Source organism: Pongo abelii, chromosome 12 (genome assembly GCF_028885655.2).
Source record: "Pongo abelii isolate AG06213 chromosome 12, NHGRI_mPonAbe1-v2.0_pri, whole genome shotgun sequence".
In the NCBI taxonomy this organism is placed as follows: domain Eukaryota; kingdom Metazoa; phylum Chordata; class Mammalia; order Primates; family Hominidae; genus Pongo; species Pongo abelii.
This window is the reverse complement of record NC_071997.2, coordinates 74,360,257-74,504,435: the sequence shown is the minus strand read 5'-3', so window position 1 is coordinate 74,504,435 and position 144,179 is coordinate 74,360,257. Positions and strand designations below refer to the sequence as shown.

The 144,179-nt window shown below is 35.3% G+C and overlaps 1 long non-coding RNA gene across 2 annotated transcripts; it reads right to left on the bottom strand.

Annotated features, from left to right (window-relative positions):
- Nucleotides 1–68,970: 68,970 nt before the first annotated feature.
- LOC129057696 (uncharacterized) lies at nucleotides 68,971–143,460 on the bottom strand. 2 transcript variants are annotated; one of them, XR_010136289.1, is made up of 4 exons: nucleotides 143,319–143,460; nucleotides 92,115–92,230; nucleotides 70,837–70,884; nucleotides 68,971–69,028 (listed from the first exon to the last, which is right to left on the bottom strand). It is a non-coding gene; the product is annotated as an uncharacterized LOC129057696 (long non-coding RNA). The 2 variants fall into 2 exon arrangements; XR_008522408.2 differs by lacking the exons at nucleotides 68,971–69,028; nucleotides 70,837–70,884 and adding an exon at nucleotides 88,066–88,184.
- Between the last annotated feature and the right edge of the window lie 719 nt (nucleotides 143,461–144,179).

Sequence of the window (144,179 nt, the reverse complement as noted above, 5' to 3'; positions counted from 1 at the left end):
TGCACTGTCCAGGGCTAGTAGCTCTTGAATTTAAAATCTTTACATAAGATGATGTCAGGCATGTAGAAAAAACACAGATAATTCCCCGAAACACAGTTACTAATGGTTTTCATCCTGTTGGAAAGAATTTAGATGCAGCATTTTAGCTACACTAACATGGATAGATTAAAGGTATACTACATCAAAGTTATTATCTTAATAAACAAACAAGGACTAGGAAGTCTTTGACCATAAGCCATAATTCTTTTACATTTCTAGATTTCCACCTAGCTATCTAGTACTGAAAGTTAGATGTTCAAAACTGGAGTTTTGGCTCAGCAATTGCTTAACTTTTCATTGCAATACCTCTTCATGGATGTAAAATGGATGGATTTTGCTTTAAAAAATAATACTTTTTTCTTATAGCTTTTTTAAACTATAATTATTTTGTGTCAGAAATATAATTGTACTCCATATTGAAAGGTAACCCAGTGGGGAAATAATTTTGTACAATTACAGAAAGTTTTAATAAAGGACTGATAAGTAAAGTTTTAAATTTTTAATGCATTCTGCAGGCAGTTGAATGCCTTTCGCCGTCTCTGTCACTTATCATTAAAGCTGTGTGAAAGGGAGGCCTACCTGTTATACTTGACTTGATTGGCAAAAGTGTACCCCGACAAATAAAAGTGAAAAAGACAAAAGTCAAAATGAAAAAAAAAAATTTAAAACACTCACAGTTTCATAGCTAATTTAACATTAATGCCTCCCTTTTACCCATAAAATTTCTTTGTATTTAATATTCTGTCCTTACCTACTTATTAGCCTACCATTGTGACTGTTAAATTCCTGTATAACATACAGCAATAATTCATTTCTATAAAGGCACATCCAATTTCCAGGGCATGCTTTTTGGCTTAATTTGAAAAAATTACCCTCGTTTGACAGAGAAAACACTTTTCAACATGCACAACCTACACATTTATGTGCAAACTAAATCCAAAGAGTGTAATCTATCTAAGCTTTCTGTGATGAAGGCATCATGAGAGCCATCCTGTAAGCTGCACTGAATTTGCTTCAAGGCTACAATCTGACGTCTTCCTACTGGAGTATCATTCTAGTGTTTGATTGTTTGTTTACCCTGGATTCTTCAGATCCTAAACAACCCACCCAAATCTTTTTCAGTTTCTTCAGGTTTGTGTCCAGTGAGCATCAGCAGCCTGCATTCTACTGCACTGTCCGCAGACTAGGAAGATTCAGGTTCTGTATTCAGCTCCCTCTGCCCTCTTCAAACTGGCATGGATAATCTTGTGGCAAACATCAAATTGTCACTTGGTTTCATGTGTCTGTTGCCTAATAAGTTTATTTTGGATCAGACTGATTTCCCAGCATATGCTCAAGATAGAATCTTCAAATGATGCAAAGTGGGATTTTCAAATTATGATCCTGAGCATTTTTTTTCCTTATCCACTTACATGTAATCTAAAAATAAATACCCAGGCTCCAACAGGATGTGACAACTTCAGCAAACAAAATTGAAAATAGCTGCCTTACAATAGTCTCTCCCTCCAAATGAAACAGGGGAAAATATACCTTTAGAGAAAAATACAGCGCCTGTTAAGGAACAGACAATCTACTCACAGCAGGTTTGTGAAGAGAGGCACAAGGACATAAACAGCTCAGGATGGGTATCAAGCAAGGAAAAAACCAGCCAGCAATCACTGTGCTGAATCCCGGAAGGGGCGCGGGGAAGTGGTCACAGGTGATTGTCATGTGTGATAATTATTATTACTGTACACCTGCTCCTCCGCACTAATTAACTTTGGATATGCAAATCAATCCTATTGCATCATGCCCCTGCTCTCCTCCCCTACAGATAAGAAGATGTTCAGCTGCTGGATTTAATTAGGATAATGAACGCCAGGCCCACGGTGGTTTGGCAGGGGAGGTGGGGGGGAAGCTGTGACTGACCTTTTCTCCCAAAACGTTGACATTTTCTAAGGCTTCTGAGCACTCGAAGTCACCTCCATGGCTGGGACATTGATAGGAGCGGATTGATGAGGTGTCATTAGAGGAGAGATGCCGTGGCCCCAGCGTTTGCTGGGAGAATACAGCAGGTGTTCTGACAAGGACACACACCATCACTGTTATTTGCCAAACAATTCTCTTGATTCACTAAAGTCAAGCATGCCAGCATTTCTTTATAAAAGAAAACAAGGCTGTTTTTCATATCCACCCAGAGGAGAGGTCATCACTAAATTGCATTTCTGAATTACTTCTCATTTCACATCAATATATTAAAAAGGTTTCTATTATTCCTCTCCCCTCACATCTTCCTTTCCTCTGCACCCCTCCAATCTCCCCCACCCTGCACTGCCCAGAATCCTCATGGCATGGAAGCTGAAAACGTTATGCGATAGTAAGTTAAAAGGGGTTAACTTTGTTCATATTAATCCCTATAATTCCATTCCTATAACATAAGGTGACACAAGGACTTCTGTTATTAAATGGAATGAGAGGGCAGAACGGCATCTTCTTGTTTGGATATCTGGCCTACTTGTTTATCAAAAAATTGTTTGCAATTACATATATATATATTCCTTATTTGAATTTCAAATTCAAAGATATGCATACAAAATAATATGGAGGAACATAGACTCAATACTGTTCTGTTTTTCTCTCTCTGATCATTTACTCAGCTTTAACTTTTTAGCCATCTGTGTGCCAAGCTTTTCCTATATTTTCCATTCTGACAGTGGAGTTTTATGTAGTAATAAAATAATACCACACTATCTCTCTTTTTCCTACTCTCTTAATGTGTTAAATTATAATAGAAGAATAACTTTAGAAACTAGTCAATGTCACAAAGATATGAAATAAAAGCCACTTGGTGTATCTGAAAAACCAAACTGATCAGAGCCCAACATGAAGGCAATGCTAGAGTTTCATTTCTAAAATGAAGCAGAAAGGTTTCACAAATTACACCTGAAATTTAAATAAAAAAGAGTGCGGTATAATTCTGTGTCTATAATCTTGATATGGTGCGTATCGCATAAGGTTTCTTCTAAGAAAAAAGCTTTGAGGTGGTTTACATTTGTTTAAGATCCAAGAGATGACTTAGTACTCCTTCCTTTTCTTTAAAAAATCTCATTAATACTTGCATAGGGAAGTATTAATTCCTTTGTAAGGAAGTATCACAAATACTGCTATATATTCAAGTAATATGTTAGGGGGTGGAGATAATTAAATTGATCTTTTCCCCAGTACTTTAAAAAATCAGATAGTTAAACCTAGAACTCTTAACATAATATAGAATCTAGTAATCTAATACAAAGAAAAACAAGTGCAAGAAAAACTGCTATCTTTTATTTTTTTCCTCTGAGGTGTTACAAGGTGTTGGAATTTAGTAATCAGGGCTTATCTCTTACAACAAGATAGTTACTAGAATGTTATAGGTTACAGCTGGTTGCAATATTCCTTATTTTTCTTATTATACTCCTTTCATAATGAGGTTTCAGAATACACTGTTAGTTAACATTTGGCAAGGTACAGCTTTAGAGATTCCACACATAAGACTATCAGCAAGGAGCAGGATGTGTCATATAAAATGGGAGTGAACATTTGAAGTTTGCTTGTGTTTCCTTAAAAAAAGAAAGCTAGAGAGAAAGCTCTAGATCAATCATTTTATCATTTGGCTTATTAATTGCTACTTTATTTAGACTGTCTCTGCAATTACTAGTAAAGGTTGTCTCTTCCTGCTCCTTTATCTCTCAATCATTTCTCTTCAGTTCTGCACCTTTGGATATAAAGCTCCCACAGCTCTACCTGGAAATATTTTGGCTAGCTCTGTCTCCCCTCCCCAGTTTCAGTACTTCTCTACAAAAGCCTGTGCAACTGATTTCATTAAGAATATTCTCAAGTATGGTGGCATTTTTTATTGCAGCACTTATTCATTATCAATCTCAGCATTAGAGAAGTAGAACTGTTGAACCAAGAACCTAGACTCTGAATCTTCAGGGAGGCAATATCTGACTGCGAAGAGCAGAGTAGCTGAAGGCTCCTTCCCCGGCTACAGACTCCTCTAGACCTTGACTTCTTAGACAAGAGGCGCCAGCAGTTTCACAGATCTATGTGCTTAGTACAAAAGGCAGAAAAGGCCACCACCACCTCAATACAACTGCAGGAAGTCATGGTAGAGGTTCACATCCAAAGAGACCATGTTAAATCAGGATTTAAGAAGTTAGAACTCAAAAGTCTTACTTTCAAGTCACAACTTTGATTTGGGAGGTCCACTTAAACTTCACATTAAGTTTCTCTCTTTGTTTTATCTTGCTGGCTATGTATCCTTGGGCAAGTTCTTTTCTTGACCTCCCTCAACCCCAGGCTCCTCATTACATCTATAAAATGAGGATAACAGTACCCCATCAAATTCTGGTGAAGATTAAATGAGATAATAATGTGTATGTGGTTCACAGTATTCAACTTTTGCTAAAAAACAAATACACTTTAGTGACTTTCTTTTTTTTTAAATTTTTTATTTTTAGTTATTATGGACACATAATGGTTATATGTATTCACAGGGTACATGGGATATTTTGATACAGGCATACAATGTATCAAGGTAATTGGGGTATCCAGACCTCAAGCATTTGCCATTTCTATGTGTTAGGAACGTTCCAATTTCACCCTTTTAGTAATTTTAAATTATATAATTATTGTTAACTATAGTCACTGTATTGTGCTACTAAATATGAGATCTTATTCATTCTATCTAACTGTATTTTGTACCTATTAACCATCCCCACTGCATATGGGCTTCCCTGCTTTCTTCCCACCCTGTCATAAGCACCAGTTCTGTTCTCTATCTCCATGAGTTCAATTTTTTTTTCTTTTTTTTTAGCTCCCACATATGAATGAGAACACGTGATATTTGCCTTTATGTGCCTGGCTTATTTCACTTAACATAATAATGCCTTCCCATTCCATGCATTCAACTCTTAATAAATGTAAGAAATATTATAAGAGTGTCTAATAACATAGTATATACCATGTGTGTTTGTGTGTGTATAATGAAACCAATCTAGTGGTATTTTTTAAAACTGCATACCTATGTGTATATCTTACCAGGGAATTGTAAGCATTTTTAAGCAATTGCTTGTAAGATCCTTTGGCACCTCTCTTAGGGAAAGTGCTTTGTGTATTACTCTTTGAATAGGAGAAATATATTTATTATACATAAGCATCATCTCTTTTTTTCTACCGAAAAGATCATAATAGCTAGAATGCTGGATACAAATATAAAAATTGAATACTAGGTCCCTGTGATCATTGCAGTTGCATCTTTTCTGAATTTAAGAGCATATATGTTAAATCCTTCAATCTGAGAAATTTAAGAATGTATCTAATGAACTTTATAAATAGAAATCTAGGAGTATTCTAGACACTTTTTGCATACAATTTAAGCTCAGTAATACAACCTATTGATTATTTGTTTTGATTTTTATTTTACTATTTGACTAAAGAAAGCAGAAACCTATGACTTTTTAGACTTACCCTATTTTAGGCTACAAATATATTACCCATTTTTGAGCCTACATAGTCAATATGAAATCTGTCACAGGATAAAATGAAATCCTCTGTATTTTGTGGTGGAGACATCATGGATTAGACTTAGGGTCAGAGGACCTGGGCTGTCATCGTGGCTTAGTTCTGAGCATACTATGTGACCTCTTGTGAATCACTTCACTTTGCTGAATCTCATCTTTCTTTTGTGTGAAATAAGTTAGACTAGATCAGGGCTTCTCAATTCTTTCATGTGCATACTAATCACCAGGAGATTTTGATAAAAGGAAGATTCTGATTAGTGGGTCCAGGGTGGGGCCCGGGATTGTGCATTTCTAACACGCTCCCAGGTGATGCTGATGCTACCAGTCCACAGGCTGCACTTTGAGTAGCAAAGGACTGCATATGTTCTTGGACAACTACAGTATTATTTGGGGTTTCTATAAGGTTATCCATGAGAAAGCATGTCATAATGGCCCCAAACAGGGTTCAAGCACAGATAATCACTAACAGAGTGTCTAGTACTTTGCAGTTAGTGAAGTGCTTTCACATCCATTGAGTCATCCTAGCATTTCTGAGAGGAACCTAAACTCAAAAATGTTGAGTCACTGGCTCAAGATCACACAGTCACATAGTCAATATGTGGCAAAGCCCAGGGTCAGATGTGATCCTCATCTCAGTTAGCTGTGCTCACACACAACCATGATTTCCACTGTCACCTTTGTGCTCAACAGGCCCCCAAATGCATGAAAGCCAGAGAAGACCTTACAGCCTAATTTCATTTTATACACAGCCATATAATTATTTATTTATTTATTTATTTAAAGTGATGTAAATATTGATCAAATCTAATGTTTACCTGTTACAGCTGATTTAAGACTTCTATTTTCTTTCACATCTTTCAATTATTTTTCTGCTGCATCCTATTAATCAAGTACAGAAAAGCCTCTCAGACCAGCATGTGCATTTCCAGTTTCAGTTGCTGCAGTACATGAGTTCTAGATCTTAAAGGCCAAAAAGCATCTATTTGACTAAAGAGCTATAAGGCAGCCATAAAAATTATGGATCACAGAAATAAGCAATTAGTGTTATCTTCAATTGCTTTATTGGCAGTATTCACTCGTTAGAATAGAGGCAGCCGTAAAACAGATTGCAACATACTGTATAACAGCATATGGGATTTTACATTATAATGCTATTCTCTGCCAAGAAGTCATATTTTCATTTGAATGCATGGAACAGATTATCACAGGGTTTCCAGCATTAGAAGTGGATGACCCTCACATTTTTTGTAGTTGTTGTTAAAAGGCAATTCCTGAAGTTACGACTAAATCAAAATAAATGCAATGGTGAATAGGGCTGTGTTACATGCCTGCATTCTGGGCCTTTAGAGACTGGGCATGGCATGGAGCTACAGCAGATAATAAAGTCAATCTCTAACGTGGTGGATAGAGGGAGAGTTGAGGGTTTGCCAGTCTTCCAAACCAGCTGGCGTCAATTCTGGAGGAAGCTGCTCGCCCGCCCATCTCATCATAGCTGAAGTGCCACAAAGGACACTGCTAGAACAGGGGATAGGAATAAAACAATAGGAATAATAATATAAAAAGGAACAGGATCTTTATTTAATATTGGGAGATGTTTCCTTGACATCCACTCTTGCCTTTTTTGCAGAATGTGTATGTGGATGTGTTTGTATATTGCAGATAATGTACATACAGGCCTTCAAATATACATACTCTACAACATGTTTTAACAGGCCAAGATGTCAGGAATCACCCACAGGCCTACAGTTCAAGAGATTCTCCATTCCCCCACACACTTTACACTTTTTTATAAGTTTCAATATGGTACACCTGGAAATAGGGCTCAATGCTTACTCCCCTATTTCAACAGTTCAAGTTGGAAAAAAAGTAGGAAAAAGTACATCTGACAGGTTCTCTTTCCAAGATCAGCCTGTGATGTAGCAAATGAAAGGCTTTGAAAGGCAGGATTGCTGAAAAGGAAACTTGTGTGGTTTCAAATTAGAAGTCATATTGTTGCACTCACAGTTGATCAAATAAATATTAATCACCAAATGTATTTATGTCACTTCTCACGCAATTGCAATATATTTTAAATGTGTTTTTAAATGGTGGATAAAACACACTGGAAGGGCAAAAAAAATCTTTTTTTATAGAACCTCAGATACAAAGGAGCTAGAGGCATATGTAGTAATTTACCAGAACAAAGGAATATGTTTGAATTAGTTTCTCTGCGTGTTCCTGCTATTTATTCAGATCTAGTAAAATCCAGATAATTTGATAAAGTCTTCAGAGTCCATGTGAATGAAATCGTGTCAAAAGTAGACTTCAATCTTATGTAATGTTTCAATGAATTCTTGTATTCACCTAAGTAATTTTTCTAATCTTAATTCTGAAAATTATATAATTGTAAAAAAAACTTTATTTTAAAAAAAGATTATCTTAAATGATTACAGAGGCAATAATATAAAACAAAATATAACAGAGCTGCCCCTTTCTATATCCTTTGGTTACTTGGAGTAAAATTTTCACTCAATTTTCACAATACTTATGTTTAATAATCTTTTTCTTTCCTGCATAAAAAGATTTAGTGGAAAGAGTAATTAGACTAAAAATGCAAGCATTTTGCAATGTAATCCTGCCTGTGCTATTTACTAGCCCCTATGACTTTTGTACATTGTTTAAATTCTGTTTCAGCTATCATGAATTTATTTGTTAAGTTGTATAATGACCATAAAATTCACAGTCTCCTTCCAAAGTGTGCTTGAAAAAAAATTTCTTTATGAGTATTTCTTGAGTGGTTAGAGTAATTTCTCATGAATGACTACCTTGTCTTATTTTTAGAGTGAGGAAAGTTTGTAGTTTCCCTGGAGCCAGACAACGGGACTTCTTCAAAAACTCAAAATGAAAGCAGGAACCAAAGCAGAGGATAGTTTATACTTTGAGAAAATGCATGCTGACAGACTGAGAGTGTTCACCAATGTATTGCGTACAGTGAAACATCTGACTTTTTGTTCAGCAGTATTTTCCCCAAGAGCCAACCAGTTTTCTTAATTTGGCAACTCTTGTGGTCCAGGCCTTACTATTGAGGTGACCCTATTATATAGAAATGTTCAGAAGTAAGCTGTTCCTGGGGTTTATGAGATAGCAAACTGAAGAGACTACATATTTTGTAAATGTCAATGAGTATGTGAGTGTGTGTATAGATCTTCACCAAAGAAGGTCTTACTGAGTCAGACAACAGTGATACTAAAAGCTATAGAGAAAATCTTTTTTATCTATTTATCTTGCCATGCAGTGATGTTACTTAATTCAGCATTGTTCAGAACAAAGCAAAATTGAATAGCATCTTGCTATATAACGACTAGTTTTTCCTTTCCTTGCAATAAAGTAAAGCATTTAAAAAAAAAACCACAAGCATCTCAAATAGCCTCTGCCTTGCTGCAAAAATAGACTGTAATGAGAGTAACTCTTCCACTCAATTATGCAGCACGGTTTTAAGTGAAGAAAAAATTTCAACATACGTATCACTTCAAAATATATACAGCATATATCTATATGTACAAACTGCGTAAATTTTGAAGGGCTACGAAGCACATATTTTGCTACACCAAAGCTCTGACTGTTAAATTGATTGCGACTAAACTATAATTTCTTTTGCTGAAAAACCGGAGCAATATGAATCTTACTGGGATTATTTAAACTTAGTGGTGTGTATATACATCTACATGTGTGTGGGTATAAACAACAGGGTTTCTACAAATTCTCTTCAGTAGGCTCAGCAGCAACTACTCTTCTCTAACTAAAATATTGCATTGAAATTGTCTCCTGTAAAAGTGATAGTGGTAAACAAACATACTTCACATTCCACAGTCTACACATGTGGACTCTGAGCCCATTCCACATAGGGGGTTGCTTAGTGTTGTTCACACATGTTTAAATACATGTAGGGTTCATTAACAGTGTCCTTTAAGAAGATCCTTTTGGCAGAATAATTTGCCACATTAGCTAAAACAATGTACCTTGGAATTTTTCTTTTCTATATACATGCTGTATACATATACATTATATATATATATATATATATATATTCATTTTGGCTGAATTCAGGAATGAGTCTGTGGGCTGAACGAATCGATCTGTCACAGAGCAACAGATTGCAGCTATAGACTGCCAACAAATCACAAGCAACAGTAGGTAATGACTAATTGTAAGAGGAATGAGGGAACAGAGGGTGAGGATTGTTTCAGAAAAGGTAACAGGAAAAATGATCCTTTCCAAATGAAATCAAACATTTTTTGTTTTGATATTGGTTATTGCAGAGTCACATACCAAACACAACACCTTCACTTTTCTCAGTTGTTCCTAGTGATGCTGGTCAATTTGGCAATTTCTAAGAGATTTGCTAATTCTCCATCATAAGTTGCCTTTTTTGTTCTTTTATTGCTCATTAACACTATTGTATGAAGCATCTTTGAGGTTGCTCAATGAATTATTATTTTAACACAGTCTTTGAAGCAGTACAGCTAAGACTTACAGGAAACCTTGACTACGACTCCTACTTTGTGGCAATAAATAGACAACATGATCTTGGGGGAAAAAAAAGAAAGAGATTTATGAAGATTTACAAAGTCTAAGAAACAGAATAGGCACGAACAATCATATCCATCTCACTTATTGGTTAGAATTTTGTGATTTTTAATTATCTATTCAATCTTGCTTCCTCAGACTTTCACAAAATACTTTTTTCTAATTATCAACATACAAAAACATAAATTTGTTTATAGCTAAAACTTAACCTTCTAAAACTTTAATCTATTAAATTACTCAGAGTTTGAAGCACTGAGAGGAGTTAAACCCTGCACTAAGGTTCAAATGCTTTGGGGACTTTCCACAAGTTTTTCTTTACTGCAATGAAAATTAACAAGATTTTCTGTGTAGTTGAGACATAAGGATTTTGTGGCTCTCTATAATTGCAGAGATTACAAAGCACATTTTATATATAATATACATAGTTTTAAATGTCACTTATTTTGTTTAAATTTAAACATTTAATTTCAGCCAATAAGAGACTGTCCTTACATGTATTTCAAATTTAAGGTAATGATTTTCTTAACTTGATGTAGGCTGTTACCCCAATCTTCAGGTGATACAACCCATTTTGTCTCAGTGGTATTTTAATTCCTAAATTCCCTGCTTTCTATGAACACATTTGAACATCAGAATTCATGTCTACTTGATACTTGCATCAAACATTCTGTATCTCCCCATTATTCACAGAATAAATAAGTGAGGGAAGCTAAGGACTGCTCTCCTTTCTCAGACATCAATAGATGTCCCTAAACCAAATTCTCAATAAACTCAACTCTTCCTGTGTTAGAAAAGAGCAGTTTCAGAGTGTCAAGTTAAAAAATTAGCCATTAAAGTAGAAACATGGAAAAGAGAAAGCATAATTTGCTGAAATAAGTATCAGAACAAGATTTGATAGGAGGAGAATGAGTAATAATGGTGAACGATGAACTATAGATCCATGAAGCAATGTACAGGAGGAAGAGGAAGAAACTAAGGACAAATGAGGTGGCACAAGGGCAACAATTTAGTGAGAGGGACCAGGAAATATAATAATAAAAACTAGAAACTTTGACAAAAAGAAGTAAACCTATAGCAGAAGCCAATAAAGCTCAAAGAGAAAATCAGAATTAGACTCAACATCATTTAAAATAAATCTTCCCCCTATTTTTCCAAAGGTTCTGATTCTTCAATTCTAGTAAGTAGCCTAGCCTAAATCCTAGTTGATTACGGGTATAGATTTGGAATTTCCCATCTGTTCCTGAGGATCTCATACATATAATTGGTGTGCACCTAAACCATTCTTTTGGTTTCAAGCTTCAGGATATTTTGCACAAAATATATACATATATTAACATCTTGATAATTGAAAGTCTGCTAAAGCTATTTATATGATCATAAAAGTGTTTGAAACTCCCAAAGGGCAAGCTGCAGACAGCTTCATGGCCCAGGTTTCAACACAGGTGCATCCCATTATCACCTATATCCTTTACATTGAAACACGGAGAAAGGGCCTAGCCACCCGACAGCAGCAATCCACTCTGGCCGGCATTTACATCTCAGGTGATGACAGAGATATTGTGATTAGGGAATGCCAGGACAAAAAGCCAAACACCATTGTTAAAAACAGAAGCCAGTTCACTAGGTACAACAGAAGAACTACTGGTAATTTTCAAGAATTGATGAAACTACCAACTGAAGTATATTCATTTAATCATTCAATCATTTCATCATTCAATTCATTTCATCATTCATCCATTAAATATTTATTGAACACCCCAAGTTCATGTTTGAGGTATTATATAGTCCTACAGCTTTGGTGTCTTAGTATCATAATATCACACATATATTGGTGAAAATAACCCAGTACAAAACAATAACAATTATGAACTATATCATCACCTCTTTACCCCATGTTCTGGCTATGCCTGGCCTTTTATGTGGGCCATGTTTATAACTATTTCACGTATTTAAGTATTTCAGCTGGATCCTTTGCTTATGCACAGCTATTTCACTGATAGTCAAACTATAGCATGTGCGCTTTCATGAAGCATTGCTCTCAAAATGAAAATATTTCCGGATATGTTGCACCTTAATGTGAGTGAATAACCTCTTGATCCCACCATCAAAAAAATAAAAAGGCTAGCATGAAAATATTGCAATATTAGGAATAAATGGATAAGGCCCTGAAAAGAACAGAATGAGAAATAGAAAACAAGGGACGACTGTGTTTAGGGTTATCCTCTCTTCTGCCACAGGATACATAAAACATTTCAGATCTGAGTTAATTGGTTAATTTTTCCTTTTATTTGTCTTGCCCAAGTTGCAAAGTGAGATTTTCCATCATTTCATGCTGTAATTTAGTATTTAATCCTTTCAATTCACGATTTTATAAATTTCAACCAAAATGAAGAATCTCCACTTCCGTGTTCTGTCTCCAAACAACTCTAATGGTGCTACCAAGTTGGAGATCCAGATTCCATAATGTCCTGGGTATGCCGTTTACTCCATTTGCTCTAGGTTCACTACTATGCTTTCGACGTGTTTTAACCAGAACTGCATTTTCACTTATATCGATTTAAGTTCATACATACAAAGTATTTATCACATAGACAAGATATATATTAAAATCATTATTTATCCCTATACCCACAAAAATACTTTCCTCATAAGATTAACTTATCTCAAGAGTCGTCAATATTATTCGCATGCATTAAGATATAATTTATTTTAAATTGGTAACTATTGTACTTTCTATCCATGATAAGTCAACTATAAGCACAATCTGTGGCAGATCTGGGCGAATAAGCCACCAAAATAACAAGTACTTAGCAAAAATATGACTATATTAATTATTTGACGTAAAATAAAAATGAGTAATTCAGCTGCTTGTTTTCTAAAATGAGGTTGTTTATAAATGTTAGGTAGCTGACTAAATAATCGTAAAAAAAAGAATGACCATCCCTTTGAAAGGCCCATATAAAAACAAAACAAAGCCAAGCCTCAAATTTAGTCACTACAGCCAAAATTTGAACTTTCCTTTGAGCCATATGGATTTAGACAGAATCAGAGCAGAATTGAGCATTTCCTGGGAAAAGTTACCCAACCAACCCCTACTGCTCCCCTTGGCCACCTCAAAATCATAGCTGGTGATCTAAAACCGCAGAGAAAAGTAGGTGATGGCTTCCAGGTTGCTACTGAGAGCAATTCTCACAGCATTCCTAGGTTCCCCCCTTGCTTTTCCAGAGAGGACAGTGGCTCTTAAACCCAATTTTGTATGCATGTGGTTCCTTCCAGTTTATGCTGCAGCAGATCTGACTTCTCTACTCTAAGGAGCTGTCCTTAGCCATTGCGACCTCAGTTCCTGCAGGTGACAGTATGGCTTTCTGCTGATTTATTAAAAATCTCCCATTTTATGGCTCCTGTGTACTCTCTGGAGTGTGATCATGTGACCGGTATAATGACAATCTGTCTCCCTGCTAACATTTCTCTACTTTGGTTATTTGTTTGATAAAGTGAGGAGCTTCCCTTTTGTTGCCCTTCATCAGAGCTTAATGTCTTTACTTTGGGATCAATATACTTTATGAATGATTTTATTTCCTTCTATTTTTATGGTCTTTTCTCCTCATTATCATACTGAGTTTATTAGCTGGTGCTGTCAGTATCTTTACCCTGTCATATGTTCCTGAGGTACAGTAAATATCACTTGTGTTGTAATTAATATGCACACCCTCTGCAGTAATTAAAGTACAGACCCCTTCAACCAGCTGAGCTTCCTACACTAATTCCACCTTATCTTCATAATGAACTTATTGTAATCTGAAACTACTACTGAATATTGTTCAGTAAGGCTAGAAGAATGAAATCTAACGAGATGCAATAATATTTGTGAACATGTTAATATAAAAAATGAATTTAATTAGACTAAATCTAATTAAATTTCTCATACAATTAAAAGCACCCCCCCTTCTTCCATTTTTTAAAAACTAACAAGTTTCATACTATTGCCCTTTCAGTTATTTCTACAAAGAAGCAGGCTGGACAAATGCTTTTTCCCCATAAAATACACAGAGCAAGACCTACAGAATCCAGAAATTGTGTCATTACATAGTGGAAAAATAGCTGAGTCCCTTCGAAGAACTACTATGTGAAACAGAAAACTTGCAAGAATTTTTTAACAAACCAGAAATCTGACCTTTCTAAAAAAGTATTGAACCAATTTGCCAATTAAAGCTATATTTTTAAAATATTTAATACCATATGTAGATTTCAGATGCACAGTCCCTGTCCCCAAGAAACTTATGTATTTTTATTGCATATAGTTAAGATGTACAACATGATGTTTTGATATACATATACATAGTGAAATGATTACTATAGTCAAGTAAATTAACATATCCATCATCTCACATTATTACTTTTTTTGTGTGTATGTGTAAGAGCACCTAAAATCTTCCCTCTTAACAAATTTCCAGTACGCCATAGAACATTATTAACTCTAGTCCTCATGCTGCACATTAGATCACTACACTTAATCATCCTACATTACTGCCACTTCTTACCTACATCTTCCCATTTCTTACTCTACCCTTACCTCAGGTAACCACTTTTCTACTCTTTGTCTCTATGTATAGTACTTGACTTTTTTTTTTCCTTTTTCAGATTCCATATAAAAGTGAGGTCATGCAGTATCTTTCTTTCTGTGTCTGGCTTATTTCACTTAGCATAATGAAGCAGTATTTTGATGAAGGAAATACACATTTAAATTCAGCAGGTATTTATTGGGCATCTTCTAGAAAGAATACAGACACTGGATGGTATAGAATTTCTAAGCAAGATGAAAAAGGGAAAGTCTATAACTAAATTTGCACCTTAATAGACAGGAGAGAGACCATTTTTTGCAGGGCACTGGCTGGTGCTCCAGATATTCAGTTTTGCTGGAGAAGAGGGTCTGTGTGAGTTAGGAATACAATAGTTCCCTGTGCCACAAAAGACTAAGTCAAGATACATAATTGGCACAAAGGAGAAACATGATGAGGAACTGCATGCACATTTAATATTACACTTACCTTGTCAGGAAACATTTCAATAAGGAAAGTGAGTGCTTAAAGTGCAGACCCACAATAGGCAGAGAGCTGGCAAATGAGTCTGAAAATTGGGTGAAGGGAGAGACATGACCACAACAGTGCCAGTAAATGAGATTATTTCAAGGTGGAAAGAGGTTACCAGTAGGGTAGAGCCCTGCTTTTTAATTATTCACAGTAACGACTTGGATCTTGAAGTGAAAGGAATCATTTCCAAGATTGTAGTGCAGGCAGCACAGTACTCAGGACTGGTAGAACACACACACACACACACACACACACACACACACACACAGAGAAACACAACCTCCTGAGAATTTAAAAGTGGTTTAGTGGCCAAAACATCTGACAATTAAGACAGAACATTTACTCTACAGTTGTTGTTTTTTGTTTTCTTTAAAACCACCCCTGTTTATAGGAGATGAAATCTGTACGACATGTTACCTAACGGATTACTTGGAAGGAGGTTGCCAAGTGATGTCGTCTTTGCAGTGGCAGAATCCAAATTCCACCATACCTGGCACCTGTCTGGCACTCTCAGAGAAATGATGGATTGGCTTCCCAAAAAAAATCAACATCTCCTTCCCTACTGGACTTGATATGAACATAATTGGGAAAGAAGGCAGAAGCAGATAGGGCAGCATCCTAATTTAATACTATAAAATTATTAGCAGACTTGCTTTCAGATATGAGAGGTCCTTGGAGAGTGTTGCCCACTGAGGCCCCCACCACCACTGCTAACGCCAGACATCGATTCTCTCCTTTTTTCATCCTGAGCCTCTAGTTAGAAATTACACTTTTCTTTTTTCTTAATGCATTAAGTATATAAAAATGTGAGAACCTAGAATCATCTCATGCCATTTCTTAATATAATAAAATGAAGAAAATATGAATTGTATGTCAATTATCCCAGTCAGAAGACACAAGAGTCCTAAGTAGAATTCTGATATAGTCTAGGGAGTTATCCAAAAAAGCAAACTTCCAATATCTCTTTATAACATCAAGCTTCAGCAAAAAAAAAAAAAAAAAAAAAAAAAAATCACACAAGTAATATGCTGAGATGTATTGCTAAAGCTATGTATTACAAATCTAAGGAACTAAAATAAAGTTAGACATTCTCTAGAAGAGTGCTCACTATATTTTAAGGAAGATTTAAATGTACATCAAAAGGGTGGCACAGAGAAAACTGAATGATACTTATACCAAAGATAAATTACAAAGAAAATATGGACTGTTTTGCTGCTAAAAAATAAAACTAAAGTAGATGTCATCTATGATACCTGATAGGGACTATGTTTTTTAATGTTGAACTTGACCATCAAAAGGCAACCTAAGCAGAAGGAAATCTAACAGGAATGAGTGGAGACCCTAAAAGATATACTTCAAAAATTCCTCTTTGATCAAGTCTTAGTTAAGCGTGGCTTCTGAAAATCATTAAACCCAGAATGTCAGCTCATTTACAGTGAAGGCAAGGCATGAGTGTACTTGTGTATGTGTGTCTGTTTGTCTGTGTATATATATTTCTATACATGAAAAGGCAAAAATTCAAGCTCAGAAAGTTAAGTAATGTGAAATTTCGTTTGGTATACTTTTCTAGTATATTAACTAAAAATACAATCAGGTGTATTTATATTTGTATATTGTAAATTTAAGTTTATTAATTGACATTTGTTCATCTTTAAGCTTTTTGTTCAATTCACTTTAGGACCTATGCCTAATGCGAAAGAATAGTCTCAAAGGGCAGCAAACTTTCTAAAAATTAACATCACTCTTGCTCATGAATCATTTTTGAAGGATGGTTTTCGCTTTAGGCAAATATTTTATGACTCATGATTTATTTTACATACTCAGAATAGTTTGGGAGAAATGATACTGTATATACATTATTGTACTACTCTACAAATTATATGATAGTATTTATAATTCAGTGGATGCTTTCTTGGAAAGCAGATATACTTTTACTTGCTCAGTGGTGAGGTTAGTGACAAAGTCTAGGAACATAAGTAGAAGACAGCTCTACGTATGATTTGTACACCTGTGGGGTGTGTGGGGTGTTTCACTTTAAACCACCATTTGGTGACATACTTTTGACTGAATAACAACTTTTTAGTAGGCCAGATTCATAAGGAACATGTCATTAAGAAGGGTTTCATAGTGAGGCTCATGATGCCTTCTTCTGCCCCTCTGATCAGTTTGTGTACTGTACCATTGGCCCCTTAACATTACTCCATTAAAACAAAGAATAAAACATGACAACCGAAGGATAAATGAGATGGAAACAGATATAGAACATTCTAGAAAGCTTCTATGCAAGAAATGCTTGAAAGAAGACATTAATGAGAAAGTGAAAGTTTGAAAAAATGGAAAAGCTAAGCTATTCTAGTTGTGTGTATACAAATATGTACTGTATATATTTTCATTCAAAATACATGTTCTCGTTATATATGTATATATATATATCTCCTTATTCTTTAATAACTTAATACTATTGACACGTGTATAAAACGCAAACAGCAATGTTTTCCCCCTCTTCTTTCCAGAATTATGGAAATGAGTTTGACAATGTATACAAACACTTTACTAAATGTTAGTATTGTCACAATTTTCTTCTGCAGTTATCACTTTCCTTTGGTTATAAAAGCCTTAATTCTGTTACCATATGTAAAAGCAAAACCAGAAACTCCAGTTTGCCATCCTTTTATTTTCCAGCTTACTGAATGGGATTCTAAAATTAAATTTCAATGGCTTGCAAAATTCCTCTCTCAAAATAACACAGAAGTAATTGAAGGCATTTTTAGCTACACCTGCTCAACCACTAATTTAATGAGAGAATGCCTTAGAAATTGCAACTGGTAAATATGACCATATTGTTGGTATGAACTAAGAGATATCTCACAGTACAGTTAGCTCAAGTGGAGCCAATCTTTACTTTTACTCTGATTCATCCAGCTTTCTTCATAGCTGGCTTCTGTTTCAAATAAGGAATATGCAGAACTGCTCGTTGAGTGCTCAGCATATTCAGATGTGGCTTCTTAGTCATGTGTTGGGGAATGGAATGGTGAAGGGCTAGAAAAATTACCCCCCCATGTGCATTCGGCTTTAAGACAGAGCACCCAAAGATGAGCCAGAGCAAATACGTTAATCATAATTCTATATTACACGATTCCTTCCACCCAGTATTGTGTGGAGATATATACATATATCCAGTAATGTTGTTGAAGTCACCATGGGAAAGGAACCAGATATTTGTTTTTAAGCATTATAGGCTTTATGCCTGAATTTTATAAATGAGAAGGTTACCTGTGTGCCTTTAAGAAAATACTGAGAAACTTTTCTGTGCCTCGGACAGAAAATATAAATTGTGAACTTATTTAACGGCTATACCTTCCAAAGTAGAAAAAAAGAGTGATTGAGGTAACTAAAACAAAATAAGAAATACAGCAAAAAAAGAGAAAAATACTTTTCCCCAGGTCTGAATCCAGCAGCTGAGAACACATGAAGGAGATGAATGAACTGAAATGGTATTTGCGGTAGAAGAGATAGATGCTGAGCTGTTACTTCTTGTGATGCTATGAGGTATTTATAACAACAAAAGATCCTCTTGAAAATAAAATCAGCACCCAGTTTCTCAGCAACAAACAACCTTCAGACGCCACAAGCAGTATACTACCTTAAACATTAGTGTAGCCTACAGATGTTACTAATTACTTAAGTAAAATTTTATATTTTATTTATAAGCTGCGTCTACTTTCAGATGCTACTTTCAGACTATTATTTCTCTTAATAAGCTCCTTTACCCTTATCTATAATAATAAAGGTAACCTGGAGAAAAATATTTTTCCAGCCTGTGTCTCCATCCTAAAATTCGAATCAAATCATAGCATATAAAACTCTTTAAGTGTGGTACTTAATTTTTAAAAAGGAAATATTGGCCGGGTGCAGTGGCTCACGCCTGTAATCCTAGCACTTTGGGAGGTGGGCGGATCACGAGGTCAGGAGTGGAGACCATCCTGGCTAACGCGGTGAAACCCCATCTCTACTAAAAATACAAAAAATTAGCCGGGCGTGGTCGCAGGCGCCTGTACTACCAACTGCTTGGGAGGCTGAGGCAGGAGAATGGCGTGAACCCAGGAGGCGGAGCTTGCAGTGAGGTGAGATCGCACCACTGCACTCCAGCCTGGGCAACAGAGCAAGACTCTGTCTCAAAAAAAAAAAAAAAAGGAAATATTAAAAGTAAGTTTTTTTCGATAGTCATTTTTTTTTTATTTTCCAAAGAGTATCATGGAGTTCACTTTTCTCATTAAAAAATAATAATATGCATGTAGTGTTTGACATTTCCCTTTGTGAGCTGCAAAATCTAGAAATCAGGGGACATTGCTGAAACATCTGTTATTTCACATTTTCCATTGAATGATTTCCATGATCACATGGACAAAAGACAATTACTACCATGCTTTTAGTCATTAGAGGTATTACAGTTTCTAGTACTTGGCTTTTTGATGTTTCTACTCTCTCGGTATAGGTATATCCAAAGTGGAACAGAGGTGATAAATTATCTTACTCTGCCTGGTGCACCAACTAGTATCATATTGGCCTGAAATATTTTTCTGTATGTCATAAAGTTCTTGGAATTAAGAGATTCTTTGCATGCAAAGTAAAACACAATCCATTGAGTTGTAACGCTGATGAAAAATTTTGCTAAAATAAAATCTGAGACATTATTTGTCAAATAAGATTTTGTCTTCTATGCCATATCAAAGAAACATGTTGACAAATGAAGAGTTAAGTAAATTACACATGAGATAAGTGTTTGTCTTGATTTGCTTTGGGGTATTGTGTATGTGTGTTTGTTTTTCTTTGTTTCAGTTTGTTTCTCGGTTTGTTGTTTTTCTTGTTATGTCATGCCAAACAGTAAATTTGATAGACTAATTTTTTTTTTATCATGGTAGTGACCTAATTAGACAGGTTGTTTTATTTGCAGGTGTTTAGCACACAATCACATAGACACAGCCTAAATCAAGACTTTACCTATTAAAAAAATTAGAAATTTAAAAGAAACACTACACAAAACTGGGTAGAAATTGGAGAGTTCATAAATAATCTATTCTGACTTCTGATTCCAAATCCACTTCCAAATTTTTGTTAGACTTTTATGACATATTCTGTTAAAAAAGAAAAAGACAAAAAGGTGTAAGAAACACACATTGCGTGACTTAAAAATGAACATTGAAATCACTCTGCTGATTCTGTTTTCCACAGGCAGTCACAACAATACCTCTCTCTCATATACCCTTCTTAAATGTGACTTTGACACTATTCCCATGAAGAAATGGTCTATGTTTCCTACCTTAAAAATGGGCTGGCTTTGTGACTATTTTGACTAACAGTGTATGGCAGAAATGACATTATTGACTTTTTGTGTCTGGGTCATTAATGGCCAAGAAGCTTCTGCTTTGTTGGCTAAAATACTTGTTCCTGAAAGCTTGCAAGAAGTCTGACTGCACTGAGGCCACCATGCTGTAAGGCAGACTAAACCCACCCAAAAGAAGAAGCTGCCTGGAGAGGCCATGAGGCTACACAAAGAGTGAGAGATGATGGCAGCCCCCAGCTGCTTCTACCTCCCATCCTCCAGCTCTAGCACTAGCTGTAGCAAACACCTGGCCACAACTCTATGAAAGACCACCCAGCTCAGACCATTCCCAAATTCCAACCCACAGGAATCCATGAGAAGTAATAAAATAACAGTTATGTTTATAACCCCAAAGATTTGGGAGATCATTTATAGATCATTCATTTATTAAGCAAATGTTTACTGAATGTCCACTCTGTGCTGGGCAATATCCTAAGTACAAAATCCTGCAAGGATTTTTTTTTCTCAAAGGAGTTTAATCCCTCTATCCTCTCTGCTTCCATGGCTGTTTACATTGGTAATATAGCACTTATTTATTTTGTCCATATTGGTAATACAGCATTTATTCTTTGGTCCATATCGGTAATATAGCATATTTTTCCATGTTGTATAAGTTGTATACATGTTTGATTATACAATTCTAAATTCAGGATCTGATTCTTAATTAATTTTATTTGCCTCTACAGTGTTCTTAGTGTACGTAAGTGTTGATATGTAGCACCTATCTGGATAAAAAAAAAATTAACGCAGGAAAAGTAATACCATTATCCCCCATGGTACAAATTAAACTAATATTCTTGATACATAATTTATTTAAAATAGCTGAAGTCTTCAACTGAAGGAAAGGAAATACTTTTTTAAAAACATTTGAATATGTGATTATTCCTTACAGCAGTCAAAAGAGAAAGAAATAAGTACTTCTCAAAGATTCTAGTAATTAGTAAACAAGCCACAAGGTACTTAAAATTACCTTAAACCAGTTTTATTTTGTCAAATAGTCTGTTGCTACAGCTATAGATAATTTTGTTCTAAGTATAGTTTAAAACTAAAATGTGCCCTGGATAAGATAAAAAGTAGTGTCTGGGCCTCCTCGTTACAATCTTCCTTGCTACCACTAGTCTATGCTGTTGCACTAAGTACTGAATGCTTGTTCAGTGTCCATAGGAATGTGGGGAAGATCACTTTTGTCTAAGATTTTGTTTCTCAGATGAGAAAAAGTCAAATGCCTTATTTTTTCCTCAAAATAGAAGCAGACAATTTATAAACAATTCTGTTCACAAAAAAATGTATTCTGAATTCATAAATTTAAGTTATATGTTTTAACTATGTCAATTAGAAAAGGCAAATATTATGGGGGTGGGGCCTTCCTTTCTAATTTTGAAAAGAAGGAATCTAATCATCATAGTTAAGCACTCTTACTTACAATGTTGAGTTTTTGTTAATTTCTCCTGGTCCTCTGCCCCACTTTGATCTGCATTTAATGAGTTACAAATCCTGTGAATTTTACCTCAGCACTATTTTTTCCATCTAGCCCATTTTCTCCCCTTTGTATTAACACAGTTTAAAATCTCAATGTCTATAAACTGCACAGTGCAGGCAAACACGTATTGAGGTCTTATCTGTGTGACGTCTTATGCTAAGGGCTTCACATATGTACACTGTTTAAATCTCACACAAATATGATGAAATAAATTCTAAAATTATTCATGTTTTACAGATGAGAAAAGCCATGGAGGACTTTTTTTATTATTATTTTTTTTTTTTGAGACAGAGTCTTGCTGTGTCACCCAGGCTGGAGTGCAGTGGCGCGATCTTGGCTCACTGCAACCTCCACCTCCCAGGTTCGAGCGATTATCATGCCTCAGCCTCCCAAGTAGCTGGGACTACAGGTGCCCACCACCACTTGCGGCTAATTTTTTTTGTATTTTTAGTGGAGACGGGATTTCACTGTGTTGACCAGGCTGGTCTTGAACTCCTGACCTCGTGATCCTCCCGACTCTGTCTTCCGAAGTGATGGGATTATAGGTGTGAGCCACTGCACCCAGCTGAGGACTTTCACCCAAGGTCATAGTCAGTAGTGGTGGAACCAGCATGTAAATTAAACAATGTGACTTCATAGCCTAGTATTCTATTCTACTTCTGTAACTTATGGCTGGAAGGGACTTTAAAATTTCATCTACTCCATGTTTAATGCTTCATTCTCCCTTAACATTTGCAAAGTTGTCACTAGCCTATGTTGGAACATCTCCAATGACTGTCACAATAGTCTTCTATCTCTCAACTCCAACTCACCCTATGCTCTGCCAGATTCATTGTTTTCAAAAAGCTTTTTGTCATAATCTCCCCTCAGCTCAAATAAACAACTAGCATTTCCAAACAGAGCAACTACAACCACTTCAAACATCCTAAACTCCCTCCAACCCTGGCTATTCACACGCTTCAGTTCACAACTTCCATCCAGAATCCTACTTCTCCGATTGTCCTCATGGGGAAGGTATGCTATTTCCTTCATCCTACAATATGCTTCTCACTGACTCTATCCATATTCTTCTCATCCTTCAAGAGCCAAGTCAAATCTTTCTTCTTCCAATAAGCCTTCCTTGTTACACTCAGGTAAATGTAATTTCTCCATCTCCTGGAGAATGTCTGGATTTCTTTTTCTGTGCTATGCCTGGTGTGACAGGGAGTCAGGGCCAAGGATGATCTAACAAAGTCAGAACATGATAATCCAAGTACAGAAGATCATTTCATCAATACAGGCTCTAAGAAACAGTCTAGCAGTGGGTGACTGCTAGACTGTTTATGAGAATATGAGAATGAAGGCCAAAAGGATTCACAAGAGGGGATCAAGAGATTTTCAAGGAACTTCTGGAAGGCAAATCTAAGGAAGAATCCAAAATCAGAAACCAAAAAGCATAGTCAGGAGTTAAAGAACTTAGAGGAACAGAGCACAAAGTTGTACATTGTATGTGGTTTTATCATGGATTGATTCTTCTAGTTTTCATTAGGATGACCACACATCACATGTGATTTAAAGATGTTGCTTTGCCTCTTACAATTTGCACAGCTTTTGCCACCCATTATTTTCTATGATGTATTATAATTACACATCTGACAAAATTCTGAAATTGGCAGCTGTGACTACTTATGCTCTCGACTTATCTATAAATCTTTTAAGGATAGTCATAATTTTGTCTGTGTCTCTCTAAGAATCTTGCAGTGTTTTAACATAAAACATGATCAAGAAATATTTGATGAGTGTATGCATGCATATATAGATGGATGAAAACATTAAAAAAAAAACTTGAGCTCCATTATTTCTGAATGTATAACCAATCCTCCAAAATGTCTGAATTTAAATGACTGGCTCTTAATAAACCTTTCTGAGGCATCCACACTACCATATTTTATTAATTACTAAATGTTTTCTAAACTGTGTGTAATAGGTTTTTAGTTAATTGAACCAAATATTTGACCAGATTTGAAGAATAGTTTTTCAAAGTAGTTTTTGATGAGGCCATATCTTGAAGTTTGTTACCTGTTAAATTAAAATGAAGACCAGGCCTGAAGAATCCCTGAGCAGCTAAAATGAGTAGACCTCATTAGCAACCTAAGGGTTGCTGGGCTTGCAAACAGAAGTGAAACTTAACTTGGGGTGATTTCTTGTAAATGCCTATATTAGAAAGAAAACAAAACTTTTAAGCTCAACCAATCAAAAGTAGCCAAAAACTTAGAAAATTATTAATATAATTACGACTTTCCAATAGGATATACCAAATAAGGCAACTGTATAACTATAACCAATCAAATATTGTGTTTGCTTTATTTCTGTGTCTGTTCTGTAAAAGCCTCCCCCTTGCATTCCCTCAGTGGAGCTCATGAACTGCTTTTGGTTTGGAGCTTCCTGATTCTCGAGTGAGTGCTCAAATAAGCTCTCTAACATTTTATTATGCCTCAGTTTACCTTCTAACATAACTGAACTCATTTGACTTTGTATAAAGTAAAAATTTCATAAACCTTAAAACTATCACCAGTCCAATATTTTAGGAAGCATTTTATTAGTTACAAATATAAACCACCCACCTATTATTATAAACTGAAACACCAAGAGTAAACTGAAGATCATCAGTGTCATAGCATCACTATGGGGATTAAGTACTGCACTCTTTCACTATAATATGTGATGATTTACACTTGTAAAGAAAAAGATCCAGGAGAAATATTCAGCCTGAGTGTATGTGTGTATGTGTGTTTTTTTTAGTTCTCAAAAGGAGAAAACATATGAACCGATATAGTACTGGATAAAACCAGACTACTAGGTAGTTCAGTATGCAAAAGCAAACAAACAAAGATTAAAATTCCTAACTGAAATATTTGAGAAATAATTATCCTTTGGTAAAACTCGCTGTCAAGTAGAAATTCATTTTTAATCATGAAATATATTTTTCCTATGCTATTTTCGCTTTGCTTTAATTTGCTATTTAGCAATGCCCTGAAATATTAATAATTTGTTTAATAAATTCCTTCTAAATCTTAATAGATTTTTAATGAAGAAACCTGTCTTAGAGATCTGTGCAAGAATTGATACTGCATACTTTCTGAAAGTGTTAAATTATTGACCTGCTGAACAGTTTCATTTGAAACTCTATCCTTTTATTGCCATTTTCTATGTTTAGATATTCTTAGAAGCTTTGTGAAATGTAAAAATTGTTGATCCTATAAGCCATAATAACAGGTATTTTAGGAATAAGAAGAAAAATGTTTCATCCACATAGTCAATTTATAAAAAATAAAATCTTTTATTCCAGATTAAAATGGTAAATCATTTGTAATTAGCCTGATAGGTAAAATAAACCCATACTACTTAAAACCATGAATGAGGATAGAGGAAAAAAGAAAACATTCCCATGGGGGCCCCATCATTGATCTATTTTCTACAAAACACGTAGCTAGCTATTCCTACCAGGCTGCCTAAATGCCAGAGCTGTAACAGCTCCAGATAAATCCCTTTCTCCATGCAGATTTTCAGCACTAGGAAGGTCAGCTCTGAAGTTCAACAAAGTCAAGGTGCATTCTATCAGAATGGCTGAGATGCTGACTCTCCTATTGTACTCTTCCCTGGATTATGACAATAAAACACAACGCTCAGCTTTGAAAATAAGTAAACTTGTGGAGACAGGAAATGTGTGGCACTTTCATACCCCAGTCTCTTCATGACCCCAGGAGAAATTTATACAAGGTTTATCTCTGTAGATTTTGAAGACAAAATGGATCATGACAAGCCTGTAATATTTGCCATCAATCAGATCTGGATTTAATCCCTGGCTCCTCTATTTACTACATATTTGACTTTTTATCATTTGTTTATCTGAATGTGTTTCTTTATAATGTTGCCAACCTTATAGGACTGGGGGAAAGATTAAAGGAGATAAAGTATACGTTTTCAAATGTTTGTTACCCAACCCAACACACTGCTTAATAAAAACTGGTGGCTATGGTAGTGGTAATGGTTGATCCCTGCCCCCAACGTAAGTTCCAAAGCCAATACTACAGAAAAGGATGAAATACTGTGAATTAATCCCTTAGAAAAGCTCTCAATAGATGTCATCCTCTTACACCTCAAGGACTAACCAATGTTGAGATTAAAACTCAGAGATTTGGTTTTAAGTCTGCTATGGCCCAGGAACACAGAGGGTGCAGACTAGGCCCAAATGCCCAGTTAGAACCAGTGAGCAATAGACAGTATTGGGGAATGATTTTAAGATTGGGTCAGACAGACTTGAGTTCTCTACGGTTTTTTGGTCTTTTTTTTTTTTTTTTTTAACATTTCTCAACAGAGCAACCATGGGAAATCTGCTTGAATTTTCCACATCTCAGTTTCCTTATAGGCAAAATATGAAAATCATTACATCTCATTACTCTCAGCAGTTACTTCATGGTAATATTAGCAACATAGTTTTGATTAGGATCCTCAGAGATATTCTAGATTGCAAACATTATGCTTTTTGTGACTCTGTTTCAGAGTTTCCCAAGCTATATGTCCCTAGAGACTTGTTCGAGAGATGCTCTGACAAAAGAAAATAAAAGAGTTAAGTTCCATGGTTAAATACATTTGGGAAACACTACACCCTTTTTGGAGAGTCACAGTTAGTATTGGCATATTGAAAGCCTTGAGAAATCCCACAATATAGACAACACAGACAGTGCTGATGTGTTCTGATGGCCGCAGAAACCGGTTCTGACCAACCCACATTCATTGTCAGGAGTTGTTTGGCCCCACAAAGGGAATCTACTTTGTAACTATTCAGTGGACTTCCACTTTTGTTTTTCTCTCTTAAGGTTGCCCTCATTCATTCAAAGAGGTAAGTACTGGAAAGAGGAAAAATGACATATAAAAGAACTAGATAAACTTGAAGGCATTAGCATAACTCATGTGCATCAATGGAGCCTGGATAGTTTACAGTGATAATCACATACATTTATGGATATAATTGGGGATTCCATGAACATTTAATTACCAACAAATGGACTGAAATCTGAAAACCAGACCAAACCAGACTGAAATCTGATTTCCAAGGAAAAAATCAGGAATGTTACTGTTGTACTTTTTAGGACCTAGCAAAACAGCAGGGCTTGCCAATTGATACATTATGTATAAGACTTAATGCTATTCACTGGGAATATAATGAGTTATAAGAGATAACCTGCTCTCCTAGAAGAGTGCTTAGCACATAATAGGCCTTTAGTAAATATTTGCTAAATATAGGAGCACATTAAAACACAAGTCTTACTAGGCCCCATAAAAGGGCTGGATTTACATTACAAAATGAAAAGAAGACAATGCAGGTATTTTTTATTAATGCCTAGTATTAACTGATATAAATGCACAGCAAACAGTTTCAAATTTTCAGTTAGATTCTAACTTCTCAGTTGTATAAAGAATTATGGATGAGATTAGCAAAAGAGCTATTTTAGGTTTTGCATGGAAAAACCCTGCAATTTTGGTATAGATCTACAGGTGAACAAGCCATGTGTCTTATCTAAATAATTCAGACATCTGGGTTCATACTTTGAGTGATGACATGGCTGGTGGAGTCCAAGAGTGTCCAAGGGACACATTACTGCATGAAAACACTCAAAGTTTGGGTTGGAGTTCATCAGAGGGATAAGCAAGTCCAGCTTTCAGGAAGAAATTTTTTTTTCATAGGAAAGACTAGAACTTGAGGATAGAGTGAAGTAATTAACCAAAACAGGGAGGAGCACAAATATAAGGGAGAAGAGCAGCTCATAAACTCAGAGGCAAAACCCAGCTCAGAAACAGAGACAAAATCAGAAAAGAGCTGGGAAGGACATATTTGATGACACCAAGAAATTTTGTATAAAGAGTTTCTTATGGTTTAGTTGGTATTTGTAATTTGACTAAAGAGCAACGGCTTTTGTTACAAGACTATTTTCTGGCAGCCAAATAGCTTCTGGTATGCTGGGAAATTCAAAGCAAAGAAACAATTAACTCATACAAATTGCTTAGAACAGGAAGGGAATGCATTTACCCTTATGGGCTATTATGGACTAAATATTTGTATCCCGAGATTCATATATTAAAACCCTAACCCCTAATGTGATGGTATTAGAAGGTGGGGACTTTGGGACATGGTGGTGAAGCCCTCATGAATGGAATTAGTGCTCTTATTAAAAAGATCCCAGAAAGATCCCTCACTCCTTCCACCACGTGAGGACACAGCAAGAAGACAGCTGTCTATGAACCAGGAAGTGGGCCTCCTCAGACACTGAATCTGCTGGAACCTGCATCTGAGATTCTCAGCCAGCAGGACTGTGAAAAACAAATGCTTGTTGTTTAAACCATACAGTCTATGATATTGTTATAGCAGCCTGAACAGACTGAAACATGGACATTCTAAGATAATGAGAGGCCAGAACACACTGGATTTAGAGAATGAGGCCTGGGAGTCAATCTTGGCCCTACCAATTTATTTCTAGTTATTTTACATTACGCAAGTCATGGAAACTCATGAGTTTTAAACACTTACCTAGTTGATAATAGGTATTTTATAGAGATTATGTAAAGGTTAAATGACTGTCTATAAAAGTGCTTTTTTAATTACTTCCTACATAATAAGTGCTAAAAAAGTAATTTTCCAAATATTTCCTCACCAAAAGATTATTAGCAATTTTTTTTATTTGATAGGAATGGGCCAATGTATCTAAATCTCCTTTTTCTGTTTTCAGGAGAAATTTATCTGCCAACTAAATTACACAGGAGTAAAGTTGAATAAGGAGGGCAGTTTGGTGGCCTAGCTAGATATCTCCCTGACTTTAAATTTTGCTCTTATATGTGATATTATATTGCACTCAAATGTTTCTAAAACTTTAGATGCACTGCAACTTTACTATGATCTTCATTGTTTTGTTCAATATATGTTTATTACAATCAGGATATTTTCACAAATTATACCTACTCTTTGCATGTTTTAATACTGCAGAGACATATAGAATATTAGGATACCAAATTGGATTTTTTTCATGCCAAACTGTAGCATTTAAAAAAATACTGTTTTTATATCATATTTCAGTTTAAAGTACCTTTTCATGGGGCCTAATAATATTTATATGTAAGTATTTAATAAAGCCTTAATTGAATAAGTCATGTTAAAATGTAATCACAGTAAGTTATTAGCTTGCCTATATAAATGCCAACAAAAATAATGCCAGTTTACTTGTCTAATTCTTAAGTCAAACACAAAATTGCTTAATACATTAAAGAGAAAAAACATCAGCTTTTAAAACAAAAAATTTAACTTATAGAATATTAATGTTTTGAAAGTTCAAGAATATTTACTTCTGAAATTAGGATCCTCTGTCCATTAGTCAATTAAATATATGTGCACAATTAAATACATCTATATTAATTTATAATAAACATGAGGCTCTGAGGTCAGATAGCCAAGATCCCAATGTTTACTATTTGTGGCACTTAACCTTACTTTTTTTTTTTTTACTTAGGTTCCTCATCAGAAAAAATGGAAATTATCTCATAAAATGACTACATGAATTGTATAAAGTGTTTTAGCCTAGGACATAGCACACAGTAAAACCTTAGTTAATATCAGCTCTGTAGGACTAATAATATAACTCTATCCCGATTCACTTTTTTAACCTATACAATTTAAAAATAATTTAAACTACATCGGGGCTTAGGTAAGGCCTGAAATATTATGTTATACTTAATTATAGATGACCTCTTCTATGAGTCTTTTGTAAAGGTGTTTTTCACACCTAGTATCATCCTGGTGCCTTATCTCCTTAGGTAAAACTTCTTCATCAAAATATCCGAAAAGGTATTAAACAACTCAGGTAAGACTTCTCATTTAAGGTCACTCTAATTACAGCAGCAACAACAGATGTATATACATTCACTAATAAAAGAATAATCTGTGGTTGTGTCCCTCTGAAAGTTAAGCCAGAAAATTTTAGATTTTATTGAGACATAAAAAGAAACATTGTTCTCTAAGTCAAATTCTCTATTATTAAAATATGTCATCCTTTATGAATTTCATAAATAGCAAACCCAGGAACAGAGTAACCATTTTAAAAAGTCTGGAGGGGATTCCATAACAACATTTAAATACATTACTACTCAAACAATTTGATTGGATTATAAAATATTTAAAGCTGCAGCTGTAGTTGTGATGTTTACTATTGATTATTTTGATTTCAAGATCCTCACACAAAAAATACAAGTTTACAGAACTATTTATATTAAATAACTGCACTGTAAAATGAAATTTACATAATATATATTTACATTAAAAGGACAAAATTAGAAATAGCAAAATAAAATCATAGTTCTTTAAAAGTTCTATCTCCAAATAGGAATAGTTACCTCAAAACCAAAAAGACTAAATACATGTTCTAGTTGAAAATGTATTAAAAACTAAGCAAAATACATTAATGTGAGTTCTGGTTACCATAAAAATTTACAATAATTAATTACACATGATTCTACATAAATCTAAAAACATTTTGCAAACATGAAAGCATTTATAACCTCACAACTATAAAGCAATAATTCTATTATTTTATTTTTGAGGATCAGGCCCAGAATTATATAATGAGATTTGACTTCAAAGTGGCAAGTTTTATCAGCATGTTCTACCATCACATATTTAAAGAAATCAGGTGAATGGATTAAAAAAATAAAGATACAAGAATTATATACACATGTGCAGCCTAGGATGGTAAAATAATATGGGGAAAAATGCAGCTGAAAGATTTCCACTGTACCCAACTCCACTTCCCTACCAAAGCAGAAGATGGAACAATCATGACTAGAAATCTTCATGAACAAGAGGAAATTCCAGTTTCTAACTGAAACCTTACTATAAACAGTTATCTGTGATAAGCTGTGTTTGTCATAAAAGGCTCAAGCTGCATTGATCGATCTTACATCAGGGATCCCCAACCCGCTGGGCTGCAGACCAGTACCGGTCTGTGGCCTGTTAGGAACCAGGAAACACAGCAAGAAGTGAGTGGTGGGCAAGCCAGCACTACAGCCTGAGCTCTGCCTCCAGTCAGCTCAGCAGAGACATTAGATTGTCATAGGACCACAAACCCTGCTGTGAACTGTGCATGTGTGGGATCTAGGTTGCACGCTCCTTATGAGAATCTAATGCCTGATGAAGTGAAACAATTTCATCCCGAAACCACCACTCCCCGTGCCAATTTTGTGGAATTGTCTTCCTTGAAATTGGTCCCTGGTGCCAAAAGGCTGGGGACTGCTGCACAAGCCTCCCATCAGATGGAGAAATAAATACCTCCACAAATGTTTCAATCTTAAGAATACCCCCCAAGGGCGGGCACGGTGGCTCAAACCTATAATCCCAGCACTTTGGGAGGTCGAGGCAGGCAGATCACCTGAGGTCAGGAGTTCGAGACCAGCCTAACCAACATGGAGAAACCCCATCTCTACTAAAAACACAAAATTAGCTGAGCATGGTGGCACATGCCTGTAATCCCAGCTACTCAGGAGGTTGAGGCAGGAGAATCACTTGAACCTGGGAGGCTGAGGTTGCAGTGAGCTGAGATCGTGCCATTGCACTCCAGCCTGGCAACAAGAGCAAAACTCTGTCTCAGAAAAAAAAAAAAAAAAAAAAGACTACCCCTAAAGAACCATAGTCAACTATGGTTCAACTATAAACAACTGCATTTAACTTCAGGTTAGCCTATAAGTTTTGAATATTCACTATATTGACCCACCCTCCTTAAGCCCAATGATATAATAATAGCACTACAATTTTTTTCATGTATGATATTGGTTGTCAATTTTTCTAATTTTAAAAAACCTCTTTGTAATCACTAGCCCTATTTGACAAATGAGGAGGAAACTAACGCTTAGCTAATTAAGTATCTTGCCCAAAGTGATGCAGCTCATAAATAAGAAAGCTTAGACCATGTGTTTTACTAAGAGTAGAGAAAAGCCATTTACAGAAGTGTGGAGTGTCTGTCTGGCTCTGATATTGGACAGATGTAATTTCAAATTCCAGCTTCAACTCTTTGGAAAGTCACTTAAGTTCTTCTACCTTCTGTTTTCTCATTTGTAGAATAAGGATCATAGTAGTATCTGCTTCATAAGGCTGTTGTGGGAATCAAATAAACTAGTGTATGTAAAGTACTATTTTAGAAGCCTAAATAAGTGAGGAGCACATGAAACAAGTATACACAATGTAAATTTTCAAATGTACAATCTCTAGATTACTAGCTGATGAATCATTAGGTTCTAATTAGGGATACAGATATTATCCCCTAAAATTTGCTAAAATTTGGTCAGGAAGTCATTTATGCCTTAATGTTGATTAATAATCCATGTATCTAGATGGCTTGGAGAAAGAATACCAACAACCTGGGAGATAATTTGTTGAAGTACAAGAAACGACATGTAGGAAAAGAGAAAGGTAAAGAAATTAGCACTAGTCCTACGCACTCTCTCACTTGATCAACCTTTACTCCCTTGCCTCCAGTTCTTCCTTTTCTACTTTTATAATGGGTGCTTGTGGTATAAATAAAAGGAGGTCAGGCCATAAATTCAGATGACCCAAATTGAAGACCAGTCTTTCATAGAGTAACCTGAGATCTCAATCTCTCTGAGCTCTAATATATTCATCTGCAAAATAAAGATGATAATGCCTGCTAATATACCTCATTATGCATGTGAGAGCAGTTTATTGTATATGTGTATTTTATTATCTAAAATTAGGCATACTAGATCTAGATGTAGACTGGCTTCCTGCTTTCAACCAATTTATGACTAAAGTTTTTAGAGTCTTTGAAATATTTAGTTTGGGGTAATGGTATCTAGATATTTTAAAACTTTTTCAGGGTAGCATACTGAACTGCTTATGATATAGAAAATTTTCACTTTTTTTGACAAATGAAATGTTGATGTAGCTTTACTTTAATGGTTAAGAGAGGGGATGGCTTTGAATACTTTGGAGGCACATGTGCAACCTGTATGTTTTACATGCAATCCCTATAATATAAAGATCTTTCATATGATAAAGTTTTTTTTATAAAGAGAGAGGATTTACAAGTCACACATGAAAAATAATCTTGTTATTTTACAATCACAGTTTGCAGCTGCCCTGTATATTCATTATCTAGAAGATAAAAGTAGACAAATATAATTTGGTAAGGTTGATCATTTCAGAGGTGAATGTAGACTTTGAGCTTTATTAACTAAAGTTGAAAATTAGACCACCAGATTTCAACTACCCAGCAGTAATTAATTCCAGCATGTGAAGCTTAATTAAGGAAAAACAAAATACATTGCAAATTGTTGAAAAGAAAAGCCACCAACTGATGACACAGGACTATTTAAATATATTAAAGAAATGGTGCAGTATGTTAAGCATGTAATTCCGCCAAAATTCTCCCAGCTTTATTTTGTCTTCCTTTCCATATCCTTGGCTCTCAAAAATTCATTCTCAGTTCTTTGGCAAAAGAGACTGGAAGAGACCAGAAGGAGGAGAGGGGGAGTGGACAGCTCATGCTAATGCCACTTTTCATTTCATTTTTTTTTTTGAAAAATCCTACTTTGTGCATATAAAATATAGTTCATTTCTTATCCTGAGAGTTACCCTGGCATATGGCTCAATTGGAAACATCAAGGTTTTTAGTTCTTTTTAAAATGGCTTGCCTCTTTTCCAGACTTTTCTTCAGATGTATTGTCAATGCCACTTTTAGAGTCTATCACCCTTATATTGGTAAAATCTTCTTCACTTTCTGGCCAGGAAGGTACTGACCATGATGGTAAATGAATAGTGAGTGGGACAAGTCTGGGACTGATTGTGAAAGCACCCATCTAAGCAGTTCCTTTTTCAGATATTATTGAGCTTGTGTTGTTGGAGTTTTTAGTAATATAAAAGATATGTTCTCTAGACCCAGAAAGAAAATTCATTTCTACTTTTTACTCTTCTATTGAGTTAAGTAATCCAAAGGCATCTATTGAACTTTATAATCATGCTCTGAAATCGGTGTGCTCAATTGAAATTCCATGAGTCCAATCTAATCCTGATCCTTCTTGATAAAATACAATGCTGATTAATGCTGATCTTAAGAACATTTCTATATATCTGAAGATTTTTAAATTCAATGCTGGTCTGGTCTGGTATTGGCATGACTAAAATATCCAATTTTAAAAGTTGAATGTGGGCTGTAAGAATTAATATCTTGTTCTATTGACCATCTTGGTTAAAGTTTTTGCTTTGCAAAGTATAAAAATACTTGTCCAATTTAATTCATCAAGACTGTTCTGCATTATTCTGCAATAAATCCTGTATAGAGTCCACTGAATGCATGGAATCATTGATAATGGCAGACTCTGCCCAAAGAGGGGAAAAAAAGATAGCCTAAAAGTAAGTATCAAATAGGGAAGTTTTGAGTATGAAATGAAAGACAAAGATAAAAGAAAACTGGAGGATGATAAGTAGTTTGTTCCTTATTTTTCCTAAATGGAAATATATTTTATAATGTTTTATAAAAAATACAAACAATATTTCTCTTAAAAAGTATAAAAAGTGTTATTCTTTGTTTACAATGCTAAGAAAGGTTTCATGATACTTTATAAAAGTGACTTTTGATTTCTGGCTGGCAATAATTTCTGAGTCCTGAGGCAATTGTCAGTCACTTTTTCAAATTGGAGAATACAGTAATAGTTTTAGGAGTATACCCTTATTTTCAGCTCAATATGTACATTCTAAATCTAAATATCATGTGTAAACAAGTATACATAGAACTTCATGTGACAAAAATATACAAGTTATAAAAATTCATTCACAATCAGTAACATACAAAGTCTGTATCCAGGAATTTTGAAGGACTGAGCAAGGTTATATTTTTCCTTAGCACATTCTTCATCTATTTTCCATTTTTCTTACCTGGCAGGCAGCTAGGGGCTACAGAGTCAAATAATGAAGTTGTCTTTCATTTGGATATAGTTTATTAATGGGAAAACACTAATCCATTAATCAACCAATGTCAGTAAATTTTTTTTAAAAAGTATCTTCTTTGGTAACAGAGATCACCTACCTCTTTAAAAGGAGCCATTATCTCCATGGGTTTCTCAGCTGAAGTTCAAAATCTAAAAATGATTTTCATTCATTCCTCATTAATATGCAAAATTATTCAAATTAGATAGTAATTAACCATCTACTCAGTAGAAAACCTTTTCATGATAATTTATGATAAACTCAGTTGCCGCTTTGATTGAGATTGATTTTTGGTGTTGAGAATCTATCATGAATACAAAAAAGCACCTGAAAAAATATTTTTAAACACCTAACTTATTGCTTAGCTAATTACATGGTAGCCATGTTCACAGACTATTCCAAAGAGAAGCTTATCAAATAAGATCAGTCCAAAAAAAGCTGTGCAGTGCATACACTCTTCCCATATTTATAGTAAATCTCAGCCCAGAGCACAATGTCTGGATGCCTCTGTTTAGTTGACTCATATCATTTTTGGACTTATTATTCTTTAATTGAACTAACTGTCACACTCCAGATAAGACTGCCTGGCTAATACAGAATTTCAATAAGAGGCAAACTATGGAAATTTTCACATATCCTCATGACCAATTGATTTCATAGGATATTTTACTCAATGGGCTCAGTTATGATTTGTAAACAGACTTCAGTTTTACTTTCTGCAGATGAGAAAGAGACCTCAGTAGTAGGTGATGAAAGGGTGATTATTATGTGCTTGTCAGGCTAGTGGAAGTCATTTTCATTCTCAACAACAAAAGCTGGAGTTGAGTATCGGTGACCATAGGGTATGCAACTGGATCTAAACACTGAAGACTGCTATTCAAAACGTTGCTCCCTGAGAGTAACAAAACCATGGGGACACAGTTAGTGACCTTCTCTTAACACTTTTTAAAAATACACAAAGGAAAACACCTACTACTTTCAGTACGTATTTGGTTGCAGAGATCAACTATGGGTGAGAATTCCTGTGGCAATAAATGAAAAGGAAAATCTGACTCCGGCTGGGTGTAGGTGGCTGCCTCAATCATCCACTTAAAAGCATTTTATTGTGGGATCAGAATAGTACATGTTATATTTTGGCAAGCATTTTACCTTCGTTTATATTTGTATGCAAGAAGATTCTAGATGTTATTTCATTTGCTCCTCTGTCAGGTATGATGGACAGATACTGAACTCATTTTCCAGATGAAGAACATGAGGCCTGAGTGGTGTCACTGTTAACAAATTAATCAGCCAGTTAGATGAGCAGGGACTAGGACTTGGTGTTCTTTCTGCTTTTTTCTTGCTAGCTACTTGGTATTTTTCAAAATGTCTCCCAAAGATGGCCTACATCAGAATCATCAATGGTGCTTATTAGGGATGCCACTTGCGAGGCCCCTTCTCAGTTGTACTGTGTCAACCTTTGGAGAAGGCATCTAAGTAATTCCATTTTAAAAGTAGCAGCCCAGGTAATTCTTCAGCGCACACACACACACACACTCACACATACACACATTTTTAATCCACTGCCTATAATTTTGCCTCACCAAACAGTTGATCTCCCTCCCTTGCAAACTGTATACTATATCTTCAGAGAATAGGACAAATGGGGAGTGATAGTCTTGTGTGAATCCTCCTGGGGATTGTCTGACAAGGTGAATTATAGGGTAATTAGTAAAATATCCTGAAAACATTGTTCTGAATTTTCCCAGCAATGTCTGAAAAGGGTAATTATATAATAATGAGCATAAGCTTAAACAAAGAGAGAAAAATCTGCACTCAAAAAAGTAACACCTTAAAAAATTTTTGAAAGGTGCCTCTACAAAACTGAGTGAAATGATTGCAATTTGAAGCAACTGCTAGTTCCCATAGGGAACAGTAAGTTCCCAGTATAGATGATATGTGTGCACATTTTTTTTTGTTAGGATTCTAAAACAACGGAATTAGCCATAAGCTAGGAGTTGCTATGATTTATAATAGCCCCTCCTTTCCATTTCCTGGTCAGCATTCTGGATGATTATTTCATTTAGCACATATTCTCTAGTTTGTTTCTTTTGCTTCAAGTCTATTTTACATTTTCCTGTACTGAACTGCATTTGCCATCTGCTGATCCAATTACTTATACAATCCAAATCCTTTTGAGTCTGATTGTTTTGTTCCTCATTATTTGCTCAGCCTCTAGTTTTAGTATCCTCTGTAAACTCTAAAATCTTGTTTTCAATACCTCATCTGAATTTCTTATATACAATACAACCCAATTAGCTCAAACTTTAGGTTTTCCTAAGGCTACTTGTGTTTGAGGGGATTTAGATAAGTTGAGTGGATTTGGATCCTAACAAAGTCCTGACAATTCACTCTTCTAAGGACAGCTGATCCATCAAAAATTGAACTATTGCCTTTAAATTGAAAGGAATAAAAAACACAAGAAAGATACGCATTCTAAAATTCTGCTATATATACAGAAGACCAATATATTGTCGTCAACATCGTCATCTTTTTTCAGCTTTAGTGGGGTTTAATTGAGAAAAATTGTGTACGTTTAAAGTGTACAATGTGATGTTTAAATATATGTAAATATATGAAATGATTACCACAATCACGCTAATTAACATAACCATCACCTCACATAGTTACCTTCTTGTGTGTGTGTGTGTGTGTGTGTGTGTGTGTGTGTGTTGAGAATATTCAAATACAATTGTAAGCTAAGAGAGTAGACTTTGAATTTCCTCATCATGTTAAGAGAGTAGATTTTGAATGTTCTTTTCACAATTAGTATACAATTTTTTTTAGATTTTAATTTTTGTGGGTACGTAGGTGTATATATCTATGGGTTACATGAGATATTTTGATACAAGCATACAGTGTGTAATAATAACATCAGGGTAAATGGGGCATTCAGGACCTCAAGAATTTATTCTCTCTTTGTGATACAAACAATCCAATTATACTTTTAGTTATTTTTAATACATAATAAATTATTGTCGATTATAGGTACCCTGTTATGCTATCAGATACTAAATTTTATTCATTCTATCTATTTTTGTACCCACTAATCATTCCCACTCCTCTTCCCAGGTTCTAGTAACCATAATTCTATCTATATCTCCATGAGTTCAATTGTTTTAATTTTTAGTTTTCACAAATAAGTGAGAATATGAGAAGTTTGTCTTTCTGTGCCTGGCTTATTTCACTTAACTTAATGTCCTCCAGTTCCATCCATGTTGTTGCAAATGACAGAATCTCATTCTCTTTTATGGCTGAATAGTACCCCATTGTGTATATGTACCACATTTTTGTTATCCATTCATCTGCTGATGGACACTTAGGTTGCTTCCAAATATTGACTAGAGTGAATGGTGCTGCAATAAACATAGACGTGCAGATATCTCTCCTATATACTGATTTCTATTCTTTGGGATATATACCTAGCTGTGAGATTGCTGGATCATATGGTAGCTCTATTTTTAGCTCCATTTTTTCTGAAGAACTTCCAAACTGTTCCCCATAGTGGTTGTACTAGTTTACACTCCCACCAATACTGTATGAGGGTTCTCTTTTCTCCACATCCTCACCAGTATTTGTTATTTCCTGTTTTTTAGATAAAAGTCATTTTAACTGAACTGAGATGATAACTCTTTGTAGCTTTGATTTGCATTTTCCTGATGACCAATGATGTTGAGTACCTTTTCATATGCCTGTTTGCCATTTGTATGGTTTTTTTTTTGAGAAATGTCTATTCAGATCTTTTGTCTGTTTTTAAATCAGATTATTAGATTTTTTCCATAAAGTTGTTTGAACTTCTTATATATTCTGATTATTAATCCCTTGTCAGATGCATAGTTTGCAAATATTTTCTTCCATTCTGTGGGTTGTCTCTTCACCTTTTTTTGTTTCCTTTGCTGTGCTGAAGCTTTTTAGTTAGTTGTGATCCCGTTTATCCCCTTTTGCTTTGGTTGCCTTTGCTTGTGGATATTACTCAAGAAATTTTTGCCCATTCCAATGTCTAGAGAATTTCTCCAAGGTTTCCCTTTAGTAGTTTCAGTTTTAGTTCTTAGATTTAAGTCTTTAATTCATTTTTATTTGATTTTTGTATGGTGAGAGACAGGGGTCTAGTTTCATTCTTATGCATATGGATATCCAGTTTTTCCAGCAACATTTATTGAAGAGACTTTCCTTTCTACAATGTATGTTCTTGGCACCTTTGTCAAAAATGAGTCTATTCTAGATGTGTGAATTTATTTCTGTGTTCTCTCTTCCATTCTTCTGATCTCTGTGTCTGTTTTTATGTCAGTACCATGCCACTTCGGTTACTACACCTCTGCTGTATACTTTGAAGTCAGGTAATGTGATTCCTCCAGTAGTGTTCTTTTTGCTTAGGATAGCTTTGGCTATTCTAGGTCTTTTGTGATTCCATATAAATTTTAGAATTATTTTTTCTATTTTGTATAGAAAGTCATTGGTATTTTGATAGGGATTGCATTGAACCTGTAGATTGTTTCCACTAGAATGGACATTTTAACAATATTGATTCTTCCAATCCAAGAACTTGGAATGCCTTTCCATTTTTTTGTGTGTCTTCAATTTCTTACATCAGTGTTTTATAGTTTTCATTGCAGAGATCTTTCACTCCTTTGGTTAAGGTAATTCCAGATATTTTATTTGTAGCTATTGTAAATGAGTTTAATTTCTTGACTCCTTTTTCATATTGTTCACTTTTGGCATATAGAAATGCTACTGATTTTTGTATGTTGATTTTGTATTCTGAAACTTTACTGAATTTATTAGTTCTAATAGTTTTCCTTTAGGTTTTTTCAAATATAAGATCATATCATCTGCAAGTGAGGATAATTTGATTTCTTTCTATCCCATTTGGATGTCCTTTACCTCTTTCTCTTGTGTGATTGCTCTAGCTAGCCTTTCCAGTAATACATTGAATAACAGTGGTGCCAGTGACCATCCTTGTCGTGTTCCAAATCTTAGAGGAAAGGCTTTTAGTTTTTCCCCATTCTATGTGATACTAACTGTGGGTCTTTCATATGTGGCCTTTATTGAGGTACGTTGCTTCTACCTCCAGTTTTTTGAGAGTTTTTTTTTAATCATGAAGGGATGTTGAATATTATCAAATGCATTTTCAGCATCGATTGAAATGATCATATAGATTTTTGTTCTTCATTCTGTTGATTTGACGTATCACATTCATTGATTTGCATATGTTGCTCCATCTTTGTGACCCTGGGATCAGTCCCACTTGGTGATGATTAATGATCTTTTTAATGTGTTGTTGAATTTGGTTTAATATTTTGTTGAGGATTTTTGCATCAATATTCATCAGAAATATTGGCCTGTAGTTTTCTTTTTTTGATATATCTTTGTCTGGTTTTGGTATCTGGGTAATACTGGCCTTGTAGATGTGTTTGAAAGTATTCCCTCCTGCTCTATTTTTTCAAAATAGTTCGAGTAGGATTGATATTAGTTCTTCAAATGTTTGGTAAAATTTGGCAGTGCTGCCATTGGGTTGTGGGCTTTTCTTTGCACATTTTATTATGGCTTCAATTTAATTACTTGTTCTTGGTCTGTTCAGGTTTTGGATTTCCTCATGATTCAATCTTGGTACATTTTATGTGTCTAGGCATTTATCCATTTCTTCTTGATTTTCCAATTTATTGGCATATAGTTACTTATAGTAGCTTCTAATGATCCTGCAAATTTCTGTGGTATTGGTTGAAATTTTTTCTTTTTCATTTCCGCTTTTATTTATTTGGGTCTTCTGTCTTTTTTGAATAGTCTGGCTCAAGGTTTGTCTACTTTATCTTTTTAACAAATCAACTTTTCATTTTGTTGATCTTTTGATTTTTTTTCATTTCAGTTTCATTTATTTCTGCTCTGATTTATTATTTTTCATTTCAGTTTTATTTATTTCTCCTCTAATCTTTATTATTTCTTTTCTTCTAATTTTCAATTCGGTTTGCTCTCTTGATTTTCTAGTTTTTTAAGATGTATTGTTAGGTTGTTCATTTGAGGTTTTTGGCTTTCTTGATATAGATGTGTATAGCTATAAACTTTCCTCTTAATGCTGCTTTCACTATATCCCATACATTTTGGTATGTTCTGTTTCCATTATCATTTGCTTGAGAAAAATGTTTTAATTTCCTTCTTAATTTTTTCATTGACCCACTGGTCATTCAGGAGCATACTGTTTAATTTCCATGTGTTTGTATAGTTAATACACTTTCTCTTGATATTGATTTTTAGTTTTATTCCATTGTGGCTAAAGAAGATACCTGATATAATTTCTTTTTTTATTTTTTAAGACATTTGTGTGAGCTAATATGTAGTGTATCTTTGAGAATAATCCATGTGCTGAGGAAAAAATGTATATCCTGCAGCCATTTAATAAATTGTTCTGTATATATCTACTAGGTCCACTTGTTACATAGTGCAGATTAAGTCTAATGCTTTTTCATTGATTTTCTGTCTAGATGATCTGTCCAATGCTGAAAGTGGGGTATTGAAGTCTCCAGCTACTACTGTATTGGGGTCTCTCTTTAGCTCTAATAATATTTGCTTTATATATCTGGGTTCTCCAGTGTCCTCCAGTGTCACATATATATATGTGTGTGTGTGTATATACATATATAGTGTATCTATATTCATTATATATACACATATATAGTGTATCTATATTCATTATATGTACACATATATGTGTATCTATATTCATTATATATACACATATATAGTGTATCTATATTCATTATATATACACATGTATATGTATCTATATTCATTATATATACACATATATGTATCTATATTCATTATATATACACATATATGTATCTATATTCATTATATATACACATATATGTGTATCTATATTCATTATATATACACATATATGTGTATCTATATTCATTATATATACACATATATGTGTATCTATATTCATTATATGTACACATATATAGTGTATCTATATTCATTATATGTACACATATATAGTGTATCTATATTCATTATATGTACACATATATAGTGTATCTATATTCATTATATGTACACATATATAGTGTATCTATATTCATTATATATTCACATATATGTGTATCTATATCATTATATGTACACATATATAGTGTATCTATATTCATTATATGTACACATATATGTATATATATTCATTATATATACACATATATGTATATATATTCATTATATATACACATATATATGTATATATATTCATTATATATATACATATATAGTGTATATATATTCATTATATATATACATATATGTGTATATATATTCATTATATATACACATATATAGTGTATATATATTCATTATATATACACATATATAGTGTATATCTATTCATTATATATACACATATATAGTGTATATATATTCATTATATATACACATATATGTATATATATTCATTATATATATACATATATGTATATATATTCATTATATATATACATATATATATATATTCATTATATATATACATATATGTATATATATTCATTATACATACACATATATATGTATATATATTCATTATATATACATATATATGTATATATACATATATATGTATATATATTCATTATATATACATATATATGTATATATACATATATATGTATATATATTCATTATATATACATATATATGTATATATATTCATTATATATATACATATATAGTGTATATATATTCATTATATATACATATATAGTATATATATTCATTATATATATACATATATAGTATATATATTCATTATATATATACATATATAGTATATATATATTCATTATATATATACATATATGTATATATATATTCATTATATATATACATATATAGTATATATATATTCATTATATATATACATATATAGTATATATATATTCATTATATATACACATATATAGTGTATATATATTCATTATATATACACATATATAGTGTATATATATTCATTATATATATACATATATAGTGTATATATATTCATTATATATATACATATATAGTGTATATATATTCATTATATATATACATATATAGTGTATATATATTCATTATATATATACATATATAGTGTATATATATTCATTATATATATACATATATAGTGTGTATATATATATATAGTGTATATATATATAATTGTTTTATCCTCTTGCTGAACTTACCCCTTTATCATGATATAATGACCTTATTGTTGGCCTCTTTTTATAGTTTTTGTCTTGAAATCTATATTGTCTGATAAAGTATAGCTACTCCTGCTCTGTTTTGGTTTCAACTGCATGGAATATCTTTTCCACCCCTTTTTTTAGTCTTTTTTCATCTTTTTTTTTTCAGTCTTTATAGGTGAAGTGTATTTCTTGTAGGCAACAGATCATTTGGTCTTGTTTTTCTATCCATTCAGCCACTCTGTGTTTTTTGATTAGAGTGTTTAGTTCATTTATATTCGATGTTCTTATTTATAAGTAAAGACTTAATCCTACCATTTTGTTATTTGTTTTCCAGTTGTTTTGTAGACTTCTTTCTTTCCTTTCTTCCTGTCTTCCTTTTACTGAAGGTAGTTTTCTCTGGTAATATGTTTTAATTTCTTCTGTGTGTGTGTGTGTGTGTGTGTGTGTGTGTATCTGTCGTATATTTTTTTAGGTTCCCAGGAGGCTTCTGAATAATATCATATAACCCATTATTTTAAATGGATGACAACTAAAGACTGATTGCATAAACAAACAAGCAAAGAGAAAACTAATAAAACTCTACACTTTAACATCGTATCCCTACTTTTGAACTTTTTGTTGTTTCTATTTATATTTTATTCTATTGCCTATGTCTTGAAAAGTTGTTGTAGCTGTTATTTTTGATCTTTTCATATTTTAGTCTTTTTTTTTTTTTTTTTTGAGATGGAGTCTTGCTCTGTCACCCAGGCTGGAGTCCAGCAGCATGATCTCAACTCACTGCAACCTCTGTCTCTTGGGTTGAAGAGATTCTCCTGCCTCAGCCTCCTGAGTAGCTGGCATTACAGGTGCATGGCACCACGCTGGGTTAATTTTTGTGTTTTTAGTAGAGGCAGGGTGTCAACATGTTGATCAGGTTGTTCTTGAACTCCTGACCTCATGATCCACCTGCCTCAGCCTCCCAAAGTGCTGGGCATATTTTAGTCTTTCTACTCAGGATATAAGTAGTTTATGAACCACAATTACAGTTATAATATTACTATTATAATTGTAACTATTACCACTGAGTTTTACACCTTCAGATGATTTCTTATTGCTCATTAATGTCTTCATTTTTTCCAGATTAAAAAACTCCCTTTAGCATTTTTTGTAGGACAGGTCTGACGTTGATGAAATCCCTCAGCTTTTTTGGTCTGGGAACATCTTTATTTCTTATTTATATTTGAAGGATATTTTCAGTGGATCTATAATTCTAGGATAAAAGTGGGTTTTTTTCCTTTAGCACTTTAAATATGTCATGCCAGTGTTTCCTGGCCTGTAAAGTTTCCACCAAAAGTCTGCTGCCAGATGTATTGAAGTTCCATCCTATGTTATTTGTTTATTTTCTCTTGCTTTTAGGATACTTTCTTTATCATTGATCTTTCGGAGTTTAATTATTAAATGTCTTCTTTGGGTTAAATCTCCTTGTTATATAACCTTCTCGTACTTGACTTTTGATGTCTTTCTCTAGGCTTGGGAAGTTCTCAGTTATTAACCCTTTCAATAAACTTTCTACTCCTATCTCTCTCCCTTCTCTTTAAGGCTAATAACTTAGATTTGCCCTTCTGAGGCTATCTGGTAAACCTTGTAAATAGATCTTGTAGATCTTCATTTTTTAAAATTATTTTTTCTTTTGTCTTCTGACTGTGAATTTTCAGATAGCCTGTCTTCAAGCTCACTAATTCTTCTTCTGCTTCTGCTTGATTAATCCTGCTGTTAAAAGACTCTGATGCATTCTTCAGTATGTCCATTGCATTTTCAACTCCAGAATTTCTGCTTGATTTTTTAACTATTCAATCTCTTTGTTAAATTTATATGATAGGATTCTGAATTCTTTCTTTGTGTTATCTTGAATTTAATTGAGTTTCCTCAAAACAACTATTTTGAATTCTGTTGGAAAGGTCATATATCTCTGTCTCTCCAGGATTGGTCCTTGCTGCCTTATTTAGTTCATTTGGTGAGGTCAGGTTTTCCTGGAAGGTCTTGATTCTTGTGGATATTTGTCAGTTTCTCAGCATTCAACAGTTAAATATTTATTGTAGTCTTCACAGTCTGGGCCTGTTTGTACCCATCCTTCTTTGGAAGGCTTTCTCGGTATTCAGTATTCAAAGAAATTTAAGTGTTATAATCTATGTTTTTAGTCTCTGCAGCCATATCTGCATCAGGTGGCATCCAAAGCCCAGTAATGCTGTGGTTCTTGTAGACTCATAGAAGTACTACCTTGGTGGTCTTGGGTAAGATCCAGAAGAATTCTCTAGATTACCAGACAGAGATTTTTGTTCTCTTCCCTTAATTTCTCCCAAACAAATAGGGTCTCTTTCTCCATGCTAAGCTTCCTCGAGCTGGGGGAGGGATGACACAAGCACCCTAGTGGCCACCAACACTGGGACTGTGCTGGGTCAGACCTAAAGCCACCATGGTCTGTGTCTTGCCCAAGGCCCACAGTAACCACTGCCTGGCTACCACCTATGTTTGCTCAAAGCCCAGGAGCTCTACAATCAGCAGGTAGAAAAGCCAGCCAAGTTTGTCTTCTTGCCTTTAGGGCAGTGCATTCTCCCTGGTCCCAGCTAGGTCCAGAGATGCTGTCCAGGAGCCAGGACTTGGAGTCAAAAATCTCAGGAATATACCTGGTGCTTTATTCTACTGTGGCTGAGTTGGCACCCAAGCCACATGACAAAGTCCTTCTGACTTTTCTTTCCCCTTTCCATAAGCAAAGCAGTATCTCCCCAAGGCCACCACTGCCTTAGGCCTATGGTGAGTACTGCCTAACTACCACCAGTGTTCACTCAAGGCCCACGTGTTCTTCAGTCAGCTTTTGGTGATTGCCTCCAGGCCTAGGACCCTCCCTTCAGGAAAGTGGGGTTCCCTCTGGCCTAGGACAGTTCTGGAAATGCTGTCCAAGAACCAAGGCCTGGAATCAGGGACCGCAAGAGCCTGCTTGGTCCTCTATCCTACTGTGGCTGAGCTGGTACCTAAGGTGGAAAACAAAGTCCCCTTTACTCTTCTCTCTCCTTTTCCCAAACAGAAGGAGTCTCTCCCTGTAGCCACCAAAGCTGGGAATGTGCTGGATCTCACCTGAAGCTAGTACATTTCTGAGTCCTACTCAAAGCCCACAGAAAGTACTGCCTGGGTGTCACTGCTGATTATTCAGGGTCCAGGGGCTCTTTAGTCAGCAGGTGACGAATCCTTCTAGAACTAGGTCCTTCCCTTCAAGGCAACGGGTTCCTTTTTGGCCCAGGGAGTGTCTAGAAATGTTGTCCAGAAGCTAGGGTCTAAAATGGGGGCTGTAGGACTCTGCCTGGTCCCCTATCCTACTGCAGCTGAGCTAGTATCCAGCTTGCAAGGCAAAGTCTTCTTTACTCTTCCCTCTCCTCTCCTCAAGCAGAGGACAGGAGTTTCTCCCAGAGCTGTTAGCTGCACCACCTGGGGTTGGGGAAGAGTGGCAAAAGCACTTCCTTGGCTACCCCATCTGGTGTCTCACTAAGTTGTGGGCCCTGTAGATCTCCTGGCCCCAAGCCCAGCACAGCACCAGGACTTGCCCAAGAATTGCAGACCTTGTGGCCTGCATGGCCTTTCAAGTTTCTTTGGTACTCCCAAGTACTTCAGCCTGCTATGGCAAGGCTTATCAGAACTCAGGTTCTAACTATTGTGATGGGCAATTCCCCTCTGGCTAGGGCTTGTCTAAATGCTCCTCTATGTGTGCCAGCTGAGTTCTGCCCCATGTTGCTTTCCACTGTGACAGTACACCTCTGAGTTCCAATGCAAAATCCCACAATCACTGTGCGCTCCCTCCCCCAAACACATAGATTCTCTTTCTGGGCCACGCAGCCACTGCCAGGGGATTGGGGAGGGGTGGCATCAGCAATTCAAGACCGTCTTTTCTATCTTCTTTAGTGCTTCTTTCTGTGATACGAAGTTAAAACCTGGTACTGTGATTGCTCGCCTGGTTTTTAGTGGTTATAAAAGTGCATTTTTGTGTGGACATTTGATTCAATTTGGTGTTCCTGCAGGGAGAACAATCTGTGAAGGCTTCTATTTAGCCATTTTGCTCCACTTCCAAGCCCAATATATTATTATTAACTACAGTCACCATGCTGTACATTAGTTCTTCGGAATGTATTCATCTTACAACTGAAAGCTTATACCCATGGACCAGCATCTCCTCATTTCTCCCCCAGCCGACACCCAAACACTAGCGACCACCCCGTCTATTCTTGTTTCTATGAGTTCAATTTTTTAAAATACCACATATAAGAGATATCATGCAGTATTTGTCGTTCTGTGTCTGACTTATTTCACTTAATATAATATCCTCCTGGTTTATCTATATTTTTGCAAATGAGAAGATTTTCTTCTCTTTTAAAGCTGAATAATTTTTATTACATATACATGTACTGAGTATTTTTTATTATATATTCATACATATTATATATTATGCATTCATATATTATATATTCATGTCCACTCATCCATCAAGGGATAATTAAGTTGTTTCCATATCTTGACTATGGTGAATAATGCTGCAATGAACATGCGAATGTGGATATCTTTTCAGGATAGTGATTTTTTTTGTATGTATACCCAGTAGTAAGATGGCTGGACCATATGGTAGTTTTATTTTTTATTTTTTGAGGATATATATTGTTTTTCATAATGGCTGTACCAATTTACAATTTACATGCCCACCAAAAGTGTGCAAGAGTTCCCTTTTCTTGACATCCTTGGCTGTTATCTTTTAAATTTTTTATTGCAACTATTCTACGAGATTTCATTATGGTTTTGATTTCAATTTCCCTGATGATTAGTGATGTTGAGCCCCTTTTAATATACCTATTGGCTATTTGTATTCTTCTTTTGAGAAATATCTATTCAGATCCTTTGCCCAATTTTTAATGTTTACTTGATTTTTTGCTACTGAGTTGTATGCGTTCTCTAGATATTCTCAATATTAACCCCATATCAGGTATATTTATATTATCTCATTCCACAGTGTGCCTTTGCCTTTTGTTGATTGTTATTTTGCTGTGCAGAAATGTATTAGTTCGATATAGTCCCACTTTGTTTTTGCTTTTGTCACCTGTGCTTTTGGTATCATATCCAAAAAATTATCACCAAGATCGATGTCATGGACATTTTCTCATTTTCATCCAAGAGATTTATAGCTTCCAATCTTGTGCTTCAGTTCTCTATCCATTTTGAGTTGATTTTTGTGTGTGGTGTAACATAGGGATAAACTTTCTTTTTTTTTTTTTTGTTATATGTATATTCAGTTTTCTCAACATCATTTATGGAAGAGACTATCTTTTATTTATTGTGTATTTTGGGTGTCTTTGTCAAAAATTAGTTGGATGTACGTACATAGGTTTGTTTCTGACCTTTCTATTCTGTTGCATTGATCTATACATCTGTTTTTATGGCAGTACCATGCTGCTTTGATTACTATGGATTTGTAAATAATTTGAAATCAAGAAGTGTGATGCCTACTTCTTCGTTTTTCTTACTCTGTAAGATTGCTATAGCTATTTATGATCTTTTGTATTTTCATACAAATTTTAGGATTTTTCTATTCTATATGTAGTGTTTTTTTCCTTGTTTTGTCCTTGTCTGGCTTTGGTTTGAAGGTAATGCTAGCTTTGTAAGATAAACTAGAAGTGTTCCCTACTCTTCAATTTCTTGGAAGAGTTTGAGGAAGACTGCTATTTCTCTTTAGATGTCTGATGGAATTTACCAGTGAAGCCATCAAGTTCTGAGCTCTCATTTGTCTGGAGATTTTTGATTACCTATTCAAAATCCTTACTCATTATTCATCTGTTCAGATTTCACCTTTTTAAATATAAAATTCAGTCTTATTGATTATCTTTTTAAAGGAATTTATCAACTTATTCTAGGTTATCCAATTTTATTGCCATATAATCATTCAAAGGAGTTTCTTATGACTCTTTGAATTTCTGTGGAATCAGCTGTAACATCTCCTCTTTCATTTCTGACTTTATATCTTATTAACCTTGTCTTTTTTTACTTAGTCCAGCTAAAGGTTATGTTGTTTCTCTTTTTAAAAAATTTACTCTCTTGTTTAATGAATCTTTTCTATCATTTTTCTAGTCTCTATGTGATTTATTTCTGCTCTTATCTTTATTTTTCCTTTATTCTACTAACTTTGGGCTTAGATTGTTTGTTCTTCATCAAGTTCCTTGTGGTGTAAACTAAAGTTTTTATTTGATATTTTTCTTTGTTCTTCATGTAGGCATTTAACGTTATAAACCTCCCTTAGTACTGCTTTTGCTGCATTCCATAATTTTGGTATTTTGAGTTTCAACTTTCATTTGTCTCAAGATAATTTCTTATTTCTTTTTTGACCCTTTAGTTTTCAGGAGCATGTTGTTTAATTTCCATATATTGTGAATATTTCAATTTTCTTCCTGTTATTGATTTCTAGTTTTATATTTTTATTTTTGGAAAAGATCCTTGATATGGTTTCAGTCTTCTTAAACTTTATATGACTTATTTTGTGGACTATGATATGACCTATTCTGCAGAATGATCTGTGTGTGCCTAAGAAGAATATGCATTCTGCTGTGTTTGGATGAAATGATCTGTATATGTCTTTTGGGTCTAAAGGGTAGTTCAAGTCCAACGTTTTGTTATTTATTTTTTTTCTATATGATCCATTTATTGTTGAAAGTTGGGTGTTTGAGTCATCAATTATTGTATTGCTGTCTACTTCTTATTTCTTTCTTTCTTTTTTTTTTTTTTTTTTTGAGGCAGTGTCTCACTCTATTGCCAGGCTGGAGTGCAGTGGCGCGATCTCGGCTCACCACAACCTCTGCCTCCCAGGTTCAAGCGATTCTTCTGCCTCAGCCTCCCAAGTAGCTGGGATTACAGGCACCTGCCACCACACCCAGCTAATTTTTGTATTTTTAGTAGAGACAGGGTTTCACCCTGGCCAGGATGGTCTTGATTTCTTGACCTCGTGATCCACCCACCTCAGCCTCCCAAAGTGCTGGGATTACAGGTGTGAGCCACCACTTGCTGTCTATTTCTTTCTTAAGATTTTAAGTGAGTCTTAGCTTGTAGTCGAGTTTTTGAGTTGTTTTTTTTCTTATCCACTCAGCCATTCTGTCTTTTGATTGGCAAATATAATCCATTCAGATTGAAGGTATTGATAGATCGAGATTTGCAATTTTCAATTTGTTCACTGTTTTCTGGCTGCTGTTTTGAAGATTCTTTGTTTCTTTCTTTTCCTCTTGCTGTCTTCCTTTGTGATTTGATAATTTTCTTTAGTGCAATCCTTGGATTGTCTTTATCTTTTGTGTATCTACTATAGGTTTGAGTGGTGTTTGCTTGTTTTTTGACCATGAAGTTTAAATAAAACATGTTATAGAGTCTAACAGTCTATTTTAGGTTGATAACTGCTTGTCTTTGATCATGTACTAAAACTCCATACTTTTGCTGCCCCAAACTTTGCATTCCATGTTTTTGATGTCATAATTTACATATTTTTATATTGTGTATCTGTTAACTAATTATTGAACCTATAGTTATTTTTAATACCTTTGTCTTTTAATCATTATACGAGTTGGAATTTACAGTATACTATTACAGTATTAAAATATTCTGAATTTGACTATATACTAACCATTGTGAGTTTTATACTTTTTATGTTACTAATAAGTGCCCTTGAATCAGCTTGAAGAACTTTCTGTAGCATTTCTTGTAAGGCATGTCTAATGGTGATGAACTCCCTCCAGGTGATGTCTGTTATTTCTGAAAGACATCTTTGCCAGGGAAAGTATTTTTTTCCAACATGTTGAATGTATTATTCCACTCTCTCCTCACCTGTGACAAAAGATAGAGTTACGGTAGTTTCCCCAGTATGTAACTAGCCTCTTTTGTTTCTTTGAAAATTCTCTCTGTGTTTGATTTTAGACTGTCTGATTTTATTCTGTCTTGGTAAAGTCTTCTTCAGGTTGAAGCCATTTGGGAATCTTTGAGCTTCATGTACCTAGGTGTTCATATGTTCCCCCAGATTTGGGACATTTTCAGCCACCACTTCTTTAAATAAGATTTCTGATTCTTTCTTTCTCTTTTCTACTGAAAATTTCAATATTCAAAACCTAGTTCCTTTGATGGTGTCCCATACCTCCCATAGCCTTTCTTTATTCCTTCTCATTCTTTTTTTTCTTTTTTCTCCCCTGTGTTTATAATTTCAAATAGTCTGTATTTCAGTTCACTGATTCTACCACTTGATTAAGTCTACTGTTGATACTCTCTATTGTGCTTTTCATTCATTTATTGTATTCTTTATCACCAGAATTTCTGTTTGGCTTGTTTTGATGATTTCTATTTTTTAATTGAATTTCTTGTTTTGTTTATGTATTGCTTTTCTGATTTCATTGAATTGTCTATCTGTGCTTTTTGTACCTTGCTTAGGTTTCTTAAAATAATTATTTTGAATTCTTTATCAGAAAATTGGTAGATCTCCATTTCTTTGGACTTGGTTGTAAGAATAATTGGGGGTTTCTTTGGGGGTCTCACATTGCCTTGATTTTTGTGTTTCTTGAGGTCTTGCATTGCTGTCTTTGCATTTGAGGAAACAACCACCTTCTTCAGTCTTTTCTGACTAATTTTGGCAGAAAAAATGCCTTCATCAGTCAGCCCAGCTAAAGATTCTTAAACTGTCTCTGATGTTTTCTGTTTGTGCCATTCTACACCTATTGATTCCTCTTGGTGGGGTGTGGGGGAATTCTTAAGACTGTATGCCTTCTTCCAACCCCAAAAATCCAGGCTGGATGCTGAGAGCTTCTCATTTGTTTTCTCTAGGGCAGTGCTCTGAAATCCTGAAGTTTCTAGGCCTTTTTACAATTCAGTAGGGTCAAATCATCTGTGTGAGATGCTTGCTTTTCCTATCCTTAGGTATGTGCTCTGGATGCTGGCCTGGGAGAAGAGGAGTGAGACACATAGAGTTTTGGGGGTGTCCCTTGTGGGTCCAGAGGTAAAATTCATGGGCCAGCTTCCTGGCAGAGTTCACAAAGTGGTTAGTAGGGTCTGTGACCTCTTCTCTGCTCTCATTCTCTCTGAATCTTTGAACTGTACTGATTACCTTAGTAATCTGGGTGAGGTAATAAAAAAGTATACCTTTTGGGAAATATCCTGCATGGCTGGAGGAACAAGGTGTTCCCTCACTATGCTATTACTTTCTCCCATTAGAGGAACTGCAGACTAAAGGGGACTCTCTTGACACTGAGCTTTGCTGCCTTGGAGGAAGGGTAACAGATAAAGTGAAATGGTTTTATTAACTCTTCAACGCATAAACTTTTTGATATTTTGCTCCAAGGTGTGCTGGGACTTTTCTGGACTCCAAGACTCCTACAAAGATACTTTTTTAGATGGGTCATTCTCAAAATTGCTGCATCTGTGGGGGAGAAGGAAGTGATAGTAGAAAGCTCCTATTCCACCAACTTGCTTATGTAGCTCCCATCATCTTTATTAATGTTGCCAATCAGTACCTCATCAAATATTTATTAAGTTCTCATTCTAAGACCTTCTCGATGTGAAATAGTAAATCTGCCCAAAAAGCTAGATTGAGGCCAAGCCACGGGACCAAACTAAATCTTTAACTGTCCAGCTTACTTGCAATTTATATTTATTTCTGCAATTACATTTTTTCAACCAGATCAGTCATTTATTTAATTTTGTCAACATAATTTCTCTTGAACCTTATAGGCTGATTTTTCCAGCATTTTACCTAGCAAATAATGGTAAGTTTAAGAATACTAAATGACTCATAATGTATTCACATTTCATTTGCCTTACAAAAACCCAACTAAGCCACACAATGCTTAAGCAATAGAGAATTCCACATTAGTGATGCAAAATTAAATAATTTACTTTTACTCCTTGCTTTTGTTTTTTTGTTTTGTTTTTTTGTTTTGTTTTGTTTTGTTTTGTTTTGAGATAGAGTCTCACTCTGTCCTCTGTTGTCCAGGCTGAAGTGCAGTGGCGGGATCTCAGCTCACTGCAACCTCTGCCTGTTGTATTTATTAATTTCTATAATAAATAAATATTTCCTGTTGTATTTATTAATTTCTATAGTAGAATATGATGTATTTTTTATTGTACCTCTTCCTTATCCTTATACCTACAGAGAAGTCATTAAATATTGATTGGATAAATAAATGACTGAATTAATGAATATTAAACTCTCAATAAAAATTTCTAAAAGTTTAGTTGTTAGTAATCCAGCTCTGCATTCAATTATGTATAGTTTGGTCTTGCTAAAACTCTAATGCTTCTGGATTACTGATACTGGTTATTCTGCTCTCCAGATACCACATCCTATTTTACCAAGCTCCTTGCTTACCTGATCACAGTTTAAAACAATATATCTGCTCTTTCCCCAGCAGGATTCCGAGATTCTAGTTCTTTCTTCCAGGCAGGTTGTTCTTTTGTGATAATACTGAAACATCTGAGGTTGGCAGACCAGGCTTGTACTTCAACACAGCATAGGTAAAGGTAGCTTCTGGGTTAGCATTCTGAGAAGTACTGTAGACCAATTCAGAAGCAATAGAAATGAACACATGCTATGAAATCTTTTAATTACAAAGACATAAAGTATCAAATACTTCTTCATTGCTTTGGGGACCTAGGCTACTCCATTTTTTGAGTTCAGGGGCTTTACTCTGGGGTTCATAAGAAAAATACTAAGCATCCCTCATGCTCTTGAAATACATTATTTTCAATAATCCCGCTTTTCTTTCTTTCTTTTCCTTTTTCTTTCCTTCAGAAAAACAAACAGAATGAAACAAGAAAATGGCACTGCTTCTCTGACACTAAGGACACAAATCATAGCTTTTCTTAGTGCATCAATGATTTACTGTAAAGAATTAGGATTCTTGTTGTAATTGTATTCTACTTTACATATTTTGAATAGTGTAAGTGCATTATTTACATGGTAATTATATAAATAAATCTGTTTGTCCTTGAACTAAGCATTGCTATTCAGAAAGCCAGGAAGTATACAGACCCAGTGGTTTTGAATTCAAAGATCTGCACAGCAATGTGTAGGGGTTGAACTTTTCTCCTTAGAAGCAATAGCAGAGGCATGTAAGAAAGCCATACTTTCTTTACCCTTCCAACTCTGAGGGTCAAATCACTTTTGGTAACTTCTGCAGCTCTTAACAATCTCTTCTGGCATTTAGAAGATGCTATCAGCTATTATTGTTTATCTTTTTTTTTTTTTTTTTTTGAGGCGGAATCTTGCTCTATCTCCTAGGCTGGAGTGCAATAGCACAATCTCGGCTCACCGCAACCTCCACCTCCTGGGTTCAAGCGATTCTCCTGCCTCAGCCTCCCAAGTAGCTGGGACTACAGGTGCCCGCAACCACGTCCAGCTAATTTTTGTATTTTCGGTAAAGACAGGGTTTCACCATATTGACTAGGCTGATTTCGAACTCCTGTCCTCATGATCCACCCACCTTTGCCTCCCAAAGTGCTGGGATTAAAGGTGTGAGCCACCGCGCCTGGCCTTATTGTTTATCTTTCATTCTTTAAAATATACTTACCAAGTCAACTACATTTTAAATCATTTAAAATTTATTCTTTTTCTTTCTCTAGACCCTAGCACACTTTGCCTTCTCTATAACATAATAATGTTCAATAAATGTTTATTGATAATATATATTAATTTTATTTTAACAAATATTTACTGAGATGCTGAACTAAATACTTTGGAGAGGACCATGGGCAAGACACAGTCCTGGAAATCTTCAAGGAACTTATAACCCAGTGGAAGAAAATTGGGTACTGGAAGCAGTTATACAAAGTGGAATACAGTAAGTACATAATAAAAGTACAAGGTGATAGTAGATTTAAAAGGAGGGAATCCATTGTAATTTTTGTAATTGAAATTGTACTTTCTAGAAAACAGGATACCACTTAATGCATTATCAGATTGATGCTGATTGAAATAACGCTTATTCTTGCTTTCTCTGAATATTACTTTTTACTACTAACTTTCATGGCTTTCATTACACTTCTTTTAGGTTACCCCCATCTAGTAGCTGGAAAAGGCCTCTATGAAAGTCTGTTTCTCTCATAAGCAGAAATTGTCACATATCTACATTCAAGCAAAATATATCTAGTCAATGGAGACAAGATGAGAGATGTGTGCACATAAACCTGAAGATCATGTATCTCTGAGTTCATTTTTTTAAGAGACTTGTCTTCCTTCTTGCTTTCAAAGTTATTTATGACTTCGAAAAAAGAACTTGCTTTCCTCTTCGTTTGGAAAATGCTCCCTAGTTAGGCTAACTTTACTCACAAATAACAATTCCTCATTCAGAGATGCAATAATGAGACATAATATTACAGAAACTCCAGAGTATGAGCAACACAGACAGTTCAAACTGAGAAACAGACAATAGTGAAGCCTGAAACTATACTTGAAGAGGGATCTGGAAGAAAAGACAAGAGTAGAAAAGGGAAGAGCAGAGAAGGAAGCAATCTAGGTCCAAACAGAATGTACATATGCTTGGAGCCAATTCTCTTAGTTTCATTGAACCATAATGAATATTTTCAGAAACAACTTTACACCACTTTATTTAAGTCTCCCTTTTGTGCCTTTTATTCTCAAGTGTTCATTTTCCATTAGTGATTTCCAGATTTCAGCATTTTCATTGTATTTTCCAAAGTTGGTGTAATTTTTATATGCAAACATGTATTGATCCCGCCCAAAATCAATTCTTGTTTTGTAAAGGGCTTCACTTTCATTTTTTTCTTCAATGATATTATTATTCCTATATCATCTCCAGCTACCAGCCACTTTTTTCTATAACAAAACAGACACATTACTTTCCATACCTGACGTATATTTTGTATGAAAGGTATATACAGATTGTTCATGTATTCAAATAAAAAAATGAGGACACATGGCTCCACAGAGCACATTTTCTTTGGTTTATATGTCTTTTTCCACAAAAAGTATATAGTGCTATAAAAATTATATGACATTTACCCATCCACATAAAAAGTTACTTTGATTGAGAAAGAATAGAATTATGTGAAAGTAAATGCACATTTCAGCAAAAAGTGTATCAGTTAACAATAATATTGCATTTTATTTTGTTCATTGTTAACTATTGAAGTTAATGGTATATTTTTCTGTTTACACTTGCTTGAAATTAGGTAGAACACTTAGTTCTTATGTGTTCTTTAACATCTCTTGGAAAAGATCAGAATAATTAATTTGAAGTATCAAGAAATAGCCTTTTATTGGGTATTGATAAATTTTTTACATGCAGTTTCATTAATTATTAAAGACGCCCATTGCATCCCTCACAATTGACAATGAGATGTTGAGATTGTACGTTTTTTTAATATTTAAAATACTAATTGTTCTCAAAATAGAAATCTCACAGTACATTCAGATATCTTATACTTTCATAAACGTCATTGTATTAGTCAAGGTTCTCCAGAGAAACGGAACTAATAGTTTAGATACAGTACAGAGATTATATATATATAGATTTATTATGATGAATTGGCTCATATAATTGTGGAGGCTAAGTCCCATGATCTTCTACCTGCAGGATGACACCCCAGGAGAGCCTGTGGTGTAATTCCAGTCTGAGTCTCAAAGCCTGAGACCCAGGGGAATAGATAATATAAATCCCAGTCAAGGGCAAGAGAGGACTCATGTCTGAGCTCAAGCAAGCAGGCAAGAAGAGAATGAGTTCAAGTCCTCCTCTCCTCCATTTTTTTGTTCAACTCAGGACCTCAACAGGTTAGATGGGGCCCACCCACGCTGAGGAGGACAATCTGCTTTACTGAGTCCACTGATTAAAGTGTTAATCTTATCTGGAAACACCCTCACAGACAAAACCAGAAATAATATTTAATCTGGGCACTGCATGGCCCAGTCAAGTTAACACAGAATTAACCATCATACAGTCTATTTAGAAGAGCACTGTCCACACTATAACACGTTCTCATACAAATGGGAAAAAAAAGGTCAAACATTTTCCAGTCTTTCTTCTTTCCTTTCCTTCCTATATTATTTTACATATGTTTATTTATATGTTAGTTCTTTTGAAAGAACATTATTATCACTGCTACTTACTTCAACTAAAGAAACAAAACTCAACTTCTGTTCTCACAGTTTCACATGAGACAATGAAACAAACAATGCTAACTAAACTATTACTTCACATAGAGATATTATGAAATAAATTTAGATATTAAATTTATATACTAGAACTCATCTGCATCCTGCTCTCCAAAAAAAAAAAGACCCAAATAAAAATTACCACTATGAAAGTCATCAATAACATTTTACACAATGTATTATTACAGATCTTAGAGAGTAACACAAGAATGCCATCTGGATCTAAATGCCTCCTGAGAACAAGTACTGATTCTGATTCTCTGCAATAATAACTCCTAGAGTAGAAATTCAACTTTAATACCAAACTTCTTGCTTCAGTTTCCTAGAAAAACTTTAAACTCACTCTTTTGTAAGAAATCTGGACACTGAAATGCCACAAAGCTGTGATAATCCTTTCGGTCACAAGAAATATGTCCTCTAAACTAAGAAACCTGTTAATTGTATTAAGTGAAGCACACAGTGACCTCGACTAAAGTCAGCTCCCAAATTTCAGTGTTAAGAAACATATTAAGAGTGACATATAAGTTCTACATAAATATTGACCCTATGTTTTTTACATATCATATGATATTGTGAGCAGGATGGCTGAACTGGACACATACTGTGTTTTAATTTGATCTACCATGAGCACCCGAAATAGAAATAATAAAAAACACCCTTGCTTTAGAAACACGTGTGGATCACATTAAGAAAAGAAAGAGGATACTAAATCTGATGTTTGTATATATTATAAAGGTATTTCTCAAATCACCTTTCTGACACTTTTTCTATATCGATCAAATACTGTTAGACTGACATTGTCTGACCTGTCTAAATCCATCAATAGCTAGGCTCTTGATGCCTGATTCCCAGGGTACTTTAGCTCTTAGTCCTAAATATGAATATTATTCATAAGCTTTTTTACTAAACAGATCAATCATTATGTGCATATTAAATTTGCATTATTGCTGCTGTTAACAGTGCCCTTTGGCTGGCCACAGATTACACTCTTATGCATAGGCTGCCATAGACAATAAACATTTCATTAGTGACACTTGAAATGTACACACAGGATACCATATCCCCAAGAGTGTATATGTGAATTATAAGAAACCTGTTTAATGTTAGGGCAAGTACATATTCCCTATAGTTTGCATTGTATTTCCATTCTGGCTGCCACAAACTCTACCATTAAATATATTTTGCCCACTTAAAAACTGCTTTGTGGGGATGGCATGTCTTAATTGTTCCCAAGACAATGCATAATGCACTGCTGTGATGGGCCTTCAGTTAAACTAATAGGCAGGCAAGTTGCTGCCTGGCTTCAGCAGATTTTAAAGCACTAATGAAACACACTGTACGAAAAAACAACAATGACAAAAACTTTTTAGCAGGGGAAGAAAAATAAGATTCCGGAAGAGGTTTCCTAGTTTTTAATAAATAAAAATAAACAGAAAATGTGTTTTACTGACTGATTCTAATGCTTCTATTGTCTTCTGTACATAATATATTTTAAGAACAGTGAAATATTCGTGCCAAATTTTCCAAAGCAACTAATTTGTATATAAAAATTATTCAGAGGAAGACAAAATCAGCTAGTTGCCATTACAAATCAGGCAGTTGTGCATGTAAAACAGGTAATGGCATATTTTGTACCAGCAATTACCTTTCTTGCACCTGTGAGTCCCTGTTTTGCATATGTAAGTAGGTCCCTGTTTATTGCATTTAAAGCTGCTACCTCAGCTTCTTTAGGTAAACTTTACGTTTTACTAAATGTCATTCAAAAACAAAAAAAAAGGGGCATTTCTATGGCGGGTTTATGTGTATGTGGGCACGTGTGTGCCTGTGTGTATGCTTTTTAAATAACTGTAAAATTGATGCTAACTTTATTTGGTTTTAACTACTGTGTACCTTGCAGGGCCATGTTCAATGATAAAAAATTTATCATTTTGGTTTTATGACATAAATGTCTAAATATCCTGCTGCTGAGATGTATCAATCAAATCAAAAGTTCAAATTTAATACTATCCAGGTGCCAGGATGAGAGGGAAAGTGATACTTCAGTTCACAGTCAACCAGTGCAGAATGTCTTCACAGTCAATAACAGGCTCCTGCATATACCTCTTGTAGATCCATTACTTCAGGGTTCATAAAGTGGAATGCAGCACTTCTGACAATGCCTTTGGATCTTTTCTCTCCATATGTATTTTTTAATTGTTACTTGCATAGAAAAGGGAAAATATCAAATTCACTTTTCACAGGATCATTTTATATAGGCATTATAAGCAATTAACATCTACATTGTTTCAAGGACACTTCACAGCTTTTCACTAAACTGAAGCAAACCCCTGAATCCATTTTTATAATCCCACTGCATATAGTAGCTAGTCATTCTGAAGCTATCAAACTGAATGCTTGAATACTTCTTACTGGCCTATTATTTATCATTAAATATCCAAGAAGGTATACAAGATATGATCAATCCAGCAGACCACACCACTAGGCACATGTCTAAGAAGCAAAACTTCAAGCAAAAATATCCAATTAAACTTCATTATTTGCCAATTTTATGGCAAACAGCACACTATATTTGTTGATTTTTATTCCAGGCAACTGTATGAGAAAAGTTTATGGTCATGAGTAGATTTTAGATTTACAAGTGAGGCTGTTTCAAAATCAGGGAATGGAATGTCTTGCTTCTCTCTTCAGGCTCTAGAAAGGGGAACTAGAAGTTGTCACAAATGGAACTTCTGGCACTTCCCTAAGGACAAAGTTTGCCACTAATACATTGTCATTTACTAGGTATAGTGAGTAAGATGGACATAAGACTGGACTTAAAGTCAGCTACTTAAAGGTTAAGGGTATGATAAACTTGATGATTTATCACATATATGATGGTGATGATGATCACCAGACAACAAAAGGGAAGGAAGCATAAGGAGCAGACTTTTTTCCTTTTTCCAACTAGACTTAGTCTTTTGGCTGAGGAAAGGGTAAGGCATAGTTTGCCCTAGAGGTTAAAGAAATAATAATGTTCTACATGTACAGGGTCATTTCTCTGAAAAAGAGGTCAGCAAAGTCTTTCTGTAAAGGGTCAGAGAGCAAACATTTTATGCTTGGCAGGCCATATGGTGTCTGTTGCAACAATTCAATTCTGCCATTGTAGCAAAACAGCAGCCATAGACAATTCGTAAATGAAATGGGTGTATCTGTGTTCAAGAAAATCTTATTTACAATGACAGGCAGTGGGCCAGATTTGGCTTGTAGAGTGTAGTTTGCTGACAGCTGATCTAAATGAAAAACAAACAAACAGACCAAAAAAAACACAAAACCTTTATGAGCTTGAACAAAATCAATGTTATAAGGGTAAGAGGGAATCTCTGCCACTGTTAATGCTCACATCTTCCTGCTTCATGACATCCATCTTTTGGAGGTGTGTACAACTACAGCCATGTGTGGGGTTATGAACTCAAGGTTTCTCTTTCTTAATTTCTCAGCATTATATCCCTTATTCCGATTGTTACCAACAGATAAATAATAATTAATTTTGTGTGGGGGGGGTTGTGCATTGGGAGCCTGAGGGGCCATTTAAGAGAGCACTTTAGCTATGGATGGACAAACAACGGAAAACAAAGAAACCCATGAAATTCTTAGAAGTATTAGGATAAAAAACAATTTTTTAAAAGGAAAAACATGGCCGAGTGCGGTGGCTCACGCCTGTAATCCCAACACTTTGGGAGGCCGAGGTGGGCGGATCACGAGGGCAGGAGATGGAGACCATCCTGGCTAACACGGTGAAACCCCGTCTCTACTAAAAATACAAAAAATTGGCCAGGCGTGGTGGCGGGCGTCTGTAATCCCAGCTACTCTGGAGGCTGAGACAGGAGAATGGCGTGAACCCAGGAGGCGGAGCTTGCAGTGAGCCGAGATCGTGCCACTGCACTCCAGCCTAGGCAACAGAGCGAGACGCCGTCTCAAAAAAAAAAAAAGAAAAGAAAAACATTAATTCGTTAATTCATGCATCAGGTAAACAAGTGAAATGGCAAAAAAAAGTCATCCCCATTGTTCCCTTTTTTTTCAAGAAGATGAAGAAAGAGGAAAAAGAAGAAAAACATGGAGCAGTAATAATCCCTACAGTGTACCAGGTGCAGTGCAAAGTGTTTTTCATGCATTTATTCTAGCAATTTATTTCTAGAAAGAATCTTGTGAATTAGACTCTGTTGTTACAGCCAATTTACATATGAGGAAACAGAGACTCAGCATGGGTTCAGAAACTTGCTCAAGGTCAAACAAGCAAATGACAGAATGGGAATACTCTGGAAATAACTGATCAGTATCTACATGGAAAACAAGCATAATGTGAATTCACCAATTCACACATAAAATCTTCAAATAAAGAAATATCAAGTAGGTCAATAAAAGACCCATAATTTTTAACTTGAAAAAATCTTGTATTAAGTTGGCTATAATTTATCTTTGATATGCTCTAGATCCTGAGTTGTATTTATAATAAGAACATAAGTTTGCATGTGCCTCCTTAAATTTCCATCATCAAGATTTTCCAATGATAGCACCTTTGGTTACCCCTTTTCAAATCTCTTATGTAAATGACTCCTGCCTAGATCGATTCTATCAACTGTCACCATATCTACCAGTATAAGGTCTGGCACATAACAGTTACTTTTCTGACAAAATACAAAGCAGAGCATAATTACGCTTTCCTGCCAATCAGTTCTGTTCACCATACCTGTAAAGTTTGCTGAGAAATATATTTCAAATTCTCATCATGCTATTCACTCTACTTGAAATATCTTTCCTACAACCTAGTCCTCTTCATGGATTCAATATTTTAAAAATGAATATTTAAAAATGAATATTTAAAAATGGCTTTTTAAGTTTCTGCTCAAAATTGACCCCATCATTTCTACTTATACTTCATTGTTAAAAGCTATGGACATGGATGTATACTCCTCAGCAAGAAAGGACTGCAAGCTCTTGGCAATGGGCAGGAATGTCTAATTCTCTCATATGGGAAGAGATAATAAATATTTGAGAATAATAAAAAGACCTATCAGAGCAACAAGGTTTTGGTTAGGAAATGTAGAGAACATAGAAAACTGGCTCTTCTTTTTTAATCACTGTCACAATCCACACTTCTTGTCTTCAGTATGCATTTTCTTTCTTTTTCCTACACATAGAATATACTCAATGCCTCTCCAAGGGAGGCATTTCATGAAATCCTTCATCTACCTCAAAGCCCAGGAGTGCCAGGGCTATGTAATAATCTCTGCATCTGGTCCAGATGTGGTTTTTCTTCATTGGGAGACCTATGTAATGGAAGAAAATAAAAATCTTTATCATTCAAACCTAATACCCATATCACACACAAGAACAGAAATAGGAACAGGATAATAAGACAAGGATGCCAGAAGAGACTAGAAGTCCAAGATCAGGGTGTCATCAATCTCATCACTCCTATTCAACACAGTAATAATTAGGAAGTTATAGAGAGAGCAATCAGGCAAGAAAAAAAAAGAGGACATCCAAAAAGGAAAAGAAGAAGTCAGACCATCTCTCTTCCCTTATGATGTGATTCTATACCTAGAAAAATCCACAGAGTCAGCCAAAAGCCTCCTAGAACTGATAAGCAACTTCAGTAAAGTTTTAGGATATACAATCAATGTACAAAAATCTAACATTTCTATAAACCAGTAATGTTTAAGCTGAGAGCCAAATCAAAAACACAATCCCATTTACAACAGCCACAAAGAAAATAAAATATCTAGGAATACAGCCAACCAAGGAAGTAAAAGATGTCTATGAGGAGAACTACAAAACACTGCTGAAAAACATCATGGATTAGCTAAATAAAGGAAAAAAACATCTCATGCTCATAAATTGGAAGAATCAATATCATTAAAATGACCACACTGCCCAAAGCAATTTATAGATTCAATGTTATTCATATTAAACTACCAATGTCATTTTTCACAGAATTGGAGAAAAATATTCTAAAATTCAGATGAAACCAAAAAAGAGCCCAAATAGCCAATGCAAGCCTAAGCAAAAAGAACAAAGCCAGAGGCGTCACACTGCCCCACTTCAAACTATACTATAAGGCTACAGTAACTAAAACAGCATAGTACTGATATAAAAACAGACACATAGACCAATGGAACAAAATATAGAACCTAGAAATAAAGCTGCACATCTACCACTATCTTATCTTCAACAAGGCTGACAAAAGTAAGCAATGGAAAAAGGACCTTCTATTCAATAAGTGGTGCTGGCATAACTGACTAGCCATATGCAGAACAATGAAACTGGATCCATTCCTTTCACCATACACAAAAATCAACTCAAGATGGATTAAAGATTTTTATGTAAGACCTCAAACTATAAATGTCCTGGAAGAAAACCTAGGATATTTCCTTCTTGACACTGGCCTTGGCAACAAATTTTTGGCTAAGTCCCCAAAAGCAATTGCAACAAAAACAAAAATTGAAAAGTAGGACCTAATTAAATTAAAGAGGTTCTGCCCAGCAAAAGCACTGTCAACAGAGTAAACAGACAACCTACAGAGTGGGAGAAAATATTCGCAAACTATGCATCTAAAAAAAAGGCCTAATACCCAGAATCTATAAGGAAGTTAAACAAATCAACAAGGAAAAATCAAGTTACTCCGTTTAAAAAATGGGCAAAAAACATAAAGCGACACTTTTCAAAGGAAGATATACAAGTGGCCAACAAACATGAAAAAATGCTTAACATCACTAGTCATTAGTGAAGTGCAAATCAAAATCACAATGAGATACCATCTCACACCAGTCAGAATGGTTATTACTAAAAAGTCAAAAAATAACATACACTGGCAGGGCTATGGAGAAAAGTGAATCCTTATGCACTGTTGGTGGGAATGTAAGTCAGTTCAGCCACTGCGGAAAGCAGTATGAAGATTTCTCAAAGAACTAAAACGGCTACCATTCAACCCAGCAATCTTATTACCAGGTGTATACCCAAAGGAAAAGAAATTTTTCTACCAAAAAGACACATGCACTCATATGTTCATTGCAGCACTATTCATAGTAGCAAAGATATGGAATCAGCCTGGGTGCCCATCATCCATGGATTGGATGAAGAAAATATGGTACATTTACACTGTTGAATATACGTAGCTGTAAAAAAGAATGCAATCGTGTCCTATGCAGCAACACAGATGTAACTGGAGGCCATCATCCTAAGTGAATTATCTCAGGAAAAGAAAACCAAATACTGCATGTTCTTACTTATAAATGGGAGCTAAACATTGAATACATTAAATACACATAGACATAAAGATTGGAACAACAGACAATGGAGACTACTAGATGAGTGAGGTACAAAGGGGAGTGTGAGTTGAAAAAGTACCTATTGAGTACTATGCTCACTACCTGGGTGATGGGATCCTTACCCCAAACCTCAGCATCATGTAATATACCCAAGTATTAAGAACAAACCTGCATATGCATTCTCTGAATCTAAAATAAAATTTAAAGTTACTTTTTAATAAAAAAAATGGAAGCATGGTGTATGAATTTGTGAGGGCTGACATAACAAAATGCCACAGACTGAGTGGCTTAAATAACAGAAATGTATTTTCTTTAAGTTGTTCTTTAAGAAGTTCTCCTGGATAATATCCTGCAGAGTGTTTTCCAACTTGGTTCCATTCTCCCCGTCACTTTCAGGTACACCAATCAGATGTAGATTTGGTCTTTTCACATAGTCCCATATTTCTTGGAGGCTTTGTTTGTTTCTTTTTATTCTTTTTTCCCTAAACTTCCCTTCTCGCTTCATTTCATTCATTTCATCTTCCATCGCTGATACCCTTTCTTCCATTTGATCGCATCGGCTCCTGAGGCTTCTGCATTCTTCACATAGTTCTCGAGCCTTGATTTTCAGCTCCATCAGCTCCTTTAAGCACTTCTCTGTATTGGTTATTCTAGTTATACATTCTTCTAAATTTTTTTCAAAGTTTTCAACTTCTTTGCCTTTGGTTTGAATATCCTCCCGTAGCTCGGAGTAATTTGATCGTCTGAAGCCTTCTCTCAGCTCGTCAAAGTCATTCTCCGTCCAGCTTTGTTCCATTGTTGGTGAGGAACTGCGTTCCTTTGGAGGAGGAGAGGCGCTCTGCTTTTTAGTTTCCAGTTTTTCTGCTCTGTTTTTTCCCCATCTTTGTGGTTTTATCTACTTTTGGTCTTTGATGATGGTGATGTACAGATGGGTTTTTGTTGTGGATGTCCTTTCTGTTTGTTAGTTTTCCTTCTAACAGACAGGACCCTCAGCTGCAGGTCTGTTGGAGTACCCGGCCGTGTGAGGTGTCAGTCTGCCCCTACTGGGGGGGTGCCTCCCAGTTAGGCTTCTCGGGGGTCAGGGGTCAGGGACCCACTTGAGGAGGCAGTCAGCCCGTTCTCAGATCTCCGGCTGTGTGCTGGGAGAACCACTGCTCTCTTCAAAGCTCAGATGGAAATGCAGAAATCACCCGTCTTCTGCTTCGCTCACACTGGGAGCTGTAGACCGGAGCTGTTCCTATTCGGCCATCTTGGCTCCTCCCCCCCTTTTATTAATTACTCATCTCCTGGGTTACAGAGCCACCCAGAGGGTACTGTAAACAGTTTTCAATTTCTTCCTACATATAAATCATTTAGTAACTCTTAGTTCGACACAGCTCCTACCAGAGCAGGCCACAAATATATCTCAGGATGCAAACATATCTATCACATGCGTTGTGTACCTGTTGCCTGACTCACACTTTTTTTCTGTATAGCCCTGTATGTTGGTAGTCTAACAAAACTTTTCACTGGCATTGAGAGTCACGTCAGGCCCTTCTATTTTATTCAAATAAGATGGGCTCAAATTATATCATTCTCGTAACATTCCTATACACTTTTCCTTTTCTCTCTCTTTCTCTTCAGCGATTTCTCCACATTTGGTGTATTTTCCTATTCTGTTAAACCAGATTTGTAAATAAGCATTGCTGAGCCTCTAAGTACTCTCTCCTGAAAAATGTATTCTCAGAGAAATTCTGACCCATCACAAACTCACAATTCTAGTGTCCAAAGCCATGCTCAAATGAGGTCATAGGATTTAAGTTCCCAGAACTAGACTTAAAACAATATAATTTATGCAAGGATGTTTTATATTCAAAGCCCTATACTCAAACTCTTTTTAAACAGACCAAGCTGATTTTTTCTTACTTAATCTTGTTACTACTGGGTCAAATCTCCACCACTGAAATATTGTGTAAGTAGAGATCCGGCATTAGGAAAGTCTGCTTTTCACTATATAGTACTTCTAATTAACATTTTCTTTCTGTCCTCATTAACTGCTGCCATATTTATTTAGTTGACCACATCAGTGTCTACTACGCACCATACCATTTATAAGCCATTTGAGGGAAGGAAAGAAAGGCAAATGCATTTAAATTTCCATTTCTGTTTATCTTCAAAGCTAAACAGTGGCCTTCAAGAAAATTTTTAGCTGTATCCAGTTCTGCAGGCATGTATATTTAGTTCCTGATAATATGACAGTTAATGCAAAGAAGCTTTTCTTGTTTCTGGTCCTTAGATGGCCTCTAGTTATGCCTCTCCAATGAATAAAATATCTTAACTTGTAGGTTTTAAGTGCTGTTAAAAAAAAATTTAAGTGACACATTGATCAGAATAAGAAACATTCTTAGAGAGAAGAAAGATTTGGATACCATCTGTGTACTGGTAATAATAAAGCCCACATAAGCTTTCTTGGTAAGGTGAGGATCAAAGAGAAGTAGGTGAAAGCATAGTTGAGCACCCCAAAAATAGCCATTAATGGGAAAAGAGGGCAGAAAGAACCTGAAAAAGAGACACAAAATGAGGATTTTGAAAGGTCTGAGAAGCAAGAAATTATGGTGTCATTGAAGTCAAGTGGAAAAGGGCAGCAAGGACAAAAGGAAAGCTGATGAAGTAAAATGCAGTAGAAAGTAACACTAAGGTAAAGCTAGAAAAGGGGCTGTGAATTTATATAGAAGGAATTCATTGGTGACCTTATTGAGAATAGTTGTGGTAGAGTAAAATTGTGAAAGTAAAATTGCAAAACATTAAGTTGGGAGTGGTGGTGGGGGGGTGGCAGGAATAGAAGTAGTTGTTTTAAACTAGACAATCAACAAATTGAGATTTCATAGGAAGAAAAAAGGATTTGAAAATAGCTGGAAAAATTGTAGCTTCAAGAACAATTTTCTGCAAAAATAGAAGGGCTCTGATAATGATTAAAAGTTATATTCAGGCATATCCTGTTTTATTGCACTTCATTTTATTATGCTTTGCAGATATTATGTTTTTTATTAATTGAAGCTCTGTGGCAACCCTGCATCGAGTAAGTCTATCAGGGCCATTTTTCCAACAGCATGTGCTCACTTGTCTCTGTATCACATTTTGGTAACTGTCACAATACTTCAAACTTTTTTATTATCATTATGTCTGTTATGGTGATCTGTGATCAGTGATCTTTGATGTCATTATTGTAATTGTTTTGGGACACCATGGACCACGCCTATATAAAGTGGCAAACTTAATTGATAAATGTTGTGTGTGTTTTTACTGCTCCACCAACTGGCCATTCTCTTATTTCTCTCCCCCTCCTTGGACTTCTCTGTTCCTTGAGACACAATAATATTGAAATTATGCCAATTAATAACCCTACAATGGCCTCTAAGCATTCAAGTGAAAGGAAGAGTTATATGTCTGTCACTTTAAATCAAAAGCTAGAAATGATTAAGCTTAATGAGGAAGGCATGTCAAAAGCCCAGATAGATTGAAAGCTAGGCCTCTTGCACCAGTTAGCCAAGATGTGAATGCAAAGGAAAAGTTCTTGAAATAAATTTAAAAAGTGCTACTCCAGTGAACACACAAATGATAAGAATGTGAAACAGCCTTATTGCTGATAAGAAGAAAGTTTGAGTGGTCTGGATAGAAAATCAAACCAACCACAACATTCCCTTACCAAAGCCTAATCAAGAGCAATACTTGAACTCTCTTCAATTCTATGAATGTTGAGAGAGGTGAAGAAGCTGTAGAAGAAACATCTTAACCTAGAAAAGGTTAGTTCATGAGATTTAAGGAAAGAAGCCACCTCTATAACATAAAAGTGCAAGATGAAGTAGCAAGTGCTGATGTGGAAGCTATAGCAAATTATCCAGATAAAGCTAACATTATTGATACAGGATGCTACAATAAACAATACATTTTCCACATAGATAAAACAGCCTTCTATTGAAAAACGATGCCATGTAGGACTTCCATAGCTAAAGAGAAGAGGTCAACTCCTGGCTTCAAAACTTCAAAGTACAAGATGACTCTTGTTATGGACTAACGCAGTTGGTGATTTTAAGTCAGAGCCAATGCTAACTTACCATTCAGCAAATCGTTGGGCCCTTAAGAATCATGCTGAATATACTTCATCTGTGCTCTATAAATGGAACAACAGTCTGGATGTCAGCTCAAGTCTTTACAGCGTGGTTCACTGAACATTTTAAGCCCGCTATTGAGACCCACTGCTTAGAGAAAAAGATTCCTTTCAAAATATTACTGCTCGTTGACAATCCACCTTGTCACCCAAGAACTCAATGGAGATGTATAAGGAGATTAATGTTGCCTTCATGCCTGTTAACACAACATTCATTCTGCTGCTCATGGATCTAGGAGTAATTTCAAATTTCAAGTCATTATTTAAGAAATACATTTTATAAGGCCACAGCTGTCATAGATGGTGATTCTTCTGATGAATCCGGGGAAAATAAATTTAAAATCTCTGTAAAGGATTCACCATTCTAGATGCCATTAAGAACACTGGTGATCTGGCTGGGCATGGTGGCTCATGCCTGTAATCCCAGCACTTTGGGAGGCTGAGGCGGGTGGATCATGAGGTCAGGAGATCAAGACCATCCTGGCCAACATGGTGAAACTCCATCTCTACTAAAATGCAAAAATTTAGTCAGGCATGGTGGCGTGTGCCTGTAGTACCAGCTACTCGGGAGGCTGAGGCAGGGAAATCACTTGAACCCGGAAGACGAAGGTTGCAGTGAGCCGAGATTGCACCACTGCACTCCAGCCTGGTGACAGAGCAAGATTCCATCTCAAAAAAAGTAATAAATAAACAAACAAACAAACATTGGTGATTCATGGGAGGAGGTCAAAATAAATATCAATATTAGCATGAGTTTTACAAAAAGTTGATCCAATCCTCATTAATGACTTTGAGGTAGTTAAGACTTCAGTGGAGGAAGTAACGGCAGATGTGGTGGAAACAGCAAGAGAACTGGAATTAAAAGTGGAGCCTGAAGATGTGACTGAATTGCTGCAATCTCATGATAAAACTTGAACAGGTGAAGAGTTGCTTCATGCAGATGAGCAAAGGAAGTGGTTTCCTGAGATAGTATCTACTCCTAGTGAAGATACTGTGAATATTGTTGAAATGACAACAAAAGATTTAGAATATCACATAAACTTAGTTTATAAAGCAGCAGCAGGGTTTGAGAGGATTGACTCCAATTTTGAAAGAAGTTCTACTGGAGGTAAAATGCTATCAAACTTCTTCACAAGACAGAGAAATCTTTCATGAAAAGAAGAGTCAATTGATGCTGCAAACTTTGTCTTATTTGAAGAAATTGCCACAGCTACCCTAATCTTCAGCACTATCGCTGTCATCATCAGCAGTCATGTGCACTGAGGCAAGACCCTCTACCAGCAAAACAATTATGACTTGCTGAAGGCTCAGATGATTGTTAGCATTTTTAAGCAATAAAGCATTTTTTTCTGAGTTGTGGTCTCTGTTGCCCAGGATGGAGTGCAGTGGGGCAATCATAGCTCATGGCAGCCTCAGACTCCTGGGCTCAAGTGATCCTCCCACTTCAGCCTCCTGAGTAGTTAAAACTACAGAAGCATACCACCATGCCCAGGTAATTTTTTTTCTTTCCTTTTTTTTTTTTTTAGAGATGAGGTCTCACTATTGCTCAAGCTGGTGTTGCACTACTAGCCTCAAGAGATCCTCCCACCACAGCCTCCTGAGTAGCTGAGATTACTGATGTGAACCACTACACTCAGCAAGTATTTTAAAATTAAGACATATATATCTATATGTTTATACCTTAATTTATATTTATATATAGAGATAGAGAAAGAGAGAGAGACATAATTCTATTGCACACTTAATAGACACAGTATAATGTAAACATAACTTTAATATGCACTGGGAAACCAAAAACTAGTGTGACTCACTTTATTTTGGTGGTCTGGAAAAAAACCCACGACACCTCCAAGGTATGCCTGTATAAAGGCAGAGAGAAATTGATAATACCCATAAGGGAAGGGAAATGCAATGTCTTCTCCTTTGAAAAGCAAAATCTTCCACATTTTTAGAGATCTTAATAGAGATTAAAGAGAAGAAACAAAGGAGATAACAAAAACAAAAGAGGGAATTAACATTTTGGTTCGCTTCATTGTTATTTATTCCAAACTCTGGTTTTTCCAAGTTGCTTCAGGTTCATTCAGATTCAACAAACATTTAACAAATACTCTGTGCCAGGAATTTTACTATGTATATATCCTGAACATACATATCCTTACCTGGAAGAAACATTGTTCATAAAGCAAGGATACACACATAAAAGTGAATTAAAGTAACATTTATGTAAGTATTCTCAGATTCATGATCTCATTTGCCTCTCAAAATAACCTAAGAAGATGGAGAGAGCAGGTGTTATCTTTACTACAGATGAGGAAACCGAAAATGAAAAAAAAAATGAGTGATGTCAAATATTGCATTGTTAATTGAAACCCAACTCAAGACTTCTGGGTGAAAGCCAGGGCCATCTCCACTGAAGCCTAAAGTCTGCCATGGATTTGATTGTGGATGTGCCACCCTCACTTTTTCTGACAACTTGGGCCTTGACTTAGAAGACAATGATAACTTCACCAACTTCATTTTCTGAGCTTCTCGTCAGATGTCGTGGGATGATGCATATCTGTTACATTCCCCAAGGACAGAGTGATGTGTGGCCATGATAACTTTATGCAAATTATAGCCAAGCCACTCAGAGTTGAGAAACCTTAAAGACAAAAGTTGAGGAGGAGAAGAGGGAGCAGAATATTCCTTTTTTCAAAACTTCAGAAGATGATGATACAGAAACTAATAGTACTACATATTTACTTTCCCATCTCTGTTGCCAGCTTTGACCTGCTTATAAAGGAGAAACAGAGATCACTTTTGCTCTTATCTGATTTGTTCGAATTGATGCTGATTACTTTTGTCTTGATTGTAATGCACTTTTTCTGCATCTAGGCTCATTTTGAGCATTTGTCATAACATATCTTTATGATGGATTTGTCACTACTTTCCTCATTGTTCCATATCTGTAATACAGATTCTAACTATTGATAGGGCATTTTTCTTTTGACTCATTAGCCTAGAAATGAACTAGGTAGTTCCAGTAATTAAAAAAGGGAAATCACTTTGCGTGCATCCCATAAAATATGGCAATTGTTATTAAATTATGAAAAAATATTAGAACTGCAGTTATACACTTAAACACTTTTCTACATATTAAGGTAGTTATTATAGTTCCTGTATTCATCTTTTACATATAGTCATTTACTTGTTTTCACACTATTTCTGTGATGTAGGAAGGTTAAATATAATTCTCATTAATAGATTTTTTAAAGTGAGCTATGAAGAGTAACATGTTGATGGCCACGCTATCAGAGGAGGACATTTCCACTAAGATGCCCAGAATGAAGAGAGGGAAAAAAAAAGTCCTTCTGACTCTATATTCCATCCTTTGTGCATTATAAAAAAATTAAAATGAACTGATATTATTATATTAATCTGAATTTTTATAAGTAAAAAGGTTCTTCAAAAAAACTGAATAAAATAGTATCACAAAAAAGTTAATAATAGATAATATTACTTAAGATAACAGCTTGAATTCAGTCTTTCCCTGGCAAAACTTCTTTTCCCATGTTATATTCTCCTATGCCTCTCCCATCTCACCACCATGTCCTCCCAACATTCCCGCACCTGTTTCAGTGTTTAGAACACTGCAGCCCCTTGGTAAATTTACTATTTGACTCTACTTCTTTATATTTCTGCCATCTTTTATTTACTTCTTACTAATTTGAACGTTTATGAAAAGTTAATTTTTATAAATTTGCATTTAGTGGGATTTTCAACACTAGACTGGAAATATTATGCAATACGTATTTTTACCCAAATCATCTAGAAATCTGAAGCCACTGAAGAAAGTAATCCGTATGACCTCATTATGGATTTGATTCTATTCACACTGAGTTCTATGCAGTGGAAATTGTATGCAAGAAGAAGTAAATATCACCTCATCGAGGAGGGGGGAGGAGCCAAGATGGCCGAATAGGAACAGCTCCGGTCTACAGCTCCCAGCGCGAGCGACGCAGAAGACGGGTGATTTCTGCATTTCCATCTGAGTTACCGTGTTCATCTCACTAGGGAGTGCCAGACAGTGGGCGCAGGTCAGTGGGTGAGTGCACCGTGCGCCAGCCGAAGCAGGGGCGAGGCATTGCCTCACTCGGGAAGCGCAAGGGGTCAGGGAGTTCCCTTTCCAGGGGTGACAGACGGCACCTGGAAAATCGGGCCACTCCCACCCGAATACTGTGCTTTTCCGACAGGCTTACGAAACGGTGCCCCAGGAGAGTATAGCCCGCACCTGGCTCAGAGGGTCCTACGCCCACGGAGTCTGGCTGATTGCTAGCACAGCAGTCTGAGATCAAACAGCAAGTCGGCAGCGAGGCTGGGGGAGGGGCGCCCGCCATTGCCCAGGCTTGCTTAGGTAAACAAAGAAGCCAGGAAGCTCCAACTGGGTGGAGCCCACCACAGCTCAAGGAGGCCTGCCTGCCTCTGTAGGCTCCACCTCTGGGGGCAGGGCACAGACAAACAAAAAGACAGCAGTAACCTCTGCAGACTTAAATGTCCCTGTCTGACAGCTTTGAGGAGAGCAGTGGTTCTCCCAGCACGCAACTGGAGATCTGAGAACGGGCTGACTGCCTCCTCAAGTGGGTCCCTGACCCCTGACCCCCGAGTAGCCTAACTGGGAGGCACCCCCCAGCAGGGGCAGACTGATACCTCACACGGCCGGCCAGGTACTCCAACAGACCTGCAGCTGAGGGTCCTGTCTGTTAGAAGGAAAACTAACAGAAACGACATCCACACCAAAAACCCATCTGTACATCACCATCATCAAAGACCAAAAGTAGATAAAACCACAAAGATGGGGAAAAAACAGAGCAGAAAAACTGGAAACTCTAAAAAGCAGAGTACCTCTCCTCCTCCAAAGGAACGCAGTTCCTCACCAGCAACGGAACAAAGCTGGACAGAGGATGACTTTGACGAGCTGAGAGAAGAAGGCTTCAGACGATCAAATTACTCCGAGCTATGGGAGGATATTCAAACCAAAGGCAAAGAAGTTGAAAACTTTGAAAAAAATTTAGAAGAATGTATAACTAGAATAACCAATACAGAGAAGTGTTTAAAGGAGCTGATGGAGCTGAAAACCAAGGCTCGAGAACTACGTGAAGAATGCAGAAGCCTCAGGAGCTGATGCGATCAAATGGAAGAAAGGGTATCAGCCCTGGAAGATGAAATGAATGAAATGAAGCGAGAAGGGAAGTTTAGAGAAAAAAGAATAAAAAGAAACGAGCAAACCCTCCAAGAAATGTGGGACTATGTGAAAAGACCAAATCTACGTCTGATTGGTGTACCTGAAAGTGACGGGGAGAATGGAACCAAGTTGGAAAACACTCTGCAGGATATTATCCAGGAGAACTTCCCCAATCTAGCAAGGCAGGCCAACATTCACATTCAGGAAACACAGAGAACGCCACAAAGATACTCCTCGAGAAGAGCAACTCCAAGACACATAATTGTCAGATTCACCAAAGTTGAAATGAAGGAAAAAATGTTAAGGGCAGCAAGAGAGAAAGGTCGGGTTACCATCAAAGGGAAGCCCATCAGACTAACAGCGGATCTCTCGGCAGAAACCCTACAAGCCAGAAGAGAGTGGGGGCCAATATTCAACATTCTTAAAGAAAAGAATTTTCAACCCAGAATTTCATATCCTGCCAAACTAAGCTTCATAAGTGAAGGAGAAATAAAATACTTCACAGACAAGCAAATGCTGAGAGATTTTGTCACCACCAGGCCTGCCCTAAAGGAGCTCCTGAAGGAAGCGCTAAACATGGAAAGGCACAACCTGTACCAGCCACTGCAAAATCATACCGATATGTAAAGACCATCGAGACTAGGAAGAGACTGCATCAACTAACGAGCAAAATAACCAGCTAACATCATAATGACAGGATCAGATTCACACATAACAATATTAACTTTAAATGTAAATGGACTAAATGCTCCAATTCAAAGACACAGACTGGCAAATTGGATAAAGACTCAAGACCCATCAGTGTGCTGTATTCAGGAAACCCATCTCACGTGCAGAGACACACATAGGCTCAAAATAAAAGGATGGAGGAAGATCTACCAAGCAAATGGAAAACAAAAAAAGGCAGGGGTTGCAATCCTAGTCTCTGATAAAACAGACTTTAAACCAACAAAGATCAAAAGAGACAAAGAAGGCCATTACATAATGGTAAAGGGATTAATTCAACAAGAAGAGCTAACTATCCTAAATATATATGCACCCAATACAGGAGCACCCAGATTCATAAAGCAAGTCCTGAGTGACCTACAAAGAGACTTAGACTCCCACACATTAATAATGGGAGACTTTAACACCCCACTGTCAACATTAGACAGATCAACGAGACAGAAAGTCAACAAGGATACCCAGGAATTGAACTCAGCTCTGCACCAAGCAGACCTAACAGACATCTACAGAACTCTCCACCCCAAATCAACAGAATATACATTTTTTTCAGCACCACACCACACCTATTCCAAAATTGACCATATACTTGGAAGTAAAGCTCTCCTCAATAAATGTAAAAGAACAGAAATTGTAACAAACTGTCTCTCAGATCACAGTGCAATCAAGCTAGAACTCAGGATTAAGAATCTCACTCAAAACCGCTCAACTACGTGGAAACTGAACAACCTGCTCCTGAATGACTACTGGGTACATAACGAAATGAAGGCAGAAATAAAGATGTTCTTTGAAACCAACGAGAACCAAGACACAACATACCAGAATCTCTGGGATGCATTCAAAGCAGTGTGTAGAGGGAAATTTATAGCACTAAATGCCCACAAGAGAAAGCAGGAAAGATCCAAAATTGACACCCTAACATCACAATTAAAAGAACTAGAAAAGCAAGAGCAAACACATTCAAAAGCTAGCAGAAGGCAAGAAATAACTAAAATCAGAGCAGAACTGAAGGAAATAGAGACACAAAAAACCCTTCAAAAAATCAATGAATCCAGGAGCTGGTTTTTTGAAAGGATCAACAAAATTGATAGACCGCTAGCAAGATTAATAAAGAAAAAAAGAGAGAAGAATCAAATAGATGCAATAAAAAATGATAAAGGGGATATCACCACCGATCCCACAGAAATACAAACTACCATCAGAGAATATTACAAACACCTCTATGCAAATAAACTAGAAAATCTAGAAGAAATGGATAAATTCCTCAACACATACACCCTCCCAAGACTAAACCAGGAAGAAGTTGAATCTCTGAATAGACCAATAACAGGAGCTGAAATTGTGGCAATAATCAATAGCTTACCAACCAAAAAAAGTCCAGGACCAGATGGGTTCACAGCCGAATTCTACCAGAGGTACAAGGAGGAGCTGGTATCATTCCTTCTGAAACTATTCCAATCAATAGAAAAAGAGGGAATCCTCCCTAACTCATTTTATGAGGCCAGCATCATCCTGATACCAAAGCCTGGCAGAGACACAACAAAAAAAGAGAATTTTAGACCAATATCCTTGATGAACATTGATGCAAAAATCCTCAATAAGATACTGGCAAACAGAATCCAGCAGCACATCAAAAAGCTTATCCACCATGATCAAGTGGGCTTCATCCCTGGGATGCAAGGCTGGTTCAATATACGCAAATCAATAAATGTAATCCAGCATATAAACAGAACCAAAGACAAAAACCACATGATTATCTCAATAGATGCAGAAAAGGCCTTTGACAAAATTCAACAACCCTTCATGCTAAAAACTCTCAATAAATTAGGAATTGATGGGACGTATCTCAAAATAATAAGAGCTATTTATGACAAACCCACAGCCAATATCATACTGAATGGGCAAAAACTGGAAGCATTCCCTTTGAAAACTGGCACAAGACAGGGATGCCCTCTCTCACCACTTCTATTCAACATAGTGTTGGAAGTTCTGGCCAGGGCAATTAGGCAGGAGAAGGAAATAAAGGGTATTCAATTAGGAAAAGAGGAAGTCAAATTGTCCTTGTTTGCAGATGACATGATAGTATATCTAGAAAACCCCATTGTCTCAGCCCAAAATCTCCTTAAGCTGATAAGCAACTTCAGCAAAGTCTCAGGATACAAAATCAATGTGCAAAAATCACAAGCATTCTTATACATCAATAACAGAGAAACAGAGAGCCAAATCATGAGTGAACTCCCATTCATAATTGCTTCAAAGAGAATAAAATACCTAGGAATCCAACTTACAAGGGATGTGAAAGACCTCTTCAAGGAGAACTACAAACCACTGCTCAAGGAAATAAAAGAGGATACAAACAAATGGAAGAACATTCCATGCTCATGGGTAGGAAGAATCAATATCATGAAAATGGCCATCCTTCCCAAGGTAATTTACAGATTCAATGCCATCCCCATCAAGCTACCAATGACTTTCTTCACAGAATTGGAAAAAACCACTTTAAAGTTCATATGGAACCAAAAAAGAGCCCGCATCGCCAAGTCAATCCTAAGCCAAAAGAACAAAGCTGGAGGCATCACACTACCTGACTTCAAACTATACTACAAGGCTACAGTAACCAAAACAGCATGGTACTGGTACCAAAACAGAGATATAGATCAATGGAACAGAACAGAGCCGTCAGAAATAATGCCACATATCTACAAGTATCTGATCTTTGACAAACCTGACAAAAACAAGAAATGGGGAAAGGATTCCCTATTTAATAAATGGTGCTGGGAAAACTGGCTAGCCATATGTAGAAAGCTGAAACTGGATCCCTTCCTTACACCTTATACAAAAATCAATTCAAGATGGATTAAAGACTTAAATGTTAGACCTAAAACCATAAAAACCCTAGAAGAAAACCTAGGCATTACCATTCAGGACATAGGCATGGGCAAGGACTTCATGTCTAAAACACCAAAAGCAATGGCAACAAAAGCCAAAATTGACAAATGGGATCTAATTAAACTAAAGAGCTTCTGCACAGCAAAGGAAACTACCATCAGAGTGAACAGGCAACCTACAAAATGGGAGAACATTTTCGCAACCAACTCATCTGACAAAGGGCTAATATCCAGAATCTACAATGAACTCCAACAAATTTACAAGAAAAAAACAAACAACCCCATCAAAAAGTGGGCGAAGGACATGAACAGACACTTCTCAAAAGAAGACATTTATGCAGCCAAAAAACACATGAAAAAATGCTCACCATCACTGGCCATCAGAGAAATGCAAATCAAAACCACAATGAGACACCATCTCACACCAGTTAGAATGGCAATCATTAAAAAGTCAGGAAACAACAGGTGCTGGAGAGGATGTGGAGAAATAGGAACACTTTTACACTGTTGGTGGGACTGTAAACTAGTTCAACCCTTGTGGAAGTCAGTGTGGCGATTCCTCAGGGATCTAGAACTAGAAATTCCATTCGACCCAGCCATCCCATTACTGGGTATATACCCAAAGGACTATAAATCATGCTGCTATAAAGACACATGCACACGTATGTTTATTGCCGCATTATTCACAATAGCAAAGACTTGGAACCAACCCAAATGTCCAACAATGATAGACTGGATTAAGAAAATGTGGCACATATACACCATGGAATACTATGCAGCCATAAAAAATGATGAGTTCACGTCCTTTGTAGGGACATGGATGAAACTGGAAATCATCATTCTCAGTAAACTATCGCAAGAACAAAAAACCAAACACCGCATATTCTCACTCATAGGTGGGAATTGAACAATGAGAACACATGGACACAGGAAGGGGAACATCACACTTCGGGGACTGTTGTGGGGTGGGGGGAGGGGGGAGGGATAGCATTGGGAGATATACCTAATGCTAGATGACAAGTTGGTGGGTGCAGCGCACCAGCATGGCACATGTATACATATGTAACTTACCTGCACATTGCGCACATGTACCATAAAACCTAAAGTATAATAATGATAATAATAATAATAATAATAATAAAAGAAAGAAAGAAAAAAAATAAATAAATAAAAATAATAATAATAATAATAAAATTATTTTTAGTTGTTGTGGAACCATAAAAAAAAAAAAAAAAAAAAAAAAACTTTTTATGCCAGAGGGCGCTGGAGGGATCAAACCCCCGAGGGGCTGTATTCTCGGCATAATGATCAGGGTTTTCATTACACTCATTCATACAGTGCTCACAACAGTCACATTGAGAGATATTGTCATCTCCATTTGTAGGTATTAAAAATGCCAAAGACTGGATATTGATACCATTAATCTCATTAGAATATAAATTGAATAAACTTAGACTTTCTTTCGAACAAGAAAAAAAAAAAAAAAAAAAAAAAAAAAAAAAAAGAAAAAAAGAGAGAAGAATCAAATAGATACAATAAAAAATGATAAAGGGGATATCACCACTGATCCCACAGAAATACAAACTACCATCAGAGAATATTACAAACACCTCTATGCAAATAAACTAGAAAATCTAGAAGAAATGGATAAATTCCTCAACACATACACCCTCCCAAGACTAAACCAGGAAGAAGTTGAATCTCTGAATAGACCAATAACAGGAGCTGAAATTGTGGCAATAATCAATAGCTTACCAACCAAAAAAAGTCCAGGACCAGATGGGTTCACAGCCGAATTCTACCAGAGGTACAAGGAGGAGCTGGTATCATTCCTTCTGAAACTATTCCAATCAATAGAAAAAGAGGGAATCCTCCCTAACTCATTTTATGAGGCCAGCATCATCCTGATACCAAAGCCTGGCAGAGACACAACAAAAAAAGAGAATTTTAGACCAATATCCCTGATGAACATTGATGCAAAAATCCTCAATAAAATACTGGCAAACAGAATCCAGCAGCACATCAAAAAGCTTATCCACCATGATCAAGTGGGCTTCATCCCTGGGATGCAAGGCTGGTTCAATATATGCAAATCAATAAATATAATCCAGCATATAAACAGAACCAAAGTCAAAAACCACATGATTATCTCAATAGATGCAGAAAAGGCCTTTGACAAAATTCAACAACCCTTCATGCTAAAAACTCTCAATAAATTAGGTATTGATGGGTCGTATCTCAAAATAATAAGAGCTATTTATGACAAACCCACAGCCAATATCATACTGAATGGGCAAAAACTGGAAGCATTCCCTTTGAAAACTGGCACAAGACAGGGATGCCCTCTCTCACCACTTCTATTCAACATAGTGTTGGAAGTTCTGGCCAGGGCAATTAGGCAAGAGAAGGAAATCAAGGGTATTCAATTAGGAAAAGAGGAAGTCAAATTGTCCCTGTTTGCAGATGACATGATAGTATATCTAGAAAACCCCATTGTCTCAGCCCAAAATCTCCTTAAGCTGATAAGCAACTTCAGCAAAGTCTCAGGATACAAAATCAATGTACAAAAATCACAAGCATTCTTATACATCATTAACAGACAAACAGAGAGCCAAATCATGAGTGAACTCCCATTCACAATTGCTTCAAAGAGAATAAAATACCTAGGAATCCAACTTACAAGGGATGTGAAGGACCTCTTCAAGGAGAACTACAAACCACTGCTCAAGGAAATAAAAGAGGATACAAACAAATGGAAGAACATTCCATGTTCATGGGTAGGAAGAATCAATATCGTGAAAATGGCCATCCTTCCCAAGGTAATTTACAGATTCAATGCCATCCCCATCAAGCTACCAATGACTTTCTTCACAGAATTGGAAAAAACTACTTTAAAGTTCATATGGAACCAAAAAAGAGCCCACATCGCCAAGTCAATCCTAAGCCAAAAGAACAAAGCTGGAGGCATCACGCTACCTGACTTCAAACTATACTACAAAGCTACAGTAACCAAAACAGCATGGTACTGGTACCAAAACAGAGATATAGATCAATGGAACAGAACAGAGCCGTCAGAAATAATGCCACATATCTACAACTATCTGATCTTTGACAAACCTGACAAAAACAAGCAATGGGGAAAGGATTCCCTATTTAATAAATGGTGCTGGGAAAACTGGCTAGCCATATGTAGGAAGCTGAAACTGGATCCCTTCCTTACACCTTATACAAAAATCAACTCAAGATGGATTAAAGACTTAAATGTTAGACCTAAAACCATAAAAACCCTAGAAGAAAACCTAGGCAATACCATTCGGGACATAGGCATGGGCAAGGACTTCATGTCCAAAACACCAAAAGCAATGGCAACAAAAGCCAAAATTGACAAATGGGATCTAATTAAACTAAAGAGCTTCTGCACAGCAAAGGAAACTACCATCAGAGTGAACAGGCAGCCTACAAAATGGGAGAAAATTTTCGCAACCTACTCATCTGACAAAGGGCTAATATCCAGAATCTACAATGAACTCCAACAAATTTACAAGAAAAAAACAAACAACCCCATCAAAAAGTGGGCAAAGGACATGAACAGACACTTCTCAAAAGAAGACATTTATGCAGCCAAAAAACACATGAAAAAATGCTCACCATCACTGGCCATCAGAGAAATGCAAATCAAAACCACAATGAGATACCATCTCACACCATTTAGAATGGCAATCATTAAAAAGTCAGGAAACAACAGGTGCTGGAGAGGATGTGGAGAAATAGGAACATTTTTACACTGTTGGTGGGACTGTAAACGAGTTCAACCCTTGTGGAAGTCAGTGTGGCAATTCCTCAGGGATCTAGAACTAGAAATTCCATTTGACCCAGCCATCCCATTACTGGGTATATACCCAAAGGACTATAAATCATGCTGTTATAAAGACACATGCACACGTATGTTTATTGCGGCATTATTCACAATAGCAAAGACTTGGAACCAACCCAAATGTCCAACAATGATAGACTGGATTAAGCAAATGTGGCACATATACACCATGGAATACTATGCAGCCATAAAAAATGATGAGTTCATGTCCTTTGTAGGGACATGGATGAAATTGGAAATCATCATTCTCAGTAAACTATCGCAAGAACAAAAAACCAAACACCGCATATTCTCACTCATAGGTGGGAATTGAACAATGAGAACACATGGACACAGGAAGGGGAACATCACACTTCGGGGACTGTTGTGGGGTGAGGGGAGGGGCGAGGGATAGCATTGGGAGATATACCTAATGCTAGATGACGAGTTGGTGGGTGCAGTGCACCAGCATGGCACATGTATACATATGTAACTTACCTGCACATTGCGCACATGTACCATAGAGCCTAAAGTATAATAATAATAATAATAATAATAATAATAATAATAATAATAATAATAAAAAGAAAAAAAAATCACCTCATCCAATCCCTTCAGTTTAAATATGATGAAACAAAGGTCCAGATAGGCTAACTGCCCTCCTCAAAACCATTCAGTTAGCACCAGACTCAATTCAACAAGTTGTTTCTTGACTCCTACCAGTCTGATGTTTTCTTTTTTCCATTCTGCAAAAGCTGAATCTTCAATATGTCGTAAGTTTTTTCTTAAGCTAAGTTACATCTTTTAGGAAATAAAAAAGTTCCTAAAACTAAATACACTAAAAGTACAGGGTTTATCTCATCTTTGCCCTTAGTGTTACTAAGTTCAGAGTGTTGCTATATGATGATGTCAATGATGATACTAGATTATAGGGTCGATTTCCTAATCATAGTCTGCATACACCCAGGCCCACCTATACATTTTAAAATCATGAGCCTGGTGGAACTTGAAATGTGTCTCAATATGTAAGGGTGAATTTATCATCACTACTCGGGGAGAAAGGGTAAGACATTGCCTACTGAGAGCGTCACCAATTTTTCCACAAAAGTCAGCAACATGGAAAGATAGAATCTCACAGAAAAAAGAAACCATGCATTGTTTATGTCTGGAAATTATGTGGATTATTGGAGATGTTAAATTAACTTGATATTTTTCCCCAATTAAGTATAAAGCATAGATATGGTGGACTATTAAAAGTGTTTATGATATATTTACCGAAACTAGGACATGGGGTAAGAGAGACAGCCTCTAAGAATTGGTGAAGAACATCTTATGGCCTAGAATAGGATAGAAGATATGAGGAAAGAAATGAAGAGCATTGTCTCAACATTGTCTCCTAAACAGAGTAAACTTCAATTAATATTATTTGAACAAGATTAATTCCATCATAGAGTCTTAAATACCACATAATGCAATCTTTGACACCATGAAAAATAATGATGTATATTATAAGAGGTCTGTATATCCAAATAATTTCAGAATATAAAGATGTGGCAAATGTGAAATTTCTGTAAATATATGCAAACACATATATCTAAATATATGCAAACACATAAATATATCTCTACCAACTCCCTAAATCCCACTGATAATGATAGCAAAATATAAAAATGAGAGTAGATCAGGAGTTACATTAGAAAACATTAAAAAGTATTATCATCAGATTTGCTGAATTTTCGAAGATATAATGCATATGGAATATAATTGACAGCAAAATCTGAAAGTGCTGAAGAACCGGAGGTACAACAGAATAAAACAGTTAATTTTCCCACAGAATACTAAACTACAAATTATCAAAAAATATCTTCTCTATTTAAAAAAATGCGGGGCTTAATACCCAGGTGATAGGTTGATAGGTGCAGCAAACCACCACCACACACGTTTACCTATGGAAAAAACCTACACATCCTGCACATGTATCCCGGGACTTAAAACAGAATTAAATTTTTTAAATAAAAGTTTACTGCGAGAGATTAGCAATGAGAATTTTTGAACATTAGAAATATTATGATCATAATTTAGCAAAAAGTAAAAATTTTATTTTGGGTACAAGGACAGATATCCTTTTGGTGAGTTTTTCACCATTGGGAAGATTGCATTAGATGTTATAAATAAGGGTTAACAAACAAAGAAAGTTTTCTAGAGAGATGAATTTGGATTAATGTAGAAATAAACTTGAAACTAAAAGTGTCCTATTTTCACTGTTAATAATAAATACATTCAAATATGTTCAATGTATAACAATAGATTTATAAAAGAAATGAGCACCCTGCAGCATTAAAAATAGTATTCAGGCCAGGTGAGGTGGCTAATGCTGCTTTGGGAGGCAAAGGATGGAGGATTGCTTGAGGCCAGGAATTCAAAACCAGCCTGAGCAACATAGCAAGGCTCCACCTCTACAAAAGAAAAAATAAAAAATCTGCTGGGCATGGTGATGCATGCCTGTAGTACTAGTTACTCGGGAGGTTGAGGCAGGAGGATTGCTTGAGCCCAGAAGTTAGAGGCTGCAGCTACCTGTGATCATGAGACTGCATTCCAGCCTGAGTAACAGAGTGAGACCCTATCTGTAAAAAACTATAAAATGTAAGGTAAAATATTAGTATTCATTCGTTTTGCACTAAGCCTTCTTCCAGGATGTCCTAATGGACTGTGATGCAGTAAACATTTAGACTTGCACAAGCACTCTCCCCTCTATCTGGTTCTTTAATTCTCTTATCTTTTTCTATGTTTGGATTTGATGCTTTATTCACTTTTGCATTTGAACACTACATATATTAAGTTTGGGGAATCCATTCTTTCTCTTCTTTAGGTCTTCGTATGAAGAACTATACTTAGTTCTAATTACAGGCATGTCTCAGCGGGCAAAAGCATGGATTATTTATGCCTTATTTGGAGAAGAAAGTAGGCATTGTATGAATATCAGCAGCAATTTTTCAATAAGAATATTCTTGATATTTTAGAAATGAAGCTTTCAAAAGAGTCTCCAGGTTTCACTAACTTGTTACTTCCTTATTAAAACACAGTTTTAAAACATCTGCCATTGTATTAATATCATGGACATTGATATTTCAAACATGCAAATGTAGTTTGGGATCACATTTGTACTGTGTATCTTCAGCACATAGCTCTAACTCCTCTTACAATTTACAAAAATCAGGTGATCATATACTTTATACTGTTAAATAGATTGAAAGCTTTCAACTTGATTCCTTAAGATATTATTCTCCCTCTTACTATAAGACTCAATAGAGGAGGTGAGAAAAAAAATAGGAAGCTTTATTGATGGTCTTTTATTCACATCTGCAGGTTCCAGGCTCACTTTTGATGATAGTCTTTTATAATTCAAGTAGAACAAAAGCTATAGTCTATTCAGAAGGCCTATATATACATTGAGGAAGAGTTTACTAAATTTTTACCACCTCTTTCAAATAATTCTCACTGGTACTTTAAATTAATTTTCTCTTGTAAAAAGATACATTTTGAAAAATAAATAAGTACCACATAGCTCATATTTCAGGGTCATACTACTGAAACCAACGTTAGATTGCGTTTCCAGCGATAGTGAACGATTTGCATTACCTACCCCATGCTTTCTCAGAGCATAACTTGTAACATGTAAAAATCACCCTAGATTGGATAAGGCTGTGATCAGTGATTATGCAATAAAGTGAGGACTCTAGAGGAATTAAAATCTTATGTTTTTTATCTCATTTTCAAAACATTTATTTTCTAACCAACAAAAGTATATGTAGATATATATACTTATACATATTTAAAAGTATATGTAGATATATATACTATATTACATATATTTTTATATATATATATCCATATAGATATAGACATAGATATTTGACCACAAATGGAATGAACAGTTTGCCTCTTACCAATTGAAATAGTGAATTTAGCTCCGAATCATGCAGGGTCATTTTTGTTTCCAGTTCCAAATTGTGTATGCCAAGACTCTCCAGTACTGAAAACTGTTACCAATTCCTTTCCAACACCCTAACTGGAGTCTTCTCAACACTATCTGACATTAATAAGGGAGAGAGGAAAGCATCTGAAACAATAGTCTATAATTGCTGCCAAATTCCCCATCCATTTTACAAATAGAACAACAAAGATTGAGGCTGTGCAGTTATTCCCTTATATAGCGAAGTTGAGGCAATGCAAATCTACTTTCACTGACACTGACTGTGTTCATGAGACAAACATCAGGCCTTCTCAGGACACAGGAGGATCTCAGGCACTGAGGCATTGACACACGTCTGGGTTCCTGCCCTCTGCCCCCATGTATTATAAATCAATAAAATCAGATTTTACTAAGAAGAGCTAAAGTAAAACACAACTGACTGATATTTTTGTTATGTTTTGTTTTTAATGTCTTTGAATTTGTGACTCTAATTTAGGTCAAGAAACTTCTTTTACTTAGATTACTTAAAATATAATGAAACCTTTTTATCAGCTTCATTGTACTTCTTTCCAGAAAAAGAAATCGAATGTCTACGTGAGCTTCTTCTACGCAGGAGCCAAGGCATCTGGTCCCAGTTAATCTGACAGCTACCACACAATTATATGTATGTGTGTGTGTACGTGTGTGTGTGTATATATATATACACACACATATGTACACACACACACATATCATATATGTGTCATATGATATATATCACATATATGTGATTGTATTTACTAAAAGACTCAAAACGATGTTTTTTGTTTTCTATTATTAAAAATAATAACCGATTTTTATTTTTCCCTCATTTTGATGTTTATTTGATATTTGAGTACATTAAATTTCATGTGCAGTTAATTGTACTGCTACATTATGTTTTAAAGGCTAATTATTGATCCCTGAATGATTTAGACAGTATTCAGAATAAAATTTTTTAATGTATTCAATGAACAGACCACATCCTATAGCTAGCTCATAAATTAATATCATTGGTCACAAAGGAAAATAGTCAAGGGAATGTGAATATCTCAGTAACACTGATATTTATTACTGGGGAAACAGTCTTGGACTCAGAGCACACAGATATAGATCAGTTGTGTCATTGCTTGTATTCAAAGGCCACCATAGTATTAGCTGACAGTCTGTAAAGTTTAGCTGTACTTAAAAATCAATCTTGCTAATGTTAATATAGGCCTAGATATGTGTAGCATAATTCTATCTAGGAATCTCTTATTCTTACATTCTACCTGCAACACTAAGAGGCAGGGGTCGTTGCCATTCATCCTATTTTTTAGCAGCAATTCACTATGACTAAAATTTATTGTATCATTTAGAGAAAAAGTTTCTGAAATGCAGAAAGTAGAACAAACTTGGGTTTTCTATATTTGAGTTCATACAATTAGTCCAGAAACTGGATCTTAAATAGCACAAGGCAATTTTCATAGTTTAAAGAGAGAAGACTGTAAATCGGGTTTATCATGTTCTTATCATTCTTTCAGAAACATGTGAGGAAATGTGAGGACCACTGTGAATCGAACAATAATCATAAAATTAGGAACAAAAGAATCAGACAGAACAAAGCCTTTTTTTCTCTTTTTTTCCTTTTCTTTTTTAGGATTCTAAATCACATACAAAACATTTGTTCTGCTCCAGCTCTTTGTGAACTAATTGGCTCTCCTGGAGGGATAGGTAATTGTACCTGACTATACAAGCTGTCCCGAAGCTCCCTTGGAAAGCTCCAGTAAGCTTCTAGTGTTAGCAGCCATCAAGGATTTCACAGGTCAGGCATCGGATCGATACAGCTAAAAGCAGCAGGGACTGTAATGTCGACAGCAGGTTTCAGAAAGCGCTGCAAGTGCCAGTTTGTTCCTCTTCATGCAGAAGCTCAAGACAGCTTAATTAACCCTTGGAAAATACAATTTATCCAGAGGCTCGGCAGGTCCCTACCAGGCCTTATTGGTGAACTGATAGGAGAGATACTGTAGCTGGCAGCACTGAATTCCCATTTCCCCCTTTAATGCTGTTTCAGTTAGGATGCAAAGAAAACATGGTTTTCGGTGGATGTGTTCCTCATGTCCTGAAGAGCAGGCAATAGGAGGCAGCCTTAGAGGGGGGTTTGTTAGAACTCACTTGTGACTTCAGCAGGAGCAAGGCCGAGACTGAGCATTGATCATCCGGGCCCTGGGGTGAGAAATTGGTATGTGTGTGCATGGGTGTGTGTGTGTGTGAATTAGATGTGTGAGGGAGAGGTGTGTGTGTTGTGGGGGGTGTGTGACGGGGGCTAGGGGGAGAAAAGCAAAGGCATTTTTCTCTTTTTCACTGATATAAATGCTTCCGTGCCCTTGTGTAAAGGTGTTCTTTAATTGGTTGTCTGTTTTTCATGTCTCTAATATCATACAACCAAAAAGAGTGCAGATCTGAATATTTTTTTACATACTTCATGTTGGAAGACAAAACACCTGCAAGAGATAACAATCAGGGAGAAGTTAATTTGTCACATGTTATACTCCAACCCTCACCTCCAGTGTTGCTCACCACATCATCAGTCTTTTCTTCTAATACAGTTCTTCCACACTAAGGCAAACTGCTGAAGAGACATAAATAAAGCTAGCCAGACACAGAAAATATTTGAAGTTAGTGGGGCTTGAGAAATTGTGGCCACATGAATGGTCTGGTGCATTCACTTAAATTGATGGTATCTACTTGTATTTGCATTCGCATTCACATTAGCAACATTTTTAATGCATATCATTTCAATTAATTCATTTACAAGTATTTTCCTAGGTTCATATCTATGGTCATTAGTGAGGGTTCATGGCGTTCAGGTTCCAGAACAGTGAACTCCCACACACATACTGGGTGGATAGATGCCATCTCCTTTCTGCTGGCTCATTTCCGTTTATGATCAGAAGCAAAGTAGATTGAAGCGGAAGAAATGAAATTAAATACAGATCAAATGTGCAAAGTATGGTGGCATATTTTAGACCAGGATCCAGCCATAATCTCTTCAAAATAATTTATAACAAGTGTAACAGGGTAAAAACAAACATAACAGATGGGAAGGGCCCTGCCCTCCTCCATTGTCACCAGTCTCTCTTCCCAGAGGAGCAACATGTAACCATTTCTGTTACCAGCACTTCCACTGGGTAGCATGCATTTATTCAACAAATATGTACTGAACAGTTACTGTGTGCCAGGCATTGTTTTAGACCCTGGTGATATGGAAATGGTAAAAACAGACACAAGGACGTCATCAAAGAGTTTACTTCCTTATGTGAATAGACAAAAGACAAACAAACAGAAATACATATGTATTAATATCTCAGGAAGTAACTATAAAGAAACATTAAGTAAGGTAAGAATACAAAGAGTTGGATTTCTATCATTATCATTAGCGTAGCCAGGATGGTTTCTCTAAAAAGGTGACATATGAAGAAAATCGGAAAGAGAAGAGTGATGGTTCATGCAGTTATCTGTCCAGAGAAGGAGGAAGAGCTGTCCAGGCAGAAGCAGCCTATGCAAACTCCCTGAGATGAGAGCATGCTTGGCCTGACCACAGGAGAGCGTGGGCATGGTGGCAAATGCCTGTAGTCCCAGCTACTTGGAAGGCTGAAGTGGGAGGATCGTTTGAGCCCAAGAGGTTGAGGCTATACTAAGCCGTGATTGCGCCACTGCACTCCAACCTGGGCAATAGAGTGAGACTTGTCTCTAAAACAAACAAACAAACAAACAAAAACAGTATTTTGTGTGTCTTCCAATAACATTTCCAAAAGGCTGAGTATATATCCAGTCCTTGATTAGTGAGACTAGAAAGGACTTCAGAGGTTAATTAGTCAACCCTCTTCATCCTATATATAAGGAAAGGAAGATCCAGAATGGTTAATATTTTCCTTTTCAAATTCAGAAAAGAAAAATAAACTCCCAGAGAGACAATTAGTGGGCTAGGAACTATGATCAACCTCAGGGTCCAGCAGACCCCTTTTTACCTTTTCTTCTTTTTCTGACCAGCTCTGCCCCAATCCTCTCCTCCCAACCTCTATTTCTTTTTTTTGTTTTTTAACTCTTATTTTAGGTTCGGGGTACATATGCAAGTTTGTTATATAGGTAAATTGTACGTCACAGAAGTTTGGTGTAGAGATTAATTAGTCACCTAGGTAATAAGCATAGAACTTGATAGGTAGTTTTTCGATCCTCTCCCTCCTCCCTCCCTCCATCCTCAAGTAGGCCCCTGTGTCTGTTGTTTCCTTCTTCAAGTCCATGTGTACTCAGTGTTTAGCTCCAATCTATAAATGAGAACATGCAGTATTTCCAGTCTCTATGTCTGATATCATCTTATTCACGTTTATGAATTTTTAAAATTTCTTATGGCAGAAATGTAAGAAAAAGATGGATAAATAAAATTCCTAAACCTCATTTTTCATTTTACTGTCATCCTTTTCTTCTTCAAAGTATTTCACTGGAGGAGCTAGCAAACAAGAGGATAATTTACACCTGTAAATTGCACTTTATTTCTAAGCCCTTGTGCTGTGAAGTTCAACAAAATGGTGGAAAATCGATTGGGAGGGGATGAGGGATAAGAGGCAGCATGGGACAAAAGGTGTGGCACCAACTCACCAGTAATGGCCAGCTTGCCAAGGGATTTGAACAAATCACTTACCCATGCTAAACCTTAGTTTCTCTTCTGCAAATTGAGAGTTTGAATAGATAATCTCAAAGTCCCAGGCAGCACTAGAGGCTTTCGAGTCATGCCATCAAAGGAGTAGCACCTAGATGTCACAGCTAGTTCCCCAAAGCTAGATACCGGTCCTCTACTGTTATTTCTGTACATTTTATATAGCCACCATTCAAACTGTAGCATGCACTCCTAATTAGCATTTTATTAAAGCTCAGCTCATGTGTCTGTAGTCTGTTTTTCAAGATGACTTAAAAGAAATCAGAATTTGTGTGCTATTCATTCCCTCTCAAAAGCATATTTTCAGGATGTATTTAGGCAATAGTACTTTTCCAAAGCATAATTGTATCCTAATGTAAAAACTGCAAATATATTTCTTTTACCATGTTCGGCAAATCCTTAAATGACCTCATATTTTAGCATTATTATATAATACGCAAAGGAAGATACATCTTATGTGAACTTATACACATAAATAGGACTTTTTAAAAAAAATTCTTGACACATTACCGTATGCTGCATGCTTTTTGTGGATTATGAAAGAACAAAAGACTAATATACTAACTGAAGTTTGAGAATTTCTGAACATCATCTGAATTTCTATAGCATCCACTCCATTTAATCACAGATTCACATATCAGTCCCAGTAACAGTGTCTTCAAAGTATTTACACATTGACTGCTTTTGAATAAACATTTTTATACTTTCTTTTTAAAACCAATCAGTAGTAACGTCTGCATCACAAAGATAAGTGAATACAAGATTTGTTGACTGATGTTGCATATTTACGTTACAGTTATCGCAATGTTTTTACGATCAAATTGGATATAAGAGGACTTGCAAATACATCTGTTTGTTTAATGACATTCCCAATGTAGTCTTTAGTGCTCCAGGAACCATTTAAATTGTCATGATACCATCTAAAATAGCCACCTCTATCTTTCATCAGTTTTTACTTGGCTTCATTTTTCTTCCTAAGCTTATTACTATCTGAAATTATGCTATAAATATATGATTGAGCCTCTAACAAAGATGAGGGTTAGGGAGATAGCCCCTTCCCCCCTCCCCCCACACAGTTGAAAATCCACATATAACTTTTGACTCCCCAAAAACTTAGAAACTAATAGCCTACTGTTGACTGGAAGCCTAACTGATAACATAAGCAGTCAACTAAAATAGATTTCATACGTTATATGTATTATAGACTGTATTCTTATAATAAAGTAAGCTAGAGAAAAGAAAAATATTAAGAAAATCATAAGGTAGAGAAAATATATCTACTATTCGTTAAGTGAACATGGATCATCATAAAGGTCTTCATCCTCATCATCTTCAGGTTGAGTAGACTGAAGAGGAGCAAGAAGAGGAGGGGTTGGTCTTGCTGTCTCAAGAGTGGTGGAGGTAGAAGGGATGGAGGAGGTAGAAGGGAGACAGGAAAGGCAGGCACACTCACAGCAATTTGTATTGAAAAAAATCCATGTATAAATGGACTCATGCAGTGCAAAACTGTGTTGTTCAAGAGCCAAATGTATGTTCATACTCGTTAACTGTCACTATAGGCCAGGTGCGGTGGCTCACACCTGTAAATCCCAGCACTGTGGGAGGCCGAGGTGGGCGGATTACCTGAGGTCAGGAGTTGGGAGACCAGCCTGGCCAGTATGGTGAAACCCAGTCTCTACTAAAAATACAAAAATTAGCCTGTTGTGGTGGCACGCACCTGTAGTCCCAGCTACTTGAGAGGCTGAGGCAGAAGGATCACTTGAGAGACGAAGGTTGCAGTGAGTCAATATCGCACCGCTGCACTCCAGCCTGGGTGACAGAATGAGGCTCCATCTCAAAAAAAAAAAAAAAAAAAAAACACTGTCACTATAATGTGAGGTGTTACATGAAGGTAAAAGCTTAACTGTCTAATCACTATATCACCAGCACTTACAAAAGCATTAATCACATAGTAGATGCAAAATACATACTTGTTGAATACATAAATAAACTTTGAATCATTTATATGTGATTGTAAACAGATGCACCTAACATTAAGTTGGGGCATTATGCATACACTCAATCACAGGTATATACTGTATTATTTAACATTAGGATACCTTGAAAACTGATCATCATCATACAGTCAAATAAACAAACAAATATTAGATTGGGTATTTACAAAGTCATCTTAAAAAGCCTGAAGACCTCCACAGCTAAGGGTGAGTTCTGGAGATATTTTTCTGGTCAGGCTCTTTCAAAAAATACTTTCATGGGAAAATAGCTAAATCTGTTATAATAACACATTCAAGAAAAACAATGTATCAGGTAAACAGGAATAGAAGTGTAGAATAGGAACCAGAAATTTGAAAGTTAGCAATGTGCCGGTCAATAATGTATAGGAACCAGAGTAACTGCAGCACTGGAGAAGTAAGACAAGGCTGCTTCATCAAGCCTCACTTATTACCATCAATCTCAACGCTGATTCTGATCATACAAAGCAGTCTTTTGATTATGAATTTGCTTCCCAGATTTCTTGATAAGGGGGAGGGAGCTTTCCCTACTTAGTGAATGCTTCCATTATTTTACCTAGAAAGAGTATCTCTCATTAAAAATTAATACACTGTATTTCTGATTTAGACATGACCTTTATTAGACTAACTTCATCCATGAGAGGCTACCTCACCTTCAGCATATGACAACATTCATTTCATGAGATTCTGAGGCTGAGTCCAGAAACCGGACTGAGGTGATCCAATATAGAGGCCCTGTCAGTATTGTGACCAGCCAGACTTCATTGGCCATACCCTTATATAGCATATATGAATGGATTAATTAATTTCTTTGATGAAAAGTACATTTAGATGTACATATTATTGTTATACAATCCTTTATACCTCACCAAGGCCTGCAATCTTTCACTCCTTTTTAAGTATTTTCAAGTTATCTCAAGTTAAAATAACAGACGTACATTCAGAAGCTTTAACATCTTTATCAGGGAACAACTCCAGCCTCACACAGGATGGCAAGGAGTGAACCTACTACCACCCCATAGATGCCAGAAGTAGGCAACAGGACTTACTACAGCAGAGCAAGACAGTTTATTACTCACACTCAGCAAACAGAAAGTGTGTCATCATTGTACTGCCTTGTACAGGTTCCCCTTGCCTCCCAAGGCCCATGGGCATTGTGATGAGCCAAATGGATGATTTGCACACAGTGGGTTGGGTTGCAGCTGAGGAATACAGGATCAAGGGCAAGCAGCAAACAAGCTAGTAGTCACATTGTGGTCACTTTGACCAACTTAGCTTCCCTACATGACCAGCTACATAATTTGTTCAGTATCATGAGACAGGTAAAAGGGAAGTAAGTATATAGGTAATAAGCTGTTACGTTTTTGTTTTTGAGTTTACAACCCCTGAGGACTGCCTTCCAGTTTGGTTCACTTAGCATATGTCCAGTTCCAAAATAAAAATTTTATTCTACAAAGAATATTATTATCTATGGTTCTTTCACGGTGACAACTCACGAGGAATTTTAGAAGTTGCTTACTCCATTATCTAATCAAATAATTACAGAAAGTATTAAATATATGTACAAAAGCTTTTCAGAAAAAAATAAGGCAAATAAATGAAGGTTGAATAATTCTGGAAACTTAAAGTAAAAACAGATATAAAATATTAAAATAAGAATAACAGTTATGAATCCTCTAGAATTATTTTTAAGAGAGTTACCAGTTTATGGAAGTTTTTCAGGGACAAAAATCTTCCAAGAAACTATGGAAATATTAAATGTATACTGACTAACAAAAAGTGACCCAAAAGATTCATTTATGAACCTTTTACTTATCCCAGTAGAATGGTTAGTAGTGAACCAGACAGTAGTGAAGTTCTAGGGAGAAGGATCAGCATGTGATCAGCAGGAGAGAGTCTAGTAGAAACGTTGGGTTTGAGAGGAATTATTTAGGTTTCTATATTTAGAATTCAGAGACTATATGCAGAAATTTTTACATATTCATCCTAGATAAATAAGTTATATCCTCAATTTGTTCACTGATATAAATGTATTATCAAACTAACGCAAGAACAGAAAACCAAACACCGCATGTTCTCGCTCGTAAGCGGGAGTTAAACAATGAGAACACATGGACACAGAGAGGGGAACATCACACACTGGGGCCTGTCGGTGGGTGTGGGGCTAGGGGAAGGATAGCATTAGGAGAAATACCTAATGTAGATGACGGGTTGATGGGTGCAGCAAACCACCATGGTACATGTATAGCTATGTAACAAACATGCACATTCTGCACATGTACCCCAGAACTTAAAGTATAATAATAATAATAATAAGATAATCTCATGTAGTTTGTATGGGTTTTTTTTTTAACACATCAGAAGGTTAAGCCAACAATTTACATGGGTGGTTTTCAATATTCAGTAATAATTTAATCACCCATAGGGGGGACAAAAGCTATTTTTCTTTCTCAATCTCAGCTTCTAAAGCTTTTCAATAAATCAAGAAAACAAAAATCTTGCGTGGACAGTACAAAGGTAACTGATCTACATTCTAGTGTTTTACTCTACCAATGCTAAGGTTAGAGCACTTAAGCAATTATCCTTCCTGGACCTCAGGAACTTATCTATAGAAGAAGGAGACGTGGGCTAGATGATTTGTATAGTTATTTTCTGCTCTAAAATTCTATAATCAGCTTTTTATTAAACAAATAAAAATATTTGAAGGATCAGGACTAAGAATTTGACCAGGAATAGATTAAAAGGGAATTAGAAAAAAATCTACCTATTCTCATTGTTTCACCACAGGGAGCAACACATTTCTTCATTCAAGGCTGAGCCAGAAAACAACAAATACAAAACTTAGAATTAACAAAAAAGAAGGGGAAAAGTGTCCCAGTATGTAAAAGAACATTATCTCTATACAAGTAGGGCCTGCCATACTGCGATAAATTATACATGAGATAAAATTAAATAATAAACAAATATTAAAACAAGAAGAAAAAAAATATTATAGGAAGCAATTGCCCCAAAATAAAACTGCAGTGGCTAAATCTCAGAAGCACCAGAAGAGCCAACCTGAAACTGCAAAAAAATTAAATTATCAGTGTGTAGAACAAACACAAAAAAAGTACCTTTAGTATGCTGAAGAAAAAGATAAAGTAATGTAAATCACGAAAGAAAGAAAACTACGGAAAAAGAATAAACATATGAACTATAAATAATAAGAATAAGAGGAAATCCAAAGTTAAGTAATCAAGGTGCAGAAAAAAGCATCTCTCATCCAAGAAAATGTTGAATCTAGACATGGAGGAGGCTCACCATGACTTAGTAAAAAAATAGATACTTATCAAAGCATATTCTAGTGAAATGCTTGATTCTTTAGTGTAAAGCCAGACTCATATCAGAGGAACAACAACTAAATTGGTCTCAGAATGCTAGAAGAAAAAAACATTTGCAGTACCTTGAAAGAAAACAGTTATGACTCAAGGATTTTTATACCCAAGCAAGCTGTTGTTATTATGTGAATGCTGTTTTAAGATTATCGATGTATCAGAGAATATACCATTTTGTACTTTTTCACACACAGAAAAATAAAAATTTGCTCCATGTTACCAGGAGATAAATCAAAACTAAAAACTGAATAATGAGAAAGAAATTGGAGATTTGACTGGCAGTGAGTATTGATATTAGTTAAAAATCTAGAGATAAGCCCAAAGCAATGTTGTTCTGTTACGAAGACATCAAATTCATGGAATGTTAAAAAATATTCTAGGACAAATCGACTCTATAGTCAAACAGTTTTGAGAAAGTTTGCATAATGCAACTTCCTGAAGACAAGCCACAATATTTATGATTATATTAATCTCTCTTTAAAATCTCTCTTAAAATAAAGATGTCAATATAATTGTGCTTACCTCAGGCAAGCCTCATTGCCAGGTTTCCCTTACCATTAAAGATTTTCTTTTTTCAAAACACTTATTAATGTATTATAAAATAGAGTGTTTGGGGGGAGTCACAGATGGGGAAATGCTAGCCTAAATAATTGTGATAAATGGACCTAAAAAGAAAACATAAGAGATAAAAATTATAAAGCAATACTTGTTGAAAAAGAGGGGATCAACATGACAAAGATGAAGATGACAAAGATGGGATGGATAATGTATTGGGAACTAATAAAGTAGACAAAGCAACACATACAATTTTCATCCTCCATTTGAAGAAATCAAGTTTTTTTTTGAATTGCAAGAAAATAAATATAAGTTTAAAAATGGTTTTGGAAATCAACCACTGAAAAATTTAAATGTATTTGCCTAACTGCAGATCAAGGAGAAAATAAATTATAAATTTAGTCATTATTTTATTTACACTTTTAATTTAAAAAAATAACAATTTAGAAGAATTATAAAATTAGGATTATTTATATATCTAAGTTTCTGGGGTAGAACTAAAGCTGCATCAAAAGTAAATTCACATCTTATATACAACTTTTATTAAACAAAGAATCAAAAATTAAATGAATTAAACTTTATTTCAAGAATTTAGAAACAATACTTCAAGAAGTCCTAAGGAAATGAACAGAAAGAAAATACTAAATATCAAATCAAAAATAAATGAAATCTAAAACAGAAAAACTGAGGAAATCGCAGAAACAAAAGCCTTGGGATGATTTCTTGTATTGCGGTCAGCTGAGGCTATGCTTAAGCAGCTTAAGAAATCTCTCCTCTTATTCTGCCTTTGGAGCACCCTTGCTTTGATTTGGTAGCCGCATTGTCCACCTTATAGCTTCAAACATGTTTTCTGTCCATATGCCGAGGTCTTTCAGCTTCACTATAAAAGAATTCCATTGACCCCTTGGTATGGACGTGTTTCAATTTCAGTTTCCCCCCCGTAACCTATTTTTTTCATATAATGCTATATTCTACCTTCTGTAGCTAAGGTCCAGAATCTTAGGTTTATTTGAGTATGGGAGGGAAGATGGAGTAATTACAAATGACAAAGGGCATATAAAATGTATACATACATTTATATTTATATACACAGAATGTATTTTTTATAACGTAATATTTATGATGTAAACATATAATCATATATTATAAATCATAAATAATATATTATAATATTATTATTTATATTTACATATATATACACATATATATTCACATTCCACTAAAAAAAGTTAATTATATGAGACTATTGTATATTTTCCCCAAATCAGAATTTTCTGAAGTGGACATTTTCTGTAAAAATATAAGCCATTATTACATAGTAACAAAGAAGTATCAAGGTAAATCAGAAATTAAAAATAAAAACAAATGTAAAAGAATTGTCTATTTAAAAAGACCTTGGCTTGAATTATTTGTGGATTATTTTTATCTTCATGAAACAGATCCTTCTTTTAATATATATTTTTCTTAGCACACAGAGAAAATACAAAGAAAACAAAAATTTAGCATAGAGAAAATATAAAGAAAACATTAATTTTGAAAGCAGTCAATCATAAAAGGATATTGGAGAAAACCTCACATAAACATATATGCAAGAGTACTTTAAAACATTAGCAAATATAATTTCAAATTTTTATTTAATTTAAAATTAAATTCAACTTTAATTACAATTGTCTTACATAATAATATCATTAAAATTTATTATAAAGCACAATAAATCTATGTAAACCCATTACTAAATTTTAACAAATGTCAACTCATGACCAATCTTGTTTCCTCTATAATTCTACTCTCTTCTCCCTTCCACTACCATTGCTAGGTTACATTAAAACCTTTCTCAGACATTGTTACATTTTATCTTTAAATATTTCATAAGACACTGAATTGACTGGATTTTTTTCCCTTTTTTGCTTTTCTTGCTATTTATTTGTTAAAGAGACTATAGAGCTTTTCACACTCTGGACTCTGCTGGTTGCATCTCTGTAGTATTATTTACATGTTGCTCTATTCCATGTATTTCTTATAAACTGGTGGTAAGGTAGACAGTCTTAGCATTGGGGTCCCCAGTTTCAATAATTCACTAGAACTCACAGGACTCAACATATAGCCATACTCATGGCCATCATTTATTACAGAGAAATAATACAAAGAAAAATCAGCAAAGGGAAAAGGTATGTAGGACAAAATCCAGAGGAAATCAGGTGCAAACTTGCAAGAGCCCTCTCCTAGTGGGATAACATAGTACTCACTTAGCAGTAAATGACAGCACATGTAAAATGTTGTATACCATTGAGGACTGCCATGGAGGCACCCTCTGCCTGGTATATACAATTCAAGACTTCCATAAAGAAAGCAGGGTTCACCATAAACCACATTGTTTGCTTAAACAGTTTAAGTACAGTAAGTATTCCTAGTAGGTAATGATGGTAACTCCCTTGAAATTCAGCTTCCAGACACCAGTCAAGGATCAACGCATCTTGCAAGCAGGGCTTTCTCTAAGGATAAGATGTCTCAGGATGGCTAACTTTTTTCCACACAGTCTTAATTTTATTTATTTATTTATTTATTTATTTATTTATTTATTTTGAAAGAATACTTTGTAGGTAAAATATTCCTCTGGGAGGCTCACAATTCCTGCTTATATCTATTTTTGTGATGATAGTATCCATTTGTAATTAATGCCTAAATCCATTTATTTCATTTAGGTTTGAAAATTTATGATATTATATTATTTTCTCACTTATTAGTTGGAATACTTACATAAAAAGAAGGCAATTTAATAAAATAAAAAATACAGAAAAGTCTGCTTTACATAGGAAAGGTAAAAACAAAAATGCTTCAACTCATTCCTTACCAATCTCAAAAGTAATTGGTAAGATTTGTAAAAATTATTCTTATGTATTCATGTATTTAAACATATTTCATGTATCCAACTCATTACAGTTAACCTAATTACTGTACCTAATTACATTGAATTGTCTTTGGCCAATAAGAGCTTCTTCAGGTTGGCTCTGGGGTCCTGTTGACCACTGTAGTTTTTTACAGCATCCTTGCTTTATGGCTTGACACAGTATTCCAGTTTATCTTGCATATTTTCTGCCTTAGACCTTGGTTTGTTTCACTGGGAAATGGTACTTAGAGGCCACAATTTGGCAATTGTGGGTGTTCATTACTACCAAGTTTGTCATTGTTTCTAGGCTTTTCAGTAGACAAATCTATGAAACATGTTTTTTGTTTGTTTGTTTTATTTTATTATTATTGTACTTTAAGTTTTAGGGCACATGTGCACAATGTGCAGGTTAGTTACATATGTATACATGTGCCATGCTGGTGTGCTGCACCCATTAACTCGTCATTTAGCATTAGGTATATCTCCTAAAGCTATCCCTCCCCCCTCTCCCCACCCCACAATAGTCCCCAGAGTGTGATGGTCCCCTTCCTGTGTCCATGTGTTCTCATTGTTCAATTCCCACCTATGAGTGAGAATATGCGGTGTTTGGTTTTTTGTTCTTGCGATAGTTTACTGAGAATGATGATTTCCAATTTTATCCATGTCCCTACAAAGGACGTGAACTCATCATTTTTTATGGCTGCATAGTATTCCATGGTGTATATGTGCCACATTTTCTTAATCCAGTCTATCATTGTTGGACATTTGGGTTGGTTTCAAGTCTTTGCTATTGTGAATAGTGCTGCAATAAATATACATGTGCATGTGTCTTTATAGCAGCATGATTTATAGTCCTTTGGGTATATACCCAGTAATGGGATGGCTGGGTCAAATGGTATTTCTAGTTCTAGATCCCTGAGGAATCACCACACTGACTTCCACAATGGTTGAACTAGTTTACAGTCCCACCAACAGTGTAAAAGTGTTCCTATTTCTCCACATCCTCTCCAGCACCTGTTGTTTCTTGACTTTTTAATGATCGCCATTCTAACTGGTGTGAGATGGTATTTCATTGTGGTTTTGATTTGCATTTCTCTGATGGCCAGTGATGGTGAGCATTTTTTCATGTGTTTTTTGGCTGCATAAATGTCTTCTTTTGAGAAGTGTCTGTTCATATCCTTTGCCCACTTTTTGATGGGGTTGTTTGTTTTTTTCTTGTAAATTTGCTTGAGTTCATTGTAGATTCTGGATATTAGCCCTTTGTCAGATGAGTAGGTTGCAAAAATTTTCTCCCATTTTGTAGGTTGCCTGTTCACTCTGATGGTAGTTTCTTTTGCTGTGCAGAAGCTCTTTAGTTTAATGAGATCCCATTTGTCAATTTTGGCTTTTGTTGCCATTGCTTTTGGTGTTTTAGACATGAAGTCCTTGCCCATGCCTATGTCCTGAATGGTAATGCCTAGGTTTTCTTCTAGGGTTTTTATGGTTTTAGGTCTAACATTTAAGTCTTTAATCCATCTTGAATTAATTTTTGTATAAGGTGTAAGGAAGGGATCCAGTTTCAGCTTCCTACATATGGCTAGCCAGTTTTCCCAGCACCATTTATGAAATAGGGAATCCTTTCCCCATTGGTTGTTTTTCTCATGTTTGTCAAAGATCAGATAGTTGTAGATATGCGGCGTTATTTCTGAGGGCTCTGTTCTGCTCCATTGATCTATATCTCTGTTTTGGTACCAGTACCATGCTGTTTTGGTTACTGTAGCCTTGTAGTATAGTTTGAAGTCAGATAGCGTGATGCCTCCAGCTTTGTTCTTTTGGCTTAGGATTGACTTGGCGATGTGGGCTCTTTTTTGGTTCCATATGAACTTTAAAGTAGTTTTTTCCAATTCTGTGAAGAAAGTCATTGGTAGCTTGATGGGGATGGCATTGAATCTGTAAATTACCTTGGGCAGTATGGCCATTTTCACGATATTGATTCTTCCTACCCATGAGCATGGAATGTTCTTCCATTTGTTTGTATCCTCTTTTATTTCATTGAGCAGTGGTTTGTAGTTCTCCTTGAAGAGGTCCTTCATGTCCCTTGTAAGTTGGATTCCTAGGTATTTTATTCTCTTTGAAGCAATTGTGAATGGGAGTTCACTCATGATTTGGCTCTCTGTTTGTCTGTTATTGGTGTATAAGAATGCTTGTGATTTTTGTACATTGATTTTGTATCCTGAGTCTTTGTTTGATTGTTTCATCAGAAAATATATTATGACATAATATTGACATTTCTAACTCCAATGTATAATTTCAGACTCAACTTCCTTAATTTTTAAAAATCTACACCTGTTACCAAAAATTTTAATTCCTAATGACATTAATGTGTTTATTTGCTTTATCTTACTATACACATGCAACAGTTACACGATAATACCACTAACAGTAGATTACCAGAAACAGTTTTTTTTTTCTGCATTATTTTGGTCTTTAGCATATAGCCCATTAAGAAAGTTTAGCCAGTTTACTATATTTTAAAATCTCTTGGAGTGATTAGTTTCTGGGAGATTACACCATGAATTCAATACAGAATAGATTCATTTGTCTCATTTTAATTTGGTTTTAACTGTTTGTATTCTTTGTCTTAATTTTTAATATTTATGTAAAACCCATCCATGATTAAAAAGTCAAATCTATAAAGAAACAAAACATATACATTTGTTTATCTTAAATATGTATGTTCTTTATTTCTTCTTTTGGCCCTATAGATAATCATTCATTGTTGTCTACAACATGGTTTTGCTTTTCACTTAAAAACATATACTGAGAATTATTCTATATGTATGTATAAAAATATTCCTCATTTCTTTTTACAGCTACATATTTCCATTGTGTACAGTAGTTCAATCAATCTTCCATTGATGAGCATTTGGGTTCTTTCTAGTTTTTGCTATTATAAATGGTTCTCTAGTGAATAGTCTTGTGAACATGCCTTTTCATATTTTTCCTGAATATCTTTGGAATAGATTCCTAGTAATTAGTTTTCTGGGTCAAAGGGTAAATGCTTATGAGTTTTGTTAGACATTGCCAAATTTTCTTCCATGGGAGTTGTACCATTTTGTATTATCACCAGCAATATATAAGAGTGCCTATTTCCTCACAGCCTTGCCAACAGTTGCCAAACTTTTGGGTTTTTGCCAACCTGGTAGGGGAGAAGTAATAACTCAGTGTAATTTTAATTGGCATTACTCTTATGGATAAATTTGAACATATTTTCCTATTTTTAAGGGGCAAGCAAATGCAAGTACAAAATATATAAAAAGTATGATCTCTTATTAACAAGTAAATTTATTCCAACTAAACAAGAGTGTTGACTAATAAGAAACAGATTATAATACATAAGTGTATCAAATTTAAATATGTTTACTCAAAATAGTCTAAAAAGCATTTGCCAACATGTCATTCAATACCCATTCCTTTGGATTTTTTCACTTTAAAATCTGAATTTCTATATAACAAATTCTTTTTATATATTTACCTCTCTTGCCGCCTTACCTCTCAATAAGATGAAAGGAAAAGAGCTACAAAATAATAATTATCTAGCAGTGCTGTCAAACTATGAAGTGGGCCATCAAAGCAGCAGTAAATTTTAGGACTTTGTGGAAGATATGATGAAACTAGGATTAAAATTGCAAAGAAGCACATCATTTTCAAGAGCTGAAATTTAACGATAAAGAAAGGACAACTTCCTGAGAGGTTTTTACTTCTTGAAAGATATATATATGTCCCCAAAAGTCTCAGAAGAACCTCTGTGTTCAAAGCAGCTGAGGCCAATATCTAGTGGAGAAAAAAAAAATTAGTTGAAAATTGTTCTTCTTTAAGAAAGAGCCCATTTTAGTTCTAGGAGGGCTTATATGAGGGAGAAGCACTTAAGCACCTGAAACTGTAAGATGAGAAGGAAGTAGAGAAGCAAGATGCCAAAAACAAAGTGTAAGGTGGAAGGTGAGGAGGTAGACGTGTTCCAGAAAATGAGAGTGTCATGTGCAAAGGCTCTGAGGAAGAAGTTAGCTCAGTGTTTGTTGCAGATTAAAGAATGCTGGGTAAGATAACAGAAACAAGTTAACATTTTATTCTAAGCAAAATGGAAAGCCATATAAGGTTTTTATATTTATTTAAAGCTATTGTTTCTGCTGTGAAGAAAATGGATCAAAAGAAAAACTGATAAATCTTTAATCATAAAGAAATATTTTATAATCTTTCTTTCCAAAATTGTCAGATCAAGTGGGAACTTGACAATCAAACAAGATTTAATTGATCACAAAAGTCCAACAGATTAAAATATTGGTAATTCTAAAACAAACTAACATAAAATACTCACACTTTTAAAGTATATATGGGATATTTTTTATAAATCGTCTACATACTAAGATGTATAGCAAAATTCCACTAAATTCAAAAAGGCAGACAGGCCATATTCTCTTATTACAGTGCAAAGAATAAAAAATTAAATATGAAATTATAACTCTAGTCTCATAAAAATAGGAAAAAACTTCTTCTAAAAAATTAGCTGAAAGTATAGACTTTAGAATTCAGTGAAAATTTGAACATATAAACTGTGAGATAAAGGCAAAGCCACTTCAGAGAAAAATTCACAGGAATATGTACTTCAATTATTAAATAGAAAACATTTAAAAATTAAGGAAACAGCCAACTGTAAAACTAGAAAACATACATCAAAGGAAATCAAAAAGTAGGCAGTAAAAAGAATTAATGAAGATAAAAGCAGAAAATAATACACTGCAAAAACATACTGAAGATAAAACAGCCAACCCTTACTTGATAAATAATGCCATCAAACAATATAAAAGCTATTTATATATACACACAGAAACTTAACAATTATATAATAATAATGAAAGAATTGATCATCTCATAGGTTTGAGAGATCAGGTAGGCTATACAAATTGATAAAGATAATTTAAACAATATAAGTTTTAAGATATGTTAAACTTTATACAGCATATCATAAATTATAGAGATTACATGTTATTTATTATGTTTCATGAATTATCTACAAAATTATTTCATCATATTTTAGACCATAGACAACCCCTAACATTTTTAAAGTAAAATTTGTGAAAACGATATTCTATAATCACAATGAAAAAAAAATACTGTTACCAAGAAATTAATAACAGAGATACATTTAATATCAAGGTATTCATATCAGTGACTGAGATGAAACACACCCCAAATCAACCATGCTCCAAACACATAAAAATGCTAAACAAAATCAGAATGACAGTAAATTTCTTAGAAGCAACAGTAAGTGCCAAAAAACAAGGATATACTCTATAGACTTTTTATATTAGTTTTCTATTGCTGCCTTAACAAATTACCACAAACTTTGTGGTTTCAAATAACACAAATGTATTATCTTGAAGTTTTTGGCTCTGACCCCCTTCCTCCATCTCTATTTTTTAAATTTCAATTTTATTTTAGATTTGGGGTGGGGTACACGTGCATGTTTGTTGCAAGGGGATATTACATGATACTAGGTTTGGTCTTCTACTGATCCTGTCACGCAGACTGCAAACATAGCACCCAGTAGGAAGTTTTTCAGGCCTTGTACTCCTCCCCCCTTCCTTTTGGAGTCCCTACCATCTGTCCCCAACCATGTACCCAAGATTCCAAGATTTGGCTCCTACTTATAAGTGAGAACATGCCATATTTGGTTTTTTCTCTCTTTTTTTTTTTTTACTTTTATTTTTGGTTCAGTTGGGTACATGTGCAGATTTGTTACATGGGTAAGTTGCATGTCACTGGGGTTTGATATGCAAATGATTTCTTCACCCAGGTAGTGAGCATAGTATCTGATAGGTAGTTTTTGACCCTCACCCTCCTCTCACCCTCCACCTTCAGGTGGACTCCAGTGTCTGTTGTTCCCATTTGTGTCCACATGCACTCAACGTTTAGCTCCCACTTATAAGTGAGAGTATGTGGTATTTGGTTTTCTGTTTCTGTGATAAGTCACTTAGGATAATGGCCTCCAGCTGCATTCGTATTGCTGCAAAGGACATTATTTCATTCTTTTGTGGCTGTGTGGTATTCCATGGTGTATATGTGCCACATTTCTTTATTCAGTCCACTGTTCAGCATCTAGGTTGATTCTATGTCTTCACTATTGTGAATAGTGTTGTGATGAACATACAAGTGCATGTGCCTTTTGGTAGAATGATTTACATTCCTTTGGGTATATATCCAGTAATGGAATTGCTGAGTCAAATGGTAGTTCTGTTTTAAGTTCTTTGAGAAATTTCAAAACTAGTTTCCACAGTGGCAGAACTAATTTACATTCCCACCAGCAGAGTATAAGTATTCCCTTTGCTCTGCAACCTTACAAACGTCTGAATGTCTGTTACTTCCTGACTTTTTAAATAATAGCCATTCTGTGGGTCAAGCATTTTTTCGTATGCTTGTTAGCCACTTGTATGTCTTCTTTTGAGAAGTATCTCTTCATGCCATTTGCTCCCTTTTTAATAGGGTTGTTTGTTTTTTGCTTATAAATTTAAGTTCCTTATAGATTTCTTATTGTTTCTGGATGTTAGATCTTTGTTGCATTCATAGTTTGCAAATATATTCTTCCATACTGTAGGTTGTCTATTTACTCTGTTGAAAATTTCCTTTGCTGTGCAGAAGCTCTTTAGTTTAATTAGGTCCCACTTGTCTACTTTTGTTTTCATTGCAATTGCTTTTCGAGAATTTGTCATGAAATATTTGCCAAGACCTATGTCCACAATGGTGTGTCCTAGATTGTCTTCCAAAGTTTTTATCATTTCAGGTCTTATATTTAAATTTTTAATTCCTCTTGAGTTGATTTTTTGTATATGGTGAAAGAAAGGGGATCAGTTTCAATCTTCTGTACATGGCTAGCCAGTTTTCCCAGTACTATTTATTGAATAGAGAGTCCTCTCCCTATTGTCAACTTTGTCAAAGGTCAGAAGGTTTTAGGAGTGTGGCTTTATCTCTTGGTTCTCTAACCTGCTCCATTGGTCTATGTGTCTGTTTTTGTACCAATATCTGCTGTTTTGGTTACTGTAGTCTTGTAGTATAATTTGAAGTCAGGTAGTGTGATGCCTCTGGCTTTGTTCTTTTAATTTAGGATTGCTTTGGCTATTCAGGATTTTGTTTGTTTGTTTCCAAATGAATTATAGAATCATTTTCTTCTAACTCTGTGAAAAATAACATTGGCAGTTTGATAGGAATAGTATTAAATCTGTAAATTGCTTTGGGTAGTATGGCCATTTTAACAATATTGCTTCTTGCTATCTGTAAGCATGGAATATTGTTTCATTTATTTGTGTAGTCTCTGATTTCTTTCAGCAGTGTTTTGTAGTTATCACTGTAGAGATCTTTCATATCCCTGGTTAGCTGTATTCCTGGGTATTTTTTTTCTTTTTGTGGCTTTTGTGAATGAGATTGTGTTTTAGATTTGGCTCGCAGGTTGGACATTGTTGGTATACAGAAATGCTACTGATTTTTGTACATTAATTCTGTGTCCTGGTACATAGAAATGCTACTGATTTTTGTACATTAATTCTGTGTCCTGAAATTTTACTGAAGTTGTTTATCAGTTCTAGGAGCCTTTGAACAGAGTCTATGATGTTTTCTACATACAGACTGATATGATCTGCAAACAGAGATCGTTTGACTTCCACTCTTCCTATTTGAATGCCTTTTATTTCTTTTTCTTGCCTGATGGCTCTGTTTAGGATTTCCAGTACAATGTTGAATGGGAATGGTGACAATGGGCATTCTTGTCTTGTTCTGGTTTTCAGGTGGAATGATTCCAGCTTTTGCTCATTCAGTATGTTGCTGGCTGTAGGTTTGTCAGAGATGGCTCTTATGATTTTGAGTCATGTCCCTTCAATGACTAGTTTGTTGAGGGTTTTTAACATGAAGGGTGTTGAATTTTATCTAAAGCCCTTTCTGCATCTATTGAGATGATCGTGTGACTTTTGTTTTTATTTCCGCTTGTGTGATGAATCACATGTATTGATTTGCATATGCTGAACTAAGCTTAAGTCATAGAAATAAAGCCTATTTGATCATAGTGAATTAGCTTTTTTTTCTACTTTAAGAGTACTGTTTAATAATGTATGTTACAAAAAAAGGACTTAATGGGTGAAAAAATAATTCATTAACATACTTGGTGCTGATTCCAAAGCACAAAGAAAAATACCACTCAGTATGAAGTTCGGGTGATTCTTAAAAAATTGAACATATCCAAAAATTTGTTAATCAATAACCAGGTTACAGATGGACATAGTCAGAAACAATTAGAAAAAAATTATTACAGTAATTCCTACAAATTCACAATGTGGGACATAATGCTTTACTTTCGATTTGCCTCAGAGCTACATTCTAGATCTCAGCCATGTCCACTTCCAAGACTTGATAACAGAAGACCTAAAAAGCCAGTCACTTGCTTAATAAACATTTTATGAAATTTAAGTCATTGACATCATACAATTAAGGCAAGCAGCCAATCTTTATGAGATTTCAAACATGCTGCCAACTTACCATCCAGATCTAAATCATATTGATTGACATATTGTGTGCCACATCACTAGAGACATGGATCATGTGATCCCTCAGGCCAAGTATCTTTTTTTTTTTAATATATTGGCTTATTTGATTTGTTTCCTTCCTTCCTTCCTTTCTTCCTTCCTTCCTTCCTTTCTTCCTTCCTTCCTTCCTTTCTTTCCTTCTTTCTTTCTTTCTTTTTCAGAACATGCAGGTTTGTTTCGTAGGTATACATGTGCCATGGTGGTTTGCTGAACCTATTGACCTGTCCTCTAAGTTGCCTCCCCTCATCCCCAACCCTACAACAGGCCCTGGTGTATGTTGTTCCCCTCTCCGTGTCCATGTGTTCTCAATGTTCAACTCCCAATTATGAGTGAGAACAGGAGGTGTTTGGTTTTCTGTTCCTGTGTTAGTTTGGTGAAGATGATGGCTTCCAGTTTCATCTACATCCCTGCAAAGGACATGATCTATTGTTTCCTGACTTTTTCTTTTCATAGCTGCATAGTATTCCATGTGGTATATGTGCCACGTTTTCTTTATCCAGTCTATCATTGATGGGCATTTGGGTTGGTTCCATGTCTTTCCTATTGTAAATAGTACTGCAATAAACATACGTGTTCATGTGTTTTTATAGTAGAATGATTTATATTCCTTTGGGTATATACCCAGTAATGGGATTGCTGGGTCAAATGGTATTTCTGGTTCTAGATCCTTGAGGAATTACCAAACTGTCTTCCACAATGGTTGAAGTAATTTACATTCCCACCAACAGTGTAAAAGCATTCCTATTTCTCCATAGCCTGGCCAGCATCTATTGTTTCCTGACTTTTTACTAATCGCTGTTCTGACTAGCATGCGATGGTATCTCATTGTGGCTTTGATCTGCATGTTGAATTAGCTTTTTAATGTGTGCTGCTAGGTTCAATTTGACATTATTTTGTTGAGGACATTGCATCTATGTTCACCAGGGATATTGGCCTGAAATTTTTCTTTTACATGTGTCTCTGCCAGGTTTGGTATTGGAATGATGTTGGCCTCATAGAATGAGTTAAGGAGGAGTCCCTCCTCCTTGATTTTTTGGAATAATTTAACCCCAGCACTAGCACCCTCTCTTCTTTATACATCTGCTAAAATTCAGTTGTGAATATGTCTGGTCCAGCAATTTTTCTGGTTGGTAGGGTTTTTATTATTAACTCAACTTCAGAACTTGTTATTGATCTGTTCAGGATTTCACTTTCTTCCTGGTTCAATCTTGGAAGGTTGTGTTTCCAGGAATTTATTCATTTATTGTAGGTTTCCTGGTTTATGTGCATGGAGGTGTTCATAATAGTCTCTGAAGGTTTTTTGTATTTCTGTAGGATTTGTGGTAATGCTCCCTTTGTCATTTCTGATTATGTTTATTTGGATTCTCTCTCTCTTTTTTTGTTAATCTAGCCAGGAGTCTATCAATCTTATTAATTCTTTTAAAGAACAAATTTTTTGGTTTCATTGACTTTTTCCATGAATCTTTGCATCTCAATTTTGTTCAGTTCAGCTTTGATTTTGGTTATTTCTTTTCTGCTACCTTTAGGGTTGGTTTGCTCTTATTTTTCAAGTACCTCTGGATGTGCTATTAGATCGTTAATTTGAGATCTTTCTAACCTCTTGATGTAGGCTTTTAGTACTATAAACTTTTGTCTTAACACTGCTTTAGCTGTGTCCTGGAGATTCTGGTATATTTATCTTTGTTTTCATGAGTTTCAAATAATTTTTTTTATTTTTGCCCTAATGTCATTCTTTACCCAAAATCATTCAAGAGCAGGTTGTTAAATTTCCATGTAATTGTATGGTTTTTGAGAGAACTTCTTGGCATAAATTTTTATTTTTATTGCATTGTGATCTGAGAGTGTGATTAGTATGATTTTGGTTTTTTTTAATTTGTTGAGAATTGCTTTATAGCCGAGCATGCGGTCAACCTCGGAGTATCTGCATATTCTGTTGTTGGGTGGAGTACTTTGTAGATGTCTCTCAGGGTCATTTGGTCAAATATCAAATTTAGGTACTGAATATCTTTGTAAGTTTTCTGTCTTAATGATTTGTCCAACACTGTCAATTTGTGTTGAAATTTCCACTATTATTGTGTGGTTATGTGTCTCTTCAAGGTCTACAGAAATTTGTTTTATGAATCTGGGTGCTTCAGTGTTGGGTGCACATACATTTAGGATTGTTAAGTCTTCTTGTTGAATTGAACCCTTTATCAATATGCAATGCCCTTCTTTGTCCTTTTTGATCATTGTTGGTTTAAAGTCTGTTTTGTCTAAAATAAGAATAGCAACCCTTGTTTTTTTTCTTTTCTGTTTGCTTGATAGATCTTTCTCCATCTCTTCACTTTGAGCCTATGGGTGTCATTGCATATGAGACGTGACTCTTGAAGACAGCATACAGTTGAGTCTTGCTTCTTTATCCAACTTGCCACTGTGTCTTTTAAGTGAAGCACTTAGCCCACTTACATTCAAAGTTAATGTTGACATGTTAGGATTTGATCTTGTCATTGTGTTCTTATTAATAGTTAGTTTTTATGTAGATTTGATTGTATAGTTGCTTTATAATGTCAGTGGGCTATGTACTTAAGTATATTTTTGTGGTGGCAGATATTGGTCTTTCATTTCCATGTTTAGCACTCCCTTAAGGACCTCTTATAAGGCAGCTCCCATGGTAATGAATTCCTTAGTATTTGCTGGTCTGAAAAAGGATTCCATTTCTCTTTCACTTATGAAGCTTAGTTTGGTCAGACATGGAATTCCTGGATGGAACTTCTACCCTGGGTGGGTAGAATGTAGGCCCCAAACTATTCTGGTTTGTAAGGTTTCTGCTGAAAAGTTTGCCGTTAACTTCACAGTGTTCCCTTTTTATATGACTCACCCCTTCTCTTTAGCTGCCTTTAAGATTTTTTTATTTCATGTTGACTTTGGAGAACCTGACAGTTATGTGTCTTGGGATGAGTCATCTTGTGTAGTATCTGGCAGGGGTTCCCTGAATTTTATGAATTTGCATGCCAATCTCTGTAGTGAGATTGAGGAAATTTTTGTGGACAATATTCTAAAATACGTTTTCCATATTGCTTGCTTTCTCTCCATCTCTTTCAGGAGCACCAATGAGTCATAAGTTTGGTTTCTTTACATAATCCCATATTTCTTGGAGATTTTATTCAATTTCCAGAAGTTTAATTTGGTTCTTTTTCAAAATGGCTATGTCATCTTTCAGTTGTTAGGCCATTTTACTGTGGTCCTTGGATTGGGTTTCAACCTTCTCCTGTATGTTGATGAGCTTCCTTGCCATCCAGATTATGAACTCTATGCCTATCATTTCAGCCATTTTAGTCTGGTTAAGAGCAATTGCTAGGGAACTAGTGCAGTTGTTTGGAGTAAACAAAACACTCTGCTTTTTAGAGTTGTCAGAGTTCTTGCACTAGTTCTGTCTCATCTGTGTGGGCTGATGTTCCTTTAATCTTTGAAGTTTCTGTCTTTTGGATGGGGCTTTTTGCTTTTATGCTCTTTGACGCCCTTGAGGGTTTGACTGTGATATAAGTTGGGTTTAGTCAATTGGCTTCATTCTGGATGCTTTCAGGGGCCAAGGTTCAGCTCAGCACTCCTGGGCTATGTGCTGTAAGCCTGGGGGGCTGGAACCAGGCCTGCAGCTTTGCTCTCTGGCTTCTTCAGGTTAAGCACCTGCTGCACTGGAGGGACTGAGGTATTCCCAGTTTGCTGGCAACAACACTCTGATGGGGGCTGCTGGCAAAAGTGCTCTGGGCGGAGGGTGGCATTGAGTCCATGCCCACACATGTGCACCGGCAGGAGCTGCAGTAGGTCCCTGCATGCAAAAGCACTAGTGTCACTTCACCAAAGTGACTGAAGCAGGCTGTAGGCAGGTGCACACCAGCAGGGGGAGGCTGCAGGCAGGTGCTTGCCAGTGGGAGAAGGCTGCATGCAGGTATGCAATGGCTGTGGGAGGCTGCAGGCTGGTGTACATTGGCAGGGATCCACCTGAAAAAGCACTCTGAAGGTTAGATGGGGTCTGCTGATGAAAGAGCTACAGGAGTGGCCAGTGGCAAGCTGAGGCTGCCCTGCAAGCAGGTGCAGCAAGGCAGGAACCCTAGAAGGGGCTGGCAGATGTGGAGAATAGAGGACACTCAGATCAGACTTACCCTGTCCCACAAGCAAGACAGCCCTGCACTATCCAGGTCTGGCAGCCAGCAAAGGCTACAGCCACCTAGGGTATTACAGTGAACCTTGGGGAATGGGCACCCATGGCCATGCTCCAGTGCAGCCGTTCCCACACCAAACCATCAAGGCTCCACACAGGCTAGACTTCTGTCTCTGCCAACTCTCTAGATAGTTCTCCTTGCCAGCTCAGATGTCTTTGGGTGTTGTGGAGTCTCCCGCAGCTAGGATCCCAGAGGTCCATGGACCACGCCACACTTATTTCATTCACCCCTTCCCTAGGAGCTGCTCAGGGCCAGAAATGAATCCTGACACTGGGCCACTCTGTCCAGGGTTTCCAACTTCCTCCTTTTTTAGCCCAGATCTGTGTCCTCCCTCTGTCCACTCTCAATGCCTTCTTTCCAAACATCTGTTCAGAGTATGCTGATGTACTTGAGGGCCTGGTTTCTCTCGTGGCTGAAGCTCTTCCTGGCTGTATCTAGTCAGCCATCTTGGCTCTCTCTCTCAATCTTTAAAGCCAACAATACTGCATTTCTTTAACCCTTCTTTCATATATACTTCCTCTGACCACAGCCAGGAAAGGTTCTCAGGTTTTAAGGACTCATTTGATTAGATTGGGCCCACCTGGGTAATCTGGGATAACTTTCCCATCTCAAGGTCCACAGCCTTAATCACATCTGCAAAATTCCTTTTTTTATGTAAGATAACATATTCACAGGTTTCAGAGATTAGGGCATAGACATACTTGGGATGTCATTATGCTACCACAACCCTGCCAAACTGTCATATAAATATAAAGAAAATGGGAGGGAAAGGCATAGAAAAAAACTAATAATGGATTCTAGATTGAAAGTATTTGCCTTCCTTTCACATTTTGTGTTTTGGCATTTATTTCTCCTGCTGAAAAGTTTACTGTCAATAAGAGGGAATTAGAGCCTGCAAGGGAGAGTGTATACAATGCTGCACAAAAACATGTTAGAACATCAAATAAATCTTGGCTGAAATAATGATTACAATAACCATCATGATGAAAATTTGGAGGATTAAACACGGTGATACTTAGTATGACAATAATATTAAAGTCAGTTAGAAAATAGTTGATGAAATAATTGTTAGATCATTTTTTCTTTGATCAATACTTAATACAAAATTAGCCAATCAAAGATAAAGTCATCAATATTGATATAACAGCTCTGAGGGAATTGGATAAGTTAGGAGATGGCAAGATAGGGGGACATCAAAAAAGATCACTGGGGTTCCCATATACTTCCTGCATGGCCGATACTCTAAGCCAGGAGTTCGCAAACTTTTTCTATAAAGGGCCACAGAGTAAATATTAAGGACTTTGAGTTTCATACCGTCTTCATCACAACTACTCAACTCTACAATTGTGGCAATAAAGCAGCCATAGAAAAAGTGCTGATGTATTGTCTAAATGTGATTTTTAGAGCCTAATATTAAATACGAACATCATTGTTCCATATGAATAGTCTTTTTAAAGTGACAATCAAGAACACCTTGATATCACAACCTAACAAAAAAAAAAGCAAACAACAATAAAAAACACTGTGCAGTGCAACTAAATGTATCACTGAAAATGAGAGGAAAAAAACCCTCTTAGCAAAGTGTTTTAAGTGTGTTAAGAGAAAAATACTCAGTGACCAAGTAGGTCATTTCTAGAATGCAAGAGTGGGAAATATATCAATACAATTTATCTCTGGTAAGAGAAGAAAAACCATATAATTGTATGGATAAGTGCTAAAAGGCATTGTATTTTTAGCTAACTATGGCACACACTTTTAAAAGTTTGATAAAATGCAACCTTCTTACTAAACTAACAAAGGGAAGATCCTTGTTTAACATAATAAAGATGCCTAACTCAACCCAGTATACCTGACACGTTGAATTAAATCCTTTTAACATCAGGGGAAAAATATATGCTCAGTACATTGACATTGTCCTTGTAGTTCCAGTCCATCCAATTAGATGAGGACAATAATGAGATATACATTTTGAAAAGAAGAAAAATAAATTATATATTTTTGGTTACTATTACTGTTTACCCCCAAAAAGAAAAACAACTAGAAAGTATTAAAATTATTAAAAGGGATCATTATAAAATAAGCATTTAAAATTCAATAGCTTTCCTTTTAGCAAAAGCAAGCTGGAAGGTATAATTAAATAGGAATGAACATTTTTAAAACATAAAAACATATAGAGCATTTCACAACTAAAAAAATGTTATGAGGGGGATTAAAAAGTCAACATTAAGTCATTACGCAAATTCGTTATATTATTCTCTGATTTTCTGATCATTTGAGGCATTTCATAAAAAGCAAGTCTCTTGCTGAAGTGGACGGATGGAAGATAGATGGATAGAGTGATAAATAGACAAATATTGGGTAAAACTTAATTTAATAGTTAAATTTTGAATTATATTAATATTTGGATTTCTGCAATTCACTAATGCAAACATAAAGTCTAACGGTTAATGAAATTTTTGTTAAGATGTTCATACATTGCAGCAAGACCTTCCTTGTGATATATTTCTCATATTTAGAGAAAAGGAGGGTAAAACTACAAATATGTATAAGCTCAAAACTTAGAATTAATAAACGTAAAGATTTGACATATTTTCTGTGGCTATTTTGTAAATAAAACATTATACACAAATCTGAAATTCGTTAATATTCTCCTCTAATTCCATTCCTTCTCCAGTCCTCCCCAGAGCCAACCACTCTTTTGACATTTTTTGGTTTCCTTATCAAACATGTTTTAATACTGCTCCCATATATATGATATCATATTACATCCTTAAGTTAATAAAGTACATTTACAAGAAACCTACAGCCAACATTATACTTACTGGTGAAACACTGAATGATTTTTCCCTAAGATCAGAACCAAAATAAGGATGTTCTGCTCTCACTCATCCTATTCAAAATCATACTGAAGGTCACAGCTTCAGTAGGCAAGAAGGCAACAAAAAGAAATAAAAGGCATCCATATTGGAAAATTCAAAATAAAACTGCCACTATTTATGAACGATAGGATTATCATGTAGAAAATCCTAAGGAATCCACTAAAATGCTACTAGAACTAACAAGCACAAAGAATGCAAAGTCAATATGAAAAAAGCCGTATCTTATATATAAACAATGAACAATTGCAAATTCAAATAAAACTGTATCATTTACATTAATTAGACATAAATCCAACTAAATATGGACTGTATGCTGAAAATTACAAAACCAACGGTAGGAAAAATTAAAGAATACCTTTAGATGTCTGCCTTTGTAACCTACTTAAAAAGGTTATGTTCTCATACACCTTGAAGCATAAAGCAGAGCAAGAAATGGAAATTTTACCCTGTGAGTGTTCGACTTGGGAGAGAAGCAGAAAGAAAACTTAAAAACTGGATTCAAGAAAGCAGAAGCATAGTTAACTTGAATCAAGTCATCTCTTTTCCATATTTCTTTTAAAAAAAAGAATACCTAAATAAATAGAAAAATATACCATGCTCATAGATTGAAAGACATAATGTTGTTAAGATTCAATATTCTTTAAATATCAGCTTCTTCAAACTGATAGATCTAATATAGATTTTGGACTCAATATAGATTCAATACATTTCCAATCAAAATTCCAGCAAGATTTCTTTATAGAAATCAACACGGTAATTCTGAAATTTATATGGAAAGCCAAGGAATTAGAAAAGTCAAAACAATTTTGAAAAAAGAATAACATTTGAAGACTTATATTACCTGATATCAAGACTATAAAGCCATATACATACATATATTTGCAACAAAAAAGAATTCAGAAATAGATCCACTAATACGTAGTTCAATCGATTTTTTTTTTTTTTTTTGAGATGGATTCTCACTCTGTCTCCCAGGCTGGAGTGCAGTGGCAGGATCTCGACTCACCACAACCTCTGCCTCCCAGGTTCAAGCGATTCTCCTGCCTCAGCCTCCCAAGTAGCTGGGATTACAGGTGCGCACCACCACACCCAGCTAATTTTTGTATTATTAGTAGAGACGGGGTTTTACTATGTTGGCCAGGCTGGTCTCGAACTCCTGACCTGAAGGGATCTGCCTGCCTTGGCCTCCCAAAGTGCTGGGATTACAGGCATAAACCACCGTGCCCAGCCTCAATTGATTTTTGACAATTGATTTTGACAAAAATGCAAAAGTAATTGTTAGATAAAGGATAATATTTTTTAAAAATTGTGTTGGAAAAACTGGATATACACATGCAAAAAAATATAAACTTCCTTTCCTACCTCACACCATATACAAAAATTAAATCCAAATGGATGACAGACATAAAAGTAAAACCTGAAACCAGAGAAAACATCCACAGGAAAACAAATGAAATATCAAAAGCATAAAATATTATAAGAAAAGTTAACAAATTGAACTTTATCAAAATTAAAAAGTTCTTCTCTCTGAAGATGCTTATAATAAACAACAAACCACAAACCAAGAAAAAAATCTATGCAAATTATGTATCTGATAAAGGACTTGTATCCAGAATATATAAGCAACTCTCAAAACTCAGTAAGAAGACAAACAATCCAATATAAATGGGCAAAACTCTGAATACTTCACAAATGAAAATATACATATGGCAAATATGCACAGGAAAAGGTGTTCAAGATCATTAGTAATTAGGGAAAGGTAAATTAAAATCATGAGATACTACTACATACCTATTTGAATAGATTTAAAAAAAAATAAACTGACATTACCAGTTCCTGATGTGGGTGCAGAAAAACTAGAATCCTCCTACATTATTGGGAATGCAAATTGTTATAACCTCTTTGGAAGGTGTTTGGAAGTTTCTAATAAAATTAAACATACATGAACCATATGACCCAGAAATTCAACTCCTGGACACTTATCTACATGAAATAAAAATTTATGTTCACACAAAAACCCATATATGAATATTTATAGTATATTTATTCAAAATTGCTAAAAGCAATTTATATGTCCCTTAGCTGGGAAATGGGCAAAAAAGATTGTGGAACCTCCATTCAATAAAATACTGCTCAACAAAGAAGAAAAGCAACTCCTGATACATGTAATGACATAGACAAATCTCAGATGTGTCATGCTGAGTGTGAGATGCTACACTCAAAAAGCTACTACATATACTTAAAAACTTAATTTACAAGACATTCTGGAAAAGTCAAAACTACTGAGACAGAAAACAGATCAGTTGTTACTAGGGCCTGGGGTTGGGAGGAAAGATTGACCACAAAGCAGGGCGTGGGAAATTTGGGGGGGTGTTGGAACTGTTCTATATCTCGATTGTAATGGTGGTGGTTACACAACTGTACATACCTTTGCCAAATCTTGCAGGACTGTATAAAAAAAGGGTGAGTGTCACTGTAGGTAAATTATAATTAAAAGTTAAAAAAAAACTCATTTCATTTTCATACTGTCCTATTCAAGTTTTATGTTTTCTCTTCTGTTTTCTCTTTAACATTTTCAAAATATTTATGTTAAAATCTCTTCACATAGTTTTATGATTTCTACTTCTTGAGATATTTTATCTTCAGCAATGAGTCAAGTCCTATGTTGTGGTTCTACCAGCAAGTGTAGTCAGTGTGAATTTGAGCTCTGTGATGGCTAATTTTATGTGTCTACATGACTGAGCTAGGATGCCTAGATAGCTAATAAAACATTATTTCTGGGTGTGTCTGTGAGGGTATTTCTGGAAGAGATTAGCATTTGAATCAGTAGACTAAGCATGAAAGATCCACCCTAATCAATATGGGGAGGCATCATCCAATCCATCCAGCATCCAAATTGAATGAAATGGTATTGGAAGGGCAAAGTCTCTTTCTTCTTGAGCTGGAATATCCATCTTATTCTGCCCTAAGGCATTAGAGTTCCTGGTTCTCCGAACTTGGTACTTTGAGACACAGACCAATACCACCTCCACCTGCTTCCACCTCTTCCCAGACCTTCAATTTCCCTGGTTCTCAGGCCTTCAGATTTGAACTGAATTACCCCACCAATTTCCTGGTTCTCTGGTGTACAAACAGCATGTTGTGGGAATTCACAGCCTCTTTAGCTCTAATTCCCATAATAAGCCTCTTCTATAGCATATGTATTATATTTCTCTGGAGAACCCTGATTAATACAACCCCATATTTATGCAAAACACAGATTGGAGTTGCATATTCTAGCTCTTAATTTTTTCCACCCAAGATACCTGAAAATACCAGTTTCTTCCTATTGCTCCCAGTCTAGCAAACAGAGGGAATTTTTCCCTATTCTCACTTTCCTGAACATAGCAACCCTTACTAGCTCAGTTTCAGTACCCCAATTTGCATGGATCCAATTCCTTATCACCTTCACACATAGCCTCAAGGGTCTGAGACCCCCATGAACCATCCAGCTTCAGTGATGGCTCACTACTCTGTCTAATTTCAGTCTTTGTTTCTGGCATCAAAGCTTTCCATGTATTGGATTCACATTCAAATATACATTTTAATAATTTTATATTTTTCTAGAATTTCTCTCTTTTTGTGTCCAGAAGGTGATTGGGTGGTATTTTATCTGCTAAGCCTGCCATCTTGACAAAGTCTTACAGCAATATTTCTTAATATAATTCTGATATCACTTCGTTATGTTCATACACAAAAAGTGAGTTGGAACATTAAGGTAATTGCTTGGACATTTTGACAAAGAAATGTTTGCCTTAATTTTGTCTTTAATTGGTGATCATATGACTTCAATATACTAAATATTTCATGGTTTAATAAAAATTTTGTTGTTTTCATAGTGACTGATGATATATTATTTTTAATACATTAGTAATCCACTAGGCAGGTTCAAGATCAAATCAATAAAGTGCCACTGATGTAATCAGTAGGACCTTTTTGTAACTCAGAGCTTAAGAAAATCTGAAAGATAAGCTGAGATGTATAAAGTATTCATATAATAAATGCATTTTTATTTGTTTTAGATAATTCAAACTTGTAAATAGATTCATCCAATTTTAAATAGAAATGGTTTAAAACAATGTTTATCTCCTGTTTGTTTTATTATTTTAAGAAAAATATATCTGAAATTAATAATGAATGGCCAAAGGACAGATAAGCTAATAATATTGTATAATAGATCACTCGATTTAGAACATCTAACTGGAAAAGCTGGAAATGAGAAGTTTAAAGTTCAAGGAGGTCTGAAATCTAACAAGCTTAATCAAAGGAAAAGATGTGAAATGTTCACAAAAAGGAGTCTGCAAAGCCACACACAGAAAGATTCTGCTAGTGTTGGAAAAGAATGGCAACTTTTTCCTATTAAGAAAAAATAAAAATAGGTCACATTGTTGACCTTGGCCATCCTCTGGCATAGTCATGTCACAGTCTTAACACAGAGCATAACATAAATGGCCAAAGACTCTCAACATGTGAGAACAATTTCTGAAAAGGGGGTAGGAAATCAATTCATACTAATTTTAACTCCCTCTTGTTTCTGCAAAGGCTTATCTTGATTTCTTCGTGAACTTTAACACTCTTAGTCTCCTTGACACAGTTCAGTCTTTATACAGTTCCCCTTAGACTACAAAAGAGATCACTGGACCATAGACAGTGCAACAGATAAACATGACCTGTCTTGCACTCAAAATGAGTATGTCATACTGAGCTGAAAGAAAAGAATTATTCAGGGTAAATATTGTCCAGATGACAGGACCAGATCACAGGCAGAAATACATTAAAGTTTGCCTTTCAAAATGGCACAGCAACTTTTTATACTATCATCAAAAAGATCATCAGAAAACAGCCCTAAGCCTAATATTAAAGTAAATCTCACTCCAGTATCACTTGTCTAGTGTTACAGTAGAACTCACACATATGGAAGCAATCATTCAATCAATTAAAAAGAAGAACTCATTAAATAAAAACTTTTGTCCATTTTTTGCTGAGCGCTATTGTGAAAATGAGAGAAGTATAAGAATATCTTACATTTCAATAATACTTCGTTGTTTAGAAAATACTTTGATAGCTGTTCACATGGGAAAAGACTCAGTATGTAATCTGTTCCTCTTATCTTCCCATTATGATAGTCACACACAGACATACACACACACACATACACACACACGATTAGACAAAAGTAGAGAACACAAACCACATGTTAAGTTTATGAAGAGTTGGAAATAGGAATTTTATGAATTCCCATGTCCATAGGGATGGATGGGAAAATAAGACATGCTTGAATATTCCAAAATTCACTTCCTGAAAGAGAATGTCAAGAATCGCTTTAAAAAAAAAACAACTTTAATCTACATCCTATCCTTTGCCTCTAATGTGAACACATTCTATATTTATCAGTGAACCCATGAGCACTCTTCAGCTGTAAGAGGCAAACCCTCTGAGTGTACCAAATTTTACTAGTAATTCTCCCCACCATCAGTACCTTTACTTACACATCCATTTAGGAAATTAAGTTTTAAATATTCACTATGATTTTATATCGTAATGTGGTAGCAGTTACATTATTTGTGTGCATTTGCCAAACTCATGGAACTACACTAAAAAAAAAAGGTAAATATTACTCCATGTAAATTATATTTTAGAAAAAAAAAAAAAGCCAAATAGTGGTGAGAGGTGGAGGCACTGTCGTGAAGAATCTGGACATAGTTACCCAGGGAAAAGCATTACAAATAGTTGTTGGGACAGATGAATGCTGGTGGGCTAACAACGTCTAAGGGAAGTAGAGTTTACTCACCCTGTAGCATTTACCGAACTAGGGTCCAAAGAATGTTCATAGACACATAACATTCATGTGTTAGTTCACAGACATTAACATTACTGTTAGTGAACCATTCCCTAGTCTCCTAGTCCAGGTTAGACATCTTAAAAATATCTGATTTTGGCCGGGTGTGGTAGCCCACGCCTGTAAACCCCAGCACTCTGGGAGGCCGAGGCGGGTGGATCACGAAGTCGAGATCGAGACCATCCTGGCCAACATGGTGAAACCCCGTCTCTACTAAAAATACAAAAAAAAAAAAAAAAATTATCTGGGCGTGGTGGTGCACTCCTATAGTCCTAGCTACTCGGGAAGCTGAGACAGGAGAGTTGCTTGAACTCGGGAGGCGGAGGTTGCAGTGAGCCGAGATCGCGCCACTGCACTCCAGCCTGGTGACAGCATGAGACTCCAACTCAAAAAAAAAAAAATTTGATTTGTAAAGACAAGGCCCAATGTCTTTATTATTTTATCTTCAAGCATCTAGAAGAGTGGTACATTAAAACATATATATCAAAAGCACAGATATATGAATAAACAGGAGATTAATAATAAATAGTTGTATAATCCTAAATTTCTGTCAAAAAATGAAGGTATCAGTCTAGTTTAGGGTGGTAATAATTAGTAGTTAAGTAAAAGTTTATGAAGAGAAGATATTAGGTACCCTGTAATAGCATGTTTTCAATCAGAAGCTAATGGATTCAGTGTTGCCTCAGTAATTACTTGGTTTGAGAAGAAATCGTTCTAGAAATCCTCTATGTTCCATACCATCTCTAATTTTGGAAGCCTGATTAATAGATACAGTTTTATGGAGAAATGAGCATTAAAGAATGGGTTGAATTTGAACAGTAAGAAAGACGGGCATTCCAGAGTAGGGAACATGTACCAAAGTATGACTATCTCAGTTGTTTTACAGTGAGAGAGAAATAAATCAGTAAAGTTAAACATGAGAAATAATGAAAAACTCACAGACTGCTAACAGAATTCAGTGTTGTTTCTTTATGATCACTACATATTGACAACCTAGAGTGGAATAATAGTGTAGTCGTTAAATTCATGCTGTCTACAGCCAAAGTGCCTACATTCTGATTTCATTTCTGACACCAATTCTCTTGGGTAAAGTTTGTCAACTCTTAGTACCTCAGTTTCCATGACTAAAAAATAGGCACAATAAAAATACTGATCCTATGAAGTGGTTCTACTGGTTAAATAATTTAATACATGTAAATTACTTAGATGAGTAACTGGTACATTTTAGTGTTCAGTAAATATTATCACTTAATTTAAGGCCACAAGACATTTCCTGGGAAGATTAGATACATCTTTCAACATTTAGCAAAATTAAACTCAGTCTTTCCTAAGCCAGAATTATAGCAACTTACTTCCACTTTAAGACAGGTTCCAGTACTGTAACACAATCTTATTTAGCTTAGTATGGTACTTAACATCATAAAAGTAAAAGGAAGACTCTAACTCCTCTGAGCATACTCCATGCATTCCCATTGATGGCATTTAAGAATCCCAAGTACAGTTACATTAGAATTAAATTGTGCTAAGCAATGGGTGTGCTAAGCAATGGGTAGCTCCTGAAAGCAATATATCTCTAGAAAAAGCCATGTCCCTGCTCTGCTTTAAAAAAAAATGCAGCAAAAACTGTTTTAAAATGCTAAAAACTTCTTTTAAATCGCATTGCACATGAGCCATTGGCTTTGTTTGTTGCCTTGAACTAGATTCATTCAAAGAAGTAACTGAAATATTAATTTGATCTGTGATTTGGAAAATGTTTCTCAATAAAAATATTCAAAAGCCTGACTGCTTCTCAGCTCTCAGATGAATTAAGATTTAACTCTGACATGAATTGAACCTCTCTCTGGGGATGCTTCTCTTTAGGGGGCTGAGATCACAGAGTTCAACCTTATGGCACTAGCAGCTCTTTGATTTTTGTCAGGAGGCCTGCCACCAGAGCGCAATGCATAGCAACATCAGGGTATGTCTCCCAGGTTCCCTAATGAAAAGCTAGCCTGGAGACAGGGGCAGGTTGGAGGGTAAATTTCAAAGAGGGGAAAGGTCAGTTCTTGGTCAAAGTATGAAGAGCTTATGAAAGAAAGAAAACTTCGAAAATAAAGCATTAACATAAATTACTGAAAACAGCCTTTCAAGTCTTATAGAAAAAGATGAAGCAATGCTACCATGATAAAGGCTCCCCTTTTTAAAGGATGTCTCCATCTTTGTCCTCTTCTTATTACTTCAGAAAATTATCAGAAATGTCGATGGATGCTTCTATTTGAGTTTCTTAAAGAAAACTTTATGGTCATTGAAATTTAAAAGATCCCACCTCTTTAAATCAGAAAGGTATAAGGTCATGGTTAGCTTTCTGGGAAGAAAATAAAATCTGTAACTTTGCCAGGAGAACAGCCTTTACTAATGGAGAGGGAAATGGTAAAATTGACATAACATTATAACATAAACTGTATCAGTTTAAAGAGATAGGAACATCCATCAGTGTCAATAATCTGGTAAATTTAATGATCTATAAGTAAACTAGGTAATTATTTTTCCAAAGTGAAGGTTTTTGGGGACCTAAAACATCTACTGTCTACACAGTTCAAAGGAATAAAATAACTGGTCAATCTCCATTTCCACTACTGATCCACTGGAATGAATGACAGAAGAACAAAAATACTCTGAAAGATCGAGAAACAAAAACTCAGCTAAGCATAAAGAATATGGCAAATACTTCAGGTCTTTTCAGGTGAGAAGTCAATACCAGCGGTTCCTAAATCACTGAGTTTTGGTCTCAGGGCCCCCTTGGACCCATAAAAATTATTAAAGATCCCAAAGACCATTTGTTTATATGGATTGTATCTTTCAATATTTGCTATTTTAGAAATTAAACCTGAAAAAAATAACATTTATTAGTTCACTTTGCAAAAAACAATAAACTCATTATATGTTAACATAAACAACATTTATTTTTAACAAAAATTCCTATATTTTCGAAACAAAAAAAATTAATGAGAATGACATTATCTTACACTTTTGAAAATCACTTTTAATGTCTAGTTCAGTAAAGACAGCTGAATTTTATGTTTCTGTATTCAATTTGTTGTGATATCTTCATTGTGATTAAAAATATCAAGAAAAAATGTTCTTACACAGAAATGTAATAGGAAAGGGAAAAAGTATTTTAATAGTCTTTTCAGACAAATTTAGGTGTTCTTCTTTGGTACTACAATGATACATGACAAGTGGCAGTTTCTGTAAGGTTAGTTGCAATGTGGACTCTGAGATCATATCACTGAATTTTCCATACACTGTTATATTGAAATCAATAGGTCATTGTTAAATTTTGAATGGCTCTTTCACCCATCTATGATTCATATCATCATGCACTAGTCGTTTGGAAAATAATGGCTCACTGAGTTATGTAGACCTTCCATTACAAAATACACTTTAAAAATCACATTGATTAATATCACCACCAATCTCAATAGAAAATAACTATTGAGAAGCTGTCAAGCTCACAGTAGTGGATACAAATTTTCCAGAAACTTATTTTTTCTCAAAAGCTTAAATTTTATTATTGGCAACAAATACTGTGAGTTGTTTTCCTTGAAGCAATAGTTTCATTTCATTCATTATCAAGAAAAAATATTGCCAAATATCCAATTCTACATAATCACAGTTTGTCAGTCATTCTTTCAAATAAAAATGATATGCCATGAAAAAAGATGTCTAGTTCAGCTCACTTCTCAAATAACTGTATAAGTGCTTTTTCTCAAGGCTTACTCTGTTGGAGTATGCAGCAAAAGTGCTTTATGAGTACTTCCTGTCTTGTCACACAGAATATTAAAAAACTAGTACTCAAGCATCAAGATTTAATCAAAATAATAAGTGTTACATTTTCATCAAGAACATTCTATGTGAAACTGCTTTTCTTTCCTTTTTACTGTGAGTCCAGTTTGCTACTACTGTCTGGATTTATACTAAGGTGCCAGCACTTTTACCCACCTTTGCTTTTGCACCATCAGTGCAAATGTCAACACAAAGAAATAACCAAAGTGCAGTCAGTCTTCTGTATCTATTGGTTCTGCATCACAAGATTTCAACCAATCATGGATTGAAAATATTTGGAAAAAACAATACAAGAATAAAAAATAATACAAATAAAAACAATACAGTGCAACAACTATTTAAAAAGCATTTACATTGCATTAGGTATTATAAGTAACCTAGAGCATACGGGCGATGTGCATAAGTTATATGCAAATATTGTGCCATTTTATACAAGGGACTTAAACATCCAACAGATTTTCATATCCTTGAGGGATAAGGAGACAGAGTGGGGGATGGGGGTGTCCTGGAACCAATCCCTTGCAAAAATCGAGGGATGACTATAATGCCTTAGTGTTATTATAAAAATATTTTTCAGTTCACAAACTCCCTGAAACGGTTCTGTAGACATCCAGAGATCCACAGACCAAATTCTGAAAACTGATAAAATAAAGAAGAGTTGGTTAACGCCCAAGGAATAAGCAAGAACTGTGAGAGTCTAAGTAAGAAGCAGGGCCAATCTCTGACCAGAGTCAAAGGCTCCTCTAATGATTGCACTTGTAAATTAGAAGGGAAATCGCTGTACTATAGGTATTGGTCATATCCTGAAGGAAGTCAAACATGCGCAGTCAACCTTTTTTAAACTCATGTCTTGAGGAGAATAAAGAGAATTGGTTACAACTGATTGGATACAACTGTGTTCACAAGGTTAAGAATAATTTCAGTCAAAATTAGAACAGGAAGTCTCTAGGCTTTAGAAATGATGTTATCCAAAAAAGAGAAAGATTGTTATTATTATACTATTTTTTATTATATTTTTTCCAAATATTTTTGAAAGATTCTAAGATGTATAAGTCCCTTGTATAAAATGGCATCGTATTTGCATATAACCTATGTAGATCCCCCATGTTTTAAATTATGTCTAGATTATTTATAATACCTAATGAAATGTAAATGCTATATAAATAGTTGTTGCACCATATTGTTTTCATTTGGTTTTTTTTCTGTTGTACTATTTTTTATTATATTTTTTCCAAATATTTTGGAAAGATTCATTCAATAGGTAGAATGAGTAACAAGGTAGGGATATGATCAAATGGCTAATGTATTGCTTATCTTAACAAGGAAAGAAAGATGAATCCAGATATAAAAGAAAAACAAAAACCAGACAAGAAATTCTGATCCAAATAAGAAGCAAATTCAGTAAGGCATGATTTTGAGCCATCGATGGAAAGAAAAAATAGATAATCGATTTTGTCTGATGCCAGGAAATTTTCCCTTTGAGTTGCTCAGGGATTTTGACTCTGGATTTGTAGAGAAGGAAATATTTACATAGTTATAATGATAACTAGATCCAGATATAATTAACCAATAGACAAGATTTCAATATGGCTGCAGAAAAACATGTAAATATTACCAATATTGGAGACGCCAAGCAGAAAAGATGGGAAGAAATGGTAGAAGGCCTAAGAATATCCTCAGTGATGGGGAGCTGAGAGATGCAATAAGATCAATAAGAAACACAGGGAAACTACTATGCATTGAAGTGACGGATTATTTAAAGTTAAAAGTTAAAAGACATTTTTAAAATCATGCAACTGTCATAAATTGGGAAACGTAAGAGGGACAGGTATTGTGAATGAGCTAAATTTTTTTAGATATGCTGAGTCAATAGATAATGCTTAAATGTGTTAAATCAAGAAACCGGGATGCAGGCCAGGCATAGTGGCTCACACCTGTAATCCCAATAGTTTGGGAAGCTGAAGTGGGCAGATCGCTTGAGCTCAGGAGTTTGAGACCAGCCTGGGCAACATGGCAAAACACTATCTCTACAAAAAATTAGCCAGGCAATGGTGGGGGGCGCCTGTGGTCCCAGCTACTCAGGAGGCTGAAGTGGGTGGGAGGCAGGCTTGAGTTCAGAAGGCAGAGGTTGCAGTGAACCAAGACCGCACTACTGCACTCCAGACTGGATGACAGAGGGAGACACTCAAAAAGAAAAAAAAAGAAAAAAAACGGAGAAAAAAGAAAGAAATTAGGGTATAAATTGTATTAGTCAAACAGCTTTAATATTTGATAACTATTATGACATAGACACATAACGATCAGAACAGAAGTCTATATTCACAATGGATGCTGACTGGGACACACTGGCTACATATCACCTCTGTTTTTAAAAAAGAATTAGGGAAGTAATAACTGAAAGAAATAAAGACTGGAACAAGCCAAAAGGTGGGCAGGGTTGAGCAGAACTGTTGCTTTTTATTAAAAGCCCTTCTGTGCTGTTTTAATTGTTACTATATGCAAGTATTACTATGATAAGTAATTGTAAGTTATGAGTATCATGTTACCACCCTATCCATAATTAGCACTGTTTAAAAACTATGCTACTATTCTCTTTAAAGTATATAAGCAACTGATGTCTAATACAATCAATCAATAAAATGTGAAGGTAAATGTTTCCTTAATTTAGTAGCAGTTTTTAAAAATCTCTATTGTATTTTCACATATATTCTCAAAAATATATGAAGGAATTACTTTGAGTGTTAATCTGGGAGATAATTTATAATTTTAATTTCTTTCCCATGATGACAGGGAAACAATGGAAAACAGCCTAAAACATATAGGTTAACTCCAGGGCACATTTCTTTAAAGGTTATTAACATTTTTGAACAATAGGAGATTCTCCTACCAAAATTAAAGATTATATTGAGAATTTTATTTTACTTTAATGAATGGGCCCTGATGAACCATAAGTTATATCTGTATGGCACAGTTAACTATCCTTTCTGTTCTTCAGATCACCATAAGAATAAGAGACCTACAACAATTACATGTATTTTGAGGACATTGCTTCACTTGAATTTATGATTAGTACAATTAGTCACAGATACTGTTGGCTGCAACAAGTAAGTCTATGAAAAAGCATCTTCCAAATAACATAGATGCCTATTCTAAGGAATGTCTGATATTGGACTAATTCATTCTGAAGGTATCTGAAGTCGGTATGGATAGTTATCTGTACTGTAAGATCAAAATGTAGAATTTACTTTCAATTTTCAGACATTCCAAAATCTAGAATTTTGTAGAATTGTGTGTATATTAATAAATATGAAAAAAATTTATATCTATTGGACAGTTGTTACATTATAAGGTATAAGGGGGTGGGGGGGGTCTCAGAACACTTGGGTTCATTTGGAGGAGGACTTGACACAGAACAGTTTTAAAGGCACAGCCCATTTAGCCAAACACCTCCATCTAAAATCAACTTCCTCACTCTGTATAAGAATATCTTTGTGCAGTATTTTGGATCTTCAGGGTCAAATAGTATTTCAGGCCATATAATGCGCTGCTTTTGTGTGTTTTAAACATTCATATAGTAGTTCCTTCTTTGTTTATGTTTACTACAAGTTTTGGTAGATCCTATAGGCTATAAATATACTATAATATTTATACATAGTTTGATAATACATATCAGAAAAACTGTAAAATTTCTACATGTATGCACATAATGTTAACTTCATTAGAAATGGGAAAAAGTCTTACTAAAGTGAGCGATATTGAATTATTCAAATCAAATAGCTTTGTGTTTGTAGACTTAAGTCTACAACAGCCTAATAAAAGCAAAGACAGTTAATAATTCACAGCTTTGATTATCTTTAATCAGATGGGTGAACTTTTGAGCCTATAAAATGTATATAAATATAAAAAATTTTGAAAGAATATTACTGAAGCCTGTATGTTATTTTAAATACTGATTAAATCTTGGGTTATATATCAAAACCATCAGTTGTAGCAAACATATGTAGAAAGATAACAAAACTAGTTTTTAGAGTTAGTGTAAGTTTATTAGTTAAAGCAACAAAGTAACATAAATCATACATACTAAAACATTTCATCTGGAAGTATAAAGTAGTTAAAGTAGAGTCCTTAAGCTCTTATGACACATTAAATACATGTGTATTAAAAACTATTATAGCCAGTTAGTGGCTCATGCCTGTAATCCCAGCATTTTGGGAGGTCGAGGTAGAAGGATCATCTTGAGGCCAGGAGTTTGAGACCAGCCTGAGCCATATAACAAGACTCCATCTCTACAAAAATTTAATACACACACACACGTACACACACACACATGCATGCACACAAAATAAACCTCATCATTTCTACCTAAGAATGCAAATTTAATGCACTAGCTTTTCCCCCATGCATTCAATTATTTATTCATCATTCATCCTATAAATATTTATTGAGCTCCCTGCTCTTACACTATTGTAGAGAAGGCAGAGACATAAAACATATGGCCATAATACTGTGTGATAAGTACTCTTGGTTATTTACCAAGTTAGGCCACTTACAGAAACTAATAAGGTTAATTATAAAAGTCCCTCAATAATTTTACCTCTAAAGTAACTGCGTTTTTTAAAAAGTTGCCTGCATTAGCTTCGTTATATTATAAAAGAAATGGCAAGTGAAAAACTCCAGAATTATTATATTTACATTAAGGAAAATCAGGCAAGATGCCTATCTTCTCAACTTCATATTCATTTAATGGACATCCATACTTCATTTTTTCTTCAGTTATAGAAATTCTTGAAAGGCATTATAACTAGATCATTTTAATAACAGAGAAGACCATCATACAGAAAATGACTAAATTATTCTCAGTTTAGGATTTCACTATTTGTTTATTCATTTATTTATTTATTTTTGCCTCAGGCTTTGGGGACATTAAGGCCATGTTATAAATCCTGGTCACTGCTTTTTCTAAAGAGCAAAAATGGGAGTTTATTAGCATCTCAGTGGTTGCCCCAATAATGACAAAACAGTTGCTCATTACTGCTCATTAGTTTCATATTAGATTCATTTGCAATAGCAATATATCTTCTATTCATACTCAGTTGCAAAACAACAGATATGATTTGACACCTGCTGTACAACAGAATTCATTAGATAGTAATAATACAAATAGAAATTCAGAAGCTGGACTTTTATTTGCTTCCGTGATGACTCTGTACAAGAAAATGCCTTTGAAATCATCTAGGCTAGAATAAGATAAATATGCACAGCAGCTGATCAGGTTTTCAAATACTGAATTCTCTGTTTTTCTATCTACAACAATGTTCTATATACATAATGTAATATTTTAATGAGTGGCATAATTTTCAAAATAATAAACCACTTCTTACTATACACATGAAATGAAATATTAAATTAGAGAAGCAGATTGAATAAAAAAAGAAGCCCAAGACAGTTTTTAAACTGTAGGATAAACTGAACTATTTTTTCACACATTTCATACTTTTTTCATACATTTATGCCTTAATCCATGAAGAATAATCAGGTTTCAAAGTGTACCTAATCATTCCTCCTGATATTCAATTATGTTTGCTTACTTGAACAAATACTTGTGGCTATTTCCACATGTCACTGCATACAATGAAAGAATATTTAACTATTATTATTTTGTTTGGATTCATGCACCCTAAATCACCAAAATGCAGCCACAAATTCAAAATGAAATGATTGTTTCTGCTTTTCTGAGAGTTTTAGAAAGAAAATCTAATGTACTTTGTTTCATGTAAGAATTAATCTTCTGCATTTCTATGGAAAATAAAATATTAGTTAGTCCTTTAAAATATGTGAGTTGGCCCACTGTGGTGGCTCACACCTGTAATCCCAGCACTTTGGGAGGACAAGGCAGGCTGATCACTTGAGGTGAGGAGTTTGTGACTAGCTTGCCCAACATGATGAAACCCCGTCTCTATTAAAAATACAAAAATTAGCCAGGTGTGGTGTCGTGCACCTATAAGCCCAGCTACTTGGGAGGCTGAGGCAGGAGAATCGCTTGAACTGGGAGGCGGAGGTTGCAATGAGCCAAGATCACGCCACTGCACTCCAGCCTGGGCGACAGAGCAAGACTCTGTCTCAGTAATAATAAAAATAGTAGTAGTAGTAATAATAATATGAGTCATTGGAAACTTTATTTTCTTCCATTCCACAACCTCTTTTTAGTTACCTACAATATTCCAGGGACTTTAAGATCATGATATTCATACCTTTGTGTGACTAGAATTTAACAACACTATCAATTCTGTCAGATTACAAATTACAAAGAATCTAAATAATGGTTGAATTCCTACCGTATTTCACAAACCTAGAACATGGTAGCAACTCAATAAATATTTATTAAATGAATTAATGAATCAGTGCTGTGAAAAATATAATAGAGAATAATATCTGCTCTTTGTTGTATATAATTCTGGTGAGGAAGTAAATCTCAAGAGATATTTAAAATAAAAGTAAAGGCTGGGCGTGGTGGCTCGTGCCTATAATCCCAGCACTTTGGGAGGATGTGGCGGATCACCTGAGGTCAGGAGTTCAAGACCAGCCTGGCTAACATTGTGAAACCCCGTTTCCACTAAAAATATAAAAAATTAGCCAGGTGTGGTGGCATGCACCTATAATCCCAGCTACTCGGGAGGCTGAGGCAGAATTGCTTGAACCCGGGAGGCAGAGGATGCAGTGAGTCGAGACAATGCCATTGCACTCCAGCTTGGGCAACAAGAGCGAAATTCCATCTCCAAAAAAAAAAGTAAAATCAGTAGGTGTGAAGATAAGTAGTGGAGACCACACTTATTTTGAGAATGAAGAAAAATGGAGAGATCACCATAAGCTGAATCTGCAGAGGATTTTTTTTAATCACATGGTTATATATCTTTATCCAAGCTCTAAAGGCTGCGCTGAATTTGCATATGTAGAAGCTCAGAAACAAATATTTTAGGCAAGGGAAAAGAATTGGTCCAAGTTTAAGGGTAGAAATGAGCATAGGAAATGTTGATGCTATCTTCAACAGGGATTATACAATGCCTCTTTTCAGACATTAGAATAATGCTGTTACAACTGTTAAAGTATGCTTCATTTTGTGTTTGGAAATTAATCTGCTAACATCACAAAATACATCATTTGCATGCAGACTTGCAGAAAGAAAATCAACTCAGGGTCATGATGCCCAGCGAGTAAATTCATGCCACTTATATACAATAGTGTTGGAAGTTAAATTGTCGAAAATTAGTTAATGATTCTAGTGTTAGTATGTACACTACAATTTAGGTAAATAAACTCAAATTCAAACAGGTACATTCTCAAAAAGTAAAATTTCCATCCTTATAATTGACCATAAAAAACATATACATAAACTAAGCTTTACAATAATCAAAGCCTTAAGTAAATGTTACATTCTATAAGACACAATTATTTTGTAATAGAAAGCAGATCACAGGAGAGCTTCTTGCCATTCTTGCTTAAAAAAGAAAATCCAACCAGAAATTCAAATTTAAAATGACAAAATATAGGTTCCATATAAAGACAAGTTATGTAACTTGACTGCTTACTATTATTTATTCCTTGGGTCTTTGTAACAACTGACCTAAAATCACATTTCAACATTTTTTTGTTTTAAAAACACATGACTTTAGCACCACCAGGAAAATTATTTTATGTTTTTTAAAATTCATGAATATGTATCAATATTATCTCTATTATTTACATTATCAGTTAATGTCTAATATAGAGTTTCCAGGGTTAGCATATAAAAACATAGGATGCACAGTTACATTTGAATTTCAGAAAACTGCAAATTATTCTTAGCATAATTATATTCCATGCAATATTTTGAGCATAGTTTTACTATAAAATTAGTTTATCTGAAATTTAACTGGATGTCCTCTACTTTTTCTGGCAATTTTAGTATAAAACAGTGCATTGCATTCTCAAAAGCAATTGTATCTACAACCTTCTTTTCTTCTCAACAAATACCATGGTGTCTTCTGGCCTGTGATTTCAGTTATAATTCTAATCCAGGCTGAATCAAGGCAGTTGGTACTTATACATTTTTCTCACACAAAATTATGTTTTCTAATAATTTAGAAAATTTTAACTTTCTAATAATTGTTTACTATAACTTGTTTACTGTAACTGTTTAGATCTTGTCACTGAGGCCTTCATATAGATTGAATTCTTAATGTAATTTATATTTGCACTATTTAGAACAGATAGATAGCATTCCTAATTCCAGATTGCCATTTTGCAAATATTAGGAAATGCTTTCTCTCTTTAGTTTAATTCAAAGATTAATAGCTTTTGACTCTTACTCAGAATCCTGTGTTTAATAGTAAGAATCAACTCTCCTCTTTTCTTCTTGCTCATTCTCAATCTCTTGCTCTCTTTTTTCTCTTTGTCTCTTTTTCTTTCACACATACATACATGCATACAGCACACACACACAAACACACACATCCTGACCTACCACAACCTATGGGATTATAATAAGCTTTTATAGTTCCAACCAAGGTAGTTCTTGAAGCCATAGAGGTACTAAACCACTGTGTATTATCTGAAGATGTGATATGATTTGTATGACTTTTCTAAAATGTATTACTGAGTGGTTCAGTGACTAAGTCTATTTCCTTCTTTCAGGACTTGTAAATGAGCCTCTTACCAAAAGCTTTTTATTAGAATGGCAATCGACTGTTTTCTAATCTGTTATTGCAATGATTTTAGCCTGTGAAACAAATCTAGGCATAATTCTGAAATAATGAGTGACATTTGAAATAAAGAAGTTTAAACCTGAGCTTCAAGAAAAATCAAATAAATACATCCTCAGACAGCCATGTGTCATTTGTTTTGGATTTTGTTCATAAAATGGAATAATCTATTCCTTTAATATTCCTCAATAATGGTTAACTTTTTAAATTATGTCCTCTGCCAAAAAAAAGTATACTCAACACAAGGAATATAGATTTCCCTTTCATATATGTGGTAATTTTTCTCTATCTAACATTTTATCTGAGTCCTTTCAATAAAACAGGCAAATAGGATAAATGTATTGTTTAGTGAAATATCAAAAAATCCTGAAGTTGATCAGGCATTATTGAGACATATACTAGTTCTTCCGGTATAGTGGAAGACCATTTGAAACTGTATTAAATAATCACCTATCAAATTCTCAGCAGTTACAGTGAATGTAGAGACTTACAGTCCAGTTAGCTGGTCATTATTCTAATTCCAGGGACCAGTTAGTGGCCCATTTACTCAAATTTCACACTTCAAAAGGCCAAGAAATGTATAAATATTTAGGTGTTAACATTCATGCAATGAAGAAAAAAGGCTTGTAATTTTAATTATCATCTAGAAAATATTAAGTTTTGTCCAATATATTGTATTCTGCATGATATGACTATATAATTAGCCAGGTCAGCCTGTAGGGATTTATATGCAAAAACTATTTTGTCAGGAAACCATGTTTACACAGGGATTAAACAACATCTAAGAAGATAAAGATATTAACATTTAAAATATTATCTAACTAGATTGCTTTCTTCTAAAAATGTAGAATCTTCTATGGTTACAAAAGTAATGCAAGCTCATAATGGAAAATTTCAAAATTATAGAAAGTGTGTAGATTAAAATGAAAATTTCTTACTCTAGCACTTTTTCAGAAATCTCTTGCTTTTTGATATAGTTGTTTCTGGTCTTCTAAATATTGATATTTTTATAAAATTTGGATTATATGTTGCTTTTAATAATAAGAAAATTAAAATTTAAAAGACAGTGGGTAAAGTAAAAAATTAATGAGACCTAACTGAAGAAATGTTAAGATGCAAAACAAATCTGTTGAAATGACATAAAAATGCAAGAAGAAGAAAAATATAAAACATACATAAGATAAATAAAAAGACACGGAAGAATTATTGAGAGGGTTAGTAAAAACATTCAGTGAGATAGGAGGTAAACATTTTCTCACTTTGTTAGGGTGTCTACTGTTAAAGCAAGGGCATTGATTGGGAAAGAATAGGATCATGTAAGTTAGAAGACCCAGATGAAGCTAGGGACATTACACTCCTAAATTCTGATGAGTCTTCTTTCACAGTAGAAGAGACCTCCCCAGCCCTACTGGAGGGGATCTCTCCAACCTCAAGGATAGTAGCCTCTCTACCCTCCTCTAAGGGGATTGCTGCTGCTTCGACTAAAGAAACTGAAACAGCCTCCCCTGAGGCAGATGGTAAGCAAGGCAATGCTGATTCTCCTCAGAACCCACCCCACCACCTCTCTTTGCTTCTAGACCTGTAGCCAGACTCATGTCCCAGCATCCCCCTAGAGGTAAGGTAAAAAGTATAACCCCTGAGGGTACGTGCTACACTCCAGAAGAACTACTTGAGTTTTCTACTTTATACAGAGAGAAATCTGGGGGACATGTGTGGAAACTGGTATAAAGAGGGCGAGATAATAGTGAAAGGCAAATAATGTTGGATCAGGTGTATTGGCATAGAGTCACTGAGCAGAGATTCTGCATTTAATGTTAAAGCTTTGGGAGTTAGGAGGGATTTTAAAAATTTGTTCGGTGGAAAGTGAAAAATGGACCAAAAGGTGGCCCACAGTGAGTAAATTAAAAATGCCAGACATGCCTTGGTTTGACTTAGTGGAAAGAATTCAAAGTCTTAGGGAGATTCAATGTTAGAGTGGATTTACCATTTAAGATCCATTCACTTATATTGGAAAGGTCTAGAAGACATACCACTGACCAACACTGTGAGGAAATAAATTTGTAAGTGAAGCCCCAGTGTTCTTGAAAATCTTTGTGATCACTCTTCTCTGTGGAGCAGACCTCACAGTGGGAATTGAAGTCACCACATTAGAAAACCTAAATGCAATGGGAGTAATTGGATCCTGGATGGCAAGGGCCAAGAGGCAGGATTCGATCTCCAAGGCAAGGTGGGTATGGTTAGTGTGATGGACAGTAGAGTCAAAGCAACAATCAGAAGAGTCGGCCTTTAACTGACCTATGGCATTGGCTATTTAATTACTGGTGTTCCTAAAAGTGAAACAGAAAGGAAGCCTACTAAATTCTTACTTGACCTTTACGAACAGAAAAGTTCTAGGTCAAGTGAACAGAAGTCTAATTTGAGTCATAAAAATGGAGAGTCATGACCTCCCAATTCCTAGACAAGCCAGTTTACATACAGATCCAGAATCCTTCGAATGAGGGCAAGGCTGGGTCCCCTCGAGGAAGGACCCCAGTACATTGTCGAAAATGAATAATATTAATCTTTCTCTCAGCCTTCCCCAAAGACCTTTGGACTTGGACTGGAACGGACACCATCAATATTCTTCCTTCTCAGTTCTTTAGACTAAGACTGAAACTATACCATCAGTTCTCCTGCATCTTCAGTTTGCTAAATAGGGATCTTGGGACTTCTCAGCCTCCATAATTAAATGAACCAATTTATCATAATAAATCTCTCTCTCTCCCTCCCTCTCTCTCTCTTTCTCTCATATATGTATGTATATATACACACACATACATATGTGTGTTTATGTATGTATATGTAATTGATTCTTTTCTCTGGAAAATCATGGCTAACAGAACGAATACAGTTTGCCCTTGAACAACACAGACTCAAGCTGCATAGGTCCACCTAACATGTGGATTTTCTTCCACCTCTTCCACCCTTGAGACAGCAAGAATAACCTCTCCTTTTCCTCCTCCTCCCCACCCTACATAACATAAAGATGACAAGGATAAAGGCATATGACAATCTACTTCCACATAATAAATAGTAAATATATTTTCCTCATAATTTTCTTAATAACATTTTCTCTGCTTACTTTATGTAAGAATACAATACATATTACATATAACATACAAAATATGTGTTAATCAACTGTTTATGTTATTGCGAAGGCTTCTGGTCAACATAAGGCTATTAGTAGTTAAGTTCTGGGGAAGTCAGAAGTTATACACAGATTTTCTACTGTGTAGGGAATCACTGTCCCTAACCCCTATATTGTTCAATGGTCAACTGCATGTCTGTATTAAGAGAAAACTTTAAAATAAAATTTTAAAAAATCACTAGAGATAAAGACAGCTACTGATAATAAAAGTTTTAGTAAATACAATATTTCTAAATGTATGTGCCTCCAAGAACATAACCTCATAACTCATAAAGCAATACGCTAAAATTACAAAGGGAAATAGAAAATCCACAATAATGGTGACTACTTTAACAAACTTGTCTCTGTAAATAACAGAACAAGAAGAAAAAATAAGAATGTAGTGTTTTGAACGTTAAAACCACAAGAAAAAAACCTTTAAATAAACATTGAACATTTTTTAAAGAACTATAAGTTGTAACAAATTTCAATGAACTGAAATCATACACAGCATGTTTTCTAATCACAGTGAAACTAAACTAGAAATCAATTACAGTAGAATAACTAAAAACTCCTTTTGAATATTTCTTAAAAAGTCAATTACACTAGGGTCAAATAAGATCTATATAGTACCTGAGGCAAAGATAAACTTACAATAAAAAATTAGGAAATATTGTCAACTGATGAAAATACGTAATGTCAAATTTAAGTTCATATTATAGAAAAAACAGGAAGATGAAAAGGAAGGAAGGAACGAAGACAGGAAGCAGGAGAGGAAGAAAATTACAAAGGAAAACAGACAAATCCACAATAGTAGCTACTGTTTATTTAACAGTAATTTAACAGTTTATTTAACAATAATGCCTAATGTTTATTTAAAGGTTTTTTTCTGTGGTTAACAAACGTGAAAGAAGGAAGAAAAGAAGGAAGGGAGAAGGAAGGTAGGAAGGAAGGAAACTAATAATCTAAGCATCCAATTTATGTAGTTAGTAAAGAAAAAGAAACAGGAATTACCCCTCTCCCCAAAAAGTAGAAGGAATAAAATAATAAATATAAAAGCAGATAATAAAATATAAAACAAGGATATTATACAGAAAGTGAGGAAATGGTTAATACATAATTCAATAGACTGGTTATATCTGATAAAGGAGGAAAGAGGATGTCTTAGTCAATTTGTGCTATAACAAAACACCAGAGACTGGGTAATTTAAGAAGAACACAGATTTATTTTCTCACTGTTCTGGAGGCTGGGAAGTTCAAGATCAAGGCACTGGAAAGTTTAGTTGTCTGGTGAATGCTGCCCTCTGCTTTCCAGATGGCACCTTGTTGCTGCATCCCACAGAGAAGGAGGAATGTGGTATACTCACAGGGAGAAGGTAGAAGGGTGATTCCCTCTGCCAACCCCTTTAATAAGGGCAACTAATTCCATTCACAAGGAAGGAGCTCTCATGGCCTAATCACCTCTTAAAGCCCTTGCCTTCTAATACTAGCCCATTGGCAACTCCTGAATTTTGTAGGGGACACATTGAAACGGTAGCAGGGGATATCTCTAGGGAAGTGTGCACTATTTTTACAGTCACTTCTCATTTCTTGTACTGAAAAAACAAATTCCATGATTAGGAAAATATAATCTGTGAATTTATTTAACTGGACCTATGATATATCTTGCAGGTATATACATACATTGCTATATGTAGAGCAAAAAAATAAACTAGTGTCTGAGAAAGCAACCTCTCAAGGTGTACCATGGAGCCTCTTCTACTTTCTTGTCTGTGAACCACTTGTACTGAATATCAGCCATGACCATGTGATATATAAACAAAGGGAAGCCACCAGTGCAATCTGTATAGTAAAGATTAATAAAGGTTGATGTCTTTATTTTTAATTTTAAAATACAATTGACAGATCTAGTATGTCTTCTAACCACTCAATCAATCATTTTGTTTTCACCCATGATGTTCACACCTTGCATTGTATCCACATATAATTTAATTCCAATGACTTGATTTTCTACAGCGTCAGTTCTAATCACTAATGTTCTTTCTGTCAATCAACATATCAGACCAGTTCATTTTCACTTTATTCACACAGCTCATATTTTATTAAAATTGTGAAGAGTACAATACAGATGCTTAACAAAAATTTTGTTTCCCATTTAGATATGATTCTTCTATTATCGTTAAGCCTATGCTTTACTTACATGAGAGCATACTTTCATTTATTCTCCATATTGTTTTTTTCTCCTACTTACCCATCCTTTAATGTTTAGCATATCATCAAGAAATAACCACAAAAATGGGCAACCAGCAGCCCTCAGGGCTGCTATGTCTACGGAGTAACCATTCTTTTATTCCTTTACTTTCCTAATAAACTTGCTTTCACTTTATTCTACGGACTCGCCCTGAATTCTTTCTTGCATGAGATCCAAGAACCCTCTCTTGGGGTCTGGATTGGGACTCCTTTCCTGTAACATGAGCACCACCCTTTCAGCACTTCAATGTTTTTGAGCAACCAGAAGCTCCTCTAACATTATTGTTCAAGAGGTTTTTTTTAAGGCTTTATTCATCAGGCATGCTTAATTAAATCACTGTCATTGGCAAGTGAACTCAATCTTCAGCCCTCTTCCCCTCTCCAGAGTTTTTGGGGATAGGGCTGAAAGTTCAAGACCTCAAATTACATCTGTGGCTTATTCTTCCCTTGAAACCACCTAAGGGCCTACCTGGACTACAGTCATTAGCATAATCTCAGGTATGTTAAAGGGGCTCATTATAAATAACAAAATACACACCAGACACCTAAGAAATTCCAAAGAATTTAGACACTCTGTGCCAGGTATAAAAAGGACAAAGACCAAATCTATTTTTCATTATAACACAGTGGAAAAAATCATATTTACTCCAAAGACATTTTACTTATTATATCTTAATAATACTAAATATTTTAGTTACCATTATGCAGCCAGGTTTTTTAATGAAAAATATAAAACTTAAAACTTTCAGTGTATTTTAGAGTGTTGAAAGCTTGACAGGTCAATATCTGAAAATTCAAAGTTTTACAAATTGTAACTTGGAAGAAGGAGGCTTGTAAAGAAGAATTACCTTTCAAAAAAGAGCAACATTTAAATTTTAGATATATTCTACTTTCTATGTTTTTATAAAAAAATTTAATTCCAGTTTTAGGTGAATAAAAAAATCAAGCAGCAAAAAAAAATCTATTGAAGTTTCTTCTTTAAATGCCAATATATTTTCATGATGAAATATGAAAATAGGTATAGCATAAAAAGATCTTTAAATATCATAACCAAAATTTGATTATTACCAGTACATAACTTGTATGCATTTGCAGAAGGCATTTATGTAACTTCCATTCAAATTTATTTGTGTCTGTTATTTACACATATACTAATGTCATCAAAATGCATAATGAGGCAGCAATGCAGAATATCCAGCTTTGTATAAAATGTTTACACATTCTGATTGCTAATACGCTAGAAATAAGTCAAAATGCTCTATCAGTGGTAACTTTGTAAAGAACTTAATTTTCTGGTTATCTGAAATGTTTGAATCTGTAATTCCTTTTCTATATTTTTATAAACAAGTAATAATAAATTGCTAAAAAGTTTTTAAAAAACATATGATTCTTGCCTTAAAAAACAGATACAGTACCTTGCTCAGTACAAACTGATTAAAATATTCATAATAATTTCATATTGCACTGCAAAATTTTGTTAATTTACTCAAATTTGCTTATGCTATAGGGTAATACTTTCATAATACTTTCAGGAGATGATAGAAATATCACCTAAATAATAATGATATCACAATGTTTCCACTTTCTTGTAGCAGGGATTTAACAACAGCTATTTTTAGCAGAGACAATTCTTTGCTAATTGGTTCATTTTTATAAGTTTTAAAATTGATACATGTATTAAAAATTGGTGCACCAACTCGGGAACATACTATATTGTAATCTGCTCTAAGTAGTCTGCTGTGCTATATTCCTAAGGAGATAAATTACCAAATCTGCATATTGTGCACTGGTCAACAGTAATGTAAATTATCAATACTGTATGGTCAGAGGTAACTCCAATTAATACAATGTCCTTTCTGCTACATTTAAATACCTGGCTAATTTCTTATTATGAGAGCAGATTCACTGATTACAATCTTTCAAGATGTGGGGAAAAGATATTAAATAAAAACAGTTTCGTGAAACCAGTGATCAATTAGCTTCAGTGCGAGGGAAATTTTCATAATTCTTACCAGTTAAAACTAGGTGTAGCCTTTACCCTTGCATTCTGCTTCAACAACTCAGGTTACCACTTGTGTTGAGTAATCCAAAAGACCCATTTCACTCCTATTCTTGCACTCTATGCAGCACTGCATTTCAGTTCACAAATATGCTTTGGGTACTTAGATATGCAAGACACTATGTTTGGTCCTGGGAATTCAAAGATGAATACAGCATGATTCTTGCCTTTGAAAAATTTATAGCCTAGTATGGGAAACTGATATTAAATTTAATGATACCACATTTTAGAACTTTCGTTAGTTTTATAAAAAAGAGACACATTAAAAGTAGTCGAGGTAAAAGAGTATTATTGTATAGGTGTAGATCTGCAGTAGCCACCTAAAGACCCAGAACCAGGAAGGTATCAAGAAGGAACAGAACCCAAGTGGAAACTCTGCTTCTTTTTTTTAGGTTCTGCTAACACCTTGATTTTCCCTCAGTAAAATCCACTTCAGATTTCTGACCCTGAGAATTTTAAGATAATACATTTGTGCAATTTTAAGCTACAATTAGTAATTTGTTACAGTCACAATAGAACACTAATACAGAAGTTATATAATCATTTTTTTTAACCTGGTAGTGGCTATATTCAAATTTTAGCAATATTTAGCTTATATTTCTCTGCCAAATCAAGAACACCTATTAAGTCCTCTTGGGTGGCTACATCAGAGATTTAACAAGCATTTAGCTTTTGCCGTCATTTTTCATCTTAGGTTTGTTCATTTCCTTCTTCACTTGTTTGTTTGTTAAATTATTCGGCTTTTTAAATTCAACTAATTATTAATTAACATTGTTAATATGAGGCAGTATAATGTTTGTTCTGGAGTCAAGCATGCTTGGCTATGAATCCTGACCTTACTATTGCCTGGCTGTGGGACCATGGACAAATTATGCAGACTTTCTGATTCTATTGACCTTACATGGAAAATTGGTTGAGAATTCAATACCTATCTCATTATTATTTTATATTAAATTAAATGATGCATGAAAAGCATCTGGCACTTAGGCAATCACTCAATAAGCATGAAATGTCATAATCTTCCCTTTCAAGAACTCTTTTTGACCTTTGCACTAAGTATTTAAATTTTTATCATACATATTTATGTGTATAAAAAATAAAATTTATTTAAGTAGTTTTTATTGCTCACTTCAATGTTTCAGTTATTTTATTAAAATCTACTTTCATTTGACAAGAATTTTTTTTTGGCTAAAAGTTTGAGAAAAAATATGGGGATGGTATGTTTTGTGAGCCATTGCATAGCATGGGAAAACATGCTGCCCTCAAATGTAAATGTTAGCTTAGCTAGGTATAGAATATTGGAAATTGTTACATATGAAGTTCTTGATCTCTGTCTTCAGACATTTGATTTTTATACAGATCAATTCTGAGGCAAATTTGATTTTGTTTTTTTCTTATAGCTAGCTTTTTTTTTTGTAATCAAGTGAAGACATTTATTCACTCAGGTAAATTTCCTCAAATGTTTTCTTTGATGATTGGTTCTCTGTCTCCTCCTTTTTCTTGTTCTAGAATTAATTCTGTGGACTCTTGAGTTACACTGCCTGGATCTACCACTTACAAATCTTTTATCTTGGGAAGTTGCTTAAATTTTCTGTGCCTCAGTTTTCTAACCTATAAAATAGCATAATAATATCCATCTTACAGTTTTGTTATAAGGATAAAATTTGTTATTGTATGTAAAGGAGTAAAACTTACCTAGCATATAAGTGTTCAAAAACTATTAATTATTACTGATAGTGTTTTAATTATACACCTTGTAGAATGTCTAATTTGCAGATTCTCCATTGTATGTTTTAATTTAATTAATTATTTTTTTGAAACAGTCTTGCTCTGTCTCCCAGGCAGGAATGCAGTGGCGCAATCTTGGCTCACTGCAACCTCTGCCTCCCAGGTCTCAGCTTCAAGTGATTCTCCTGCCTCAGCCTCCTGAGTAGCTGGGATTACAGGTGCACACCACCATACCCAGCTAAGTTTTGTACTTTTTTAATTAATAGAGATGGGGATTCACCATGTTGGCTAGGCTGGTCTCAAACTCTTGACCTCAGGTGATCTGCCCGCCTCAGCCTCCAAAAGTGCTGGGATTACAGCCATGAGCCACCACCTGGCCATGTTTTAGTTTTAGAACAGTATTTTGCATCTAAATGCAATCTTTTAAAAATTTCTAAATTGTTGCATTTTTATAGACAACATGCTTTCTAGACTCTCATGGAGAATATGAAGTAGAGATTTCTGAAAATTTGCTACTGTTTCTTGGAATAAATCTGTTTTTGTTTATCCTCAAAAGACATTTGCTTTACCTCCTCACAATAGTTTTCATACCTGGAACTACCAAATACTTTCATTTGACTGGTGAATTTTCTGTTTGTTCAACTTTAAGGAATCTGACATTTTGTTTAGGGGAGTTGACATGGGAACAACAAGAAATTATAGGGGTTTTCTTTTCTAACTTTTAACTCTTGTCAAAAGGGGAAAAAAAGTTTACTTTTTTTGTACCTTTATTTTGTTGAATCTGGGAGTCCCAAGTGGCTGCAGTGAGCACTACGAGAATTTCTGGGGAGCAGTCACAGGATAGAAAACCCTCCACTTTGGTAAGAGGTGTCTTTTGACACAGTTGTTGAATAGCCCAAAGTAAGCTGAGCACCTGTCCTTACCTTTCCACCTGACATGACTAATCTCCTTGGTAACCTGTTGTGATGTTGCCCACCTCAGCCAGTTGTCCTATTAGTGAACACTACTGCACCAGTAAAAGTCATTTTATTTGCTCTCCACTGACTACTCCAGGGAGCTCAATTCCTAGCTCTGTTCAAACATTAAATTTTGGAGAGGAGGCTCAAATTCTGTTCTCTTATTCCACAGGTGAACTTCTTCCATCATAACTGCCTAATCAGAGACTAGTTATTATGGTCTCCAATTTGATCCCATCCGCGCAGATTTTGTAGGGACAATTTTCTCAGTTGGGGCCTCTTAATGGCCTTCTTTCCTGTTATCCAACACTGCTAATGATTTCTTTTTCACTTTTCCCACTATTTGCATTTCTCTGATCAATTCCTTGGGACTTAGGGAAACAGTGTTAAATATATGTGCTCACATTACTATCCTAAAGTGGAAAGCTCCTATTTTTCTTTTTTATGGGAGATCTTTACTTTCCCAAAGCACTGACATTAGTATATAATGAACCCAGATTTGAAGTATGTGATTAAATATGGAATAAATCTCTTTGAAAGGGAAGTCAGTTACCTTATTTCTTATTAATGATAGTAAAGCTAGTCTCTTAGATTTGTTGTTAAATCTCTGTTAAACAAACAAACCAGATTACATGAATTTTTTTAAGCTGCTACTTGATAATTATGTGAA